Source organism: Hyla sarda, chromosome 7 (assembly GCF_029499605.1).
Source record: "Hyla sarda isolate aHylSar1 chromosome 7, aHylSar1.hap1, whole genome shotgun sequence".
Lineage (NCBI taxonomy): Eukaryota > Metazoa > Chordata > Amphibia > Anura > Hylidae > Hyla > Hyla sarda.
In genome coordinates, this window is record NC_079195.1 from 200,668,644 (window position 1) to 200,785,633 (window position 116,990).

General features: G+C 43.9%; 2 protein-coding genes across 4 annotated transcripts; one reads left to right on the forward strand and one right to left on the reverse strand.

The window, feature by feature from the left end:
- Positions 1 to 21,548: 21,548 nt before the first annotated feature.
- On the forward strand, positions 21,549 to 78,898 carry ACOT11 (acyl-CoA thioesterase 11). 3 transcript variants are annotated; one of them, XM_056532180.1, is made up of 16 exons: positions 21,549 to 21,565; positions 46,385 to 46,549; positions 47,905 to 47,974; positions 52,000 to 52,060; positions 55,079 to 55,180; positions 55,342 to 55,477; positions 56,799 to 56,958; positions 57,201 to 57,320; positions 60,446 to 60,590; positions 62,406 to 62,461; positions 64,102 to 64,168; positions 72,749 to 72,832; positions 74,495 to 74,628; positions 74,705 to 74,836; positions 74,915 to 75,038; positions 78,158 to 78,898. In XM_056532180.1, the coding sequence occupies exons 2-16, from the start codon at positions 46,408 to 46,410 to the stop codon at positions 78,299 to 78,301; spliced, it is 1,677 nt and encodes a 558-aa protein (XP_056388155.1). In that variant the 5' UTR covers positions 21,549 to 21,565; positions 46,385 to 46,407; the 3' UTR covers positions 78,302 to 78,898. The 3 variants fall into 3 exon arrangements, with proteins under 3 accessions (XP_056388155.1, XP_056388154.1, XP_056388156.1); XM_056532179.1 differs by lacking the exon at positions 21,549 to 21,565 and adding an exon at positions 44,221 to 44,319 and having other exon boundaries at positions 78,158 to 78,897; XM_056532181.1 differs by lacking the exon at positions 21,549 to 21,565 and adding an exon at positions 44,249 to 44,319 and having other exon boundaries at positions 46,385 to 46,446.
- A 2,597-nt stretch (positions 78,899 to 81,495) lies between these two features.
- FAM151A (family with sequence similarity 151 member A) lies at positions 81,496 to 104,434 on the reverse strand. Its single transcript, XM_056532182.1, has 8 exons — positions 103,945 to 104,434; positions 100,846 to 100,989; positions 98,999 to 99,148; positions 89,892 to 90,051; positions 88,708 to 88,935; positions 86,917 to 87,056; positions 84,097 to 84,234; positions 81,496 to 82,515 (listed from the first exon to the last, which is right to left on the reverse strand). Exons 1-8 carry the CDS (start codon positions 104,057 to 104,059, stop codon positions 81,848 to 81,850), a joined length of 1,743 nt encoding a protein of 580 aa, XP_056388157.1. The 5' UTR covers positions 104,060 to 104,434; the 3' UTR covers positions 81,496 to 81,847.
- Between the last annotated feature and the right edge of the window lie 12,556 nt (positions 104,435 to 116,990).

The window sequence follows — 116,990 nt, forward strand, 5'->3', positions numbered from 1 at the left end:
AGGGTCAGGAAGCTAAGCCATGCTACCATCTTCCCAGCATGTATTTATTATGGGGGGGCAGGGGTCAAGTGATAAAGAGGGTTATTCTAAGATGCAGCATACATGTGTGGTGGCCCAGTACAGGAGTTGCTCTCCTGTACCCTTTCTGTCCTGTGTGGCGGACTCTATTTCAGTGTCCCTTGAGTCCACCTTCATTATGTGTATCCTAAATGGTTAGCAGTGCCTTATGTTATTTATTAATTCGTCTTTCTGAGGTTAATGTGCTTTAAATGTTGTTACCAAGTCCTGTGTAACCAGGGAAGGTGTCAGTGACCTGGTGACTTGTGTGGTGACCTATAGGACCCCTCCAAATTGCTCCCTTATAAACCAAGGGAGGAGCTAGATCAGTCAGTTGAGTTCTTGCTGAGGAGCAGTACAGTCAGGACCTGAGAGTGTCTGGTGTCCTGAGAGAGACCCTAGGCCTAACCACGCAGCCACGCTTCAATCACCAAGTGCCCCTTCAGGTGAACGTCAAAGCCTGGTGAGCAACCACAGGGGTGAAGTCTAGTCAGTCATAGTCCAGCTAGTCAAGTCTGCTAAAGTCAGTGTGGGCCTACATAATTTAGTCCAAGTCCACTACAAGTTCCAGCGAGCCCGCAAGTCTCCTATGTCACTGGTCATCTCCCTGGGCCTAACTGAGCTGTAAAGACTATTCCATCTGTCTGCTTCAGTAAAGCTGCCATTATTCTGTAACTTTGCATCAGAGTGATTATTTGCCCCGCACCTAGCCCAGGAACCAGCGACCATACCTCAGATGGTGTAGAGGATACCCACGCCCTGGCGTCACGAACACAAGGGGTTAATGCCATCTGCTCCTAGGGTAATAACATCTGCCCTTACATCACATCCTCACCACACGTGCTTCTTCCCTCCCCCACCCCTCCCATTGATTGATTGATGTACAGTGCTCAGCACTGGAAGCCAAGCCTTGTACATTAATGCTGTAATTCTATAGGAAGAATAGTAATCCTGTCTTGGGAAGGGGAGGGGGGGGTCTGTTTGTCACTGCAAGATCGTCCTATCTGTCAACAGTAGAGAGGCCAGAGTGTACGACAGAAAGGGAACAGGGCAGCCATGAGAGACATGCAGAATCTCAATATTGCAGAAGCATGTGCACAACCATGACAGCCTACCTGCATCAACCTTATAAATAAAACCTTACTGTGGCCTGACCTTCTCCCCCCGAATAAAATCGCATGACAACTTGGGGGGTTGTAAAGGCCACAGCTTTATTATTATAAAATGTTATTGTAAAACTTAACCCATATGCCTACTGCAGGAAACTGCGGGCACGAAGCTCCAACCCAGTATAACACGAGTCTCTGCCTGAGAGGTGAACCCGTGGGGTACCACCTCTTGGTCTAACTCCCCAACTATTTTTCTGGCCTTGAGTTGCCACCACCGCCTCTCCCGGGTACACCTAGCCGGAGAGGCGACCCCACAAGGTCAGGACTTGATCGATACCATTTTGGAAATCCGAATTCAGGATATCCAATCCAATTTCGTTTAGATGCACCCCATCCCATCTTTTCAGTTTTGTACCCCCACTCTCAATCTCTCGGTGCCTAATGGCCACTCCTCTCAATCGGCGAACGAAGGCAGATACCGACATATTTAGTTTACGTCTACATTTTTCCAATGCCCTGTGGCTCCTAGCCTCGTTCCACTGGTTGCGGGACACCATGTCTGACCAGATGATAGCAGGACCCCCAGATGCCATGAGGGAAATCATCTTCCCTTTACTCTCCTGGTCGGTTTTTGCTTTTTGTAGAATTATGGATAGGGACTTATGGCCACTTGAGACCGCACTCATTTGCAAACCCCCTTGTACATCCATCCGAACAGAAACCAGCTCCCCTATACGAAATGCACCAAAGAAACTCAGTGTAAAGGCAGACCGGAACAAGGTTACTTCGTAAGGGGTTGAACAGATATGGGGTAATGCCTCCAATAACTGTCTCAGTACCTCTGGGGAGATTGGTTTTCTCTTGTCAGTAGTTTTTCACATGAACCTTTTCCAACCTTGCAGTATCTTTTTAATATGGAACTGCTTCCCTATTTCCTCCCACTGCTTTAATGACATAAATAGGAGATTGCTGTTAGGGACTTGTTTACCGCCGCTGCTGAGCAACCTTGAAGCCGCAAGGCTTCCAAGTAGGCCAGCGTTGCGACCATCCTGCTATAGTGGTCTGATAGACCCATTTGGCCATCAGCGACTGCTATCCACAGGTGCTATGTTCTGCTATAAGCTCTAATAGTGGAAGGAGCTAAATATTTTTCAAACAAGGCTAGCAGGTTTCTGTAACGAGAAGCCATAATGAAGAAGGGATTCGAGTCTCTGTGTGCTCCGCTTCCGGTGCCAGGGTTCTGAACCTGTTGATCTGCAAACGGGACAGGGAATCCGCTATATCATTTTGCATGCCAGGGACGTGTTTAGCTCTAAACCAAATGTTACTATCTAGGCATCTGAGGACCAAGTGGCGTAGTAAAGATATAACAGGAGGTGAGGATGAGTTGGACTTGTTAATTACGTGTACTACGCTAAGGTTGTCTGTCCAGAACATAATTAGTTTGTTTTTCATGTGTTGTCCCCACACTTCAACTGCAGCAACTATCGGTAACAATTCTAAGCAGGTGAGATTGCGTAAAAGGGGTGAGCCTAGCCACTCCAGGGGCCATGGTTGAGAGAACCACTGGCCCTGGAAGTATCCCCCCATACCTAAACTACCCGAGGCGTCAGTAAATAGGTTCAGATCAATATTGGATACCTCCAGTTCCTGCCAACAGGATGAGCCATTATATCTGGACAGGAAAGAAAACCAGACCTGTAGGTCTGACTTCATGGGTTTGGTGACCCTAATGAAATGGTGTGGTTCCCGTATACCCTTAGTAGACAGTGCTAGACGCCAGCAGAAGGCCCTGCCCATGGGCATAATTCTAGCAGCAAATGCTAAATGTCCTAACAGTGATTGTAATTGTTTTAGGGTGGTCTTTTTAGATTTCATCATGTCAAGTAATTTTGATTTTATTTCTTGCACTTTTTGTAAGGGCAATCGAAATTCCATCGTGTTAGCATAAATTTCAATGCCTAGGAACTGTATGACTGATGTCGGGCCTTCTGTTTTTTCCTCCGCAATTGGGACGCCAAAGTGAGCTAGTGTGTCCCTAAAAGTGCGTAATGCATGGCATGTGATGTCCATGTTGGGGGGCCTATGAATAGGAAATCATCTAGGTAGTGTATCATAGATGACACTCCCGACCTTTCCGACACAACCCATTCTAGGAATGAGCTAAATAGTTCAAAATAATAACATGAAATCGAACAGCCCATGGGGAGTGTCATATTGTAGTAATAGTTGCCCTGGAAGGAGAACCCTAGGAGGTGAAAGCATTAGGGATGGACGGGAAGTAGTCTGAATGCTGATTGGATATCGGATTTTGCCATAAGGGCTCCCTGTCCAATTTTTTGTAGCCAAAGAAGGGCCGTATCAAAGGATGTGTACTGAACCCTAGATTCATCCCTGTCAATTCCGTCATTAACAGAGGTTCCCTTCGGAAATGACAGGTGGTGAATAAGTCTGTATTTCCCAGGTTCTTTTTTAGGTATTACCCCTAGCGGAGAAACTCTGAGATTGTCAAAGGGTGGGTATGGAAATGGTCCAGCTATTCTGTTCATTTGCAGTTCATGGGCTATCTTCTGGGCAAGTATGTCTGGGTGTTCTTTTGCTGATTTTAAATTATTGGCAAAGGTAGGGGCCTCGCTAGGAATAAACGGGATCCAAAATCCCACTGAGAAGCCATACCTTAGGATGGCTGCCTCATGCGTTCTAGGATAGTGGTCGAGCCATGGATCCATCCTTAGCCTGTTCACTGGGGTCCTCTTTTCTAGGAAAGGAGTTATGGGCAGGAATGGGTTTTGCGTTGGATGTCTTGGCCTTTTTAAAACATCGGACAGCTGGGTACGCTCCACCGCAGTAGGAGCATTCATGTTTAAATCGACATGCCGAGTACCATCTACAGTGGCTTTCGTTAAATAGCCAACATGTACCTTTTGAATTGGGAGCGGAATTGATGGCATCGGCCCTGGGCACCGGCCCTGTGTGGAAAGGGTGGATTTTGAGCTGGGCGGCTGGGCATCATCACCAATAACCAGAGATTAACATCCTAGCTGTCCCATGTTTGCTGCGGCCTAGAGGGCATGCGCTTCCTAAATTGTTCATCATACCTTGACCAACAGGATCCCCCATATGTCTTATATGCGCCCCATATTATATCCACATATGCAAACAGGGGCGGGCCTAATTCTGGAAATCGCTCCCACAATGTGCTGGCATATATGGCAAAGCCTTGCAACCAGTTGTTAAAGGGGTTATCCAGGAAAAAACTTTTTTTTATATATCAACTGGCTCCAGAAAGTTAAATAGATTTGTAAATTACTTCTATTAAAAAATATTAATCCTTTCAGTACTTTATGAGCTTCTGAAGTTTAGGTTGTTCTTTTCTGTCTAAGTAATCTCTGATGACACATGTCTCGGGAACCGCCCAGTTTAGAAGAGGTTTGCTATGGGAATTTGCTTCTAAACTGGGCGTTTCCCGAGACACGTGTCATCAGAGATTACTTAGACAGAAAAGAACAACCTTAACTTCAGAAGCTCATAAGTACTGAAAGGATTAAGATTTTTTAATAGAAGTAATTTACAAATCTGTTTAACTTTCTGGAACCAGTTGATATATATAAAAAAGTTTTTTCCTGGAATACCCCTGGAATGGTGTGTGGAATGGTTTTTTGCTTTTCCTTTTCCGTATGCCCTGGGTGTTTAAAAGGTTTATCTATAAATTCTCTGTCAGCTGGGACTAAATTATAAACATCTACGTATTGATGGGACCAGATCTGTCGCTTAATCTCATCGGAAAGGTGCCAGCTGAGAGGTGACACTGCACCCTCTAGGGCAGGGCCAACTATTGATTCGGAGGCGCTGGGTTCCTGTGGTGGAGCTGCGATGAGGCTGGAGTTCTCTAATGGCGGAGCGGTGTTCTGGGCCAGGGTCGGTGGGGGCAGCCTATCTAAAATGCGTGAAAGTATTTGTGTAATGTGTGCTGTGTCTGCTACCTGTGATGTGTGTCCCCTTCCCCAAACCGCCCCGAGTCACACTCACCAACTGGGGTATCCGCGCGTGGGTGGTCCGACGGGTGGTCCTGAGGAGTTGTGGCATGGTGTTGAGGCGCTCTCCGCACCTGAGGGGAGCGGTCTGCCGTTTGGCTGCATCGCTCAACCCTGGCGCTGGAGGTGCTGTTGCGGCGACGGCCGTGGGAGGTGGATCCATGAGCTTCCAGGCTGTTGCGTTGGCTGCGGCTGTACCCCCTTGGGGAGGCTTCTTCCTCTGGGCTGGAGACAGGGGAGTATAATGGGGGTGAGGGGTCGCAGCCCTGCTGTGGAACACTGTAGGGGGAGCAGGAGGCCGGGGTGGAGGAGGAGGAACCTCCGGGACAAGAGGTAAGGGGCGGGATGGGCTGGGGGAGATGTTGCGGGTCTTTTTCTGGCGCTTACCAGCGCGATGAAGTCCGGAGGTCAGGGGCAGGACCGGTGATGGATGAGGCGTCTGGTTCCGTTTTTTGCGGTGGTGGGGTACCGGGCTCAGGTGTTGAGGGGGGCGAGAGGTGTGGGAGGGCCTGACTGCCGGTCGCGTTGCGGAGCGGAGGTCATCTGGAGGAGGCTCAGCAGGAGGGGCTCCGTCCAACATGTTGGAGAGCCACTGCAGTCCTTCTTGCTGGGCTCGCTGCTGTGCAGGAGCCGGTCTACCTTCGCTGGTTCTGGGACGGTTTTCTGTCTGCATGCAGTGACTCCTGAGCCTGAGGGGACACTAACAGCACCAGCACATCTTGCAATAGTGTGAGCCCCAAATTCCCCTCCCCTGGGTTCTGGGGACCAATCCTATGGGGGTAATATGAAAATATTTACCCCACACCCCACGCTGACCTCTGATTCAACCCAGAGCCAGGGGTGGGGAGGGGGTGAACCTCTGCGGGCTGTCATGGCACCCCTGGTCCATATGCATACACCATAGGTGCTTCTGGAACAGGGATCTGTAACTATGGCGGTGGCACCTCAAATACCAGCCTGTTTTGTTGGAACTGTATCCAAGTTTGTATCTCCCTTCTGGGAATAAAAGAACTGATTGCTTTTACACGTATGCAAGTACAGTTCCTCATCAATATAATTTGTGGTGGGAAAAATTTGCCTGCGGATTGGTTCCATGTCTAACAGATGAGCCCTGTCTTGCCCGAACCAGCTAGAACACTCGAGCTTACAAAAATTTTAAAATGAACAATGTTAATTTTCTTCTGCCTATTTGGTAACCCTACCGGACCCTCATTAAGGCAGTGTTCACAGGCATAATTTCCGAGCTGAAATTGGCGGAAAAATTGTATTGCACAATTTTCATGGTGGAAACATCTTCCACAAAAATCCTGATTCCAGCCTCCGCTGTAAGAATTGACATGTCAGTGGCATCCGCATGTTCTGCCGGTGCCTACTAGTTGCGTAATATCCACAAGTGTTTTCCAGGCGGGCATTCCGCAAATATTCTGTTCCTTAAACTCCTCTTTCTCTTATCTGGGATTGAGGAGTCCATTCTACACAATCTAGGAACCACTAGGGGTGATGATGAGGGTTATGTTGGGTGTAGTAGTTAGGAGAAAAGTGAATAGAAATGTGATCACTGTCCCTTCCTTTTAATTAGCTCTTATTTAGCAGCTTGGCTGAATTTAGGAAACTTTGATGTTTTTACTGCTTTTAGAAATTTCTAGTTTCTAAGTTCTCAAGTCTAAATTACTGAAACTACTGGAAGAGGATCTTTCCAGGTTGGCTTACCATGGGGCAAGATGGAAAATGGCAAAAACATCAAAAGTCTCCGAATTCAATGGCAGGTCTTTTGTTCTTTCAAGTCAGGGTAAGCCCCCATTTTTGTTGGTTCATTTTTAAGAAAATGTGAAACTTATAGATGCAATGACAGGCTTCTTGTCTCAGGAGTCCAATCTACAGGGTGGGCCATTTATATGGACACACTTTAAGAAAATGGGAATGGTTGGTGATATTAACTTCCTGTTTGTGGCACATTAGTATATGTGAGGGGGGGAAACTTTTCAAGATGGGTGGTGACCATGGCGGCCATTTTGAAGTTGGCCATTTTGAATCCAACTTTTGTTTTTTCAATAGGAAGAGGGTCATGTGACACATCAAACGTATTGGGAATTTCACAAGAAAAACAATGATGTGCTTGGTTTTAACATAACTTTATTCTTTCATGAGTTATTTACAAGTTTCTGACCACTTATAAAATGTGTTCAATGTGCTGCCCATTGTGTTGGATTGTCAATGCAACCCTCTTCTCCCACTCTTCACACACGGATAGCAACACCGCAGGAGAAATGCTAGCACAGGCTTCCAGTATCCGTATACACTGCTATATACTACTATATACACCACAGGAGAAATGCTAGCAAAGGCTTCCAGTATCCGTATACACTGCTATATACTACTATATACACCACAGGAGAAATGCTAGCACAGGCCTCCAGTATCTGTAGTTTCAGGTGCTGCACATCTCGGATCTTCACAGCATAGACAATTGCCTTCAGATGATCCCAAAGATAAATGTCTAAGGGGGTCAGATCGGGAGACCTTGGAGGCCATTCAACTGGCCCACGACGACCAATCCACTTTCCAGGAAACAGTTCATCTAGGAATGCTCGGACCTGACACCCATAATGTGGTGGTCACCATCTTGCTGGAAAAACTCAAGGAAGGTGCCAGCTTCAGTGCATAAAGAGGGAAACACATCATCATGTAGCAATTTCACATATCCAGCGGCCTTGAGGTTTCCATTGATGAAGAATGGCCCCACTATCTTTGTACCCCATATACCACACCATACCATCAATTCTTGTGTTCCAACAGTCTTGGAGGGATCTATCCAATGTGGGTTAGTGTCAGACCAATAGCGGTGGTTTTGTTTGTTAACTTCACCATTCACATGAAAGTTTGCCTCATCATTGAACAAAATCTTCTGCATAAACTGAGGGTCCTGTTCCAATATTTGTTTTGCCCATTCTGTAGCACCTGAAACTACAGATACTGGAAGCCTGTGCTAGCATTTCTCCTGCGGTGTATATAGTAGTATATAGCAGTGTATACGGATACTGGAAGCCTGTGTTAGCATTTCTCCTGCGGTGTATATAGTAGTATATAGCAGTGTATACGGATACTGGAAGCCTGTGCTAGCATTTCTCCTGCGGTGTATATAGTAGTATATAGCAGTGTATACGGATACTGGAAGCCTGTGCTAGCATTTCTCCTGCGGTGTATATAGTAGTATATAGCAGTGTATACGGATACTGGAAGCCTGTGCTAGCATTTCTCCTGCGGTGTATATAGTAGTATATAGCAGTGTATACGGATACTGGAAGCCTGTGCTAGCATTTCTCCTGCGGTGTATATAGTAGTATATAGCAGTGTATACGGATACTGGAAGCCTGTGCTAGCATTTCTCCAGCGGTGTTGCTATAAGTGTGTGAAGAGTGGGAGAAGAGGGTTGCATTGACAATCCAACACAATGGGCAGCACATTGAACACATTTTATATGTGGTCAGAAACTTGTAAATAACTCATGAAAGAATTAAGTTACGTTAAAACCAAGCACATCATTGTTTTTCTTGTGAAATTCCCAATAAGTTTAATGTGTCACATGACCCTCTTCCTGTTGAAAAAACAAAAGTTGGATTCAAAATGGCCGACTTCAAAATGGCCACCATGGTCACCACCCATCTTGAAAAGTTCCCCCCCCCCCTCACATATACTAATGTGCCACAAACAGGAAGTTAATATCACCAACCATTCCCATTTTATTTGTGAACGGAAAACCATTCACTACACTATGCATTATAGTAAGCGGAATTTCTGCTGGAAATTTCAAAGCGAAAATTCCGGCAGAAATTCCGTAGTCTGAACCTAGCCTTAAGGATCCACTTCTGACTTTGGCCAAAAAACTGCAGTGGCAGTTTTCAAAAAACTGCCAGAAAAAAAAACAAGTGGAAACTTAGCCTTATAAAGTGTGTGTGTTTTATTTTATTTCATTTTTTTACTTTTTTTTTTTTTTACTTTATTCTCTGACTGTTCCATGCTGGTAGTAATAGTAACAGTATGAATAAAAAAAATATATATATGTATATATATTTTAGGTACCCAACTAAAAAACGCCCACAGGGAAACTGCCAGAGGGGCCAAAAATGCAGTTTCCACAGAAAGGCAAAAACGCCAGAAAAAATGCAAAAATGCAGGAAAATGCATTGGCGTTTTGTCTGGCTATTTTTTTTTTTTTGCAAGAAGTGGAAACAGCCTTATAAGTGGCGGAATTCCTTACAATGCACGGTCCATTGCCATACAGGGTATATAGGGTAATAGCGGTATAAGAGCGTTTAAGAGATGGAGTGGTATTAGTACTGAAGGGGTTAACTTACTTAGATACTGAGGGAGGAGAAAAAGACACGAGATGAAGTTAATCACCGTCCATTACCTGGTAGATGTGCACTACTCTCAGTCTTTAGCCTGCATACGTACCATCTTCTCAGGTAGTGATCATTGTGGTCATCAGAAATTGATCGCAGCTCCTCAATAACCACAGGTAAGAGGTTATAAATTTCCTCTTTGCACGTGGTCACAATTACTGCCCACACCCTTGAGAAAGCTGGTGGTCCGGTGAAATGTCGGGGTGGCAGCATGTGCTTATTTTAGTTTAATGCTCTATCTCATCCTACACTAACTATCCATATAGCACTGACTTTTATTAGGCTAAGTTTCCACTTGTTTTCTGGCAGTTTTTGGATGGCTGCCACTGCAGTTTTTGAGCCAAAGTCAGAAGTGGATCCATAATGGAGGAGAAGTGTAAGTTCTTCCTTTATATGTCCTATTCCTTTTGGATACACTTCTGGCTTTGGCTCAGAAACTGCAGTGGCAGCAATCCAAAAACTGCCAGAAAAAAAACAAGTGGAAACTTAGCCCTACATTGGTTAGATCAGAATTTCCACACTTAGACTGTCTGAGAATTCTGGGAGTTGCAGTTGGGAAACACTTACCCCTAATACTTACACACAGTAGGGGAGATTCATCAAAACCTGTCCAGAGGAAAAGTTGCTGAGTTGTCCATAGCAACCAATCAGATTGCTTCTTTCATTTTTCAGAGGCCTTTTCAAAAAAGAAAGAAGTGATCTGATTGGTTGCTATGGGCAGCTCAGCTATGTTTCATCTGGACAAGTTTTGATAAATCTCCCTCTATGTATCTGCGTGCAGCCATTTCACAGCCTTTTTTTTTTGTTCTGTATTTTTGGCTTCTGTGTGCCAAATTTATCAAAACGGTGCAAGATTGATACATTTTGCACAAATGAAAAATCCCCTGAGAACTTGCTGTAGAATGTCATTTTTCTAAGCCATGGCAGAAGTGGTATGAATGAATTTGTGTTTTTTTTATTTTTTATGTTTGCGCAATAATTTTGCGGTGTTTTAACGCTTGGTAACTTGTAATCTATTTAATAGTTGTGGTTCCCTGTATAATTATGATGATTTAAAGGTAAAATTAGGACTACAGTTGAGCGACCACAGAGATACGTGACCCCAAATAACACTGAGCAACTACATTTTTAAGGAGCCACATTTATGGGTGACGAAAAGGGCATTGTCATTTTAAAATATTTTCTATATAGGGCATCTATTATTTAAGTAAGAAAGGTCAGGTTTTATTTTAATCATACTAACTATACAGTGGTCCCTCAAATTACAATATTAATTGGTTCTGGGACGACCATTGTATGTAGAAACCATAACTCTATGGAAACCTGGTAATTAGTTCTGAAGCCACCAAAATATCATCCAAAAATAGGAAAAAGTGAGGATTAAAGATAAATAAGTAGATAACTAATATAGATAAAGCAAATCCTTACATATAAAAGTAGGAAATATCTGCTGGGAGCTGTAATCACTGTCTATGTAGAGGACAGGAGCTTCTTCAGGGTCCTGTACAGTACACAATGGGGGAGATTTATCAAAACCTGTGTAGAGCAAAAGTTGCTGAGTTGCCCATAGCCTCTGAAGGCCTCTGAAAAATGAAAGAAGCGATCTGATTGGTTTCTATGGGCAACTGGTCATCTTTTCCTCTGGACAGTTTTTGATAAATCTCCCCAAATGTCCTTAAAAAGTAACATGGAGTTGTCCTCACCTGGTGTCCAAAGGAGCAGCTAACCCTGGTACAGGTAAAGAGTACAGAACATGTAATACCTCCCTGTACTGTAGGGGGCGCTACCAGACAGTCAGTCAGTGCATGCACTTCAGTAGTACAGGGGTTTTACCAGTGAATGCCCATTCTGATTGGTCAGATCTTCCAGCAATTGACACATTTCACAGATCTGTAGTAGAGATGAGCAAACTTACAGTAAATTCGATTCGTCACGCACTTCTCGGCTCGGCAGTTGATGACTTTTCCTGCATAAATTAGTTCAGCTTTCAGGTGCTCCGGTGGGCTGTAAAAGGTGGATACAGTCCTAGGAGACTCTTTCCTAGGAATATATCCACCTTTTCCAGCCCACCGGAGCACCTGAAGGCTGAACTAATTTACGCAGGATAAGTCATCAACTGCTGAGCCGAGAAGTTCGTGACGAATCGAATTTACTGTAAATTCGCTCATCTCTAATCTGTAGCATTGTATGTTGAGTCTGGTTTCAAATTACACTGGTCCAGAAAAGACCATTGTATGTGGTAAATATTGTAACCTAAGGCCATTGTAAGTTGAAGGACCACTGTATATATCTCCTTTCACTGGGAAATTGTTTCTTTTGTCTGGTAATACAGACTTGTTGTAATTACATATAGATGCAAACTAGAACTCCACTTGACTCACTCTATGGTGGCAGTCTGTGACATGCCACTTGGAAAGGCGCATCCAGGGAAGTATCTCTGATTTGACAAACAGCACTGTCCGAACAGTTTGGCCCAGGATAAAGATCAATTTAAGACAGAGAGTTCCGTATACAACTTCTCCTCTCTGGAAAAGTTATGCTCCTTCTCTGGGCTGAAATCTAGTAGAATGTATAGTCACAGTATTGACTGGAACAGGGATCAGGTATGATTTAGGGTGGCACACCTGAAACGCGTGACCTGGTTCACTATATATATATATATATATATATATATATATATATATATATATATATATATATATATATATATATATATATATATATATATATATATATGTGTCTCTGACATTTTTATCCAATAAATTAGACTTCTTGCATTTTCCAAGCTGGCTAGTTTCTATCTTGTATTTATGCTTGGTGTGGCCCATCACCTGCCGTGACGTGGATGTGGACCTGGTGTGGTGACACGGGGTGGGGTTGGTTTAAATATGATCACTTTGTGATGCCAGGGCACCGTTATCCTATACAAGGTCCAAGGTTTGGGGAGAGCTTCTCCTGGGCCAGACACAGGGAGTAAATGAACTACTTTAACATAGTGGTAAATTTGCATCATTTCCTGGTGAAAAATTCCAGAATTTCATGAAAAATTCTAAAATTTTGTATTTTTCTATTTTTGAAGCTCTCTGATTGTGAGGAAAATAGACATACCAAATAAATGATATATTGATTCGCATAAACAATATGTCTAATTTATGTTTGCATCATAAAGTTGCAATTTTTTTTACTTTTGGAACACATCAGAGGGCTTCAAATTTCAGCAGCAATTTTAAACATTTTCACAAAATTTTCAAAATCGAAATTTTTCAGGGACCAGTTCAGTGTTGAAGTGGATTTGAAGGGCCTTCATAATAAAAAATACCCCATACATGACCCCATTATAAAAACTGCACCCCTCAAAGTATTCAAAATGATATTCAGTAAGTGTGTTAACCCTTTAGGTGTTTCACAGGAATTGCAGCAAAGTGAAGGAGAAAATTCAAAATCTCCATTTTTTTAACACTAACATGTTCTTGTACACCCAGTTTTTGAGTTTTTACAAGGGGTAAAAGGAAAAAAAGCCCCCCAAAATGTGTAACCCAATTTCTCTTGAGTAAGGAAATACCTCATATATGAACGTAAAGTGCTCTGTGGCTGCACTAGAGTGCTTAGAAGGGAAGGAGGCACAATGGGATTTTGGAAAGTGAATTTTGCTGAAATGGTTTTTAGGGGGCATGTTACATTTAGGAAGCCCCTATGGTGCCAGAACAGCAAAAAAACAAACAAACAAACAAATGGCATACTAATTTGGAAACACACCTCTCAAGGCACGTAACAAGGGTTACATTGAACCTTAACACCTCACAGGTGTTTCACGACTTTTCGTTAAAGTCGGATTTTTCACTAAAATGCAGTTTTTGTTTCCCAAATTTACAATTTTTACAAGGGGTAATAGAAGAAAATGCTCCCCAAAACGTGTAACCCCATTTCTTCTGAGTATGGAAATACCCCATTTGTGGACGTAAAGTGCTCTGCTGGCGCACTACAATGCTCTGAGGAGAAGGAGTCACATTAAGCATTTGGAAAGCAAATTTAGCTGAAATGGTTTTTGGGGGGCATGTTGCATTTAGGAAGCCCCTATGATGCCAGGGCAGCAAAAAAAAACAAAAAAACACATGGCATACTATTTTGCAAACTACACCCCTCAAGGAACGTACCCCACAAGGGGTACAGTGAGCCTTAACACCCCACAGGTGTTTCACAAGGGGTAATAGGAGAAAAAGCCTCCCAAAATTATAACCCTGTTTCTTCTGAGTATGGAAATATCCCATATGTGGATGTAAAGTGCTCTGTGGGCGAGCTACAATGCTCAGAAGAGAAAGAGCGCCATTGGGCTTTTGGAGAACTGTCCAGAGAAGGAGCAAATCCCCATAGCAAACCTCTCTTGCTCTGGACAGTTTCTGACATGGACAGAGGAGCTTCCTCTGTAGTATACAGCAGCTGATAAGTACTGGAAGGATTAAGATTTAACTTTATGGCACCAGTTCATTTAAAAGAAAATGTTTTCCAGTGGAGTACCCCTTTAATGAGCTGTTGGTTTTTCCCTGGGAGGGGGTGGGTTATTAGGGAACCTGTCCAATCCCCTGTGGGCTTATTTTCCCGGGCTATTAGCCCCTCCCCAGATACCTTATAGCAGCCCTGGTACCTTCTCCCTGCAGTCTCCCCTCATGGGTCTCGGAGGATGTCCAGCCCTCCCTCCCTGTTGTATAACATGTGTGTTGTTTTATGTGTTTTCTTTTCTTTACAGTTGTTGGTGTATTTACCTGAAGTCACAGCGGGCGCTTAGAGGAGTCAAAGATGTGGTGAGTCTGGTGGGTGACCTGCACATCGGAGTCGGTGGGGCAGTACTGCACGGATGTTGACTGAGAATTTGTGTGCCTTATGGCTGGTTTGATATGTTAATTTAAAATAAAAGCTGTGGCCGACCTCTACCCACTTAAGTGTAAACTGGTGTCCTGCCTCTTAATTTCAGGGGGAGGGGCCTGGTTGGGTACATTAGGAGCTGGCAGGGTCTCAGCAGTCTTTGACATGTAGTGACTATCCTGTCCATGTCAGCCCCATGAAGAGAGGCACTGTAGAGGGCCTGTGTCATGGCAGTCACAATATCGGAGGAGGGTAACAGGAGGCACAGAAAGGCATAATACACTACTGTCCATAATATAGAGGGAAGGTAATGTTTAGCTCTGGACAGATTTCTTTGTGCATAACAAAACACAGTACTTGTGTTCACTAAACCAGTCCGAAGCAGCTAATAGACATTGCTTAGTCCTCCAGTTTCCGGTTTGGTCCAGTTCAGTAGAGGAAATTATAGTTCACTGCCAGAAGATCTACTAAAAGCAGTATAGTAAATACTAGATAGTAAACACCTCAAAATGACTGTTCCACTCTTATGATATCATATGCTGGGCTTATAAAACCAATGTCAGTCCCAATTTATTTCTGATCACAGAGAACCCCTCAGCTGGCACCCCTTGTGATCAGCTCAGCTGCATTCTGTAGGAAAATTTCCTGCAGTGCCACCACAGGGGAAATTAAGTATTACATCCATAGAGAGAGCAGCAGTATACAGACAGAGCTGGGAGGGAAGGTGTATAACTACAATATATCTTGATCCCATAGAGAGAGCAGAAGCAGTATAAAGATAGAGCTTGGAAGGGAGGGGTCTGGGAGCTAGCAGGAGTGATCTGATAGGTGATGATGTTATCGAGTAGTTCACAGGAAGTCATATGGCAGGACTGACGACTGTGGGCCAGACCGGTGACCACATGACCCAGTTACAATAATAAAACACATTATTGAAGCTGTGCTGGAATAAAAAACATGGTGCTAGTGACGGATTAGTGATGGAATGTGTGCATGATATGGATAAAGAAAAATCCCCCAACAACCCCCCCCCCCCAATAGGACATCTCCACACCGCGCTCACTCCCTTTTCCCATCTACCAGGCGGCATCCTCGCTCTCACGGTCACTATCCTGGAGGCCGCTCTTTAACCCCGGACTGCAATTCCAGGTCTACTACGCCTGGATCTAGAGCTTCCACTACCCATTCCAGTTCTCCTGGGGAACTGGTGGACGCAGACTTGGACCCACATTCAGAGACCGAGGAGCTGTCATCCATGTCGGACATGGTGGGCAGCCTGGTGTCGGCTGTCAGGGACACCTTTCACCTGACAGCTATTGAAAAAGGAGCATAGCACGCACCGAAACGCGTCTAGCCTACTAGCAACACAGCACTGCAACTTCAAGATCTTTTAAGTTTATCCCCATCCGACATAAAGACAGGACTTTAGCACCCGGCGCGCTAAACCCACGTGGAAGACGCCGCCCGCAGCATCTATAGGACTCTTGGCGATCTCTCCCTCCCCAGGCTCGCCAGCGACAGTGGATCACCAACCAGGACAGGCGATACTACTATCCGGCTGGAACCATAGGCGGGTAAGTGTGAGAGCGCCGCGGGACCGAACATCAGGTTTCCTCCAACAGGTTTCCTGCATAGGTTACCACTGTACCACCAACGGATATATAATGTCAAATAGGAAATACCATCTACAGTACGGTGCATAGCATCTATCATCTTTTTTCCAGTACAGGATTGTACTATACCACCAACAGATGCACAGCATCTAATTGTCACATCACCCTGCTTTCCCAGGATCAGAAAACAAGATTTTCTACTTATCTTTCAGGAACTAGAACTATCATACCTTTGCTATATCCCCTTAGATAAGCTTTGACCAGGACTCATTTTTATACTTAAGTGGCAGTACTATATTCTGTTTTATACGTTTTTATTATAATTTTTATGAAATATTTTTATTTACGTTTAAATACAGTGAGATTCTGCAAGGGCCCTGCAGACAGCTCGAGTATATAATCATATACTAAATAAATGTGTACATTTTAATGATGTACTTTGATTTCTATTTTTCTACTGATTGGATACAACATCAATACTGTATATATACAAGTAATATATCTGATTCATTGCACTCAACAAGCTCCCATACACTATACAGTGGGGATCAAAAGTTTGGGCACCCCAGATAAAATTTTTATTAATGTTCATAAAGAAGTCAAGGAAAGATGGAAAAAATCTCCAAAAGGCATCAAATTACAGATTAGACATTCTTAAAATATATCAACAAAAGTTAGATTTTATTTCCATCATTTACACTTTCAAAATAACAGAAAACAAAAAACTCGCATCTGCAAAAGTTTGGGCACCCTGCAGAATTTATAGCATGCACTGCCCCCTTTGCAAAGCTGAGACCTGCCAGTGTCATGGATTGTTCTCAATCATCATCTGAGAAGACCAGGTGAGGTCAATCACAAAGGTTTTAAATGCCCAGACTCATCTGACCTTGCCCCAACAATCAGCACCATGGGTTCTTCTAAGCAGTTGTCTAGAAATCTGAAACTGAAAATAGTTGACGCTCACAAAGCTGGAGAAGGCTATAAGAAGATAGCAAAATGTTTTCAGATGTCAATATCCTCTGTTCTGAATGTAATTGAGAAATGGCAGTCATCAGGAACAGTGGAAGTTAAAGCAAGATCTGGAAGACCAAGAAAAATATCAGACAGAACAGCTTGCAGGATTGTGAGAAAAACAATTCAAAACCCACATTTGACTGCACCATCCCTTCAGAAAGATCTGGCAGACACTGGAGTTGTGGTACACTATTCCACTATAAAGAGATACTTGTACAATTATGGTCTTCATGGAAGAGTCATCAGAAGAAAACCTCTTCTACGTCCTCACCACAAAAATCAGCGTTTGAACTTTGCAAATGAACATATAGACAAGCCTGATGCATTTTGGAAACAAGTTCTGTGGACTGATTAACTTTTTGGCCGGAATGAGCAAAGGTAGGTTTGGAGAAGAAGGGGAACAGAATTTAATGAAAAGAACCTCTGTCCAACTGTTAAGCATGGGGGTGGATCAATCATGCTTTGGGGTTGTATTGCAGCCAGTGGCACAGGGAACATCTCACGAGTAGAAGGACAAATGGATTCAATAAAATTTCAGCATGCTAACTTAATGCCATCTGTGAAAAAGCTGAAGTTAAAGAGAGGATGGCTTCTACAAATGGATAATGATCCTAAACACACCTCGAAATCCACAGGGGATTACATCAAGAGGCGTAAACTGAAGGTTTTGCCATGGCCTTCACAATCTCCTGACCTCAACATAATCGAAAATCTATGGATAGACCTTAAAAGAGCAGTGCGTGACAGACAGCCCAGAAATCTCAAAGAACTGGAAGACTATTGTAAGGAAGAATGGGCAAAGATACCTCAAACAAGAATTGAAAGACTCTTGGCTGGCTACTGTGATAGCCTGGGGGAGTAGGGTATATGGGATGTAGCTGTGCGGTGACTAAAGGGTGTTTGTTAACCCTTGCTATTCGTGACACCAGGGTGAGGGCTCCTCAGTAATGCTTATCTTACCGCCACCCTTCCCAAGAGTGATAGGGAGGTAGATAATAATGGAATGTCCACAACCGGAGAGTTTTCTGAAACAGTTGTAACTTTTACTGAAGATTTTATGCAAGCTTCATAACCGGAACAGTTGCTATACATGCAAGCTTTCTTTGAAGATTGACAAAGGTTGGGACTTTAGCAGTTTAGAGTCCTTAGGATAATATGCGCTGTTCCACTGGATTTAGGGGATTTAGTTGCGGTCCAGTAGTCACGCTAGCTTTTGCGGGGATAGTTTAGAACTCACGGTTTAGTTCTGCTGAGGGTGGTAAGTTTTCAGGCCTAGCGTGTCTTTGCAAGTTGCGCAGATCTGTCCTGCTATTCTGGCATCCACAAGAGCAGCAACCCAAGAGAGCGATAATTGGCTACAGCTCCCTTATATGGGCAGGGGCTGGACTAGTGCTAATTGGTCCAATACTTGTGTCAATCACCATTACAAAGGATTATGGGTAACACATGACACAAGGACCTCCAAAGGTCCTCCAACATACCATAGAGGATATTAACATGGTCACATGACCAAAGGTCCTGCGATGCTAAACAAGGTAAGTACCATAAATTATATTAAATATACATTATTACTAAATATATACATATATTAACACTGTAGAATTAGAGTAGAGAAGAGGCGACTAGGGGCTGTCCCACCCCAGCGTAGTTGCTATGACTTTGGGGACCACCACACTAGGTACGGTATGCAATACGGTACCGGGACACCACACTACAAAAAGCGTTTACAAGCTGTGATACTTTCCAAAGGGGGCAGTACAAGATATTAACTCTGCAGGGTGCCCAAACTTTTGCAGACGCCATTTTTTTTGTTTTCTGTTATTTTGAAAGTGTAAATGTTGGAGATAAAATCTAACTTTTGTTGACATATTATAAGAATGTCTAATCTGTAATTTGATGCCTTTTGGAGATTTTTCCATCTTTCCTTGGCTTCTTTATGCACATTAATACAAATTTTTACCTTGGGTGCCCAAACTTTTGATCCCCACTGTATATACAAGGCTCTTACTAGAGAACGGTTACCTTTTCTCTTCACATTTATTTAGGGTACACCACCTAATTACCAGTTCTCATTCAATCCCTTCCTGCTATTGTGGAGCTACCTTACTTCTTTTTTCTATTCATTGTATGAAAAATGTATTTGTAAAGATGCACAGAGACAACAATATTTCCAAAGATGACAACAATTTTCAGTTTTCCAGTTTTGACATAAACCCTCTTCTATATGACCCCCCCCCCCCCTAAATCTGGTCTTTGCAGCTGCTTTCCACTCTGGTTCATGGCGAGAGACCCTCCCCACAGCCGTTGGCTGTCCGGGTATGCTGGGAGTTGTAGTTTTGCAACAGCTGGAGGCACCCTGGTTGGGAAACACTGCTCTAGACTCTGGTGTGAGTTTTCCGATTTACGGACAAAACCAAACCGCAGCGAATGGCTGAAGGATCCCAAAGCTTTGCTGAGTGCTGGGATACACTGTAATTACCACAACCAGTAAGGGGTCTCCAGGGAGAGACCCTCACTATTTCCTTAATTAATAATTAAAGTGAAGCACCACCAATATTATACTGTAATATGTCGGGAGCCATTTACAGCCTGATCACTGCTTAAAAAAAAAAAAAAAGCTAGCACTATTTTTCTCAGCTAAATTCCTGTAAAATTACCGGATCACCGAAAGGCCTCATGCAAGTGAATGGGGTCTGTTGGGACCCGGCAGTAGTTGTTTGCATCCGACCCATGTCAGCGTCTGATCGGCTCCAAAAAGAAAAAAAGTTGATCGGACCCTTAATGAGTCAGATCCAAACGACAATGTGAACCTAGCCTAATTGGGTCCCACAGCAAAGATGAAATGAGTAGTGTAGTGAAAGATAACTTATCCCCTATCCAAAGGAAGCGGAGGTAGGTGAGTTAAAGTTTTTGTTATTTTATTAGGCAGTCTGGATACAAATGTAAAATAATAAATTCCACTGGACAGAGTGGTGTTCCCTTTTAAAGAATTAATGGCATATCCTGTGTATCACCGATCCTGACTATTTACAGAAACAGCGTTATCTGTAGATTCAGAAAACAGCTGAGCATTCCATTTTAGGTAGTTTGGGTAACTCCCTCTCTTCAGGGACTCATGGGAGAGGAGGAGCCTACAACCAGGTACATCCAATGGGACCTTGGGAAATTATTTCTGCATGATAGTATCATTGATTCACACTCATGTATTGCTTTATAATGCCTGCCTTTTCTTGTCCTGTATCCTATCTCCCTGATGAACCCCACATTTCTTAGAGGGAAACACGTCAGGATGCTTTGTTGATATTACAGGAATGTTGTCTTTTGAGGGTCCCCTTTATACACTAAGGGTAGTTTGGTGGTTTTCTAAAGACTATACCACCTAATGTCGGCCTACCGATTGTTAGAGAACCATACTGATGATGAAGGTAGACGTTTATTTGTTTTGCAGTTAGCTACCTATTGTGGTGTTGTAAGAAATGTTCTTTTTCCCTTGTCAGGGACCATTATTATTTGGTTTTTCATATCTTTTTAATGGATATACATTAAATGTTACATTTTTGATGGAGATAGTTTTTCCACTGATAGGAGCTTGGGTAACTCCCAAAGATGTGAATGGAAGATGCATAAAGTTAATGTGCTGTTTCCATATCATGAGAGAATGGGTGATTGTTGGGACCCCCAGCGACCATGTGGACATTAGACAAATGTATGATTGCTGGGTACCCCATCAGTCACTACATCAATGGGTTCCGAGCTCCCGTTCCAGAAGAGTTTGTGTTGACCATACATGTGTCCTGTTTCTCCATTTAAAGGGATATTCCCATCACAAAAATGTTATGCTTTAATAGCCAATAGATGAATACTATAATAGGAGCTCCCGATACTAGAATAGGGGCTCCCAATCCCATCCGCCTGGTTACAGAGGCCAAAAGTGACCAAGATCCCAAAAACAGTTTGCGTAACTCCCATAGAAGTCAATAGGAGTTGCATAAATAACACCGCAAGCTACGCTGTTTCCGTAACTGGGGAGGATTGTCGACCGGTGTGATCCTGTGGATAGGTGATAAATGTTTTTCATGGGATAACCCCTTTAGATAAACGTAATCTCAGTCCCAGCAAGAGGCCGAGATGTTTTCTTTCTTTTCAGCCCTGAGTGTATATGCTGGAGGTGCGAGGGCGAACGCGTCCTGTGACGACAGATGTTGCCTCATGGCTGTAGTGTATATGGGTGCTGAGCACCTCACAGTGTCACCATGACGCCAGCTGTTACTGTGTCACACACTTGTCTCACTGACTCCTGAGCAAGCGAGGGCGCCTTGAAACTGCCCTTCCCGCCACGTGATTGGTGGAGCAGCCTGCGTGACGCTGCGAGCTCCCCCATCACCAGGAAGGAGATTGAGAGCAGTATCCCAGGAGGACACATCTCCCCCCCCTCCTCCTCCTCCTCCTGCTGCTCCTGTAACATTATACAGCCTGTGAGTTACCCCCCCACCCCCTGTGTGTGCTCCACGTGTGGCTGTGCTAACAGTCCCTGCCCTATTCTCTTCTGTGGTCATGTACCAGACATTAACAAACACTGGCGGGTGTAAATTGGCTGTGAAAACAGAAACCTTTTCTTACTTTAAGGTTGCCCAAGACGTGCTCATCAGCCGGCCGTAGAGGCGAAAACAAAACAATAGACAGTACGGTATACTGGAGGCACAAATATATTAGTATATTGACAGGTAAACTGTAGAGCACCTGCTTGTGGGTAAGAGGTGAAAATCATAAATGGCTAGGCATTAGGGCTGTGTTCACACGTTGTTGCTAAAACTGCGTCAACATGCAGTTTGTGAATACGGCTAAAACTAGAATACTCCAGTTTAGGAAAATGTATCCCCTATCCAAAAAGCCAAAGCGCTGTAATTGGGTATCTCCGCTTTCTCATGTAGGTGCATGGAGGGGGCATGTTGACCATTGCTTCGTAGAGTGGTCAACAGCGCCGGGCAGGAGATCGCAGGGGTTCCCAGTTGTCGGACCCCCGCAATCAGACACTTATCCCCTTTCCTTGTGTCAACCGGTAGTTTTAGCCAAAAACAGCGGTGGGGTCCAAAACACACAAAAAGGTACAAATATTTCCATTAGGGTACGATCACACTACGTTCTGGTCCCCATTAATCGTATCCATTGGCATCCTGCCGAAAACAGGATGCTGATGTATACTGTTAAAGGGAGCAGCAGACCTCATTCACTTCCATGGCTGAACTGATTCTCCTAGTGACTACTTTCCAGACATATGCGCTATTTCAAAAGCACAACAGCCCCCATCATGAGTCCACGTACAATAGGGCATATATCCTGAATAGGGTCCCTAGGAGTGACTCCGTTCAACCATAGAAGTGAATGGACCACTGCTCCTGTTAACAGTATACGTCAGCATTTCGTTTTCGGTGGGATACCTACTGATACGATTAATGGGGGCAAGAATGTAATGAGATCGTACCCTTATAGGTTTTCTCTGAGTTAATGGGGATGAGGTGGGAAGGTCCTAGTTCTAGACCCTCATCTACTGGGCAGATTGAAGAGTATTTTTTAGCCAAAGCCAGGAGTGGGTCCAAGACATACAAAAAGGTTTAACTATTTCCATTAAGCTTAATGGGGGTGGTCCTGATTCCGGACACTAATCTCTAGGTCAGATTGGAAAGTGGTTAGAGAGAGCATCTAGGGCAGTGTATTCCAAACAGTGTGCCTCCAGCTGTTGCAAAACTACAACTCCCAGCATGCCTACAGGGGTGCTGGGCAGGAGATCTGGGGGGTCCCAGTAGTAGGACACTCGTGATCTGGCAATGCATTTCCGTGCGGACTCCTCAGAAAGAATAGACATGTCTATTCTTTCTGCAGACTTTGGAATCAGGATTTCCATGGCAGAAACATCTGCTGCGGAAATTCTGCCGCGTGCACAGTGCAGCAGAATCCTATTGAAATCAATGAGACTTTGTTGTGCAGAATGTCCGTGCAGAATGTCCGTGCAGAATTTTTCTGGAGAATTTTGCATGGAAATTCCATCGTGTGAACATAGCCTTACTTTTAGGTTTCCCCACAGATAACAACTGATCACTGGGGACCCCAGAAGGGGGAACATTTTATGATTAGTTTATTGTCATGTTCCTGAGCTGAGAACTCTGGAACCTCAATGTACAGTGAGGCAAAAAAGTATTTAGTCAGCCACCAATTGTGCAAGTTCTCCCACTTAAAAAGATGAGAGAGGTCTCTAATTTTCATCATAGGTATACCTCAACTATGAGAGACATAATGAGAAAAAAAATCCATAAAATCACTGTCTGATTTTTAAAGAATTTATTTGCAAATTATGGTAGAAAATAAGTATTTGGTCACCTACAAACAAGCAAGATTTCTGGCTCTCACAGACCTGTAACTTCTTTAAGAGTCTCCTCTGTCCTCCACTCATTACCTGTATTAATGGCACCTGTTTGAACTTGTTATCAGTATAAAAGACACCTGTATACAACCTCAAACAGTCACACTCCAAACTCCACTATGGCCAAGACCAAAGAGCTGTCGAAGGACACCAGAAACAAAATTGTAGACCTGCACCAGGCTGAGAAGACTGAATCTGCAATAGGCAAGCAGCTTGGTGTGAAGAATTCAATTGTGGAAGCAAGTATTAGAAAATGGAAGACATACAAGACCACTGATAATCTCCCTCGATCTAGGGCTCCACACAAGATCTCACCCTGTGGTGACAAAATGATCACAAGAACAGTAAGCAAAAATCCCATAACCACACGGGGGGGACCTAGTGAATGACCTGCAGAGAGCTGGGAACAAAGTAACAAAAGCTACTATCAGTAACAGACTACGCCACCAGGGACTCAAATCATGCAGTGCCAGACGTGCCCCCTGCTTAAGCCAGTACATGTCCAGGCCCATCTGAAGTTTGCTAGAGAGCATTTGGATGATCCAGAAGAGGATTGGGAGAATGTCATATGGTCAGATGAAACCAAAGTAGAACTTTTTGGTACAAACTCAACCCGTCTTGTTTGGAGGAGAAAGAATGCTGAGTTGCATCTGAAGAACATCATACCTACTGTGAAGCATGGGGGGGTGGAAACATCATGCTTTAATGCTGTTTTTCAGCAAAGGGACCAGGATGTCTGATCTGTGTAAAGGAAAGAATGAATGGGGCCATGTATCGTGAGATTTTGAGTGAAAACCTCCTTCCATCAGCAAGGGAATTGAAGATAAAATGTGGCTGGGTCTTTCAGCATGACAATGACCCCAAACACACTGCCTGGGAAATGAAGGAGTGGCTTCGTAAGAAGCATTTCAAGGTCCTGGAGTGGCTTAGCCAGTCTCCAGATCTCAACCCCATAGAAAACCTATGGAGGGAGTTCAAAGTCCATGTTTCCCAGCGACAGCCCCAAAACATCACTGCTCTAGAGGAGATCTGCATGGAGGAATGGGCCAAAATTCCAGCAACAGTGTGTGAAAACCTTGTGGAGACTTACAGAAAGCGTTTGACCTGTCATTGCCAACAAAGGCTATATAACAAAGTATTGAGATGAACTTTTGTTATTGACCAAATGCTTATTTTCTACCATAATTTTGGAAATAAATTCTTTAAAATCAGACAATGTGATTTTTATGGATTTTTTTCCTCATTTTTTTCCTCATAGTTGAGGTATACCTATGATGCACATTACAGGCCTATCTCATCTTTTTAAGTGGGAGAACTTGCATAATTGGTGGCTGACTAAATACTTTTTTTTTCTCCCCACTGTATGCACTTGTATTTTATGTTAATACACAATTATATACAGCAATATATGCCATGTATAGGGATACAATTGTGGGCATGGAGAATAGGGAGCAAAAAATGACCTAGAGACCTCCAACACTCATTATAAATATACAATGGAGGCATGCATGTGGGCACTGGATTGTACAGAGGGTAAATGCTCTTGGGCTCCCACCATCTACCACCCTCCTGAAGACGATTACTATTTAGGACCATTATATTTTTGGCATGTTATGGTACTATTATATGAGCACATTTCCTTTGGTGAGGAAAAGGTGACCAGTTGCCCATAGCAACCAATCAGATTACTTCTTTTATTTTTCAGAGGCCTTGAATGAAAGAAGCGATCTGGTTGCTATGGGCAACCGGTTAACTTTTCCCCTCCACAGGTTTTGATAAATCTACCTAATAATGGATACTGTAGAAGGTTGTAACAGTATAGCGGTAGAATTTTTATCTTTATTTTTTATCACTGGTATTTTTTTCTATTGGTTGTCACGTAAAGGTGTATTCCGGTCAAAAACTATTTGTTTCATATCAACTGGCTCCAGAAAGTTAAACAGATTTGTAAATTACTTCTATTAAAAAATCTTAATCTTACCAGTACTTATCAGCAGCTGAAGTTGAGTTGTTCTTGTGGTAGCTTGGGGGGTGTAGGGCATGGGGAGTGTAGCTGTGCAGTTAATAAAGGGTGTTTGTTAACCCTTGCTATTCGTGACGCCAGGGTGTGGGCTCCTCAATAAAGCTTTTCCTACTGCCGCCCTTCCCAGGAACGATAGGGAGGTAGATGATACTGAGTTTAAGTAGATAGTAATAATGGATTGTCCACAACCGGAAAGCTTCTGTAAACAATGTTAACTTCACTGAAGATTTTCTGTATACTTCAACAATATAACAGTCTCTCATCAATACAGCTTCCTTTTGGAGATTGACAATGGTTGGGACTTTAGCTTTAAGGCTAGGTTCACACTGTGGAATTTCTGGGCAGAATTTCTGCCGGAGATCAAGCCGGCGGCACTAGGACCGTGCGGACTGCATTGCCGTCCCCATAGATGTCAATGCATAAGAGTCTCTATTGCGCTGCTCCACTGGATTTAGGGGAATTAGTTGCGGTCCAGTAGTCAGGCTAGTATTAGCAGGAATTAGTACAAGACTCACGATTTTTGGTTCTGCTGAGGCCGTAGGTTTTGAGGCCTAGCGTGTCGTTGAAAGTTGCTTAGCACACAGTCCTGTTAGCCCGGTATCCACGAGAGCAGCAACCCAAGAGAGCAGCTCCCTTATATGGGTAGGGGCTGGACTAAAGCTAATTGGTCCATACGGATGTCAATCACCATTACAGAGAATGCTGGGTAACACGTGACCCAAGGACCTCCTAAGGTCCTGCAACATACCATAGAGTTTACTAGCTTGGTCACATGACCGAAGGTCCTGCGACACTGAACAAGGTAAGTACTATACATTCCTATATAATATAGATAGAATTACTAATATATACATTTATTAATATACAAGTTAAACTTATGGAGAGGCGACTATGGGCTGTCCCATCTGAGGAACCCTACCTGAACGTAGTTACTCTGACTTTGGGGACCTCTACACTAGGTACTGGATGCAATACGGTACCGGGACACCACATTCTTTTCTGTCTGACCACAGTGCCACCTCTGTCTGTCTCAGGAACTGTCCTGAGCAGAAGAGGTTTGCTATGGGGATTTGCTCCTACTCTGGACAGTTCCTGACATGGACAGAGATGTCAGCAGAGAGCACTGTGGTCAGACAGAAAAGAACAACTCAACTTTGGCAGCTGATAAGTCAACTGGTAGGATTAAGATTTTTATAATAGAAGTAATTTACAAATTTGTTTAACTTTCTGGAGCCAGTTGATATGAAAAAAAAATAGTTTTTCCACTGGAATTCCCCTTTAAACTTTTTACCTTCTGGCTCCCCAAATATTTTTTCACAGGGGCCTCAGCAGACCTTCCCCCTTGCATGTGTAATGTGTAAAAAACTACTAAACAAAGGTTTAGTATCTGTGAAACAATAGGGGAATTTACTAAGCCTTTTACACCACTTTTCCAACATACAAAAGTTGCAATTGTTTGTACAACTTCTTGCCATTTTTACTCTGTTTAACACGCTCCATCAGGCGCCACAGGTGCAGAGGTATTTTCCTCTAGGACAGTGGTCTTCTACCTGCGGACCTCCAGATATTGCAAAACTACAACTCCCAGCATGCCCGGACAGCCGTTGGCTGTCCGGGCATGCTGGGAGTTGTAGTTTTGCAACATCTGGAGGTACGCAGGTTGAAGACCAGTGTACTAGACCCTTCTTTCAATTGTACCGTTTTCCCAAATAAACATATCCTAACTCTCTTAACCCCTTCATGACCCAGGGTTTTTCCGTTTTTGCACTTACGTTTTTTCATCCTTACCTCTAAAAAAACCATAACTCTTAATTTTGCACCTAAAAATCCATATGATGGATTATTTTTTGCGCCACCAATTCTACTTTGTAATGACATCAGTCATGATACCCAAAAATCTACAGAGAAACGGGAAAAAAAATTCATTGTGCGACAAAATTGAAGGAAAAACTAAATTTTGTAACTTTTGGGAGCTTCCGTTTCTACGCAGTACATTTTTCGGTAAAAATGACACTTTCTCTTTATTCTGTAGGTCCATACGGTTAAAATGATACCCTACTTATATAGGTAGGATGCTGGGAGTTGTAGTTTTGCAACATCTGGAGGTCCCCAGGTTGGAGACCACTGCTCTAGAACATCTCCAAACAGCCCCAGATGGAGCCAGAACAGGGACACATGGGGGAATATTTATCAAAATCTGTCCAGAGGAAAAGTTGCCCAGTTGCCCATAGCAACCAATCAGATCACTTCTTTCATTTTGCCGAGGCCTTGTTTAACCCCTTCATGACCCAGCCCATTTTCACCTTCATGACCTGGGCATTTTTTGAAAATCTGACCACTGTCACTTTAAACATTAATAACTCTGGAATGCTTTTACTTATCATTCTGATTCCGAGATTGTTTTTTCGTGACATATTCTACTTTATTTTATCGGTAAAATTTCACTGATATTTGTATCCTTTCTTGGTAAAAAATCTAAAAATTTCATGAAAATTTTGAAAATTTAGCATTTTTCTAACTTTGAAAGTCTCTGCTTGAAAGGAAAATGGATATTCCAAATAAATTACATATTGATTCACATATACAATATGTCTACTTTGTGTTTGCATTAAAAAATTGACAAGTTTTTACTTTTGGAAGACATCAGAGGGCTTCAAAGTTCCGCAGCAATTTTCCAATTTTTCTCAAGATTTTCAAAATCTTAATTTTTCAGGGCCCAGTTCAGGTTGGAAGTGGATTTTAAGGATCTTCATATTAGAAATACCCCATAAATGACCCCATTATAAAAACTGCACCCCCCAAAGTATTCAAAATGACATTCAGTAAGTGTTTTAACCCTTTAGGTGTTTCACAGGAATAGCAGCAAAGTGAAGGAGAAAATTCTAAATCTTCATTTTTTACACTCGCATTTTCTTGTAGACCCAATTTTTTAATTTTTACAAGGGGTAAAAGGAGAGAAATCACCCTAAAATTTGTAACCCAATTTCTCTCGAGTAAGGAAATACCTCATATGCGTATGTAAAATGTTCGGTGGGCGCAGTAGAGGGCTCAGAAGGGAAGGAGCGACAATGGGATTTTGGAGAGTGAGTTTTTCTGAAAGGGTTTTTGGGGGGCATGTCCCATTTAGGAAGCCCCTATGGTGCCAGAACAGTGGACCCCCCCACATGTGACCCCATTTTGGAAACTATACCCCTCATGGAATTTAATAAAGGGTGCAGTGAGCATTTACACCCCACTGGCGTTTGACAGATATTTGAAACGGTGGACTGTGCAAATCAAAAATTTTATTTTTCATTTTCACAGACCACTGTTCCAAAAATCTGTCATACACCAGTGGGGTGTAAATGCTCACTGCACCCCTTATTACATTCCGTGAGGGGTGTAGTTTCCAAAATGGGGTCACATATGGATATTTATTGTTTTGCGTTTGTCAGAACTGCTGTAACAATCAGCCACCCCTGTGCAAATCGCCTCAAATGTACATGGTGCACTCTCCCTTCTGGGCCTTGTTGTGCGCCCTCAGAGCACTTTGCACCCACATATGGGGTATCTCCGTACTCGGGAGAAATTGCGTTACAAATTTAGAGGGTCTTTTTTCCCTTTTACCTCTTGTGAAAATGAAAAGTATAGGGCAACACCAGCATGTCAGTGTAAAAAATTTATTTTTTTACACTAACATGCTGGTGTAGACCCCAACTTCACCTTTTCATAAGGGGTTAAAGAAGAAAAAGCCCCCCAAAATTTGTAAGGCAATTTCTCCCGAGTACGGCGATACCCCATATGTGGCCCTAAACTGTTGCCCTGAAATACGACAGGGCTCCAAAGTGAGAGAGCGCCATGCGCATTTGAGGCCTGAATTAGGGATTTGCATAGGGGTGGACATAGGGGTATTCTATGCCAATGATTCCCAAACAGGGTGCCTCCAGCTGTTGCAAAACTCCCAGCATGCCTGGACAGTCAATGGCTGTCCGGCAATACTGGGAGTTATTATTTTGCAACAGCTGGAGGCTCCGTTTTGGAAACAGTAGCGTACCAGACGTTTTTCATTTTTTGGGGGGAGGGGGGCTGTGTAGGGGTATGTGTATATGTAGTGTTTTTTACTTTTTATTTTAGGTTAGTGTCAGTGTAGTGTAGTGTAGTGTTTTTAGGGTACAGTCACATGGGCAGAGGTTCACAGCAAGTTTGCCGCTGGAAGTTTGAGCTGCAGCGCAAAATTTGCGCCATCTCAAACTTGCAGCACTCACTGTAAACCTCCGCCCATGTGAGTGTACCCTGTACATTCACATTGGGGGGAGGGGGCAAACATCCAGCTGTTGCAAACTCCGAGCATGCCCTTTGGCTGTCCGTGCATGCTGGGAGTTGTAGTTTTGCAACAGCTGGAGGAACACTGGTTTGGAAACACTAAGTTAAGTAATAAACTTTCAAGTGTTTTGCAACCAAACTTAGTGTTTCCAAACCAGTGTGCCTCCAGCTGTTGCAAAACTACAACTCCCAGCATGCATGGTCTGTCAGTGCATGCTGAGAGTTATAGTTTTGCAACAATTGCAACAGCTGGAGGCACTGAGGTAGGAAACGGACAATGTTTCCCAACTAGTGTGCCTCCAGATGTTGCAAAACTACAACTCCCAGCATGCCCAGACTGCCAAGGCATGCTGGAAGTTGTAGTTCGGCAATATCTGAAGGATCAGATGTTGCTGAACTACAACTTCCAGCATGCCTGGGCAGTCTGGGCATGCTGGGAGTTGTAGTTTTGCAACATCTGGAGGTCCACAGTTTGGAGACCACTGTATAATGGTCTCCAATCTGTGCTCTTCCAGATGTTAGAGAACTACAACTCCCAGCATGCCTGGACAGACTGAGCATGCTGAGATTTGTAGTTTTGCAACATCTGGAAGAGCACAGATTGGAGACCATTATACAGTGGTCTCCAAACTGTGGGCCTCCAGATGTTGCAAAACTACAACTCCCAGCATGCCCAGAAAGCCAAAGGCTGTCTGGGCATGCTGGGAGTTGCAGTTTTGAAACTCTCAGAGGCAGCAGTGAGATCGCTTTACGGCGATCTCACTGCTGCCAATGAAGATGCTGCACTGCTGCCGGAAACTCACCTCCGGGACGCAGCGCAGCCAGGACCGCACGGAGGACGCCGGGACCGGACGGAGGACGCCGGGACCGCTCGGGACACCGCTCCGACCGGTAAGTGACGCCGGGGGACGGGACAGGGACACTTAGCAGAGCGGTGTGTGTCCCGATCCCTGTGATCGGGACTCACACACCGCGCTGCTAAGTATTCTCATAGCGGAACACTGCTATCAGCTAGTCAGATTTGACCAGCTGATAGCAGCGATCGCTGGGGGGGGTGGGGGACGAAACCCCCCGTGGTCGCACGGTAAGATGGCTGGCTATCAGTGATAGCCACCATCTTTCCGGGCGCTGCGGGGTGCCGCGAGTAGCGGCAGTAATATCCATGACGTACCTGTATGTCATGGGTCGGGAACACCTTGCCACCCATGACGTACAGGTATGTCATAGGTCGGGAAGGGGTTAAAGTGAAAGAAGCGATCTGATTGGTTGCTATGGGCAACTGGGAAACTTTTTCTCTGCCCAGGTTTTGATAAATCTTCCCCTTGCTATGTCAGGAGAGACGCTCATCTCTATTTCTGACTTGCTAGGAAGGCTTAGTTTAGTCTTCAGCTCTAGGGGCTCAAACTTTGAGCCCCTAGGGCTAAAGACTAAACTAAGCCTTCCTAGCAAGTCAGAAATAGAGATGAGCGTCTCTCCTGAAATTAGTTTCGGATCGATTTGCCATTGGATTCAATTTAGATTCAATGGCTGATTTTTTTTTTTTTCTGCTATACACTTTCGCTGGGAGTGCATGCAGCATTGCCGCCTACCTCTGGGCAACTGAGTGTACAGGGGCAGGTAATTCTGCATTTGACAGGAGCCCCTGAGCCTGTACCTCCTTTCTGTGGCACCCTATACTTCTGGTTTAAAGCACCACAAAATGTATGTACAAGAGCAGGGACTCCTGTCAAAGACAGGCATCCCTGTTCCTTTACAGTGAGTGACAAAGCATGCACTGTATGCCTCGCTGCTCAGTTAACATTTGTGTGCAGACCCAGTAATTGTAGTGGGTAAGCGATGATACCTACAAAAACACTGCTTACCTCAAGTGGGTGTACACAATCACTGGGACAGGAGCTGTGTGCCCAGCACAGCAAACTTTAAAGAGGTTATCCTCCATAAGGTGATTTTAGTACATACCTGGCAGACAGTAATGGACATGCTTAGGAAGGATCTGCGCTTGTCTTGGGGCTAAATGGCTATGTTGTGAGATTACCATAACACTGTGGCTAGCTTTTTGTGAACTTGTATTTCCTGTTTGACTTTTCTTTTTTTGACTACAAATCCCACAATTCCATTTTCCTCCCTCCCACACATCCGCCACCCACCCATTGAAACAAAAGACCTGTGGTTTTCAATCAGGGAGCCTACAGCTGTTGCATTAGTTGCAGATTGATCTCTTTCCCACCAAGCGATCGCTCCACCCATTGAAGCAGACAGGCTCCCTGTCATCAGCTGACTAGTGAGACAGGTCTCGCCCACATTGCAGCCTGGGAAAAATCCGAGACAACAGTCATTTTATATGCTGTTAAAAATAAATATTGGGGTGAAAATCACAGAAGAATTGTGAGGAAACCGTCACACACAGGTACAGACACTATATTATGAACTACACTAACTTTACAGCCCTGTAGCATAGTCAAATAAAAAAAGATCCTGGAATACCCCTTTAACTGAGCAGCGAGGCATACAGTGTATGCTTTGCTGCTCAGTATAAAGGAGCAGATACTCCTGCCTTTGATAATAGTTTTTCAATGTGTCTTCATAGATATTTTAAGAATGGGAGGCTGGGTTTCCACTTATTTTGCTCTCCCAAGATGCAGTTTTTGTTACAGTTTTTTCAAAAACAGTGTGAGAGATTTATTAAAACCTGTACAGAGGAAGAGTGGGGCAGTTGCCCATAGCAACCTATCAGATTGCTTCTTTCATTTTTAAAAAGGCCTCTAAATGAAAGAAGCAATCTGATTGGTTGCTATGGTCATGTGATGCTTTAAAGGGGTAGTCCAGTGCTGAAAAACATATCCCCTATCCTAAGGATAGGGGATAAGTTTCAGATAGTGGGGGGTCTGACCGCTGGGGCCCCCAGCGATCTCCTGTACGGGGCCCCAGCTCTATGGCCAGGTAGCGGGTGTCGACCACCGCATGAAGCGGCGGCCGACACGCCCCCTCAATACATCGCTATGGCAGAGCCGGAGATTGCCGAAAGCAGCGCCCCGGCTCTGCCATAGAGTTGTATTGAGATGGCGTGCCAGCCACTGCTTCGTGCGGTGGTCAACACGCCCCCTTCCCGCGGGCTGCCGGGGCCCGTACAGGAAATCGTAGGGGGCCCCAGCGGTCAGACCCACCCCCCCCCTCCCGCGATCTGTAACTTATCCCCTATCCTTAGGATAGGGGATAAGTTTTTCAGCACTGGATATCTCCTTTAATCATGTGACTCAAAGATTTGTAGAAACAAATGGTGAAAAAAAAAAAAAAAATGAAAAAAATGCCAATGGAAAACCCACATGACTTTTTTATGCGACTTTTTAAATTTTTTTTTGCTCCCATAGACTTCTAAATGTATGATCACGTGACTAAAAATGTGCGAAATGTTTGCCCGGAAAACACCGGCGGACATTCTGCAGATTTGCACAATCCGGTGGGCCCTATGACCGCTCGCAAATGCGCCGTCTCATGGACGGCAATGCATTTCCAAGCGGAATCTACAGAAAGAATTAGACATGTCTATTCTTTCTGCTCTTGCCGGAATTGGAATTTCCGCGGCAGAAATATTTCCGCCGAAATTTCACCATGTACACAGTGCAGCAGAATCCCATTGAAATCAATTGGACTCTGCTGCAGCGGAATTTTCCCACTGAATTCCGCTCGGAAATTCTGCCGTGTAAACATAGCCTTAGGGAGAGAAATGCCCAAATGTTATTAAAAAACAAAAAAAAAACCCTGCCATAATTTCAACATGCTACACTGTGACTGGACCCAAAACTGCCGAAAAACGCCACAGATGAGTGAAAAAATGGCAAGTGGGTTTGACGTTTCATCAGTTCCTATTGCCCTTCAGCTATCAACTAGCTGCTGCATTTTTTTTCCCAACAACAAATGAATTGTGCTACTGTGTCGCGTTTTTTTAGGGCGTTATTGCAAAAAAAAAAATTAAAAATAAATTTATGGAAACCTAGCCAGACGGTCATCTAACGGTGGGAATATTTTAGCATCTGGACAACCTTATCCGGTTAATGAATGGGACCGGGAAAGGATCTGTTGTGTAGGTGAAATTGATTTACATTGAAAATAGACAAAAAAATTATCCCATTAAACGTAATGATCGCTTTGGATTGCAGAGACTCCGCAGACACGTAGGGACGAACCATGGGGGAGGAGAATGGGGGGGAATAGTCTTGATCTCCAAGATGTCATTACTTGTCACTTCCATGACCTATCCGCATGGAAGTGGCTAGTGACAATTGTGCAACATATATTTATATCCTTCAGAACAGTGTTTCCCAACCAGGGTGCCTCCAGCTGTTGCAAAACTACAACTCCCAGCATGCCCGGACAGCCGAAGGCTGTCCGGGCATGCTGGGAGTTGTAGTTTTGCAATAGCAGGCGGCACCCCGGTTGAAAAACACTGGTCTAGAAACATAAAAAGCTTGATCACTTTATCGTTCTTATTGTCATTTTGTTACTATTTTAGAAGGAATTTACACCACATTTGTGCGGTAAACCAGTAAAGCGTCTTCTCCCTACATCAGGGCTGCTGGGGGAAAATATTGAAGTTGAACACTATATTGGTTCTTTTGTCATTGTTAAGGAATACAACATTTAAAAAATATATATATTTTGCCCTCTTGATTTGAAAGGAAAAGGACATGCTGCCATCTTGAGGTGGTTGCGTGCATTACATGATATTTTATATGCATGTGGTCAATGAGGCGTGAACAGGCAGACAATGGAGGGAGAGAAAAGAATTGGGTAAAGAATTTACTAAAATGGGTGTTTCATACGCTGTTTTTAGTCTGAATTTTATAATGGAGTTAGATGCCTTAAATATATTAGGAGGAGTAGGGCTCTTATTGTCCAGCGAAAGAAACAACCTGTATATAGTATCAAAAAGTATAATAAAGCAACTTACTAATATATAATGTTATTAGCCATAGTGCACAGATCTCTCCATATCAACTGTGCCCTCTCCCTTGTAGTTGTGATACCACATCACACAGAGCTCCTGTCCTTGCTCTCCCCTCCTGTCTGCTCAGGACAAGACCACTGATGTGAAGAGGGGGAGTTCATATTACTGCTCATAAGATTTTAATGCAGCAGTAAGCCTTTTTTGGTCACAGTAGTTTCAGTCAGCAAGCCTTTCTCGGTCACGGTAGTTTGCTGTCTTATGTCAGAACACGGCTCCTTGCTGTCTTATCTGAGAAAGGATTCCTGCTGCCTAAAAATTGAATGAACAGTAATATGAGCCTCCCTTCTTCACATCAATGGCCTGGTCTTGAGCAGACAGGAGGGGAGGTAGCTCTGTCACAGCTTACAAAGTTGTTTTATTATACTTTTTGACACTATACACAGGTTGTTTCCAGGGCTCTTTTATTCATGACCTACCCTTAGGATAGGGCCTGAATATTAGATTGGTAAGGGGTCTGACAACCAAGATCCCTGCTGATCAGTTTTGCCAGAGCTGATGTGCCCCCATGCACAGTGGATGGAGCCAGAAGCAGAAAGCACTATACATTGTCTAGTGGTCATGCTGTGTTACTGCAGCTCACAATGTATGGCGCTGTGTGTTGTGTATGACACTGTTTCCTAACCGAGGCAACCTCCAGCTGTTGCAAAACTACAACTCCCAGCATGCCCGGACAGCCATAGGTAAGCTATGGCAAATGGACAAATTGTATGTGTGTGGTGGTGGTTGTGGTGGTGGTGGTTGTGGTAGTGGTGGTGTGGGTGGGGGGGTGCTGGGTGTTATCATTAACTTTTACGCATCTGTGGCTATCCAAATTGAAATCACACCTGGCATTGATTTCTACTACAACCTATGCCAATGTCTGCCATAAATGAGAGTAGATGTGTTGGGTTGCAGGAGGATACCCCTTCTGCTAAGCCCCACCCACTGAAATACAAAAGGACAAAAAACATTTTTTTTTTGTATGCACGAAACTTTTCCCCATTATGTTAGAGGTAATAAAACTTTTGCAAATTTTAAGACATTACACATGCAATGAGGGAGGTTTCGGAAACCCTATGTTTTTTTGGGGAAGGAGGAAAGTGACTCTAAATAAACAGATCCTACTGGTAAAAGATGAAAATTCTAACATTACAACCTTTTAGGAACTACCATTATGTGCTCAGCTAAAGGGGCACTCTGGTGGAAAACAATTTTTTCTTTAAAGTCAACTGGTGCCAGAAAGTTAAACAGATTTGTAAATTACTTCTGTTTAAAAAGCTTAACCCTTCCAGTACTTTTCAGCTGCTGTATGCTCCAGAGGAAGTTGTATTTCTTTCTGGAATTCTTTTCTGTCTGTCCACAGTGCTCTCTGCTGACACCTCTGTCTGTGTCAGGAACTGTCCAGAGTACAAGCAAATATCCATAGCAAACCTATCCTGCTCTGGACAGTTCCTGACATGGACAGGGGTGTCAGCAGAGAGTGCTGTGGTCAGAATGGAAAGAATTCCAGAAAGAAATTCAACTTCCTATGGAACATACAGCAGCTGATAAGTAATAGAAGGGTTAAGGTTTTTAAATAGAAGTAATTTATAAATCTGTTCAACTTTCTGGCACCAGTTGATTTAAAATAATTGTCACCTCTGTCTGTGTCAGGAACTGTCTAGAGTAGCAGCAAAGCCCCATAGCAAACCTCTCCTGCTCTGGACAGTTCCTGACATGGACAGAGGTGTCAGCAGAGAGCACTGTGTGGCATTTGCCCTCCCTAGTATCTCTTTATCACGATACAGGAATTGTGTATACAATGATGAGACAGCCTGTAATATGCAGTAACCCATCTGCACCACTAGGGTGTGCTAATAATATACTATACAGTATGTTTATCTATAATTCCTGCGACAAGCTGCTATGTCTACACCTGATAAATCTGCCAAATTAAATATTTAGCAAATATAGTGCAAATATTTGCAGGCACACCTATGGACTATCCTTGGAAACATTAACACTACAGATGTCTTAAAAAGTTGAGGCCGACTCCCTAAAATTATGTTTAATTTTTAAAATAACCAAAACAACTACTATAGACCTAGTCCTTTTTACTGTATCCTACTCCGGAGGAAAGTATTTATTTATTTATTTATTTTATTTTTTTTTTTTTTTTTTTTAATGAACTGGTGCCAGAAAGTTAAACAGATTTGTAAATTACTTCTATTAAAAAAAATCTTTACCCTTCCAGTACTTTTTAGCAGCTGTATGCTACAGAGGAAATTATTTTCTTTTTTGAATTTCTTTTGTGTCTTGTCTCTGCTGACACCTCTGTCCGTGTCAGGAACTGTCCAGAGCATCATATGTTTGCTATGGGGATTTTCTCCTGCTCTGGACAGTTCCTGACACGGACAGAGGTGTCAGCAGAGAGCACTGTGGACAAGACAAAAAAGAAATTCAAAAAGAAAAGAATTTCCTTTATAGCATACACCCGCTAATATGTACTGGAAGGACAAATATTTTTTAATAGAAGTAATTTACAAATCTGTTTAACTTTCTGGCACCAGTTGATAAAAAAATAAATAAATAATGTTTTCCACCGGAGTAACCCTTTAAGGTAGCAGTGGACAGCCAGAGCTGACACATCATCATACACCAGTGTTTCCCAACTAGGGTATACCCATCTGTTGAAAAACTACAACTCCCAGCATGCCCAGACAGACAATGGCTGTCTAGGCATGCTGGGAGTTGTAGTTTTGCAACCGCTGGAGGCACACTGGTTGGGAAACACTGATCTGGAGTGACAGGCGGAGCAGAGATTTGTACTACACAGAATGGAGGTGCTGTGGATTTTGTACCAAATCTGCATCAGATCAAGTGAATTTTGCTGTGTTTGTCACTGCGGAAGAAATATCTGAAAATCTGCAGCAATACATTACATTTTGGATTTCTGTTCCTAAGTTACAATCTTGTCCACTCTGCTGGTACTGTAATCTTTTGAGGATTTATAGTCCGCATAATCCAGACAGAAAATCTGCAGTATGCCCTCCCCATACGAACAGACCCTTTAGGTCAGTGTTTTCCAAACAGTGTGCCTCCAGCTGTTTCAAAACTACAACTCCGAGGTCATGTGGAGCCATATTATGGCCGTGTGCATGAGCCCTCTAATATCTAAAAACCTAAAGAGGGCTTTTGGTATCATCCAAAAGAAGCATTTGTTTTTTTTTTCCAGAAAGAGCACCACTATTGTCCGTGGTCTCCATTTGGTATTGCAGTGTAGCTGTGGTAGAGTTGCTCCAGCTGTTGCAAAACTACAACTCCCAGCATGCCCGGACAGCCAAAGGCTGTCCGGGCATGCTGGAAGTTGTAGTTTTGCAACAGCTGGAGGCACACTGGTTGGGATACATTGCACTGGAGAGAGGCAGGCTGTCTGGGCATGCTGGAAGTAGTAGTTTTGCAACAGCTGGAGGCACTCTGGTTGGGAAATACTGACTTAGCCTAATATGGCCCCCCGTGAGCAGTGGTTCTCAGGTCTGTCTTCACCTGGCCCGCTCTCTCATTCTTTAGTAATCTCCTATCTTCGGCCATGTCTATAAACTGTGACTAGAGATGAGCGAACTTACAGTAAATTCGATTCGTCACAAACTTCTCGGCTCGGCAGTTGATGACTTATCCTGCGTAAATTCGTTCAGCCTTCAGGTGCTCCGGTGGGCTGGAAAAGGTGGATACAGTCCTAGGAAAGAGTCTCCTAGGACTGTATCCACCTTTTCCACCCACCGGAGCACCTGAAAGCTGCACTAATTTATGCAGGAAAAGTCATCAACTGCCGAGCCGAGAAGTTCGTGACGAATTGAATTTACTGTAAGTTCAGCACAGACCTCTTCTGCTTTTTTATGTTCACATCCTCATGGTCCAGAGTATTATCTCACTGATGCCATGTGGTCAGCTGACTGTCTGAGTTTTCGAGGGACAAGCCTGCAATGAATGCTAAATTCTGCCCTACGGTAAACTCAGAGCTATGTATAGGTCAGTGACTAGTGATGGAGTATTTACATTTAAAGGGGTTATCCAGGAAAAAACTTTTTTTTATATATATATATCAACTGGCTCCAGAAAGTTAAACAGATTTGTAAATTACTTCTATTAAAAAATCTTAATCCTTTCAGTACTTATGAGCTGCTGAATTTGAATTTTTCTTTTCTGTCTAAGTGCTCTCTGATGACACGTGTCTCGGGAGCTGTCCAGAGTAGAAGCATATTCCTATAGGAACTGCACAGAGCAGAATTGGTTTGCTATGGGAATTTGCTTCTACTTTGGACAGCTCCCGAGACACGTGTCATTAGAGAGCACTTAGACATAAAAGAACAACTCAACTTCAGCAGCTGATAATTATTGGAAGTATTAAGATTTTTTAATAGAAGTAATTTACAAATCTGTTTACCTTTCTGTAGCCAGTTGATCTAAGAAAAGTTTTTCCTGGAATACCCCTTTAATTTTGTGAGGTTTTTACAGATATTTGCGACCACCGGAGTAACGAAAATGACAAAACCTGCATATAAATAAAGACTCCATTATATCTGCTATTTTGGGATTCGTGCTGCACTTAACCCCTTAAATGGGCACTATCATTAAAACAAATTTTTGCTATTGCAAAACATAAAACATAAAAAATCTTTCTAATGTACTTTGTTAAAAAAAAAAAGAAGTTTTCTATGTTTTATTTGTGTTTAAAAAAGCTGCCACTAGGTGTCTCTCTGCTTGTCCAGAACACATTTCCCCCCTATATTTTTATTGGTAACATTTTTGTTTTGATTGCTTTTTATAAATGTTTTTATGGTATGCAAAGTGACCACAAATACGAAATTTTGGTCTTATGTATACGGTTTATTTAATGTTATGTTTTTATAGTTCGAACATTTTCGTATGTGGCGATACCACATATGCTTGTTTATTTTTGTTTACATATTTTTTATTATTATTTTTTAATGGGATAAGGGGGGTGATTCAAACTTTTATTAGGGAAGGGGTTAATTCACTTTTATGAACTGTTTTTTGTTTACTTATTTTACACAATTTTTTAGTCCCCTTAGGGGACTATTACATGCAATCCTTGGATTGCATACACTGTTGAATGCCATGCTCAGCTCCATAAAAGGGGACCGGGCCCAGGGTGTACAGGTGCGCTCTGTGTCCTTAAGGAGTTAAAGCAGTTTAAAGGGGTACCCCACCCCTATTCATGTTATCCCCTATCCAAAGGAAGCCTGTGGCTCCCATGATCGTGAGGCCACCCCCCCCCCCTCTATTCTTGTATATCGGAGGGGGCGTGATGGCTAGTACACAACTGACAGCTCAGTTCGCTCCGTGCACCGTATGACTGGGGTGCTGCGACAGAGATCGCAGGGGTCCCCTCACAAAAAAAAAAAGCAGCAGTTATTTATTTTAGTCACCTAGTCACTCTGTTCGGGAGGTGCACGTTATTTTAAGTGGACTCAAAAGTGCGGTCTGCTGCATTGTCCAGTCCCTAGGCGACTCCATTCAGGCCACTGAAATTAATGACATCTGCTGCCCTCCATTACCGCATACCTCAGCATTCCGTTTTTGGTGGAATTGTGACGGAAGCCTCTGACTAACTGCTAAAAAGCAGTATGAACCAAGCCTGAGACAGGGGTGGGACATCAGTAAAGGGGGCATGACTTTCTCCAAGGTGCACGGTTTAAGGGTTGTGGGTTTTTTAGGGTACGTTCACACGAGCATATTTTCTGCTGCAGATCTGCTTCTGCAGATTTTATTGCCCATTGACTTGAATGGGATGCAAAATCTAAAGAAGTAGATCTGCAGCAGAAAATACGCAGGTGTGAACTCACCCTAAGGGTGCATTCAGGTGGGCGTATTTGTCAGCGGATCCGCAGCTGCGGATCCGCTGACAAAGGCCCCTAAAGTGCTGCCCTCTTTGTGCCTGCTAATAGCGGCAATCCGCCGCTACCAGCAGACACACTGCGATGTGCAAGTTACCCTGCAGTGTACTCGCACACATCGCGGCCGCTCTCTGTGTAGGGCCTCGTTCACACTACGGAATTCTCGCGGCTGAATTCCGCGAGCGGGGATTCCGCCTGGCGGCCGCCACAGCTTCTTCGGTGCTAGGGCCGCGGGGCACTGAGCCGTCACCATTGACGGCTATGCAGTGCTCGCGGAATCCGCGCAAAGAATGAACATGTTCTTTTTTTTTGCGCGGAACAATTTCAGCGGCGGAATTGTCCGCTGCAGAAATTCCGCAGTGTGAACGGGTCTCGCGGCGACCCATTTACACTAATGTTAAGTTCACACAGCGGAATTCGCCTCGCGGAGTTCCGCGAGAATTCCGTAGTGTGAACCGGGAGCCGGGGGAGCGGCCGCGATGTGCGGAAACACTGCGACTCGCACTTCCCAGTGTGTCTGCTGGTAGTGGCGGATTGCCGCTATTAGCAGGCACAAAGAGGGCAGCACTTTAGGGGCCTTTGTCAGCGGATCCGCTGACAAATACGCCCGTGTGAATGCACCCTAAAGATGCATTTTTTTATTGCAACTTTGGTGCAAAAAAAATTAATTCAAAAACACATACGGACCAAAAAAAAATTTGTAAAAAATTTATAAAACTGCTTTAGTATGTCAAAAATAAGTATGCCACTTTATTTCTTTTTTAATGCCCATAATAGTTTTTTGGATCAGGCTGCTACAAAGACCTGATCTGCATAAAACATCTGTTATGTGCTCAAAAAAACTAATAACCTCTAAAAAAGCAAAAATGTGCTTAAATCATACATAAATAAAATATTAAAAATAGATCAATAAAAAAGCTATAAAAGATGCTTAAACTTTTAGCCTCAATTTGCTTGTAAGTGCAAGCGTATTTTTGAGCCTTGTGATGTCTTTTCATGAGTTTTGCCATTGTCTTTTTATTTGTTGTTGTATCTAAAATATGGCTGCACAGTTGCAACATAACAACAGCAAGTGAATAGACAAAACAATAATAAAATACAACAATAGATGAAAACTATTTCACAGTGACCAGTCCAATCAAGGGGAGTGTTTCCCAACCAGTGTGGTTGCAAAACTACAACTCCCAGCATGCCCGGACAGCCAAAGGCTGTCCGGGCATGCTGGGAATTGTAGTTTTGCAACCACACTGGTTGGGAAACACTGCTATAGTGAATACTACATTCTGCCCTTTGGCTGTCCGGGCATGCTGGGAGTTGTAGTTTTGCAACAGCTGGAGGCAAACTGCTTGGGAAACACTGCTATAGTGAATGCTACATTCTGCCCTTCAGTAACCTCAAGCACAATGACAAGCTGCTGCAACCTACAAACAATGAACCGCAACTTTGTAGGGACTTGTTGTCCTCGGCAGGTCCACCTGACACATCACTGAGCCAAATCACTGCAGCGAAGAGCTCTCCTGCCAGAATTCCCTCCTTCTCTAGCAAAGTCGGCCTTTCACATGCACGACACAATTTAAAGCGGCAACGCCTGCAAAACTACAACTACCATGCGACGCTCAGTCGCTCACTAGAAGTGTTTCCATACGTGAAGTTACCTCTTTATTAAAGCTCCAGGCATCATAAGTAACTCATTCTAGCCTCGTCAAGAAGCCATGACCTCTTAGGGTGTATTCACACGTACAGTATCCTGAGCAGATTGAATGTGCAGGATTTGAAGCTGCAGATTTTACGCTGCAGAGTGGTATGTAAACTAGATTCTAGTTTACATTAAACTCTGCAGCATAAAATCTGCAGCTTCAAATCCTGCGCATATATGCGCAGGATACTATACGGGTGAACACACCCTTAAGGATACGTTCACACGAGCGGATTTTACGCTGCAGATCCGCCGCTGAAGGACCTCTAGATGCTGGCTTTACATGTGCCTGCTCGGAGCGGCAATACGCCGCTGCGTGCAGACACACTGAAACGATGTGCAAGTCGCCGTGCATGCAAGTATACTGCGCATGCGCGCTGCGACTCGCACATCGCAGTGTGTCTGCTCGTAGCGGCATATTGCCGCTCCGAGCAGGCACATGTAAAGGCAGAATACAGAGGGTCCTTCAGCGGCGGATCCACAACAAAAAACGCTGCAAAAATCCACTCGTCTGAATGTACCCTTAGGATTTGTTCTTACGTTTAGGTTTTTCGATAAAGTTTTTTTTTAAATTCAAATCAAGGATCGGATCTTAAATGAAGACCACGTATATAGGAAAAGGCTAAGGCTGCGTTCACACCAGCCTAATACGAATATATTTTTACCACAGTATTACGACCACAAGTCCTAGGTCCTAAGTGACACCTCTCAGTTCGGGTCATCAGACCGGTAGCGAAAATACAGATGTTAAAATAAATATGGGGGAGATTTATCAAAACCTGTGCAGAGGAAGAGTGGTGCAGTTGCCCATAGCAACCAATCAGCTCACTACTTTCATTTTTTAAGGCCTGTGAAAAATGAAAGAAGCGATCTGATTGGTTGCTATGGGCAACTGCACCGCTCTTCCTCTACACAGGTTTTGATAAATCTCCCCCTGTGTCTGTATTATGGTTGGTGTGAACTCAGCCTTAGGCTACATGTAAAATGTACTGGCATTTATTTTTATTTTTATTTTCTCATATTTTTGGCCCAAAAAAGAAAAAGATTGTGGCCCCATTTATGCGGATTATGGCTGAAAGTGTGCGTGTAAAATAAAACATGCTGCTTAATTTTAAGCTGTGTGAACAACGCTTCAGGGTATACAGCTACAAGGTTTATACTGCAGCATTTCCACAATTCCGCAGAAATTTTGTTAGCCAAAGCTGAATTGCGGAATCACGGTGGAATTTCTATGTTCTTAGAGGACATAATTCCACCAAAATTCAAGTCCCATCACAGAATTGCGCAAATTATAAGACTGATCTTATATTTCTGAGGAATGCGGAAAGTTTAGGATTTGAACGGTGCATTTAGAAACCTGAAGGTGTGAACACGTCCTTGTGATGCATCTATGATAAAATACAATAGTGATAAAATCTTTGCGTAAAGTAGAAATTGCAGTAGAGATGTTGTAACTGCTAGAAACGTAGCACAGGAATCGTTTATGGGAGAACGACGCTGAGAGAACGACGCTGATTCCGCCTGAAAGAAAGAACATGTTCGTTCTTCAAGCGGAACAGACTTCATCGTCAGAATTCTGCTTGAAGAAATTCCTCAGTGTGAACTGAGGGGCAGAAATTCTGCACAGCTCTATGGGGGATTTCACTGCTGGATGATTTGGAGAGGAAAAAGCGATCAGAATTACTCGTGGAAATTCCTCTCCAATTCCTCAGTGTGAACATACCCTAACGCAGGGAACATACAGAGGCGTTGCCTTTCAATGACTGCCGGCTCTGCCAGTTTAAGGCTTGCTCCACGCCTGTGTTGCTGGATTGAGGAAGTCTTGGCGGGGAGGAGTGCGGGGAGGGACACATACTATGCCTTCGTGTGGGGACAGGCAGCAGGTGGAGGGACACTGGCTCATGTCATAGTACGTCTCCTTTTATACCATATACTTTACAAAGATCTATTTTACTACCATTAACCCTCTCACTACCTCTTCCCTGTGTCTGTCCAGCCCTTCACACTCTTATATAACTTGTGTGTTATGTAACTCCTCTCAGCTGTGTGTATCCTCTATGTCTCCCCCCTCTATATACTCCTGTATATAACCAGCTACTTTGTGTGGTTGTATTTCTTATTACTATACGTAGCTATATATATATATATATATATATATATATATATATATATATAATCGGTATGTTGTGTCTTAAGCTAATAACTTGGGCAGAGTAGCGGTTTGTTAGTTAACCAGGTACAATATTGTTGCGTTATCGCCGTATTATTTAGTTGATATTGACTATTTGTATAATGTTGACTTGTTGTTGGTCCTGTTCACACTGGGGCTCGCAGGAGTTTACAAAGGTGCAAATACACAGTGGTAAAAAGAAAAAAAGCATTGTGCAAAATTATAGACTCAGTATCATAACCCAGGAAACATAACACAAAAAGATGCACTATGCATCTAAGTTATCTATACAATACAATTTTGCTTTCAATGCTTTTTCTATAATTGTGTAGCTCTGCCATAGTCTGGTAAATTTTTTTGCAGTGGTCATGAGTTTATTATGTGTGTAAAACCCTCTTTGGTGGCCCAGTAGAGGAGTTGCACCCCTTTACCCTTGCTACCCTGTCAAGCAGCCTCCATACAGTGACCCCTGCCCCCCCCCCCCCCCCATGCACCTGTACCCTATGTATATTCCTAAATGCCTGTGTTGTATAGTATATTGTATTGCATATAAAATGTGTTATGCTTTTTAAGGCCTGTTGTCAAGTGATTGTAACCCAGGAAGCTACCAGTGACATGTGACCTGTGGGACCCCTCAGAGTCTCCCCATATAAGCCCTGGGTGGAGCCTCTGCTCACACTCTTCCTGCTTAGCTGAGTTGCAGTAAGGTCAAGTCCTGTGTCTGGAGACCTAAAGTCCAGTACCCCACAGGTCAATCAAAGCCTGGTAAGCTACAGAAGGGGTTAAGTCAGTCATAATCTGCCTTAGTCAAGTCAGTCCAAGTCAATCTGTCTTCAGTCAGCGTGGCTCTGCACCAAATTGTCCCAGTCCACCAAAAGTCCCAATAAGCCCTGAGGTCTCTGAGGTCACTGGTCACCTCTGTGGACCTAGCCAAGCTGTATAGACTGTTACATCTGTCTGACTCAGTAAAGCTGCCGTTGTTCCGTAACTTTGCGTCGGAGTCATTATTTTGCCCCCGTGCCTAGCCCAGGATCCAGCGGTAGTCCTTCAGGGGGTGTAGAGGATAAACTGTGCCCTGGCATCACGAACACAAGGGGTTAAAGGGGTATTCCGGGCAAAAACATCTTATCCCCTATCGAAAGGATAGGGGATAAGATGTCTGATCGCCCGCGTAGCAGCCCGCATTCTATGCGTAGCTGCGTCTGCAGTTTCGGAAACCGCCGAGCTTCCGAGACGGGGACGTGACATCACGCCACGCCACACCCCCTCCATTCATGTCTATGGGAGGGGGGCGTTGCGGACGTTACGCCCCCTCCCATAGAAATGAATGGAGGGGGCATGGCGTGGCGTCATGTCCCCGTCTCGGAAGCCCGGCGGGTTCCAAAATTGCAGACGTAGCTACGCATAGAATGCGGGCTGCTGCAGGGAGATAGCGGGGGGTCCCAGCGGCAGGCCCCCCACGATCAGACATCTTATCCCCTATCCTTTCAATAGGGGATAAGATGTTTTTGCCCGGAATACCCCTTTAATGCCATCTGCCCCTAGGGTAATTCCATCTGCCCTCATCACACCCTCACCACACCTCAATTTGTACAAAATCTACACCAGCCTAGACCTGGCATACAAAACCGGCTGTGGATAGCCTTTAAAAAAATGTACACATTTTGGCGCAACGGGTTAAAACGTTGCAGAGGTGGAGTCAAACAAAGTGGCACCATATTTTCTACATGCCATGCGACCATTTAATACGTTTGGGGCATGTAAACAAATGTATTGTAATATTAAACAAATAACTATTTTTCAGGTCACAGCTGTCCCATCCGTACCATGGCGAGTAGCAATGACGAGGTTCGAAACCCCACTGAGGTGCGTATGAGTCAGATGGTGCTCCCATGTCACGCCAACCACCGTGGTCAACTCAGCACCGGACAGCTGCTGAAATGGATAGACACTGCGGCCTGCTTGTCAGGTGGGAACGAGGGGCTTTGTTATATGTGTGTAATATTTTTTTATCAATGGGGTCCATTAATGATAGCAATAATTCACATAACAAATACCTTATAATATGACCCCATAGTAGTGACCCTGTACCAGTCAGAGTGCCCTTATAGTAAGTGATAGTCAGCAAAGGCCTAATTTGAGGATCCTAGGCCCCAATGCAAAAGCTGTAATAAGGCCCCCTACCTCTATCTGCACCGATGCCGAACGATACCGATGGAAAGATGCCACCCAGAATTAGGATTACTAAATCCAAAAGTGATTAACAGTGTTGTGCTTGCCGCGCAACACTACCAGGTGAGCAAGTGCTCCTAACCCACTGTTCACCACTCCCCCCACCCCCTTCTATAAACCAAGGATAATGGCAATATAAACACCATTCTGTCTCCTTTTTATCTCCACTATATTTCCCAGTTACCAAGGGGCATTTATAATATTGGTGCAGTTTTATGGAGCAGATGGGCTTTTGGACCCCTGCAGGCACCAGGGCTCAGGTGGAATTGGTACCTCTGCCCCCCATAGCTACATCCCTGCCCCCATAGTGACAGCCATGTTCTCAACATGATGGCAGCCAGATTGTCCTCATAGTCTGTGAAAGTCAGGGGGTCCATGAAGATGTGCCTGCACAGTCAGGGGGTCCATGAAGATGTGCCTGCACAGTCAGGGGGTCCATGAAGATGTGGCTTTACATTCAGGGGTCTATGAAGATGTGGCTTTACAGTCAGGGGGTCCATGAAGATGTGGATTCACAGTCAGGGGATCCATGAAGATGTGGCTTTACATTCAGGGGTCTATGAAGATGTGGCTTTACAGTCAGGGGATCCATGAAGATGTGGCTTTACATTCAGGGGGTCCATGAAGATGTGGCTTTACAGTCAGGGGGTCCATGAAGATGTGGCTTTACAGTCAGGGGGTCCATGAAGATGTGGATTCACAGTCAGGGGGTCCATGAAGATGTGGATTCACAGTCAGGGGGTCTATGAAGATGTGGCTTCACAGTCAGGGGGTCCATGAAGATGTGGCTTCACAGTCAGGGGGTCCATGAAGATGTGGCTTTACAGTCAGGGGGTCCATGAAGATGTGGCTTTACATTCAGGGGTCCATGAAGATGTGGCTTTACATTCAGGGGGTCCATGAAGATGTGGCTTCACAGTCAGAATGCCCCCATAACATTGACCCTGCAGTAAGTGGCAATGTGTAAATCAGTATATCATGTGTTACAGAATATCAGCCTGCGTTGTGTAGATTATTAAAGAATATCTGCAATAACTCCAAAATTTAATAGCTTTTATTAAGATAACTCTTCTTCTTCCTATTCCTCTACAGCCGAGAGGCACGCAGGCTGCCCGTGTGTCACAGCCTCCATGGACGACATCTATTTTGAACATACAATTAGGTACTGAGCTTTCAATGTTTTATGTTTTTTTTTTTTTTTACCTCACATTAGTATGGTCTTTCCCAACCAGTGTTCCTCCAGCTGTTCTGAAACTACAACTCCCAGCATGCCCGGACAGCTGAAGGCTGTCAGGGCATGCTGGGAGTTGTAGTTTTGCAACAGCTGGAGGCAGCTTCGGTCAGCTTTGGTTGGGAAGCTTCGGTCTAGTGAACCCTAGCAAGCTGTGGTAATAGAAAAATATAGAAAAATAGAAAAATCCTGATCTATCTGAGAAAGACAATGCCAAAGAGCTTAAGTCCTGTTTCAAATGCTTCTTAAAATCTTTGAGCATTAGGGCCGTGAGTCACTATGAAAGATTAACTCCAGAAAAACTATCATCATGTCATAGAGCGGGGGAGCTGAGAAGACTGATATATAATTTGTGGGAAAAGGTCCAGCATAACTTCTTTTGTTGTATGCCTTGGGGGGTGTATGGTAGTTGGGATGTCTTAGTAGATAAGGGGTTAATGTTAACCCTATAGTTCGTGACGCCAGGCTGAGGGCTAGTATGCTGAGGTAATTCTCCGCCCTATCGACGCCCTTCCCAGAAACAACAGGTGCATGTAATAAAATGACTGAAGGTCCACAAGGTACTTGAACTTGAACTTGGGTAACTTTACTTAAAGGGGTACTCCGGTGAAAACCTTTTTTCTTTTAAATCAACTGGTGGCAGAAAGTTAAACATATTTGTAAATTAATTCTATTAAAAAAATCTTAATCCTTCCTGTACTTATTAGCTGCTGAATACTACAGAGGAAATTCTTTTCTTTTTGGAATGCTCTCTGATGACATCACGACCACAGTTCTCTCTGCTGACGTTATTATAATAATAATAACACTTCATTTATTGTTGTCCTTATTGGGATTTGAACCCAAGTCCCAGCACTGCAAGGCAGCAATGCTAACCACTGAGCCACCATGCTGCCCTTAGTATACATCTGCTATGCATCTGCTATGCATGGTTGATAAAATGGACAGAAATGACAGCAGAGAGCACTGTGCTCGTGATGTCATCAGTGTTCCAAAAAGAAAGGAATTTCCTCTGTAGCATTCAGCAGCTAATAAGTACTGGAAGGATTAAGATTTTTTAATAGAAGTAATTTACTAATATGTTTAACTTTCTGCCACCAGTTGATTTAAAAGAAAAAAGGTTTTCACCGGAGTACCCCTTTAAGTGCTTGCGGTACATCCAATGATCAATGACAGTTTCAGGAATACAGTCTTTATATAGCTCAATGACTGACAATTGTTGCAGACCTTGAAATAGATTAAAGGGGTATTCCAGGAAAAAAACTTTTTTATATATATCAACTGGCTCCAGAAAGTTAAACAGATTTGTAAATTACTTCTATTAAAAAATCTTAATCCTTTCAGTACTTATGAGCTTCTGAAGTTAAGGTTGTTCTTTTCTGTCTAAATGCTCTCTGATGACACCTGTCTCGGGAAACGCCCAGTTTAGAAGAGGTTTGCTATGGGGATTTGCTTCTAAACTGGGCGTTTCCCGAGACAGGTGTCATCAGAGAGGATTTAGACAGAAAAGAACAACCTTAACTTCAGAAGCTCATAAGTACTGAAAGGATTAAGATTTTTTAATAGAAGTAATTTACAAATCTGTTTAACTTTCTGGAGCCAGTTGATATATAAAAAAAGTTTTTCCCTGGATAACCCCTTTAAAGTCTCGGAATTTAGGGTAATTATTGCAGATTCGTCTGGATTTAGGGCATAGATAAGGTCCGGTGATCCTGCAGAGTGCGTGGGGATTGATACACTCAGAATTTAGAAGTTATCGGCCGTCGCCACAAGGTTCAGGCCTAGACTCACTGATCTCAGCAGCGCAGATGCTTCTTGCTTGCTTGCACAGGAACAAGAGAGCGAGAACATGGCCACCGCGCCCTTATATGGGCAGGGGGCAGGGCTAATATGATTGGTCCGAACATCCGTCACTCACTGTTACACCGTGTGATGGGATTGACTACGTCACAAGGACCTCCAAAGGTCCTCAAGCAGAAATACCATAGAGTTCACCTGACCACGTGACCCGCAGGTCCTGCTACGCTATGGGCAGGTAATTAACTATTTATTTACATTTATACAATCTTACACATACAAATCCTAAATGGCTAAAGGATAAGTACTATAGGTATGAGAGGTGACTAGGGGTGAACTAGACAATTGGGACCTGACGTCCTAGGGACTCTGGCTATGGGGACCCACAACAAAAGGTACCGGATAGGATACGGTCCTGGGAGACCACACTTTTATCATGTAAATCTCTGTTCATTCTTGGCTAAGTAGTCATGTGGGCAGTCCTACTCAGTGATAGAGTAGGACCGCCCTCTTGACTACCTATCCCAGAATGAGCTCTAACAGCTTGGATTGTATATTCAACATGGCAGGTTCACTTTAAGTGTGTATAAGCTATGCATGAAATTTACCTCTGTGGTCTGGATTTTCACATTTTCACTATCCGGCGGGCACAAGGACCACTCGGAAACTCGTCTAATATATGACAATGCATTTCCGAGCAGAATCCGACGAAACAAGTCTATTCTTTCTGCAGATTTTCACCGTGTGCACAGTGCAGTAGAATCCCATTGAAATCAATGGGACTCTGCTGCAGATCAATGTCGGTGCGGAATATTCCGGCAGAATTCCACACTGACATTCCGCAGTGTGAACATACCCTAAGATGGACAATGGATGTGTATGTGGTGAGGGTGTGATGAGGGCAGATGGAATTACCCTAGGGGCAGATGGCATTAACCCCTTGTATTCGTGATGCCAGGGCGCTGTTTATCCTCTACACCACCTGAAGGAATACTGCTGGGTCCTGGGCTAGGCAGGGGGGCAAATAATGACTCCGATGCCAAGTTACGGAACAACGGCAGCTTTACTGAGTCGGATAGATGTAACAGTCTATACAGCTTGGCTAGGCGTAAGGAGGGGACCAGTGACTTCAGAGACAACAGGGCTTGCTGGGACTTATATAGACTTGGACAATTTGCTGCCGAGCCAAGCTGACTGAAGACAGATTGACTTGGACTGACTGGACTATGGCAGACTATGACTGACTTTGCTCCTTCTGTAGCTTGCCAGGCTTTGACTTGATCTGTGGGGTACTGGACTTTAGGATCCGTGGCTGCGTGGTAGACTTTAGGCCTCTTTAGGACTCCAGACACACACCTAGGACTTGACCTTACTGCAACTCAACAAAGACTTAAAGAGGAAAAGAGTGAGGAGGCTTCACCCAGGGCTTATATGGGGGGAGACTCTGGTGGGGTCCCATAGGTCACCCTTAGGTCACATGGTCACTGGTACCTCACTGGGTTACAGTCACATGACAACAGGTCTTAAAAGGGTACTCATTTGGAAAACCTTTTCTTTTAAATGAACTGGTGCCAGAAAGTTAAATAGATTTGTAAATTACTATTGAAAAAAATCCTTCCAGTACTTATCAGCTTCTGTATGCTCCAGAGGATGTTCTTTTCTTTTTGAATTTCCTTTCTGTCTGACCACAGTGCTCTCTGCTGACACCTCTGTCCATTTTAGAAACTTTCCAGAGTAGGAGCAAATCCCCATAGAAAACCTATCCTGCTCTGGACAGTTGCTGACATGGACAGAGGTGTCAGCAGAAAGAACTTCCTCTGTAGTATACAACATCTGATAAGTACTGGAAGGATTAAGATTTTTTTAATAGAAGTAATTTACAAATCTGTTTAACTTTCTGACACCAGTTAATTTAAAAGAAAATGTTTTCCAGAGGAGTACCCCTTTAAAGGCATAACACATAGAAGCAGATATACAAAGGAACAGGTGAAGGTGGGGCCCAATGGTCAATGTATGGAGGCTGGTTGACAGGGCAGCAAGGATAAAGGGGTGCAACTCCTGTACCGGGCCACCGCATGTAAAATTGTACACAGACTCAGACTGCCACATGCACACAAGTTATTCTTTTCCTTTAATACTACTTTATCTTTGTTTTCCAGTGTTGGACAAGTTGTGAATTTAAAGACAAAGGTGAACCGGGCCTTTAATTCCAGTATGGAGGTTTGTATTAACTGTGATGACAACTGACAATGACAATATGAGGTTCAGGAGGGGTTATTTATTCATAAAAATATATCCCCTATGCACAGGGATCCCCATGATCTCCAGAATGAGGCCTTGGCTCTCCAAGCTGCATGGAGCCGCAGATGGCACATGGTCAATGCACTGTCTATGGGAGCGCTGGAGAAACCCAATGCTGTACCTGGGTATCTATGGCGTTTCCATTGATAATGCATAGAGTGGTAAGCAGCCCATGCAGCTCGCAGGGCCAGGGCCTTGTTTTTAAGATTGTGTGGGGGCCCCAGTGATCGGACCCCTGTAATCAGATGCTTATCTTTTATCAGGGATACGTTTTTTGGGGTGGATAACCCTGTTAAGCATCTTAGTATTGGATTATCTTACACCAAAATGGTGCCCAACATCATACATGTCCTACATCCTTTTATAATACATGTATATTACAAAATACCACCCATACAAGAACAATTAAAGCTACATTATATGTATAAAAATATTGAAATCTAATCTATCATACTGACCCGGAGGAGTAGCCACCCCAGGCAAGGCCCTTTTTGTTTTCCTAATGGAAAATTTGCCTCTGACTAAGACACAAACAGTATTTACATTCCCTTATGTTATAGGCGTTTGTTAAAGTGTACCTGTTGTTATCAAAAACCTTTTATATAATGTAGATAATACCATTATATGTATATTTGTAATATACAATGGTTAAAAAATATGTATATTTTTGGGTGAATAAAAGCTATCCCTGCAGCTATTGCATGTGTGTGTCTATGAGGAGTCCAAATACAGGAAGTGAGGTCAGGACAAGCAGGGATCTGTGCAGACTCATGGCTTGTCAATCATCCTGCATGTGACAGAGCCTCACTGCACAGAGCCCTGCTTGTCCTCGGTGTACAGAGCCCTGCTTGTCCTCGGTGTACAGAGCCCTGCTTGTCCTCGGTGTACAGAGCCCTGCTTGTCCTCGGTGTACAGAGCCCTGCTTGTCCTGGGTGTACAGAGCCCTGCTTGTCCTGGGTGTACAGAGCCCTGCTTGTCCTGGGTGTACAGAGCCCTGCTTGTCCTGGGTGTACAGAGCCCTGCTTGTCCTGGGTGTACAGAGCCCTGCTTGTCCTGGGTGTACAGAGCCCTGCTTGTCCTGGGTGTACAGAGCCCTGCTTGTCCTGGGTGTACAGAGCCCTGCTTGTCCTGGGTGCACAGAGCCCTGCTTGTCCTGGGTGCACAGAGCCCTGCTTGTCCTGGGTGCACAGAGCCCTGCTTGTCCTGGGTGCACAGAGCCCTGCTTGTCCTGGGTGCACAGAGCCCTGCTTGTCCTGGGTGCACAGAGCCCTGCTTGTCCTGGGTGCACAGAGCCCTGCTTGTCCTGGGTGCACAGAGCCCTGCTTGTCCTGGGTGCACAGAGCCCTGCTTGTCCTGGGTGCACGGAGCCCTGCTTGTCCTGGGTGCACGGAGCCCTGCTTGTCCTGGGTGCACGGAGCCCTGCTTGTCCTGGGTGCACGGAGCCCTGCTTGTCCTGGGTGCACGGAGCCCTGCTTGTCCTGGGTGCACGGAGCCCTGCTTGTCCTGGGTGCACGGAGCCCTGCTTGTCCTGGGTGCACGGAGCCCTGCTTGTCCTGGGTGCACGGAGCCCTGCTTGTCCTGGGTGCACGGAGCCCTGCTTGTCCTGGGTGCACGGAGCCCTGCTTGTCCTGGGTGCACGGAGCCCTGCTTGTCCTGGGTGCACGGAGCCCTGCTTGTCCTGGGTGCACGGAGCCCTGCTTGTCCTGGGTGCACGGAGCCCTGCTTGTCCTGGGTGCACGGAGCCCTGCTTGTCCTGGGTGCACGGAGCCCTGCTTGTCCTGGGTGCACGGAGCCCTGCTTGTCCTGGGTGCACGGAGCCCTGCTTGTCCTGGGTGCACGGAGCCCTGCTTGTCCTGGGTGCACGGAGCCCTGCTTGTCCTGGGTGCACGGAGCCCTGCTTGTCCTGGGTGCACGGAGCCCTGCTTGTCCTGGGTGCACGGAGCCCTGCTTGTCCTGGGTGCACGGAGCCCTGCTTGTCCTGGGTGCACGGAGCCCTGCTTGTCCTGGGTGCACGGAGCCCTGCTTGTCCTGGGTGCACGGAGCCCTGCTTGTCCTGGGTGCACGGAGCCCTGCTTGTCCTGGGTGCACGGAGCCCTGCTTGTCCTGGGTGCACGGAGCCCTGCTTGTCCTGGGTGCACGGAGCCCTGCTTGTCCTGGGTGCACGGAGCCCTGCTTGTCCTGGGTGCACGGAGCCCTGCTTGTCCTGGGTGCACGGAGCCCTGCTTGTCCTGGGTGCACGGAGCCCCGCTTGTCCTGGGTGCACGGAGCCCCGCTTGTCCTGGGTGCACGGAGCCCCGCTTGTCCTGGGTGCACGGAGCCCCGCTTGTCCTCAGTGTATACACATTATATACAAATATACACATTTTTTAACCAATGTATGTTACAAATATACATATAATGTAATTTTCTTCATTATATAAAAAGTTTTTGTTACTGACAGGTACACTTTAAATCTTATATGCAAAAATAATAAAACAAATACATAGATGACATACTTGGAAACAGACTGTTGATATGCACAGTGAAGAAAACACGACATACAAGTAGGCTAATATTGAATAAGAGTGATCCTTTAAATTGGCGAAAAGGGTTTGCCCATCTCTAACTCCTTCCTGACCATTTCTGTAGAGTATCTAGTATACTGTGTGTATGTTCAGCCAGAAGCATACACAAAGAGATTTGGGGTCCCCACAGTAAAAATGAGGTTGCTTTCAGGAGCTGCCTGACATCACCACACGCCTCACCACCTGTAACAAAAGGCTCTGGTTCCCCAATCCCATTTTCATGGCTCAAGAACTTTTTCCACTTACTTGCTTGACCAACTTAATATTGGGGCCCTTTCTCTTTTTCACCAGGGGTCCAATAGCAACTGAATGGTCTGCTTTTATAGAATGTGCACCCTAACTACTATGTCATTGCATGTTATTGTCTCTTTAGGTTGGAATCCATGTCACCTCTGAAGACTTGTGTAATGGGAAAGAATGGAAAGTCTGTCAGGCATTTGCAACTTTTGTTGCGCAACCACAAGGCAATAAAAAAGTAAGATAATAATAATAAACGTAATATTAATTGCATTACCAATAGTGTAATAATCCAATTATACAGAAGTATAAAAAAAATAATACTTTGCGGTATGATGCTTGGTGCAAGATGGGTCAAGATATACAAATGGAAATATCCTTCTCCTTCGATGTCTGCAGGTGAAGCTAAAACCCGTGACTCCAGTTACAGAAGAGGAGCACCTGGAGCACAGCATTGCTGCTGAAAGACGACGTATGAGATTAGTCCATACTGACAATATTAAAGACCTGCTGACCCGCAGCACCCAACAGGATGGTAAATATTAAAGCGTCAATGTTTGAGATTTTGAAGTTTTCCAACCTATAACAAGTGATCAAGTGGTGGGGCAGAAGAAGCTTTTTGACTACAGGATAGTGAATTCATACCCACCCCTTCTCAATCCCTTAAGAAGCAGTCATATCCAGGTCCTGGTCCTAAGGGGTCCAAAGGTCTTTGTGACAAATAAGAATACATCAGTGTTATTAAAGGGGTACTCCGGAGGAAAATACATTTTTTACAAACCAACTGGTGACAGAAAGTTATACAGATTTGTAAATTACTTCTATTTAAAAATCTTAAAGAGTATCTCTCATGATCTTGTTAAGTTTTATAATCCTCGCAGTTCACTGCCCCCATCATGATAAACCATCTCCTGCCTTTATTTTTATTATTTTCAGTTTCCTACCTTGATATTGCTCTGTATTTTCTGCTCAGTCTCAGTCAGATTCACAGACTGGGAAGGGGCGTTCCCCAGCAGGCTGTGACATCAGCTGAAGCCATACAGGGGAGAACTTCCTCCCTCACTCTGCTACACACAGCCCAGAGTAGTTCAGTGTGAGATGAGCTATGATTGGATAAGGCTGCACACACCCCTTAGCACTCCAGACTGCATTTCCTGATTTATGACTTCTGCCAGGCCAGCAAGAGCCCAAAGTCTGTGCAAGAGATGGGGGAAATGTGCTTTAAACAAGTAGGGAGAGCTTTTTTAAACGCAAATAAAACATAGAAAACGTCTTTTTTTTTTTTTTTTAAAGCAATGTACATAAGAAAGATTGTTTATTTACCATAAGGAGTTAGTTTTACTGAACATGCCCATTTAATCCTTCCAGTTATTATCAGCTGCTGTATGTACCATAGGAAGTTGAGTTGTTCTTTCCAGTCTGACCACAGTGCTCTCTGCTGCCACCTCTGTCGGTGTCAGGAACTGTCCAGAACTGGACAAAATTCCCATAGTAAACCCCTCCTGCTCTGGACAGTTCCTTACACGGACAGAGGTGGCAGCATAGAGCACTGTGGTCAGACTGAAAAGAACTACACAACTTCCTCTGGAGCATACAGCTGCTGTAAGTACTGTAAGGATTAAAATCTTTAGAAGTCATTTACAAATCTGTATAACTTTCTGGCACCAGTGGATTTGAAAAGATTATTTTTCCTCCGGAGTACCCCTTTATGGTTGGTATATTGTCTAAGTTGGCAGCATTTTCTCCATTTTAGGCATCGCTACATCCAAAGAAAAAAACCTTAAATACTTTATAAAAATATAGAACAGGCAGAAAATTCTAAAGTTTTAATTTGTTTTCTATTATATGAACTGTAGAAAGAAGCCTAGAGAGGGGGATGAATGGAGAAGTTCTTGCCCAGAAGACTCGCGTGGAGAGTGTTGAACTTGTGCTGCCACCACATGCCAACCATCAGGGCAATACTTTTGGTGGGCAGATAATGGCCTGGATGGAGAATATTGCCACAATAGCTGCCAGGTAAAAAACAGGGTTTTATATTCTATGTTCAATATGTGACAATATACAGTTCAGTTGGAAGTTATAATTGTCATCACAATTGTCAAAGTGGTAAAATCTATAAGATTGTCTATGTTAAGGTATAATAGCACTTTTACATTATATACTTACATTTTTGAAGTATACCATCTTTCTATTACCATCCAACATTAACTTGATAATTTAGCTGTCTTGGTAACAAGTTGTTTTTCTCATTTATTCAGCCGGCTTTGTCACGCTCACCCAACTTTAAAGGTAATTGAAATGTTCCATTTTCGGGGACCTTCACAAGTCGGGGACCGCTTGATCCTGAAGGCCATTGTTAACAATTCCTTCAAAGACAGGTCAGTAACAAACAGGATAACTTGTAATAAGAATCCAATGTAGTCCATCGTGTGCCATCATATTCCTTCAGTCCAGTATCTGATACAGAGCATTCTAATATTCTAATACAGGTTACATTTTCTGCAAAGAGAAGCGTCTTCAGATATATCCTTAGATTATGGTATTAACGTTGAGATTTGGAAAATCAGTGATCCCACATTAGACATTTATGGCAAGTCTACAAGGTATACTGTCTTGCCTGGTATTTGAAGGTTTAAATTAAAACCCCAAACTTTTAGGATGATGGGGGTTCCCTGATCCCAATTTCCAATAGGTAATCTGGGTGTATGCAGACTGGATACATTTTATTACCTGTTGGCAACCTGGTGCCACATGATCAATGCTATGAGACCAAGGTAAGAAGTGCCCCCAAAGTGGTGACAGTTGGCACCTGAAAATTAAATAGGGATGGAAAACACCCTGGATTAGTAGGACACACTTCAGTAACACATTGTTTATTCACATATATACCTCTATTTTATCCTAGCAGCAACAAAGTAGGGATTACAGCAAAACAAATACTGTAAAAAACATTATTTTATTAGTAAATCTTTAAAACCATATCAAAATGGCTCAGACAGATAAGCATCAGGTCTGACGCTTTTTGGTCTCCAATGACCTTAATCATGGACTGGTCTATGATTAAGGTAATTGGAGACCGAAACGCGTCAGCCCTGATGAATGCCTGTCCGTGCCATGTGGATATGATTTTAAAGATTAACTAATAAAAAAAATATATGTTTTACAGGATTTATTTTGCTGGAATCCTTACCTTGTTGATGCTACTATAGAGGACTTTCTACTCCCTGATGTAAATGTCCTAAAAAAGGCTGCTTAGTAATGAGCTGTTTGTCTGGCTATAGCTTTTGCTGTAGCCCAAAAAACAGTTGAAAATATGGGCAATAAATAAACAAAGAAAAAATTAGTTTTTTAAGGGCTTAAAAATGGCAAAAAAAAAAAAAAAAGTCTGACGATTTTTTGCCTTCAAAACAATGCATGCAGTTTCCATACATTATTTTTTTTGTTTTGTTTTGTTTTTTTTGGAATACTGCCACTGCAGTTTTTGAGCCAAAGTCAAAAGTGGATCCAGTAGGAAGGAGAAGTGTTAGTCCTTCTTTATATTTCCCATTCCTTTTGACTACACTTCTGGCTATGGCTCAAAATTTGCAGTGGCAGTTTTCCAAAAAATGCCAGTAAAAACCAGTGTAGAAACCTAGCCTTAAGGAGGACTTCACCAAAAGTTAACTTATCCCCTATCCACAGAATAGGGGATAAGTGGCTGATGGGGGGGGGGGGGTGTCTGACCGCTGGTATCCCCTGTGATCTCCGGGACAGCACCCCTGCTTTCTCAGTGAGTAGCGCGTGTCATCTACTGATAGACAGCATGCGCTTCATTTACTGTATTTCTGGGAGCGCCGATAATGCGCTGTTACCGTGTCCCATTCAGCAGATCTTGGGGAGCACCCAGTGGTCGGACATCCCCGCGATCAGCTCCTTATCCCTTATCCTGTGGATAGGGGATAAGTAAATTTTTGTCAAATTTCTCCTTTAAGAGAATTATCTAAAGATTGACGTGCATATAATAGCTATAGAATTAAATATTCTTTTTCAAAACCTGAAGAGCCACTCTTGTCCATCACAAACACAACACTATGGAACCCGATCTGCTGGCATTTAAATTACCTAGAAAATAGATTTCACCATAGGTGTGAGTAATAACTTCAGTTGTGTAATCCGTCACATGACCACTGGGTTAGGGAAGTGAATGGAAGATTACACAACACCAGTTGCAATTATTATTATTTATTTTTTTATGAAATATAGGTCTGGAATTTAATCGATTACTTTGCCCTTGACATAATATAATGGATTACTTTGCCTTGACATAAGTAGTGAAAACTGCTGGGATCTTTATCTTGCCGTAGATTTGTCTTATTCACCTGAAGTCTCTGCAAAGACAAAGGTCATTCCAGATAAAATTCTGGAGAACAGTTACGAATTTATTGCGCCGCTTTTGAAGCCGCGGTTCCATCTGAAGAACCGTAAGTTGACTGATCAAATGACTGATGTCAATAGGAAGGAAAATTGGTCGCACTCAAATCGGGTTTAAACAAACAAAGCCACAAAGTTCAGTCAAGATGGCGGAATGTTACATGTGGATAGAAATGAAGCCACACAAAAAGTCACAGAAACGTACTAAAAATATGTTCAGGTGTCTAACAACCTTGTTTAAAAAATATCCTTGTTGAATTAAAAAAAAAGGGCCTGTAAACAGAAATAAAAAAGTTAATTATAATAAAAACATTTTTTTATTTCCCCTACTTATTCCTTACACCAGTTGTCTCTAAATTGTGGACCTCCAGCTGTTGTAAAACTACAACTCCTGGCATGCTGGGAGTTGGAGTCTTGCAACATCTGGAGGTCCACAGTTTGGAAACCACCGCCCTACATTATTCTGCTGGATTAAAAGCAGTTTTGTACAGGTTGTAATAATAGATCTGGTAAGTTTTGTGAAAAACCTGTGGACAAGCACATTTTATTGGGTTGAAAATGCGATTTGTGTAGTTGTTTGGCTTTTTTCTTGTAAAGTGTCGCAAGTGGCTTAAATTTTGGCGCGTGAGAATGTGCCCCAAAATTATTGTCACAAAAGCTGAAAATCCCCTGGAAAAATTCTGCCAGCACATTGAACTCGTTCAGTGTTCTGGTGGATCTCTGTCTATGGGGACGGCAATGTCTGCACGGTCCTAGCGCCGATTGATTCAGTCTGTGCTGCCTGCACTCTGGATCTCTGGCCGGAAATTCCGCAGTGTGAACCCGGCCTTAGGATAGGAATAGTAAATCTGCACCATTGGATTAAAGATAATGAATATGGACTGTTTTGGTAGAGGGAGTGATCAAGGCCTGTAAAGACCATCCTGATGATTCAACGTTCAGGCAGCATGAAAGTAATGGCAGGTTCCCAAACATGTAGCTCTCCAGTTGGTGCAGGGCAACAAGTTCTGGAATTCTCTGAATCCCTGCTATAAGGATATATCTTTGATCATAAGGCTATAGCTGTCATGGTGTAAACATGTCTGTGTTGCAGTATGGAGGTTGGTGTCTGCGCCGAGGCCTTCTGCCACGATGTGGATGTACCCAGAAGACACATAAACAGCGCTTTCATGACTTTTGTAGTTCTGGATGAAAACAATCACCAATGTATTCTTTCTCGCATCAAACCTGAGCCAGGGGTAAGTGATTCTTCTAGTGGTTCCCAGCTTAAAGGGGTACTCCGTTGGAAACATCTTATCCCCTATCCATAGAGGATAAGATGTCTGATCGAAGGGGTCCCACCCCTGGGGACCTCAGCGATCTCTGGAACACGGAAGCTTGCAGCCGACAGGGGTGCCGGCCCGAAAATCGCTGGGGTCCCCAGTTTCGGGACCTCTGCGATTTGACATCTTATCCCCTATCCTTTGGATAGGGGATAAGATGTTTCCAACAGAGTACCCCTTTAAAGTGTTCCTGTCAATTCAGGTGACTCTTTCTAGCCATTATTTAACTTGTACGTGGCATTTTCAGCAGATTTCTGCTCTGCAGGATTCCTCTTTAATTTGCAGTCCTCCCAGAACTGGTGGGCAGAGCTCCCTTCTCCATAGACTTGTGTTGCTCGTCTTGCAGACATAGGACAAAGCAGAACTGATTTTCAGAGAAGATTTGAGCAACAGGAGAAAGAGAGGGAAGAAGCATTTTTGCCTATTTAATGGGGGTTGTCCAGCTTAGAAATCCTATTTTCATTTGCCCTCTTTGTGAATACTGAGGTAATATAGGAGTGGGTCCCCTGTTCAGGATCTTCATCTCATGATCAGGATGGAGAGCAGCTTTTAAAGAGCATCTCTTGCTCTGGAGGACCAACAGTTCCATTGATGTAAATGTGCACTGTGTAATACTGAATTCCTCCTGTGGTGGCGCTGTAGGGAAACTGAACACTTATGGCCAGGATTCCTCACAGATTACAGCTGATCACAGGGGATCCCAACATGGAGATGTCGTTTTTTCCCTCCCATTTTAGAATCCATGATGCCTTGTACATTAGGTTTATGACTGTGTATAATGTATATATTATTTTTATTCATAATAATTAAGCAATTATTTTTGTAGATAATTTCATATCATTGATAGGGTATAGAGTATATAGAAAGAGTATATAGGAGAGGTTATGCTTAGAGATGAGCAAAGTTCCAGTACTTCGATTATGCGCGAACCTCACGGCTCGGAAGTTTCTTACTTTATCCTGCATAAATTAGTTCAGCTTTCAGGTGCTCCGGTGGGCTGGAAAAGATGGATACAGTCCTAGGAAAGAGTCTCCAGCCCACCGGAGCACCTGAAAACTGAACTCATTTATGCAGGATAAAGTCAGCAACCGCCGAGCCGCGAGGTTCGCGCAGAGTCAAAGTACTTTAAAGGGGTTATCCAGGAAAAAACTTTATATATATATATATATATATATATATATATATATATATATATATATATATATATATATATATAATCAACTGGCTTCAGAAAGTTAAACAGATTTGTAAATTACTTCTATTAAAAAATCTTAATCCTTTCAGTACTTATGAGCTGCTGAAGTTGAGTTGTTCTTTTCTGTCTAAGTGCTCTCTGATGACATGTGTCCCGGGAACTGTCCAGAGTAGAAGCAAATCCCCATAGCAAACCTCTTCTACTCTGTGCAGTTCCCGAGACAAGCAGAGATGTCAGCAGAGAGCACTGTTGCCAGACAGAAAAGAACAACTCCACTTCAGCAGCTGATAATTATTGAAAGGATTAAGATTTTTTAATAGAAGTAATTTACAAATCTGTTTAACTTTCTGGAGCCAGTTGATTTATATATATATATATATATATATATATATATATATATATATATATATAAAAGTTTTTTCCTGGAATACCCCTTTAACTTTGCTCATCCCTAGTTATGTTACGGCCTGCTTTTCCGGATTATTCGGAAAACGTAAATTTTTTAATAAAATTTTTTCCCCCCCATTTTCTTACAGGATGGAGAACGACGGTATCGTGAAGCAATTGCTCGTAGAAAAATTAGACTGGACCGGTAAGGCGACACTGACTGCTGTGTATATTGTTCCAAATCAGTGTTTCCTAGCCGTCGTGCCTCCAGCTGTTGCAAAACTACAACCCCCAGCATGCCCGGACAGCCTTCGGCTGTCCGGACATGCTGGGAGTTGTAGTTTTGCAACAGCTGAAGCAACTTTACCACACTTTATTGCGGCACCCAGTTTGGAAAGCCCTGATCTACAGACATTTGTTTGCTCTCCCCCCTTTGTTACCGAGTACTGGGATACTTTTGGATTTATCTTACTGTCGCATGGAAACACTTGGGGAGATTTATCAAAACCTGTGCCGAGGAAACGTTGCTGAGTTGCCCATAGCAACCAATCAGATCGCTTCTTTCATTTCTCAGAGACCTTTTAAAAAAAATGAAAGCAGCGATCTGATTGGTTGCTATGGGCAACTGATCAACTTTTCCACTAGACAGGTTTTAAACATCTCCCCCTTTGTGCCCATAGCATATAAAGTAGAGGCTAATGGGAGCCGGGCCTTCCTCCTTCTAAACCCTATAGCAAAACCTGGGTGTTCCATATAGCTTTTCGCCATTCTGTCCCAGGTTTTTCTGATTTGCCCGATTGTTGTATAAGGCATCAAAATTACCACATGTATTGACCAGCCTAACCTTTCTACTAGTTGGGTAAGGGAAATTTTTTGGATAAAGTGCCATTAAAAGAATACTCTGGGGGGAAAAATTTTTTTTTTCATATTAACTGGTACCAAAAAGGTGTAAATTACTTCTATTTAAAAATCTTAAGCCTTCCAGTACTTATTAGCTGCTGCATGCTCCAGAGGAAGTTGTGCAGTTCTTTCCAGTCGGACCACAGTGCTCTCTGCTGACACCTCTGCCGTGTCAGGAACTGTCCAGAGAAGGAGAGGTTCACTATGGGGATTTGCTCCTACTCTGGACAGTTCCTGATACGGACAGAGGTGTCATCAGAGAGCACTGTGGTCAGACTGGAAAGAACTACACAACTTCCTATGGAGCATACAGCAGTTGGAGGATTAAAGGGGTTATCCAGGAAAAAACATATATATATATATATATATATATATATATATATATATATATATATATATATAAAATATCAACTGGCTCCAGAAAGTTAAACAAATTTGTAAATTACTTCTATTAAAAAAATCTTAATCCTTTCAGTACTTATGAGCTGATGAAGTTGAGTTGTTATTTTCTATCTAAGTGCTCTCTGATGACACGTGTCTCGGGAACCGCCCAGTTTAAAAGCAAATCCCCATAGCAAACCTCTTCTTCTACTCTGTGCAGTTCCCGAGACAAGCAGAGATGTCAGCAGAGAGCACTGTTGCCAGACAGAAAACAACAACTCAACTTCAGCAGCTGATAATTATTGAAAGGATTAAGATTTTTTAATAGAAGTAATTTACAAATCTGTTTAACTTTCTGGAGCCAGTTGATATAGGAAAAAAAAAGTTTTTTCCTGGAATACCCCTTTAAAAATTGTGAATAGAAGTAATTTACAAATCTGTTTAACTTACTGGTACCAGTTGATTTGAAAACATTTGTTTTCCAACGGAGTACCCCTTTAAAATCTAGCTTTACTATGCATGCCTTGCTTCATGATAGTTATACATTTTTCTTTGTGTCATCAGTAAATATGTGATCTCCTGCAAACAGTCAGAGATGCCGCTGTCAGTCCCATGGGACCCGTGCAACCAGGTAATTTACTGGGGCTCAGTCAATGCATTGGTACAAAATAATAATACACCCAAACGCATCACTTCCTGTCCTGCCATATAGTTGTGTATGTCGTTTATGGAATAAATTTTTCACGCAACATTAACGCCCTGGATTTCTTTCCGGGTGAGCTGGACCTGTCTGTCTATTTGCACAAAAATTTATAGACAATGCAAAATCTGTACCCCCCCCCTTTCATGTACCATTTATAATACTGGTGGCTTCTTCTATTTATGAATTATTTATGAATAATTTTATTGGTGTAGCCAGTTTAAAGGGGTACTCCACTGGAAAACATTTTTTTTTATCAACTGGTGCCAGAAAGTTAAACAGATTTGTAAATTAGAAAAAAAGGGGGGTGCAAGTGCAGCTCACAATTGATGTATAAATACTACCTGAGGTCAACAGGGCATGCAACTATACCACAGTTGCAAAAATAATAAAATATGTGAAAAAGAAATATATTGCCCGGACCTTCCAAGGTAGTGTATTTTAATTATATGAATGATAGAAAACTGGGTCGTACTCCAATAATAATTCAATGGTTATTTATTAAAAATGTATGGTGCATTATTCCTCACAGGGCCCTTGTGAGAAGAAACACTTATAATAGGTATACAAAATTACATATATAAAATTAGAATATAGAAATATTATAAAAATGTATCACTGGCATATAGAATAGCTCTATGCTGATGGATTCATATATCGTCTTTAGAGTATTGTAAAGGTATAAATGTCCTTTTATATGGTAATTAAAGTGGATACTCTGTTACCGGTCCTGGGTGATGTGGCTGTGTCAGCTCCCGTGTCTGGATGGCGGTCAACGGTCCTAGATAGTACTGTGGCTTTATCTTTCAAGATCCAGGTGTTTATGCGGTGTTGGTCGTCCCAGGTTAGTGGCACTGGCGGGTGCCGATGGTGATTCGCCGGGAGGCCGTGCGCTGGCAGGCGCTGTTGGAAATTTGTCAGGAGACCAAGCGCTGGCAGGCGCTGATGGTATCAATCTCCTCACCGCTGGACTTGGAAGCCGGAGACTACACGCTGGGTAGATGGAGCTTGCCTCGTGTAGATGGCGTGTGACGTCAGCTTGAGCCGGAGCTGACCAGGTAAAATCAGGACCGGACACTAGTCTAGGTCGACTAATGCGTGAGGAATCCACAATGTGATGGATTTGCTCCGTAAACTAGAGCTTGAATTCATAAAGAGCATAAATGCCAGTGTACAAAGTCAATGCATAAGACTAGACGCGTTTCAGGGTTCTCAGATACGACCCTTTCCTCAGTAGTCATAATGGTTAAAAGCAATATTTGTCTATTTATAGGAGTACGAATCCCATAATTCAACAGTGTTCTAAGTGATAACAAAAACATGAAATGGATGATCAAAATAAGGAATTACCTAGAGAGCAAAAGTGAATGTGAATACCGTCAAAGGACGGAAAATAGATAATATATATGAGTGAAACTAACTGAACTTAGTATCTGATTACAATTTAGTATCTTTCCCACAATAACGATGAAGATAATAATAATGGAATTAAAATGTATATGGAAATAAAAATAAAAATAAGAATAAGAATAAAACAAAGATGAGGGTGTAGTTCCAGATGGAAATAAAAACATAATTAAAATCTAATGAAAAAGGTATAAATGAAAAATAAAGGATAATAGATAATAAGTAAATAAAAAAGGGGATTGGATAAATTGCATAAATAGATGGATAATGGTAGAATGAATACAAAATGTAAAGGAAAAAAGAGATATGCGAAAATAGAAATAAAAATAAAATAAGAATAGAATAAAAGTGTGAATGAAAAGAAATGAATAAAATAATAAAAAATTAAAAGTGGAATAAAAATAAAGATAATGATGATGATAATAATAATAGTTATGAAAAGGAAAAGAGTAAAAATGGAAATGATATATAATGAATAAAGTGGTGGACAATGAAATAAAATAAAAATAAATAAAAATAAAAATAAATAAAAATGAAAATAAGAATGAAAATAAAAATGTAAAAATGTAAATGAAAATAAAAATAATAATAATAATAATAAAAATACGGTGTCAGAGTAGAGGATGGAGTCAGTCCATGGGGCACCCCCCAAAATACTACAGGGGTGAACCCATGGGCCAAGTGCATCCCCTACAGAAATCCAAAAAGTTCAAAACTGGAGTTGAGTCCCCCTGGTTCTAAAGTTGCAAATTCAAAGATCTTCTTACTTTCAGCCTTAGACATCTTAAGCAGATGACTGCCACCACGCCAGTCCTGTTTGACTAATTGGAAACCAGTGAAGGAGAGAGAAGACATATCGCTGTTATGGATGGTAGAAAAGTGAGCTGATAACGGATGTTTTAAGTTCTTATTTTTGATGTTATTGAGGTGTTCAGCTATCCTCATCTTAAGGGCCCTTTTGGTACGACCCACATATTGCTTTTTACAGCCGCATTCTATTATGTATAGTACCCCTTTTGAATTACAAGTGATTAATTCTTCTATTCTCCATTTGAACGTATTAGTTTTAGAACAAATTTCCAAAACTTTCTTGGGGCCCTTAATTTTTATACAATTGGCACATATTCCACACCTCACAAATCCCTTTGTATTTAACCAAGTGGTATTCTGTTTCCTTGGGGGAGCTTTTATAGATGGAGCAACTATGAGGCTCAAATTTGGGGCCCGAGTGTATACTATCGGAGGACGTGATGGTAGAAGTGCCCCCACCTCACGATCTTGTTGTAACAAATGCCAATGTTTCCGTATTATTTTCTCTACTTTTTTGTAAGAATTATTAAAGGGAATTACCAGTTTTCCTCCAAAATCGGCTTCTTTTTTTTCTTTAGTGTTTTCAAAAAAAGTGGTTCTATCTAGTGATTTAATCTTTTCTAGAGATTCTTCCAGGAGCTGATCGGGATAGTGTTTCTCCTTAAATTGACTTGTAAGGAGGTTTGCCTCGACCAAAAATTGGTCATCTGAGGTACAATTCCTTTTTAACCTGCGATATTGTCCCTTTGGGACGTTCGTTAGCCACCTAGGTAGGTGGCAACTCGAAAACCCTATATAGCTATTTTTAGCCGTTGGTTTATAGTATGTTTTGCAAGTGAGACCATCCCGATCAGCGCTGATAACAATATCCAAAAAATTAATGGATTCCCTACTGATGGTAGATGTGAAGTGTAAATTATATTCTTGTGTGTTCAAACCTAAAATGAAGTGCTCTAAACTAATCTTGTCACCCTCCCAAATTAAAATAATATCATCGATGTACCGCTTCCAGAGCACCAGGCCTGCGCCAAGATGGGGTATGATGTTATTTTCCTCCCAGGCTGCCATAAAAAGATTGGCATAACTTGGCGCAAACCTGGTGCCCATAGCGGTACCAATTAATTGTAAATAATAATCCCCTTCAAAGTAAAAGTAATTGTGTGTCAAAATGAATCGGATGGCTGAAGTGATAAAATTAATCTGTGGTGATTTAATGTGCCCATGTTTCAAAAAGTGTTCGACTGCTGCTATCCCTAAGTCGTGTCGGATAATCGTATAAAGTGAAGAGACATCCAAAGTGGCTAATATATATTTGTTAGACCACTCAAATTTTTCAATAATATCAACAACTTGTGTGGTGTCTTTAAGGTATGTGTGGGTTTTTTGCACAAATGGTTGGAGGAATCTGTCTACATATTGAGACAGGTTCGAAGTGATTGAGCCTATCCCTGACACAATGGGGCGTCCAGGGGGATTAATCAGGCACTTGTGAGTCTTTGGGAGACAGTAAAAAATCGGCAAGCGGTCTGGGGTCCCTAATATGAATTGATGTTCCTTCTCATTGAGGATACCATCTTCCACTGCCTCCTTACATAATAAATGTAATTGTTGACTGAATTCCTGAGTGGGATCATGTTTTAGTTTTTGATATGTATTAGAATCATTTAACTGTTTATTGCATTCTTGTGTGTAATCTGTAGTGTTAAGGATGACAACTGCACCCCCTTTATCAGCGGGGCGGATTGTAACTGTATCTAATAATTGTAATTCTTTCAAAGCTACTCTCTCTTTCTGAGAAATGTTATCCTTCGGGTATTTAGTCTTTTGGATTTTTCTCAAATCATTTTCTACTAATTTTTTAAAAGTAGTAACGTCAGGGCCCATAAGATGTTTAGGATAGAACCATGATTTAGGTCTACACTCAGTATGTATATACTCGGTCTCAGTTGTTGATCGTTGTAACGGAGTTTTTAAAAAATGTTTTTTTAAACAGATATTACGAATGTATTTTTCCAAACCAATATAGGCTCAATCACTTCGAACCTGTCTCAATATGTAGACAGATTCCTCCAACCATTTGTGCAAAAAACCCACACATACCTTAAAGACACCACACAAGTTGTTGATATTATTGAAAAATTTGAGTGGTCTAACAAATATATATTAGCCACTTTGGATGTCTCTTCACTTTATACGATTATCCGACACGACTTAGGGATAGCAGCAGTCGAACACTTTTTGAAACATGGGCACATTAAATCACCACAGATTAATTTTATCACTTCAGCCATCCGATTCATTTTGACACACAATTACTTTTACTTTGAAGGGGATTATTATTTACAATTAATTGGTACCGCTATGGGCACCAGGTTTGCGCCAAGTTATGCCAATCTTTTTATGGCAGCCTGGGAGGAAAATAACATCATACCCCATCTTGGCGCAGGCCTGGTGCTCTGGAAGCGGTACATCGATGATATTATTTTAATTTGGGAGGGTGACAAGATTAGTTTAGAGCACTTCATTTTAGGTTTGAACACACAAGAATATAATTTACACTTCACATCTACCATCAGTAGGGAATCCATTAATTTTTTGGATATTGTTATCAGCGCTGATCGGGATGGTCTCACTTGCAAAACATACTATAAACCAACGGCTAAAAATAGCTATATAGGGTTTTCGAGTTGCCACCTACCTAGGTGGCTAACGAACGTCCCAAAGGGACAATATCGCAGGTTAAAAAGGAATTGTACCTCAGATGACCAATTTTTGGTCGAGGCAAACCTCCTTACAAGTCAATTTAAGGAGAAACACTATCCCGATCAGCTCCTGGAAGAATCTCTAGAAAAGATTAAATCACTAGATAGAACCACTTTTTTTGAAAACACTAAAGAAAAAAAAGAAGCCGATTTTGGAGGAAAACTGGTAATTCCCTTTAATAATTCTTACAAAAAAGTAGAGAAAATAATACGGAAACATTGGCATTTGTTACAACAAGATCGTGAGGTGGGGGCACTTCTACCATCACGTCCTCCGATAGTATACACTCGGGCCCCAAATTTGAGCCTCATAGTTGCTCCATCTATAAAAGCTCCCCCAAGGAAACAGAATACCACTTGGTTAAATACAAAGGGATTTGTGAGGTGTGGAATATGTGCCAATTGTATAAAAATTAAGGGCCCCAAGAAAGTTTTGGAAATTTGTTCTAAAACTAATACGTTCAAATGGAGAATAGAAGAATGAATCACTTGTAATTCAAAAGGGGTACTATACATAATAGAATGCGGCTGTAAAAAGCAATATGTGGGTCGTACCAAAAGGGCCCTTAAGATGAGGATAGCTGAACACCTCAATAACATCAAAAATAAGAACTTAAAACATCCGTTATCAGCTCACTTTTCTACCATCCATAACAGCGATATGTCTTCTCTCTCCTTCACTGGTTTCCAATTAGTCAAACAGGACTGGCGTGGTGGCAGTCATCTGCTTAAGATGTCTAAGGCTGAAAGTAAGAAGATCTTTGAATTTGCAACTTTAGAACCAGGGGGACTCAACTCCAGTTTTGAACTTTTTGGATTTCTGTAGGGGATGCACTTGGCCCATGGGTTCACCCCTGTAGTATTTTGGGGGGTGCCCCATGGACTGACTCCATCCTCTACTCTGACACCGTATTTTTATTATTATTATTATTATTTTTATTTTCATTTACATTTTTACATTTTTATTTTCATTCTTATTTTCATTTTTATTTATTTTTATTTTTATTTATTTTTATTTTATTTCATTGTCCACCACTTTATTCATTATATATCATTTCCATTTTTACTCTTTTCCTTTTCATAACTATTATTATTATCATCATCATTATCTTTATTTTTATTACACTTTTAATTTTTAATTATTTTATTCATTTCTTTTCATTCACACTTTTATTCTATTCTTATTTTATTTTTATTTTTATTTTTATTTTTATTTCTATTTTCGCATATCTCTTTTTTCCTTTACATTTTGTATTCATTCTACCATTATCCATCTATTTATGCAATTTATCCAATCCCCTTTTTTATTTACTTATTATCTATTATCCTTTATTTTTCATTTATACCTTTTTCATTAGATTTTAATTATGTTTTTATTTCCATCTGGAACTACACCCTCATCTTTGTTTTATTCTTATTCTTATTTTTATTTTTATTTCCATATACATTTTAATTCCATTATTATTATCTTCATCGTTATTGTGGGAAAGATACTAAATTGTAATCAGATACTAAGTTCAGTTAGTTTCACTCATATATATTATCTATTTTCCGTCCTTTGACGGTATTCACATTCACTTTTGCTCTCTAGGTAATTCCTTATTTTGATCATCCATTTCATGTTTTTGTTATCACTTAGAACACTGTTGAATTATGGGATTCGTACTCCTATAAATAGACAAATATTGCTTTTAACCATTATGACTACTGAGGAAAGGGTCGTATCTGAGAACCCTGAAACGCGTCTAGTCTTATGCATTGACTTTGTACACTGGCATTTATGCTCTTTATGAATTCAAGCTCTAGTTTACGGAGCAAATCCATCACATTGTGGATTCCTCACGCATTAGTCGACCTAGACTAGTGTCCGGTCCTGATTTTACCTGGTCAGCTCCGGCTCAAGCTGACGTCACACGCCATCTACACGAGGCAAGCTCCATCTACCCAGCGTGTAGTCTCCGGCTTCCAAGTCCAGCGGTGAGGAGATTGATACCATCAGCGCCTGCCAGCGCTTGGTCTCCTGACAAATTTCCAACAGCGCCTGCCAGCGCACGGCCTCCCGGCGAATCACCATCGGCACCCGCCAGTGCCACTAACCTGGGACGACCAACACCGCATAAACACCTGGATCTTGAAAGATAAAGCCACAGTACTATCTAGGACCGTTGACCGCCATCCAGACACGGGAGCTGACACAGCCACATCACCCAGGACCGGTAACAGAGTATCCACTTTAATTACCATATAAAAGGACATTTATACCTTTACAATACTCTAAAGACGATATATGAATCCATCAGCATAGAGCTATTCTATATGCCAGTGATACATTTTTATAATATTTCTATATTCTAATTTTATATATGTAATTTTGTATACCTATTATAAGTGTTTCTTCTCACAAGGGCCCTGTGAGGAATAATGCACCATACATTTTTAATAAATAACCATTGAATTATTATTGGAGTACGACCCAGTTTTCTATCATTCATATAATTAAAATACACTACCTTGGAAGGTCCGGGCAATATATTTTTTTCACAGATTTGTAAATTACTTCTATTAAAAAATCTTAATCCTTCCAGTACTTATCAGCTGCTGTATGATCCACAGGAAGTTCCTTTCTTTTTGAATTTTTTTTTCAGCCTGGCCACAGTGCTCTCTGATTACACTCTGTCCATTTTAGGAAATGTCCAGAGTAGGAGCAAATCACCATAGCAAACCTACCCTGCTCCGGACAGTTCCTAAAATGGACAGAGGTGTCAGCAGAGAGCACTGTGGTCAGACAGAAGGGAAACTCAAAAAGAAAAGAACTTCCTGTGGACCATATAGCAGCTGATAAGTACTGGAAGGATTAAGATATTTAAATATAAGTAATTTACAAGTCTGTTTAACTTTTTCTGGCACCAGTTGATTTAAATTTTTTTTTTCCAGGGGTGTACCCCTTTAAGCATCTGGATCTACCATATTTTGATTCTTTTATGACTAAAACGAATCTTGCTGCACAAGGGCCTTTCCGATAAGTACATTTTATATGTGTATTCAGGGGTTCATTAAGCCCTGATTAAGGGTGTCTAGGCACCAGAAACACGTCGGTGCTCCGGCCGCTGTGCGATTGTTTATTTTTTTCCTCTAATGCATGGACACTTCTTTGTTCTGGAACTAGAAGAACTACATGGCCTCCTATTTTCTATTCATGTTCTCCATTCAGAAGTAATATTGCAGCTTTCCATGAATAATAGGTATAATCTTTTAGCGTAAACTGATCCATCCTTAGAAATTAGACCGGTATTACAGGAGTAATTTTAAGCACTTATAATACTGTAAAATATGTGCTACTTTGTATAGCAGTGTTTCCTAACCAGTGTGCCTCCAGCTGTTGCAAAACTACAACTCCCAGCCTGCCCAGACAGCTGTCAGCTGTCCGGGCATGCTGGGAGTTGTAGTTTTGCAACAGCTGGAGGTACACTGGTTAGGAAACACTATTGTATAGTGACAACCTTTACTATAATTATTATTATTGTCATTACAGGTTTACCTCAGCTACAACAATGTATCCGCCTTGAAAATGTTGGTGTCTAAAACTGACTGGGTCCTCGCCTCAGAAATTAATAAGGTACTAGAAAATAATGTCCTATACATTTGGGGGTTTTCTATTGCATAGATTTTTTTTCCAGATTAGAGATCGATGCTGAAACAATCTTTTTTTTTTTTTTTTTTTTGTAATCCGTTTCTTTTTCTGATTTAAATTTTTTGTACATTATTTGGGGACTACCATCTTGCCTGAGCTGTTTTTAACAGCATTTGTGATATGCTTTATGGCAGGATATAGATATAGACATCAATAGACAGGACCTATCTCATTCAGATGCATTTAGGACCTTTTTAGAGGTCATTCTACAGGGAAGGGAGGCTGATCTCTGCTGTGAATGGTGGTGGATCCAGTGTTATCTATCTACTGGTGCCCTCTTCCACTGTACTCTTGAGAAGTAAGGCATTATTGGGAAGTAATTTGCACAGAACAGGAAGTACTCACACAGTTACTTCCTCCCTTTGTTGCCCAGCCAATCACAGCACAGCAGACACTCCTCTATTCTATGCCGTGACATAATGCCGGAGAAAATGCACTGAACTGAACAGGCTGACCCTGTTCAGAGCTAATATTTGTACAATACATTACTAAATGGCATGTGGAGGGGAGAAGGGGTTACAATGCACTGGGTATGCAAGTCACTGTGTGAGCTGAAACAAAAGAAACAGCAGGATCAAAGGAAGGAAAAGGTTACACTAAGCACTGAGCTGCTACTGTTGCTGCTGAGAAGCTTATGGGAGGGGGAGATCACACTTCAGCCCTTTTGACATAAAGCAGTAGGTAAACTGGTATTTAGACACAAGGCACAGCTGCTCTGACATTTAAGGGTGGTCAGAGATAAGAGGGAAGCTTTGATTTACCTTTGAGGAACAGCATGGATTACTTTCAGAAGACAGACTGGCACAGCTGGCAGGTACACATCCCAGGCTTTCTCAGGCTCTCTCCTGCACAGAGCACATAGTGACATTTGCAGAGGTTAATGCAAAACATTAGAATGTCATTCTGTACGACACTCATCTAGAGTAGGTAAAGAGGTGTATCCAGCTCCAGCAATAGGAAAGTGAAATAAAAAAGCAAGACTTTAATTTTAGATTAAAGTCTTGCTTTTTTTTTTACTTCACTTTTCTATTGCTGGAGCTGGATACACCTCTTAATCTACACATCTATTATTTGGGATCCGGCTCGTTGTTCCTGCGTTGTTCTCCTGAAAGAGACTCCGCTTTCTGGACACTATTGTCCCCTATTGCTGCGGAGGAGAGGAGGAATCAAGGAGCGAATAACGGTGTAATAACCGTGTGGTACGCAGGTGGGTAAAGGATGACCGTAGTCGCATGAAATGCGACTACGGTCGCCCTTTACCCACCTGCTTACCACACGGTTATTACACCATTAATCGCTCCTTGATTCCTCCTCTCCTCCGCAGCAATCCGGTCTGAGGAAGGTCATTATTGGACGAAACGTCACATGTTTTTGGGATTGCCAGAATAAAATGCATTTCCATTTTCACCGCAAGTGGACTGCTACGTTGTTGTTCTTCTTTGATTCTTAAACAGATTGGGACCCTAACTATGCACCCACGCTCTTACAGAGAGTGCCGTTTCTTCCATAGATACTATTGTCCCCTATGGGTGGTGAGCTGACTTGCTTTTTTCATTTCTAGACATTCTAGTCCTCATCTCCCCACAGGTTCGGCTGTACACGCTGGAGGACGGCAAATTTCTGTCCTTCAAGGTTGAGATCATAATATCCGTTGACGCAAGAGAAACCTTCAACCTGCTTTCTGATCTTAGTCGCCGCTCTGAATGGGACAAGTATTACAAGTGAGAGAAGGAAAAGGTTAAATGTAAATGTGCGCCATCTTCTCCTGCATCTTCATATCCGGTGTGTTCTCTGTAGGGAATGCCAGCTCTTGCAGCAAGTAAATGAAGACGATGCTATTTACCATGTAGTCAGCACCGTGAGTAGCACAGAAGGCAAACATCAAGATTTTGTCATTCTGGCTTGTCGGCGGCCGCCCTGTGATGTTGGGTGAGTTATGATTCTTACCACTTCTGCCTATTATGGTCCTCCTATATGTAGTATACTCATTGCTGTTTTCTTTTACAGAGACCCTTATGTTGTTGCCTTTCGCTCCGTTACCCTCCCCACTTATCCTCCCCGTGCTGAGTACACCCGAGGAGAGACCCTCTGCTCTGGATTCTGTATCTGGTCACAAGGACCTAGGACAAAGGTATTTTTATTGAGACCTAGATGGGAGCCCCAGATAAGTTAGGATTTAGTTGTGTTAGTGCAGAGGTTACTGTTGCACTTGTGCGGAGTTGGGATATGCAGAAACAAAAAGCAGACAGGGGAAGGCGCTGCCTAGTGCCATTATCAGTGGTAGGAGAGGCTAAAATCAAAGATGCCGATTCCCTAAGTACCTGAGGATGTTGGGCTCAGAGCTCAACATCTATAATTGCATGAAGTCAAAGTGCAGGGCTGCTTCCGGGTCCGGATCCACCTGTGGAGGGTGGCTAGAAGATGCTCATATTCTTGCCGGTGATGGCCAGGCAAAGGGTAGTGAAAAACCGGATGATTGTCGGGGTGCACACCGCGGGTTACAGTGGACCAGGGATGTCGTGGATAGAGTAGGATTCTTTTATTTAACATAGACAATGCGTTTCGAGAGCGCTCCGCTCTCGAAATGCTTTGTCTATGTTAAATAAAAGAATCCTACTCTATCCTTTAAGGTCCTTTATCCTTTAACACACATAACAATATACATTATATATATATATATATATATATATATATATATATATATATATATATATATATCACTATGGGGAGACACTGCAGGAGGGGCCAATGGACACAGAGGGACTCAACTGACAGGGCCTAAGTACTGTACGGGACTATATCCCGTACTGGGATATCACACTATGATCGCTGCCACCCTGGACAACCCGGTGGAAGTACCCCAGTACTGTCACTGTACAATATACACGGGAAGTTGCAGCTAATCACTGGCCTTAGCGGTTATGAGGAAGAGCGTGTGACTGCTGAGGCCAGTGTTTGCTCCAGCTTCCTGTCTACAGAGTATGGTGATGCCACCAGGGCACCTCCACCAGTGCAGGAGGAGCCAGTGAAGAAGTATATATATATATATATATATATATATATATATATATATATATACTTCTCACCCAGTGATTAATTTTGCTAAGAGCCCAGGAAAAAATCCTTTTAGGTCGGATTCACACCACAGAATCTCTGGTCGGAATTCTGTCCGGAGATCCCGGGGGTGGCACTAGGACCACGTTATCTGCATTGTCATCCCCATAGATGGCATAAAATGTTAATAATTTCAGTGGATCCAATCAGAAATGCATACCATCGACACTCCAGGATCTGTTACACTTTGTAGGTTTCATGTCCGTCCTGGTGGGATCGACCTTTTAGGGAAGCAAGGTTGATGCCAAATAAAGACCAATATTATGTGGTCAGCGTCCTCTATATTACTAGCTGGCCCCACTGTAAAACTTGCAATATGTCCCTACTTGTTGACCGTAAACAGAACTGCAGTAAAGCCATTTTCCAAGAGTGTGCCTCCAGCTGTTGCACAACTACAACTCCCAGCATGCCTGGTCAGCCTTTGGCTGTCCAGGCTTGCTGGGAGTTGTAGTTGTGCAACAGCTGGAGGCACAGTGTTTGGAAAACACTGGTCTAGTATATGTTCTCGCTGTGTCCATTGGATCCAGGCATCACTTTAACAGGAGTGGCACTTAGCCGCCTGAGCTGTTTTTGTTATGCGCCACTGCAACTTATGTATTTAAAGTTGCTCAGGATTTTTTATTTTTTTTGGTGCTGCCGTTACTTATATATTTTTTATATTATTATATTATGGTCCCTGTATGGAGACCTGACGTCTGAAAGCAGAATGCGAAGTATCAGGCAGCGGCTTTCTCCCCTCGCCCCATTGACAACACATTCACGATCAGCTCAACCAAACACATTTGTGTATAGCCTTCCTGCAGAAGTGGTCGCTGCAAATACAGTGAAGGAGTTTAAACATGCATGGGATAAGTATAAGGCTATCCTTCATATAAGATAGGGATATACAGAAGGCTATCCTTCATATAAGATAGGGATAGGTATAAGGATGTCCTTTATATAAGATAGGGATAGGCATAAGGCTATCCATCATATAAGATAGAGATAGGCATAAGGCTATCCTTCATATAAGATAGGGATAGGCATAATACTATCCTTCATATAAGATAGGGATAGGCATAAAGCTATCCTTCATATAAGATAGAGATAGGCATAAGGCTATCCTTCATATAAGATAGAGATAGGCATAAGGCTATCCTTCATATAAGATAGAGATAAGCATAAGACTATCTTTCATATAAAATAGAGCTAGGCATAAGGCTATACTTCATATAAGGTAGGGATCGGCATAAGGCTATCATTCATATAAGATAGAGATAGGCATAATACTATCCTTCATATAAGATAGGGATAGGCATAAGGCTATCCTTCATATAAGATAGAGCTAGGCATAAGGCTATACTTCATATAAGGTAGGGATAGGCATAAGGCTATCATTCATATAAGATAGGGATATACATAAGGCTATCATTCATATAAGATAGAGATAGGCATAAGGCTATTCTTCATATAAGATAGAGATAGGCATAAGGCTATACTTCATATAAGGTAGGGATAAGCATAAGGCTATCCTTCATATAAAATAGAGATTGGCATAAGGCTATCCTTCATATGAGATAGGGCTAGGCATAAATCTATCCTTCATATAAGGTAGGGATAAGCATAAGGCTATCCTTCATATAAGATAGGGATATACATAAGGCCATCCTTCATATAAGATAGGGATATACATAAGGCTATCATTCATATAAGGTAGGGATAAGCATAAGGCTATCCTTCATATAAGATAGGGATATACATAAGGCTATCCTTCATATAAGATAGGGATATACATAAGGCTATCCTTCATATAAGATAGGGATATACATAAGGCTATCCTTCATATAAGATAGGGATATACATAAGGCTATCCTTCATATAAGACAAGGACAGGGACTATTGATAGGATTCAGATTATTGGGCAGACTAGATGGGCCAAATGGTTCTTATCTGCCGACACATTCTATGTTTCTATGTCTATGGGCAGTTCATTAGAAATAGCTAGTGAAAGTCTATGGCCCCAAAGGGTAGAAAATGCTGCTACTCAAACTCTCTGGGCCGCATACAATAGATGGTCCTGGCCGATAGGTGGCAGCCTTCGTATTGGCAATGTGCTCTTTGTTTGTAGAAAAATACTTATTTATATTTCATTTGCAGGTCACCTATTACAATCAGTTTACCCCAGGACTGGTCTCACAAGTAACTACCAACATCTCCGGACTGTCATCCGATTTTGCCAACACTTACCAATCCTGTGAGCAATTTCTCATTAAGAATACAATGGACTCTAACCAACCATAAAGCACAAGGCGTAGCTATAGATGTCTAGTTGGAGTGAGTACCTAACATGACCATCACCCGTCAGACCGAAGCCTAAATCATGAGCCGCCAATGGTATCAAGTGAGGAGAAGTGCAGACTAGTGATGGATGGACAGAGGTCACATCATGTCGGGGTCATTCCCAACTTAATTGATTCGAAAATACTTTGCACGCAAAGCACTTTGGTTTTTGTGATGATATTTCGGGGATTTTGACTGTTTATTGAGGCGTTACCTGAAATCATGGTAGGAAATATTGTCTAATTGTGTGTTTTTTTCCGTGTAGTTATATAATAAAGAATTGACAAGTGACAACATATGTATTATGTATTTAACTGTAAATGTTGGTATTACCGCACAAGCAAAATCAACTTCAAAAATGACAATGGATATAGGTAAAAATGACTTTCATGGGGTTGTCTAGAATCAGATAAACATGGCTGCTTTCATCTAAACACAGCTCCCCATTTGTCCACAGGTTGTTTGTGGTATTGCAGCTCAGTCTTCTTTCCTTCATTGGAGCTGATAGCACCACATAGGTCCACGGGTTGTGTGTCCTAAGTTTGGAAGGAGGTAGCCATGTTTTTCTCTTAAAGGGGTACTCCGCCCCCAAGACATCTTATCCCCTATCCAAAGGATAGGGGATAAGATGTCTGATCGCTGGGAACCCCCGCAAACTAGCATACGGCACTCACCTGTAAGCACTGCTGGAAGTGCTGGAGGCTCTCAGTGTTATGCCTCCCGACCACGGGGATGAAGTATCGTGACATCACGCCCCGCCCCCTCAATGCAAGTCTATGGGAGGGGGCGTGACTGCAGTCACGCCCCCTCCCATAGACTTGCATTGAGGGGGCGGGACGTGATGTCACACGGGGGCGGAGTTGTGACGTCACAATACCCCGTCCCCGTAGTCAGAAGGCATAACACTGATAGCCTCCAGCGCTTCCAGCAGTGCTTACAGGTGGGTGTTGCATGCTAGATTGCGGGGGGTCCCCAGTGGCGGGACCCCCGTGATCAGACATCTTATCCCCTATCCTTTGGATAGGGGATAAGATGCCCTAAGGTCGGAGTACCCCTTTAAATATCTGCTCTAGCCTATGAGGACCCAACAGTGTTAAAACAAGCATCCACTTGAGAGTGCCCCACTCTCTATATAATGGTTGCAGGGTGTCCTGCTGCTGAGACATTCAGTGGTGCCTCCAGCAATTTGTGGGGAAATTTGGCAGAAAGTGCTCAATATCCCTGCAGCACCACTAGAGGGGAAATAAAGTATTACACAATCAATAAGCGGCTAGGTCCTACAGAGCAACACATGCTCTTTGTGGAGATTCTCCTCTATAGCTAATAGATAAGAGCTGAAAACATGGGACCTACACTAATATATTTGACAAATAATATTTGACAGATTTCTTTAAAAAAAATAAAATAAAAAAAAATAAAAAAAATAAAAACATCCTCTCTAGGGCTGTGTTCACAGGTTGTAGCTACTTAGCTAATTAACGCAAGCATTTTTGTTGTAAAAAAAACAAATTTCTTTTTACAAAGATTTATATAATTAGCATATTCGCAGCAAACGCACACACCAATTAGCTGCAGTACTGCAAATTAGCCGCAATATGTGAACACAGCCTAAAGGAAAATAAAATGATCCATTATTTAGTTTTTTATCTCCATCAGATGCTTCTTCTTAAAGGGATACTCCCGTGGAAAACTTTTTTTTTTTTTAATCAACTGGTAGCAGAAAGTTAAACAGATTTGTAAATTACTTCTATTAAAAAATCTTAATCCTTCCACTACATTTTAGGGGCTGTATACTACAGAGCAGTGGCGTAGCTATAGAGGTCGCAACGGTCGCCATGGGGGCCCTTGCCATATTTACAAAAAAGAAAACCTCCCCGGAGACCCCCCCTTCTCTGGTGGTGCTGAAGGGGGGTCTCACTTGGGGCCGGGGGACCGGACTAAATAACGTCGGCTGGGGGGAAGGGACACTGCCGCTTTAAGAGCAGCAGACGTCGGAAGCACGTACCTGACATCACGGTCCCTGCCCCAGCTGCGCAGGAGGACGAGGACATCCCGCCGCCGGCTAGAGATGCTGCATCCTCCCTGCAAGACGAGGAGGAGGACGAGGCTGGAAAACAATGACGGAGGGTCAGAGGTGAGAGTGGCGGGTGAGGGTTTGATGGCTAGAAGAGCATGGAGCAGTGTTTCCCAACCAGGGTGCCTTCAGCTGTGGCCAAACTACAACTCCCAGCGTGCCTGGACAGCCAAAGGCAATTTTTCGCACCGGGGCCCTGGGGTTTCTAGCTACGCCCCTGCTACAGAGGAAATGCTTATCTTTTTACGTATATACTCGAGTATAAGCCGACCAGAATATAAGCCGAGGCCCCTAATTTCACCCCAAAAACCCAGGAAAAGTTATTGCCTCGACTATAAGCCTAGGGTGGGAAATACATCATCCCCCCCCCCCCCCCCGTCATCATCCAGACCCCCGTCATTAACACCCTCATCATCATCACCGCCTGTCATCAGCCGATGGCTGCCCGGGATTGCTGGGAGTTGTAGTTTTGAAACATCTGGAGGTCCGCAGGTTGAAGACCACTGAGGGCGGAGAGTTCACTCGAGTATAAGCCGAGGGGGTGTTTTCAGCACGAAAAATCGTGCTGAAAAACTTGGCTTATACTCAAGTATATACGGTAGATTTCTCAGATGTCATGACCTCAGTGCTCTCTGCTGTCCATTTTAGGAACTGTCCAGAGTAGGAGAAAGTCCCCATAGCAAACATATGCTGCTCTGGACAGTTCCTAAAATGGACAGCAGAGGTCAGCAGAGAGCACTGTGGTCGTGACATCAGAGAAATCTAAAAAGATAAACATTTCCTCTGTAGTATACGGGCTGTATACTACAGAGGAAATGCTAAAATGTAGTGGAAAGATTAAGATTTTTTAATAGAAGTAATTTACAAATCTGTTTAACTTTCTGGCACCAGTTGATTTAAAAAAAAAAAAAAAAAATTTTTCCATGGGAGTACTTCTTTTAATGACTTTCTTTGTAGGTAAATCCAATAAGAGCTTGCCATATCAGTAAAAAAAAAAAAAAAAAAAACTAAAAATGTCTTGCTTTTTCTTGCACTTCACTGCACTATTTGCACTTCACAGAAAGGAGTCCATTGTTTTAGGACAAAACTAACTTTAATATATTTGTAGATCAATGCATTGATATGTTGGATCAGTATGTTTCTATAAATACACTTACCAACATTTCCGACTAGTAGATCAGGTCACACACATGGTCATTTTTTTTTTTTTTTTCAAACCTTCTTTACATTTTACAAAAGCCAATCAGATGCTTCAGCTACCACCCTCATCCCACATTCCAGTAAAGAACGTCTACCTCTATATAAATAATACACACTACATATCCCTTATCACGAACTACTGGATTTGTTAAGCATTTTATGATGAAATTAATCAAAGAAGTTCATACAATTCAATTTGGTCCCACAGTGAGAGGGTCCATGAGTGATTCCCTCTATGTGCTGTAGATACTTGTCATGAACGAATTCCGGTAATCTGGTGGTAGTTTGTAATAGACGCCATTTTCGGTGTGAGTTCTGATGGCCATCAGTCCATGATACCCATCCATGAATGATCCTTGCTCAGTGCTGTGTTCCACAGTAAGCGTATACATGGGGGAGACCGTCAGCAGTTTTACTGCATTCTGCCAGGTCGTACTCAAGTCAGCTGCCCGTAGCTGGAAGGAGATTTCCTGCCAAAGGTCTTTGCAGAGTTTTAGCATATCCTGCACCATCGGTTCGGTGTAACCCGTGGCCATCCGTTCTTTGGGCCACCCAGGAGCGACTGTAACACCCGAGAAGATAGAATTGATGCTACCAATGAAGTCTTCTCCCCGGATATACCCAGGTGTACTGAAACTCTCGTAAGATACATCCATGCCAACCCACACTGGTAGATTTAGGAGCTTCTGGTCATTTAGTCTCTTCAGGACACTGAGCGTTTCATTCAGGGATACTTGGTCATTTGGTTTAAGGAAAACTCCCCACAGAGAATTACTGTCAGTGATCAACTTTAGAAGATCTTCCAGTGGAAATGCTGAAGACGAATTGGTCAAGATCACCATTGGGGTAGGAGAACTTTTCGTCTGGATCTCGACTTGGAGAGTAAGCATGCCAAAACTGCCTACAGTAGGGAGAGGAATTTTGTAAATAATGCAAAATATTGAGTACCTCTATGTATCAACATAATGATCCGATGATTTAATCTTCCTATAAAATCAATAGGTGGAGCACTAGTGATGGGTGAATGCTTACCTAACAAAAAGGTAAAGTCATTTTGCTCTCTGAGTTCCTGCAGAAGGCTGGTATGAGACAGAGATCGCCTAGGACTGTCAATACCAGTGTTCTCCCGAAAATCTGAACACTTGGAAAGCACAGAGACTTTTTCTAGACTATTCGGACAGGGCTGGTGCAAGGATTTTTGCCACCCTAGGTGAAAGCAAATTTTGGCGCCCCTTGACATGCCCCACCTTACTACTGGGGTGACACACTGTAACAAACCCACTCCTCATACAACGGTGGTTCTGGCTTGGCAGGTGCTTCAGATGCTGGCTAGTTACTAACTTTCTTGCAATGGGCAGAACGGTGCCCCCATCAAGAAGGCGCTCTAGGCTGCTGCCTATTTTGCCTCTGGGCAGAACCGGCCCTGTATTCGGATCTATGGATGATTTGTTAGGTTCGGATTTGGTCTGATTTCCCTCATCTCTGTGAAGAAATGAAGGGATATTTTGGTGTAAGGAAAAGCCTTAGAGCAGGGCTTACCGAACTGGGTGCCGCAACACATTAGTGTGTCGACAGAAATCCCCAAGTGTGTTACGGGACTATCCCGTCCTGCATAAGCAGCCGCCGCTGATCATCGCTATTAAGTGGGCACAGCTCATGTTGCTAATCTTAAAAAAAGGCAGCCAAAGCAATGGCCACTTTAAAACAGTAAGCTGCGGTGACTACCAGGAATGACGAGTGACGCCCCAGACGTTGCGCCGAGGAGCTGCGCAGGCAGGCATCACTTGTCCGACCCGCCATGCCTCCACCTGGTGGCACAGAGGGTAATAAAGGGGGGTTTAATGATGTGGGACAGAGGGTAATAATGGGGGGTTTAATGATGTGGGATGGAGGGTAATAAAGGGGGGTTTAATGATGTGGGATGGAGGGTAATAAAGGGGGGTTTAATGATGTGGGACAGGGGGTGGTCAAGGGGGGGAATGAAAAGCCACAGGAGAACATCAAGGGGGGGGGGAAATTATATGGCACAGGGGTGATCAAAAGGGGGGATTAAATGGCACAAGGGAAGTGGAAGGGGGGGAATGATGTTGCCCAAAGGGAAATCAAGTGGAGGGAAATCAAGTGGAGGGAAATGATGTGGCATGGGGGGGGGGGGGGGGGTCAAGGGGAGCGGAATGGAGTGGCACAGGGGGAAGGGGGGGGGATCAATGGGAGAATGTACACAGGGGGGTAGCAGCTACATTTGTAAAGCTGATACTAGTATCACATTGTGCGTTGTGGGATACGCAACGTGATACAAGCAATTAGCGGTATGGTGGAGGAGTGTCACCAAACTCTGCGCGTCTATAAAGGAGATCAGCCTTAGAGGACAGTTCATTAGAGAGAATAAAAAGGAGCTTGTGGTTTGACATGTACCATGCCTTTACTTCCTTTGACAATACTGAGGGGTGTACTATTCCATCACTCGATAAGCTTTACTTACTTGCTAAAACATTCTGTATGGTGGCGACGTTTGCCTCGGCATCAAACCACTTCACTGAAATTCCATCACCATCGTCGGAGTGAAAGTACCTCTGGAGTGAGCCTCCGGAATAGAACAGTCTCTTCCTGTTTGGATTCACTTGAAAAACAAGCACACATTTAAATTACACATAGTGTCACAAATGTAGCTACTTGCAGACTGCTGAATGGCTAGAACTATCCGGCTGAATGGTATATGACTATACAAGGGTGTTCCTGAATGTCCTTGCAGAGTCTGCAGCTGCACGAGGCAGTTGGATTCTCCAGAGCAGTGTTTCCCGACCAGGGTGCCTCCAGCTGTTTCAAAACGAAAACCTCAGCATGCCTGGACAGCCTTTGGAATGCTGGAAGTTGTAGTTTTGCAACAGCTGGAGGCAAACCGATTGGAAAACAGTGACCAGGAGATAATGCACCTAATATGACATGATCTTTAGGCCACATTCACACAGCGTAATCCAGCTGAAAAATTCCAGTGTGCAGAAATCCACGGGTAAGGCTGCCACTGCGACGCGTTACTAGGGCTGCGGTAAACACGCCAATAGAACGCCCCGTGTGACTGTGAGGTGAGGTCACGTGTAACAACAAACAGACGGCCATGCGGCCAATCAATGACACCAGGAGAGTGTTGAATCGGTTCAGTCCGTAGTACGCAAGGACCTCTCGATGCAATGGTATGTCTTGGCTGGCGCAGTACAGGGTCAGTGCTGCGCAGCGAGGAAAGTAGAAAGAAAAAGCTGAACTGAGTAATAAAGGAAAAATGTATGAGGTGAATGTAAGTGTGTGCAGGGAAGGGAGAATGCAAAGGATGTGTGCAGGACTGGGAAAAGGGGACAAAGGAAAGGTGTAGGGATAATGGTGAAAGGATGAGGAAAGAAAGGAAGTGTGCAGGACTGGGAAAAGGGGACAAAGGAAAGGTGTAGGGATAATGGTGAAAGGATGAGGAAAGAAAGGAAGTGTGCAGGACTGGGAAGAGGGGACAAGGTGTGGAGGAAAGGTAGTAAAGGATAAGGGGAGATATAGGCCAGACTGGGAGATATAGGCGAGAATAGGAGTGTGAGAAGGGTAAATGCAAGAATGAAAGTGCGGGGGAGGAGGGAAAGTAGAGAAGTGAAAGATGAGGGAGTGAATGGTAACGGGTGAGCATGGGAGGGGTATGTGTGTGAGGTATGATCAAATAGAAAAATAGAAAGCAGGATAATGGGTATGAACAAGGCCCAAGCCCAGCCATGCCCCTATCCACACCTTAAGACATGCCCCTAGCCAAACCTCAGACATCCCCCCAACAGACTGACAACCACCATCATTACCACCACATATCATACATATATATATATATATATATATATATATATATACACACACTGTGGGAGACTTTCTTACAAGCTCTGGACAGGATAATAGGACCCATGCGCCATAAGTGTACGGTGCTGCAGCGAGTAAGTTTGCATTCAGCGCCGTACAATTACAGCGCCTATGACTTCCCAGCTGTTGCAAAACTACAACCCCCAGCATGTCCTCACTGTCAGGGCATGCTAGGAGTTGTAGTTTTGCTAATGCTAGAAGGTGGAGTAAAGATGTTACAGGGGCTGGCGTGTGAGACGCCTCAACATTAAACCTAAAATCCCAAGCACAATACTACAAGTCACAGCAAGTCTACAGGGCTCCCAAGGGTCACACTGCATCTCCTCTACTCTAATCTGCACTGTTAGGATTATTCCATCTACTACTACTCCTGCCTCAGTAAAGACAGTTATCCGTAACCTGCCATCGGTGTATTTCTTGTCCTGTGCCTGGTCCAGGAGAAGCTGTCCTATCCTAGGACAGTGTAGGTTAATGGTGCTCTGGTGTCATGAAGTGATACATTTCACCACCCCAAGCCACTATCTTGTACCACAGACAGTAACACTAGTGCACCATCACAATTCTGCTGCGGACATGCCAATTCTTTCTACGTAATCTGCTTATAAATTTATTGTGGTCTATGGAGACGGTGCATTTCCGAGTGGTCCTAACAACGGTTTGTTGTGCCAGCACCTGCAGCCTTCAGAAATTTTCCAGGTGGACATTCTGCAGTGTGAATGGGGCCTTAGAAAGGTCTGCGACTGGCTTGTGTAAAGCTGGCCAGACATATTAGACTAATGTAAGCTAAATCTGCAGATTTTGGCAGGATTGGCAGAACATTTAACGTGTTAGGGGGCCTTCCTGATTCTCCCCTTATGGCAGATGTTGGGCATGTTGTACTTCAAGTGGCCGATCCTTTTGTTCTTGGGCAGATAAGACACCACTGGAGGAATCTGGAATCAGCTTTCTTCCTTTTCCCCATCCAGAATACATGCACACTAAGCTGAGCTGTGCATACATGGGTATAGGGATTGGGAGAAATAGCTGTTGGCTGAATGAGTGTTCATCATATGTGTATGACCAACTTAAGGGAATCCAAACACATGAGATAGCTTATCCTGATTCTGTATGGGGAATGTCGTGAGAACCCTATACACAGTAGTCAGTTGATCCCAAAGAATATGGTGGGTTTGGCCAGCACATTTTTAGGGTGCATTCCCACATGGCGTATTTTGCTGCGTATTTGCTGCTGCGTATTTTCCTACCCATTGACTTCAACAGGGAAAATAAAATACGCAGCAGCAAATACACCGTGTGGGAACGTACCCTTAAAGTTCATGGGGCCCTTAAGACTGGATCCGACATTGTAGAGATATATTTGCTCCCAAGTGAGTGAAGAGGTTAATCCTGTCCCATCCCATACACTGCACTGATAACTTACATGCTATTTGCTTAAATTCCGATAGCAGAGGATCATAAATGTCATAATAGATCTCATCGGGATCGCTGTTATCTCGGATAAACAAAAGGTCGTCCAGTTTCAGCGGGTCTGAACTCCCCTGCCATAAAGTCAGGCTGTACCTGTGTAGATAATATAGCACACGGTTATCATACTGATAGCATCACTGATGTGGACTTATGTAACCTAGCACAGATCTGTAACTCACACACCAGTATTTCCCAACCAAGGTGCCTAGAGCTACAACTCCCAGCATGCCCAGACAGTAGTTACTGTGACTCCAATAGACTATGAATGGAGTTGCATGGTGCATGTTTGATCATTCATACTCCTCTTCAAGGGGTACTCCGGAAGTGAACAACAGGTGGCAGCAGAGAGCATTGTGCTCAGACTGGAAAAAACTACACAACTTCCTCTGTAATATATAACAGCTGATAAGTACTGAAAGTATTTAGAGTTTTAAATAGAAGTAATTTACAAATGTTTTTAACTTTCTGGCACCAGTTGATTTAAGAAAATGTTTTCCTTTTGGAGTACCCCTTTTTACATTAGGATTCAGTTGGGCAGTCCTAATAAGAGACTGATCACTATCTTCATATGCATGTTCATGTAGAGATATGTGGTGGCCCAGTACGGGAGGTGTTACCCCGTGCTCCTGCTGTCCTGTCAGGCAGCCTCCTTCAGTGTCCCCAAGGCCCCTGCACTTGTTTCCCAATTGTAAATATGTTTTACCATGTAAAGTGTTATAAAATGTGATGTTGCTTTAAGAGTTATACTATGTGATATGTCACGTGATTGTTACCCAGGAGGTACCAGTGACCAGGTGATCCCAAGAGTGACCTATGGGCTCCCTGCTAAAGTAAGATAAAGTCACAGCTTTATGAGTCAAGTCAGTCCCTGTCATCTGTCAAGTCAGTGTGGTCTGCATTCAATTGTCCAGTCCTACTACAAGTCCCAGCAAGCCCTTAAGGTCTCTGCGTCACTGGTCACCTCCTTGGGCCCTGGCTGAACTGAATAGACTTTACCATCTGTCTACCCTCAGTAAAGCTACCGTTGTCCGTAACTTGGTGTCGGAGTCTTTATTGCCCCCGTGCCTAGCCCAGGATCCAGCGGTATACCTTCAGGTGGTTATAGGCTTAACCACGCCCTGGCGTCACGAATACAAGGGGTTAATGCCATCTGCCCCTAGGGTAACTACATCTGCCCTGCACCACACACACCCCGCTACCACAGATGGCTATTTATTGGGGAATGGGAGTGCCCAATAGATCCAGAATGAGAAGGGATATTAACTAAGTTACAAGTTATACAGCATTTATTCTGCCAAAAATTATACACTATGGAGGAGATTTATCAAAACCTGTCCAGAGGAAAAGTTAGTGAGTTCCCCATAGCAACCAATCAGATTGCTTCTTTCATTTTTCAGAGACTTTTTCAGAAATGAAAGAAGCGATCTGATTGGTTGCTATGGGCAACTCAGCAACTTTTCCTCTGGACAGGTTTTGATAAATCTTCCCCTATGTTAAAGGGGTTGTGCACTGCCCTGACTTTTGGAGCTCCGTTCACAGCGTCCGGAAGTTCATTACTCCGAACGCTGTGTGCGGGCTTCTGTGTTCGCGGCCGCCGGGCGTGACGTCTCGCCCGCCCCCTTCGTGACGTCACGCCCGCCCCCTCTACCAAAACACTGCTTTTACGTAGTTTCCATGTTGTTCTTACGTAAAGAACACCTTCCATATCCATGTGTGACCCCCCTCCCCCACGTGTCCTGCTTACCGGTCAGATTGCTTCAGGAGCCAGTAGAAATTCTCCCACGCTGAGCGGGTAAGGACAGCCCGGGCTGGGAAAGTGATTTTTTGGGGCAAATCTTTCACTAGATTGTACATCTTCTCAACCATTTCTCTCGAGTAGGTTCTATTGGATACGATGGGTGGTAAGTACAACGTCACCCAGCCTGGGGAGATAGTGATGTTTGGGAACCTCTCTTGGATTAGGTTTAGAAACCTGCAATTATAAGAAATCTTATTATATAAGATTAAAAATAATAAATTAATAAAAAAAATTATAATAATTTTGTTACCCAATGAGCAGCACTCATGTCCATGGGCTGCAGTAGAATTAGGCTAAATTCACACGGGTTTGACTGGGAGAGCATGGTAAGTGAGCTTTTACACCTTGTTCACACTGGGCAGTGCTGTGCGGCTTCCGTTGCTGCCGTGGCGCCGTGTCTGCGGGGGGGGGGGGGGTTTGGTTGGGGGGGGGGGGTGCGGCCAATAGACTGGTTTGAGTGGCATTGGGGCCGCTCTGCCGGTGGGTCGTTTCCCCCCCGTGGGCACTGGTGTCGCGGCGGTGGTGGTCGCCGCCCAGTGCTACGCCATTTTATGCTAGGGACGTTAGGGACCCAGTCTAAATAGGTGGCCTTGACGTGGCGAGTGGGCTTGTACTTTTTGATCAAAAATGTATACTAACAACCTGTTAGTTTTTGATATTATGCTGAGAAGCAATCAGATCATTATACAAGATTGTAGATGTGCGACCATGTCTGTTTTCTACCCGAATTCATAAATTCACACGGGGATTGTCTGCACAGAGAATCTTCCCTGAGTGTGGAGCGCTGGCATAAAGTGCCGCCACTAGGACCGCTCGCGAATGCTCCGTCTCATAGACGGCAATGCATTTCGCCATTGTCCACAGGAAGAATAGACATGTCTATTCTTTCTGCGGACACTGAAATTTGAATTTCCGGTGTGGAAATTATGCTATGTGAACAACACAGCAGAATCTCATTGAAATCAATGGGACTTTGCTGCTGCGGAATCTCCAGGCTGAATTCCGATGCGGAGTTCCACACGGAAATTCCATCGTGTGAACATTGCCTTATTTTCTTTTGCTCTATATTAGACATCTCGCCTCTCTGAAACACAATTAATTTTACCAAATGGATATATATATATACTGACTCTGTAGCGTTTACTCCAATTTCATGATTGACGTTGGGACCAGCCACGATGTCTGCATTGAGCCATACAGGACGGTTGATAGAAGTCTTGGAGGACTTGGCGAGTAATATGTCAAGCGAGGGTCCAACAGCTTTGATACTTTTGAAGTCCAATTTGATACCTACACAGAATAAGCCGATAACATGGATATATATGAGACAATAACATCAATGTCGGCCTTCAGGAGATTTATCAAGACCTGTGCAAAGGAAAAGTTTCCGAGTTGCCCATAACAACCAATCAGATCACTTACGGTATTTTTCGCCGTACAAGACGCACTTTTTATTCCCCAATACTGCAAATACATATTAAAACCCTGTCCTATCGCGGCGGTCCCTGCGCCCATCAATGGCCGGGACCCGCGGCTAATACAGGACATCCCCGATCGCGGTGATGCCCTGTATTAACCCTTCAGACGCGGCGATCAAAGCTGACCGCCACATCTGAAGCGAAAGTGACACTAACCCGGCTGCTCAGTCGGGCTGTTCGGGACCGCCGCGGTGAAATCGCGGCATCCCGAACAGCTTACAGGACACCAGGAGGGACCTTACCTTCCTCCTCGGTGTCTGCTCCGTGACGGGATCCCCTGCATGGCCAGCGCTCTCCTTTGTTGTCATCACATCGTCGCGCACGCCGTCCCGTCATCCAATAGGAGCGGCGTGCGTAGTGACGTGATGGCGGCAACGGAGAGCGAGGATAACGGGCAGCAGAGACGTTCCGGAGCGACGGGGACACCTCGGGGACGCGGCGACAGCGATGGAGGGCGACATCCAGGGCAGCGGTGACGGGTCCGGAACGGTGGGGACACGTGAGTATTACCTCCTATACCAGTGGTCTTCAACCTGCAGACCTCCAGATGTTGCAAAACTACAACTCCCGTCATGCCCGGACAGCCAACGGCTGTCCGGGCATGCTGGGAGTTGTAGTTTTGCAACATCTGGAGGTCCGCAGGTTGAAGGTTCAGAATCTTTTTTTTCTAAATTTTCATCCTTTAAAATTGGGTGCATCTTATATGGCGAAAAATACGCTACTTCATTTTACAGAGGCCTTTTCAAAAATGAAAGAAGCGATCTGTAAGCTATAGGTATCTCCGCAACTTTTCCTCTGGATAGGTTGTCATAGATCTCCTCCCCCCCCCCCCCCCCCCCCATAGACCCTGGAACTGAACAGTTTCAATTACTGAGTAGGCTTTTATTACAGTCACTAAAGGAAACCTGTCATCCTTTTCATGGTGCCTAAACCACAAGTCATATAGCGGTCCCTGATGGATTCTCCCAGCTCCACCTATCTTGAGTGATAGATCTCTTCTTATACCCATACAGGCAGAGATCTATCAATTAAAGGGGTACTCCAGAGGAAAAAACACGTTTTTAAATCAACTGGTGCCAGAAAGTTATACAGATTTGTAAATTACTTCTTTTTTAAAATCTTAATCCTTCTAGTACTTATCAGCTGCTGTATACTACAGATGAAGTTGTGTTGTTCTTTCCAGTCTGACCACTGTGCTCTTTGCTGACACCTCTGTATATTTCAGGAACTGTCCAGAGTAGAGATGAGCGAACTTACAGTAAATTTGATTCGTCACAAACTTCTCGGCTCGGCAGTTGATGGCTTTTCCTGCATAAATTAGTTCAGCTTTCAGGTGCTCCCGTGGGCTGGAAAAGGTGGATACAGTCCTAGGAGACTCTTTCCTAGGACTGTATCCACCTTTTCCAGCCCACCGGAGCACCGGAAAGCTGAACTAATTTATGCAGGAAAAGTCAGCAACCGCCGAGCCGAGAAGTTCGTGACGAATCGAATTTACTGTAAGTTCGCTCATCTCTAGTCAGGGATGCTGAACTGCCTGCATGTACTTGTGCGCAGTGTGTGGATACTGCCGAAGTATTGCGGGTATTGAAAAATGGAAAGTCTGACAAGTGCTTACGAATCCTTCCTTTAAGTGGGGTAGTGGTGCATCCCGCATATTGTAACTTGCATTGAATGCATGAAATTAAATATATTACAAGAGAAGTGTTACAATTAATGTACAGTGACCCCCCCCGACCTACGATGGCCCCGACATACGATAATTTCATCATGCGATGGCCTCTCAGAGGCCATCGCATGTTGAAGGCAGCATCAACATACGATGCTTTTGTATGTCGGGGCCATCGCATAAACAGCTATCCGGCAGCGCAGACTGCTTCAGCTGCCACCGGATAGCCGTTTACGGTGCCCCGTGTGGTCCGCTGACGATCACTTACCTGTCCTCGGGGCTCCGGCGCGTCCTCTTCGGGATCCCTGCATCGTCGGCGCTCTCCATCGTCATCATCACATCGCTGTGCACGCCATCCCGTCATCCAATAGGAGCGGCATGCGTAGCGACATGATGTCGGCGACGGAGAGCGAGGATGCCGGGGAAGCAGAGGCCTTGCCGGAGTGGCGGGGACAGGTGAGTACAACTTCCTATACCAGTGGTCTTCAACCTGCGGACCTCCAGATGTTGCAAAACTACAACTCCCAGCATGCCCGGACAGCCGTTGGCTGTCCGGGCATGCTGGGTGTTGTAGTTTTGCAACATCTGGAGGTCCGCAGGTTGTAGACCACTGTCCTATACTTTACATTGCACGAATCCCTCAACATACGATGGTTTCAACAAACGATGGTCCATTTGGAAAGGATCACCATCGTATGTTGAGGGACCACTGTATTGTTTGGTACAATATGATTTGCCTGTAGAAAAAGAAGTAAATGTATTGCCTGGTTTAATGACCGCATCTGTATGTCCCGACATGTTTCAGCCAGGTATGTTCCTGTTTGGGAGACAAAAATTGTCCCAAAGTGGGGGCTCTTTTTGCTACACATAGGTATCCCCCAGATAAAGAATGGATATAAGCAGGATCAGAGGTGATAAGTGGCAAGAATTTATGCATAATTTTACAAATTTCCCCAAACCGCCTGCTATATTGAGTAGAAAACATGACTGATCTGGAGGATAGCGATGTGAATCGACGACTGCGACGATTAACGTTAATAAGATCTTGTCTATTTTTGTTTAAAGGGGTTATCCAGGAAAAAACTTTTTTTATATCTCAACTGGCTCCAGAAAGTTAAACAGGTTTGTAAATTACTTCTATTAAAAAAAATCATAATCCTTTCAGCACTTATGAGCTGCTGAAGTTGAGTTGTTCTTTTCTGTCTAAGTGCTCTCTGATGACACCTGTCTTGGGAACCGCGCAGTTTAGAAGCAAATCCCCATAGCAAACCTCTTCTACTCTGTGCAGTTCCCGAGACAAGCAGAGATGTCAGCAGAGAGCACTGTTGCCAGACAGAAAACAATAACTCAACTTCAGCAGCTGATAATTATTGAAAGGATTAAGATTTTTTTTAATAGAAGTAATTTACAAATCTGTTTAACTTTCTGGAGCCAGTTGATATAAAAACATTTTTTTTTTCCTGGAATGCCCCTTTAACCCCTTAACGACCAAGGATGTATATTTACGTCCTTGGCCGGCTCCCGCAATATAACGTGGGGTCACGTGGTGACCCCGCGTCATATTGGGTCGGTCCCGGCATGTATCTGATCCCGGGACTCGGGGGTAATAGCGCGCGGCAGCGATAGCGGTGCCACGCGCTATTAACCCTTTAGATGCGGAGTTCTAAGTTGAACGCCGCGTCTAAACCGAAAGTGAAAGTTGCCCGGCTGCTCAGCGGGGCTGATCGGGACCACCGCAGTGAAAATGCGGTGTCCTGATCAGCTGGGACACGAGCGGAGGTCCTCTTACCTGCCTCCGGCATGTCCCCTCAGCAATTGATTGCTCCAAGACTGAGATTCAGGCTTGAGCAATTGATGGCCGATTACCCTGATCACTGCAAAGCTATGGCTTTGCAGTCAACAGGGTATAAGAACAGTGCACTGCAAAAAAAAAAAAAAAAAAAAAAAAAAAAAAAGTGTAAAAAAAAAAGTTAATAAATGTGATTTAACCCTTTCCTTAATAAAAGTTCAAATCACCCCCCCTTTTCCCATAAAAAAAAACGCCATGTAAATAAAAATAAATATAAACATATGTGGTATCGCCGCGTGCGTAAATGTCCGAACTATAAAAATGTATCAATGAAACCGCACGGTCAATGGCGTACGCACAAAAAATTTCCAGAGTCCAAAATAACGTATTTTTGGTAGCTTTTTATATCATGAAAAAATGAATAAAAAGCGATCAAAAAGTCCGATCAATACAAAAATGGTATCGATAAAAACTTCAGATCACGGCGCAAAGAAGGAGCCCTCATACCGCCCCATATGTGGAAAAATAAAAAAAAAGTTATAGGGGTCAGAAGATGACAATTTTAAACGTATAAATTTTACTGCATGTAGTTATGATTTTTTACAGAAGTCCGACAAAATCAAACCTATATAAGTAGGGTATCATTTTAACCGTATGGACCTACAGAATAAAGATAAGGCATCATTTTTACCGAAAAATGTACTGCGTAGAAACGGAAGCCCTCAAAACTTACAAAATGGCGTTTTTCTTCAATTTCATCGCGCAATGATTTTTTTTCCGTTTCGCCGTAGATTTTTGGGTAAAATGACTGATGTCACTGCAAAGTAGAATTGGTGGCGCAAAAATAAGCCCTCATATGGATTTTTAGGTGCAAAAATTGAAAGGGTTATGATTTTTAAAAGGTGAGGAGGAAAAAACGAAAGTGCAAAAATGGAAAAACCCGTGGTCCTTAAGGGGTTAAGGCAATATCAGAAGCCTGTTTTAACATCCAGTCTGACTAACCCCTGTTTTTAAGGCGACATGTGAGATCATCCATTTCACATGAAAAATCCGTTAATCCAGAACAATTGCGGCGTGCTCGAATAGCCTCGCCGATAGGTAAATTCTTCACGACGTGAAATGGGCGACACGAGGTAGCGTGCAGAGTCGAATTAACAGATGTTTCTTTTCTGAATGTGGTAGATATAATTTTGTGTTTAAAGTTGTCGCCAATGAGGTTTAGATCAGGAAAGGATACTGTACCTTTGTGAAACGATACAGTAAATTGAAGGTTTCCTGCGTCATCATTTAGGTAAAAGCTGAAAAGTGTTGCGATGTTTCTTTATCGGAATCCCACACGACAAGCAAGTCATCTATATAACGAGCATAATATAGTTGGTGGTCCCTGAATGGATTATTGTGGGACAATAGATAGCGCAACTCCCACCAACTCATGTAAATATTTGTCAAAGATGGCGAGAATTTAGCCCCCGTAGCCGCCCCGGTGATCTGCAGGAAATACATACGATCAAACATGAAAAAATGATGTAAAGTAATAATATTCAACAACAAGTAGTATGTATTCCTGTAGATCAGTGGGGTAGGGGGAATATTTCTCAAGGAACCATTGTAAGGCAATAAGAGCTTTGTCGTGTGGGATGACCCAATAAAGAGAAGACACGTCGGCAGTTAGCCAAGACATGGTATCAGTCCATTTGACTTTGTCCAGACCACATAATAAACGTTTTGTATCGTGGACAAAACCCGGTATGGTAGAGACAAGAGGTTGTAATAGACTGTCGACCCATGCAGACATATTTTTGTTTAAGCTACCTATACCAGCAACTACCCTGTTTCCCCAAAAATACACCCTACCCCGAAAATAAGCCCTAGCTGGATTATCGGGGTGGGCTGCAATATAATCCCTACCCCGAAAATAAGACCTAGGCAATGCCCGGGCTGCAAATATTAAAAAACTAATTTTAACTTACCTTCGTCCTACGTTCCCCCGTTGCTAAGGAACCGGCGTCACTGTTCTCCGCTGCTCTTGTTGCTTACTGGTGTTGGGACGTCTCAGAGCCTTCAGCCTATCACCGGCCACAGCGATGTCCCGCCTCGGCCGATGATAGGCTGAGCCCACTGTCATGTAAGAAGCCAGCTGGCTTCTTACATGACAGTGGGCTCAGCCTATCATCGGCAGAGGCGGGACATTGCTGCGGCCGGTGCTAGGCTGAAGGCTCTGTGACGTTCCCATCCCCAGGAAGCAGCAAGAACAGGGGAGGGACCATGAGGCCGGTTCCTTAGCAACGGGGGAACGGAGGATGAAGGTAAGTTAAAAATTTTTTTTTAATATTTGCAGCCCGGGCACAGGAATACAGAGTATAGCGCAGCGGCTGATAATTATTTGGCAGGGGGGAAAGAAGCGGCGCTCGTGGGTGACATACGGTACGATTAGTCCCCCGATGTGGGGTGCAGTGCTGGGCTGATAAACCGGGGGAGGGGGCGTTGGGGGGCAATGTACGGTATGTTGTTCAATGTACATACCGTAAATAAATAAGCCCTACCCTGAAAAAAAGCCCTAGTGTGTTTTAAGTGACTAAAATTAATACAAGACCCGGTCTTATTTTCGGAGAAACACGGTATAGGTCGCATGGGTGGGGGAAAAATACATTTATGAACTTTAGGGAAATAATGAAAAATAGCAATGGTGGGATGTGAAACAAATATAAATTCAGCTTCCTTTTCACTAAGAAAACCTTTGAATGTACCAAGATGGATAAGATCCTGTAAGGTACTCCGAAAGGAAGCGGTGGGGTTGCTGGAGAGCGTCTGTATGTAGAGATATCGGATATCATAGATAAATTAAGTGATTGATACAGACCACTATCTAGCAACAACACCGCTCCACCCTTGTCAGCCTGTCTAATGGTAAGATCTTGTATGTCCTTCAAATGCCGAAGTGCCTCTCGTTCATCCAACGTTAAAGGGGTACTCTCATGGAAAACTTTTTTTCTAAAATAAACTGGTGCCAGAAAGTTAAACAGATTTGTAAATGACTTCTATTAAAAAATCTTAATCCTTCCAGTACTTTTTAGGACAGAAATGGACAGCAGAGGTCAGCAGAGAGCACTGTGGTCGTGACATCAGAGAAATCTAAAAAGTAAAGCATTTCCTCTGTAGTATACAGCCCCTAAAAAGTACTGGAAGGATTAAGATTTTTAATAGAAGTAATTTACAAATCTGTTTAACTTTCTGGCACCAGTTGATTTTTTTAATTTTTTTTTTAAAGTTTTCCACTGGAGTACCCCTTTAAATTGTGATGGGCATGTCGAGATTTTTTTTAGACAACAAGATCAGTTCACGTTCAAATGTCTCCTGAAAAATATCTAATATAGGAGTACGAGAGGCTACGGGATAGAAGGAAGGATTACGAGTATTAAATGGTGGTGAAGATGTATCAGGTAGTAAATTATCCCTAAGGTTCTGTAACTCTGATGATAAACATACCGTATTTTTTGCCGTATAAGACGCACTTTTTCTTCCCCAAAACTGGGGGGAAAAAGTCGGTGCGTCTTATACGGCGAATACACACCTATCGCGGCGGTCCCTGCGGCCATCAACGGCCGGGACCCGCGGCTAATACAGGACATCACCGATCGTGGTGATGCCCCGTATTAACCCTTCAGACGCGGCGATCAAAGCTGACCGCCGCGTCTGAAGGGAAAGTGACACTAACCCGGCTGTGCAGCCGGGCTGTTCGGGACCGCCGCGATTTCACCGCGGCGGTCCCGAACAGCCCGACTGAATAGCCGGGTTAGTGCTTACAGGACACCGGGAGAACCCTTACCTGCCTCCTCGGTGTCTTTTCCGTTTAGGGATCCCCTGTATGGCCGGCGCTCTCCTTCCTCGTCATCACGTCGTCGCGTACATGCGTCGGCGTGCGTAACAACGTGATGACGGCGACGGAGAGCAAGGATACCCGGCCGGCAGCAGAGACGTTCCGGAGCGACGGGGACACGGCGACAGCGATGGAGCGACATCCAGGGCAGCGGTGACAGGTCCGGAGCGGCGGGGACACGTGAGTATTACCTCCTATGCAGTGGTCTTCAATCTGCAGACCTCCAGATGTTGCAAAACTACAACTCCCAGCATGCCCGGACAGCCAACGGCTGTCCGGGCATGCTGGGAGTTGTAGTTTTGCAACATCTGGAGGTCCGCAGGTTGAAGACCACTATTGGGTTCAAACTGTTAAATTTTTTAGATTTTTGCACCTAAAAATAGGGTGCGTCTTATACGCCGGTGCGTCCTATAGGGCGAAAAATATGGTAAATCACTAAAATCAAAACCAAGGGGAGTATATGCATTGTTCACAGTATCAGAAGAACATGGATGAATAAATTCAGTATGGTAATCAAGCATATCATCACTAGAAGATTTGGAAAAATGTTTCTGTATAACACTGTCCCGAACAAACTTGTTGATATCAAGTAACGTGTTAAATAGACCAAAGTCCGTGTAGAAGAAAAAGATAGCCCTCGTGATAACACAGAAAATATCATTTAATTATAATATATACTTTTCACGCACCAGTTAATCTGAAAATATTTATTTTCCATAGTGTTGCTCGCGAATATTCGCAATGTGAATTTTATTCGCGAATATCGCATATTCGCGAATTCGCGAATATAGCACTATATATTCGTAATTACGAATATTCGTTTTTTTTTCACAGTACACATCACAGTGATCATCCCTCTGCTTCCAGCTTGTGTGGTGTAAAGAAGGCTCTAATACTACTGTGTGAGACTGGCGGGCGAATTTTCGCATATGCTTATGCTAATTTTTGTATATGCTAACTTTCGCATATGCTAATTTTCGCATATGCGAAAATAAAACGCGAATATTACGAATATGCAAATTTTGCGAATATATGACGAATATTCGTCCATATATTCGCAAAATATCGCAAATTCGAATATGGCCTATGCCGCTCAACACTAATTTTCCTCCTGAAAACCCCTTTAAGACTGGAAAGGCATGGGAAAGCCACTGGGATCCACCCCAATGACTCCTGGATTGAGCAGCAATAAAGTGATGACAGGTTCCCTGCAGATTTCTGCTAATCCTGTACTTGATCATCAGGGAATCCTTCCAAAGTAGAAAACTCCTTTAATGTAATATCATTAAGTATAATATAATGAATTGTCATTAACTATAATTATTTCTATTAAATTACACCTGGCCCATTCAAAAACTTGTAGCCCATAATCCGCAAAAACTTTTTATATGATAATTGTTTTGATAAAATACTAAATCACTTAGCACCTTTTGAAGAATGAAGGACGGTATCCAGCCATTCTTGTAGTGTATTGTCACTATATACGTCGGGTGGATGAGCCATGATCGGAATATTTGTCTCATTCGGGGTTGCGTGCCCTTCCACATTGACATCGGCTTCTAAAACCATGACACCACCTGTGCAAATAGATAAGCAAATCCATGTCACCCGATGTAGCCCAGACACAGTACAGACAGTGCAGGGTTACACTCAGGACCATCTGAAAAGAAAAGATTCCAGCATGGCACTGGTGCATAAAAAACTTGTGGATTAATTCCAATAATGACACACAATACGACATGGCAAGACAGGCATTGATGGGTTTTGGGTGTAGGTCACCCTTAGTCAACAACTAAGTAGTCAGGTGGGCGGTGTCTACATGCACACTTATACACACAGCTAGCTGTCAATCACTGAGTAGGACCGCCCACATGACTGCTCAGCCCAGAATGAGTAGAAATTTGCATAAATGACAAGTTATCCTGGAACTTTTCCTACAAAACAATATATCAATCTGCTCAGCTCCTTCTGCTCTATAACATGATGCCCTCAGATCGGACTGCATTTCCAATGTGACAGGTCCTCTTTTCATTTTAATGTAAATATCTGTAGATAGGAAAAGTAAAACATAAAAAAAATGTCTAGATAGAATTGTGAAAACTGTATAAAATACCAAAGTAAAGCTGCTGTTCCTAAGCACAGTTTATCATTCAACAGCAGAATAAAGGAAGCAGTGGAATGTTTTCGGGTGGACAAAAGTGCGTCTATACAACCAAGTGTCATGTTACCGCAGATGACAATAGAAATTTCATGCACAATAAATTTTCTTCAGGTCCAGATAATGAGCTCAGTGCACACGATCTACAGTGCTCAGGGAACCACAATAGCATCTATGACACATGATAAAGGATTATGTGTTTATATGGGTCCAAGGGGTAAGATATGTCCGTGAGGAGAACACCATGATGGTGTCGGGAGATTTATAGGCCATTGGCACTTTATATGGTTGAAAGTAATGGTAAGACAAAAGTTCGCCCAATGGTATGCTTCCATGTTCTGTTTTGATTGCCAAAGCCAGGAATAAATCATGAATTGGGGACATGTATAAAGGAATTACTTTTCTGGCTTTGTCTTCACAACCTGCATAAAAAAAATGTAAATCTGGGAACAAACCCTTATAGTGATCCATAGTTTAAAAATATGAGTTTTGATATATTATATAATATAAAAAATGTCCCTTAATTCAGTATCAAATATTCTTGAAAATCTTATTACAATGATGGAGAACATATCTATCTGGGGACCTAATTACCTACCAGGGGATCCCCTATAGCTGATGGGGGACATATCAATTTGGGGTCCTATCTACCTACTGGGGGAGCCCTACCTTATAGGGGACATATCTATCTGGGCCCCTATCTACCTATGTGGAAAGCCCTACCTGATGGGGAACATATCTTTCTGGGGCCCTATAAACCTACTGGGGAGCCCCACCTGATGGGGGACATATCAATCTGGGGTCCTATTCACCTACTGGCGGAGCCCTACCTGATGTGGGAAATAACAATCTGGGGCCCTATTTACCTACTGGGGGACCCCTACCTATCGGGGGATATATCTATCTGGGACTCAGATTGCAAAGTCAGGAATGGGGCAAAAAGTCAGAGAGGCGTGTCTCTGCTGGCTTGTCAACGCCCCAATGGTCCTGATTGACAGATCCCTCCCTATTTCTGTATATGGAGATACTGATCAATCAGGACCAGCATTTTTATTTTTTTTAAATAACCGTAAATGATAAGTTCTTATACACTTGAGTAATGAAAGACGTATTTACTGCTTAGTGCTTCCTGCATCTGGCTCTTGTTGTTCGCGGCATGATACCAGGTGACATGTAGTCCATCACGGGTTGGTATTTCTCCTATGGACTGAAGATAGTCCAACATGTCTCCTCCGGTGGGGAATGAGGAGTGCGCTGTACCTGAAAAGGATAGCAGAGGGTTTAGAGATAAAAAATATAGGTGGTCAATGTGAGGTTAAAGGGGTACTCCACTTCCCCAGTGTTCAGAATATTTTGCAGGCAGTGACATCACAGCCACGCCCCTTCCTGACATCACGCCACCTGAATGTAAGTCTATGGGAGGGGGAATCACCCCCTCCTATAGACTTGAATTGAGGGGGCGTGGTGTGACATCACAAGAGGCATGGCCGTGATGTCATGACCTTTGCCGCCTGCACCCGGCGTTCGGAACAAAATGTTTTGAACTCTGGGGTAGTGGAGTACTCTTTTAAGTAAAATGTCACTCAAGAGATTCCGTAGCTATTATTTTTTTTTACACTGTCAATCAACCAACCATTCCGTCTATCATAAGAAAAGGAACCTCCAGCCTGGAGCTACCTCTGTGTATGATAGGAAAGAATTTACTTCTTATTTAGACGGCTCTGATCCTTACAGATTGTTAGAACAGGGGAGCCCTGCCCAAATAATGTGGCTGTGGATCTGTGGTCACTGGGGAAGATTCATCAAAACATGTGTAGACAAAAAGTGGTGCAGTTACCCATAGCAACCAGATTGCTTCTTTCATTTTTTTCACAAGACTTTTTTTTTTTTAAATGAAAGAAGCAATCTGATTGGTTGCTATGGGCAACTGCACCACTCTTCCTCTACACAAGTTTGGATAAATCTCCCCTCCTATCCATTAGGCTGTGGCTACATAGCGATTTTGGTCGCATGAGAATTCTGCATGTGTTTATAGCCTTATTAACGTCAATGGGAGTCCCAAGTCCCATTCACACTGCCGAATTTTTGCTGCGGATGTTCCTACTGTGGAAGTCCATTAAAGTGAATGGGGCTTTTTTCTCCATAAAATTTGAACTTTTCCAAAGAATAAAAGCTCTTTGTAATTGTGCTCTGTGTATTCAGGAGGAAATTCTGGACAAATTCTTTAAAAAAATTCAACATAGATGCGGAATAAGAGTCATAATAATGCAGCCGCGGAATTCACAAATCTATGCGGAACTTGTGTGTGAACATAGCCTGTGTATGGGAGATAAGGAAAACGGTTGAGGTGGCTTCATGTCTCAAAACAATGATTATTTTTTGGCTGTCCAGACATGCTTTGAGTAGTTTTGTAACAGCTGGAGGCACCCTGGTTGAGAAACACTGGTGTAGAGGCTACTTTTTTTTGTACCATCTGTTGTTTTAACCTTTTTTTTTTTTTTGGAGGTAACATACATGCCAGGTGACATAGGCGTGTGCACGGGGTGTGCCTGGTATGCCTGGGCACGCCCTAATCCAGGGGCGGACTGACCGGCCGGTCCGATAGGACATCGTCCGAGGGCCTGACCGGGTTAAGGGCCCACCGTCTCTACTGAGGATCCGGGACACTCGCTGCGTACCCAGCAGACAGCGCTGCGTACAGTAGAAGGCGTCCCCTCTGTCTGAGCCGCATCTGCAGCTTACACAGAGGAGACGTGACCTCTGCCCCCATGCAGCACGCTGTACAGGCGCCTATAACTCTGCCTATACCTATGGGAAAGAGGGGGAGGGGGTAACTCTGCCTATACCTATGGGGAAGGGGGGGGGGGGTAGGGGGTAACTGCCTATACCTATGGGGAAGGGGGGGAGTTAACTCTGCCTATACCTATGGGAAAGAGGGGGAGGGGGTAACTCTGCCTATACCTATGGGGAAGAGGGGAGGGGGGTAACTCTGCCTATACCTATGGGGAAGAGGGGGGGATAACTCTGCCTATACCTATGGGGAAGAGGGGGGGTAACTGCCTATACTTATGGGGAAAGGGGGTAACTCTACCTATACCTATAGGGAAAGAGGGGGGGGGGGTAACTCTGCCTTCACCTATGAGGAAAGGGGGGGGGAACTCTGTCTTCACCTATGAGGAAGAGGTGGGAACTCTGCCTATACCTATGGGGAAGAGGTGGGGAGTAACTGTCTATACTTATGGGGAACAGGTTACTCTGCCTATTCCTATGGGGAAATATATATATATATATATATATATATATATATATATATATGCACACGCACGAGTTTGTGCTTTAGGGTGCACATCCTAATGCAACAGGCTGCACATGCCTATGCCAGGTCACCCATAGTTCCATAGGGTAGCATCAGAATAGACATGATATTAGTGCTGGCTTTCGCCAAGCCGTTTTCTTATCTTTTTGCCTTTCAAGATCACTATCGCTGCAGAGATTAATGGTGCATGTAATGGCTCGTCTTGTGAATGCGCTCCATCTACTTAATATGCACGATACCAAAAACCTACTCCCAGGGTGAAGTCCTGCATTGGAGTTGACAAGCTAGCTGACCCTATGAGTCCATATTACAGACCTATAGGCACAAAGGGGGGGGGGGGAGGGGCAAAAACTGGTGCATGACAATAATAAATTACAGACCCATAGGCACAAAGGGGTGGGGGGGGGGGGGGATGTAGGCGAAAACTGGTGCATGACAATAATAAATCTAGCAAATGACGTTGCCCCCCTCTCTAAACACTATTGAAATTTGTAAAGGTACAAAAAGAGTGTTATATAAAACATATACAAATGATAAAAAATATCTGTCCACGAATATAATCCAATCTGCCAATAGCACGCAAATGGAAAAAATGCACAAGCCATAGATACAACCTTCTAGGACAGCGGTGTCCAAACTGTAGCCCTTCAGATGTTGCAAAACTACAACTCCCAGCATGCCCGGACAGCCAACGGCTGTCCGGGCATGCTGGGAGTTGTAGTTTTGCAACATCTGAAGGGTTACAGTTTGGACACCGCTGTTCTAGGAACATAATCCTAAATATGCATCATCTATTGGTGTAGTAGTGGTATTGTTCTCAATTGTATCATCATCATCATCATCGACCATGAACCCAAAAAGTAGCAGATCTGATTTTCCATTAGTGGTGTATTCCGTACCTTTTTTTGGCGGTCGTCCCAACGTCAGGCAGAGGGCCGCAATGGTGATGCACACCCCCAGAAATACACAGACGCCTACTACGGTCCTCAGGCCCGACAACGAGAATCGCTTCATCCTGTCGCCCTAACACGGCGATGTCAAGCGGCCCTCAAACCTCTCCGCAAGTCGTTCTACTTGTAAGTGGAGTCTCTCCTCAGCTCCGCATCCTTTATCCGAGCCCACAAAAAGGAGTTCTGCCTTTTTCTTTTTCAATAAGAGGACGTCTTCTCACTTTACAGAGGAGGCCCCCGTGACCCCTTTGTTCTGGCTGAAATTACAGGATTCACTGCTAGAACTCTGCACTTGGACCTTGCGCTGCTGAAATTCTCTCACGCAACAGAAAAGGAATCCAGAGCTATGAGCAACAATAGCCGGAGCAGCGGTCGAAGGATCAGATCTACTCCACTCACTACTATAACATCCAGCCTGAGGACGCTCGGCGTTGGGTCCCTTTTCTCCCATGTCCCATATACAATTACATAAGTTTCTGACTAAGCAAAATCACAGCTCAGTAACTCTGCTAATAATGTTAATAACCAACCAAGGGGTTAAAGGGGTACTCCGGTGGAAATTTTTTTTTTTTTCTTTTTTTTTTTTTTTATTATGAACTGGAGCCAGAAAGTTAAACAGATTTGTAAATTACTTCTATTAAAAAATCTTTACCCTTCCAGTACTTTTTAGCAGCTGTTTGCTACAGAGGAAATTCTGTTTTTTTTTTTTTGTCTTGTTCACAGTGCTCTCTGCTGACATCTGATGCCCGTATCAGTAACTGTCCGGAGCAGGAGAAAATCCCCATAGAAAAACCTGTGCTGCTCTGGACAGTTCCTCACACGGACAGAGGTGTCAGCGGAGAGCACTGTGGACAAGACAAAAAAAGAAATTCAACAAGAAAATAAATTCCTCTGTAGCATACAGCTGCTAAAAAGTACTGGAAGGGTAAAGATTTTTTTTTAATAGAAGTCATTTACAAATCTGTTTAACTTTATGGCATCAGTTGACTTATAAAGATCTAAAAAAAAAATTTTTTCTTTTTTGTCTTGTCCACAGTGCTCTCTGCTGACACCTGATGCCCGTATCAGGAACTGTCCAGAGCAGGAGAAAATCCCCATAGCAAAGCTATGCTGCTCTGGACAGTTCCTGACATGGACAGAGGTGTCAGCAGAGAGCACTGTGGACAAGACAAAAAAGAAATTCCTCTGTAGCATACAGCTGCTAAAAAGTACTGGAAGGGTAAAGATTTTTTTAATAGAAGTCATTTACAAATCTGTTTAACTTTATGGCATCAGTTGACTTATAAAGACCTAAAAAAAAAATGTTTTCCACCGGAGTACCCCTTTAATACAGCTCATACCGGCAGCACATCTCCCTCGTTGGTGTTTTTTGTTTTTTTTTACGGACATTGTACAATAAACCATATAAAACTGGAGCGAATCTCAGCAAAGAGAAATAGGATTTTGGCATTTTTGTACAGTATTTAAAGGGTTACTCCACCCCAAGACATCTTATCCCCTATCCAAAGGTTAGGGGATAAAATGTCTGATCACGGCTGGGACCCCTGCAATCTCTGTGCAGCACACGGCATTCGTTTAGAACGGTGCGTGCGGGTTCGTGATGTCATGGCCACGCCCCCTCAATGCAAGTCTATGGGGGGGGGGCGTGACCCCCACCACTCGTTCCAAGCGTTCGGAACAAAATGTTCTGAACACTGGGGCAGCGGACTACCCCTTTAAAGGAGGTTCTCCTCTGGAAAACATTTTTTAAATCAACTGGTGCTAGAAAGTTAAACAGATTTGTCAATGACTTCTATTTGGTAATCTTAATCCTTCCAGTACTTATCAGCTGCTATATGTTGCACAGGAAGTTTATTCCTTTTTGAATTTCCTTTCCTGTCCATTTTGGGAACTGTCCAGAGCAGGATAAATTTGCTATGGGGATTTGCTCCTACTCTGTATGGTTCCTAAAATGGATGGAGGCGTCAGCAGAGAGCACTGTGGTCAGACAGAAAGGAAATTCAAAAAGAAAATAACTTCCTGCGCAACATACAGAAGCTGATAAGTACGGGAAGGATTAAGATTTTTAAATAGAAGTAATTTACAAATCTGTATAACTTTCTGGCACCAGTTGAGGACGTACCCCTTTAAATATAGCTAAGCTGCAATACCAGACACAACCCAAGGATTAAAGGGGTAGCCTGCTGCCCCAGTGTTCGGAACATTTTGTTCTGAACGCTTGGAGCGAATGGCAGGGGTCGTGATGTCATGGCCACGCCCATCGTGATATCACACCACGCCCCCTCAATGCAAGTCTATGGGAGGGGTTGTGGTAGACACTACGCCCCCCTCCCATAGACTTGTATTGAGGAGGCGTGGCCAAGACATCACGACACCTACTACCCGCACCCAACATTCTAAACGAACGCTGAGTGCTGCACGGAGACTGCTGCAGGACCCTGTGATCAGACATCTTATCCCCTAACCTTTGGATAGGGGATAAGATGTCTAGGGGTGGAGTTACCCTTTAAACGTGACAATTATTTTTGGACTTATTATTTTTTTTAATTTTTTGTCTTGAATGTTATTTTTGGGCCCTGAATCCTCCTGAGGAAAGCTAACCCGTATATACAATGTTTTCTATATAATCTACCACATGATAAACTGGTTCAAAGTCCCACAGTGTATATACTGGTATAGGTCAGACATTGTGCTATCTGCTTCACATAGAGGTTATTACTAGAGATGAGCGAACTTACAGTAAATTTGATTCGTCACGAACTTCTCGGCTCGGCAGTTGATGACTTATCCTGCATAAATTAGTTCAGCCTTCAGGTGCTCCCGTGGGCTGGAAAAGGTGGATACAGTCCTACGAGACTCTTTCCTAGGACGGTATCCACCTTTTCCAGCCCACCGGAGCACCGGAAAGCTGAACTAATTAATGCAGGAAAAGTCATCAACTGCCGAGCCGAGAAGTTCGTGACGAATCGAATTTACTGTAAGTTCGCTCATCTCTAGTTATTACTGATACATAAGAAGTGATTGATGAAGAAAGGGGAGGCAAGGATCCTCTCTTCTGTGCTACAAACAACAGGAGCAATTTATCAATATTGTTGCAAAGGAAAAGTGGTGCAGTTGGCCATGACAACCAGGTAAGTAGCAGTGTTGCTTATGGCAATCAGTTAGTAGTTGCACGTTTTCCAATAGACCTCTGCAAAATGTAGGGGAGTTTGGTGGTTGCTATGGTAACTAAAGGGGTACTCTGACCTTAAAGGGGTATTCCAGGAAAAAACTTTTTTTTATAAATCAACTGGCTCCAGAAAGTTTAACAGATTTGTAAATTACTTCTATTAAAAAATCTTAATCCTTTCAGTTCTTATGAGCTGCTGAAGTTGAGTTGTTCTTTTCTGTCTAAGTGCTCTCTAATGATATCTGTCTCGGGAACTGTCCAGAGTAGAAGCAAATCCCCATAGCAAACCTCTTCTACTCTGTGCAGTTCCCAAGACAAGCAAAGATCTCAGCAGAGAGCACTGTTGTCAGAGAGAAAACAACTCAACTTCAGCAGCTGATAATTATTGGAAGGATAAAATATTTTTAACTTGAAAGAAGAGATCGCAGACGGCACTCACGGAAACAGCAAGAAGTTTTATTAGGGATCGCTGGTCCACGCAACAAGAACGCCAAGTAAGTCGACCCGTTTCGCGCTACGCAGAGCGCTTACACGTGACCTGCGCTCTGCGTAGCGCGAAACCGGTCGACTTACTTGGCGTTCTTGTTGCGTGGACCAGCGATCCCGAATAAAACTTCTTGCTGTCTCCGTGAGTGCCGTCTGCGATCTCTTCTTTCAAGTTATCTACGCTTATGCTTATGGCGGACTGAGCACCGGATTTGTGGCATTTGGACCTGACGGTGCAGTGATCCAGTATACTCCGGCAGTATCGTGAGTGCGGCAGTGCCGACATTTCTCCTTCTCCATGTGTTCGATAAAATATTTTTAATAGAAGTAATTTTCAAATCTGTTTAACTTCCTGGAGCCAGTTGATATATATATATATATACAAATTGTTTTTTCCTGGAATACCCCTTTAATTTTAACAATTTTGTAGCCCACAAAACTCTATTTAACTCCTGCCCCTCCCCTAATGCCTCTGGTATCACTGCCCTGGGTTCCAGTGTGATCCTCTATCAGTGGTCTCCAACCTGCAGACCTCCAGATGTTGCAAAACTACAACTCCCAGCATGCCCGGACAGCCAACGGCTGTCCGGGCATGCTGTGAGTTGTAGTTTTGCAACATCTGAAGGTCCGCAGGTTGAAGACCACCGCTCTACCTGGTGTCATAAGTCGATGTGTCAGGCTGCTGCTCAGCAATGTCCTGCCTCAGGACAGGGATTAGCTGAGCTGCAGTCTGAAGTGATGACCCCCGGCAGAGGATGACAGCGGACTGAAACCAGAGGCACCAGGGAAGCGGATGGAGGTATCAGGAACCTGAGCAGGATTTAAAGGAGTACTGCAGCCGTAGACAGTCCTTAACCCCTAGTTTGACTGCTGATGTCCTGTTCGGGGAACCGCCCTTACCAAGGCTCTGTGCGGCTAATGCGCGTGTCATCGACCTCACAGCTCTATTGGAGAGGCGGGGGTGCACGAATGCTACCTCTCTCATAGAGATACATGGGGAGGGCGGGGGCGGGGGGGGGGGGGGGGGGGGGCGCGTGTCGGCTGCAGTGTCAAGCAGAGTCGGGGCCCCGTACGGTTGGGGGTGATAGAAAGAAAGATGTGCAGGCCATTTATATACTCAGCCTTAGCTCTTTTATGTGTGTGCCCACCTTTACCTGATAGGAATGCCCACAATGTGACTGGACGCTACTATACCAAGAAGGTGCATAAATACAAAAGATCCAGGGAATAGAAAAAAAGATCATGTGAATCAAGTCTTTCCAGGTTGCTGGTACAGATCAACAGTAGAGATGAGCGAACTTACAGTAAATTCGATTCGTCACGCACTTCTCGGCTCGGCGGTTGCTGACTTTTCCTGCATAAATTAGTTCAGCTTTCCGGTGCTCCGGTGGGCTGGAAAAGGTGGATACAGTCCTAGGAAAGAGTCTCCTAGGACTGTATCCACCTTTTCCAGCCCACGGGAGCACCTGAAAGCTGAACTCATTTATGCAGGAAAAGTCATCAACTGCCGAGCCGAGAAGTTCGTGACGAATCGAATTCACTGTAAGTTCGCTCATCTCTAATCAACAGACCCATATAAAATGTTTTTTTCACTGGAAATTGCACTGTGCGAACAAGGCCTTAGGCTGAAGACAAATGGCAATATTTATAAAAAATAAAAAAAATAAAAAAGGCCATACTTGCCGCATGGCTTTTTTTTGGGGCCCAATAACGCTGTGGCCAGATGTTAGCTGGGAGTTAATTGGGAAATACAAAATACCAGCCCCACATAGCATTTAAAAAAAATAAAATAAAAAAAAAACCACGGAAGAAACACGACGAGTGGATGTGCCCCCTATTCTTCAATAGAAATCACATGACTTGTAATGACAAAAAAGTAGGGACTATAGGGGGAGGTTTATGATAACCCGGGCAAAGCAAAGGTTGACCAATAGCAACCTATTGTATTTCTTCTTTCACTTTTTAAATAAAAGGCCACTTTAAAAATAAAAGAAACAATCTGGTTGCTATGGGCAACGACTCCACTTTCCCCCTGCACAGGTTATGATATATCTCCCCCATAATGCCTATACTAAAACATACTATTTTTGGAAGGCGTAAAAAAAAAAAAATAAATAAAAAAAAGCCACATCATGCATCGTGAATGCGAAAAATGAGGGGGAAGTTTTTTGTGGCATTTTTTTTAGACTAAATAATAATAATAACTAAAAAAAAAAAAAACTAACAAATGTAGCCACCAATACGACAACTAAAGTTACCTTAATGTGACATGTATTGGTTCAAATACATTTTCAAGCTGGACTCTAGTTGTCAGGATATACTTCAAGCAGCAATCAGACCACCACTGATTAGTGTTTCCCAACCAGGGTGCCTCCAGCTGTTGCAAAACTACAACTCCCAGCATGCCCGGACAGCCAAAGGCTGTCCGGGCATGCTGGGAGTTGTAGTTTTGCAACAGCTGGAGGCACCCTGGTTGGGAAACACTGACCTGTCAGGCAGTTGTCCCATATCCTATGGAAAAAACAAACAAACATGGAAGACGCTGCAAAACACTGTTTGAAGCTCCAGCCATAGCGCATAATTTTGAAAAGTTTTCTTCTGCATTAAAGGGGTTATCCAGGAAAAAGGAGATTTTTTTGTTTACTTACAGTAAAATCTCTTTCTCGGAGGATTCATTGGGGGGATACAGACCGTGGGTGTATGCTGCTGTCTCTAGGAGGTGTGACACTATGGTAATAAAAAATGTCGGCTCATCCCAGCAGGATATACCCGCCTTCAGGGCCTGAGCTAATCAGTTTAAAGGGGTACTCCGGTGCTTAGACATCTTATCCCCTATCCATAGGATAGGAGATAAGATGCCTGATCGCGGGAGTCCCGCAGCTGGGGATGCCTGTGATCATGCACGCGGCACCCCGTTTGTAATCAGTCCCCTTAGCGTGTTCACTCCGGGTCTGATTATGGTCGACTACAGGGCCAGCGGCGTGTGACGTCACGCTCCGCCCCTCAATGCAAGCCTACGGGAGGAGAAAAGAAAAACCCAAAACTGTCCGAGAACCAGAAGAAAAAACATAACTGAACACATCCTCGGACAGAGAACCAAAGGAAATCCCAAAAAGGGCGGGAGCTGTGTCCCCCAATGGATCCTCCGAGAAAGAGATTTTACGGTAAGTAAACAAAAATCTCCTTTTCTCTACCGACTCCATTGGGGGACACAGACCGTGGGACGTACCAAAGCCGTCCCTTGGGTGGGCAGATAAGCAGTCAGGCAGACGGCCGATCCACTGCCGCCTGCAACACAGACTAGCATCAGCCGATGCAAAAGTATGAACTCGGTAAAACCTCGAGAAAGTGTGCAAAGACGACCAGGTAGCCGCCTTGCAAATCTGCGAGGCCGAGGCTCTATTCTGGAGAGCCCAGGATGCCCCAACAGAACGGGTAGAATGAGCCACAACCCTGAAAGGAGGAATCTTCCCCTTACAGCGATAGGCTTCTGAAATGGCGGAACGAATCCACCGAGAAATGGTGGCCTTGGAAGCAGGTTGTCCCTTGCGACGACCTTCCGTGAGGACGAAAAAGGAATCACACTGACGAAACGAAAAAGTGATGGAGAGATAAGACCGAACAGCCCGAACTACATCCAGCTTGTGTAGTAAGCGCTCCTTAGGATGAGAAGGAGCAGGACAAAAAGACGGGAGAACAATATCCTCATTGAGATGAAAGGCCGAAACCACCTTAGGCAAAAAGGAAGGATCTGGCCGGAAAACAACCTTGTCCTGGTGGATCACCAGAAACGGAGAAAGGCAGGAAAGAGCTGCCAATTCAGACACCCTCCGGATGGAGGTGATAGCGCCACTTTCCAAGAAAGGAGGCGGAGAGACACCTCTCTAAGGGGCTCAAAGGGTGCACCCTGGAGGGCACTAAGAACCAAATTCAAGTCCCAAGGGGGGAGAGGGTGACCGATAAGGAGGAACAGCATGTGCCACTCCTTGAAGGAAGGTCCGAACATGAGAATTAGAAGCCAGGGGCCGCTGGAAAAGAACAGCAAGGGCCGAAACCTGACCTTTAAGTGAACTGAGAGACAACCACAGTTCCAACCCCGACTGCAAAAAGGAGAGAAGACGGGGAACCGAAAAGGTTACCGGGGAGAAGTCCTGAGCTTCACACCAACGAAAATAAGACCGCTAAGTACGGTGGTAAATTCTCACGGAGGAGGGCTTACGAGCCCTGAGCATGGTGTGAATGACTTGGGAAGAGAACCCTCGGGCCCTCAAAACCGCGGTCTCAACCGCCACGCCGTCAAATGCAGCGACTGTAAATTGGGGTGGCAAAGAGGACCCTGAGAGAGCAGAGCAGGTCCGGACGGAGCGGAAGGTGCAGTGGAGCGTCGTCCAGGAGCCTGACTACGTCTGCGTACCATTGACCTTCGAAGCCAATCTGGAGCTACCAGAATGGCGGGGACGTCCTCTGCTTTGAGCTTCCTCAGCACCCTGGGAAGGAGCGGAAGGGGTGGGAACAGATAGGGTAGGGCAAACCCCGCCCAAGGAATCACTAGGGTGTCCACGGCCAGAGCCTGAGGGTCCCGGGACTTGGACACAAAAGGAAGGATCTTCCGATTGTGCCGGGACACGAAGAGGTCCACGTCCGGAATGCCCCAGAGGTTGCAGAGTCGCGCGAAGACCTCTGGATGTAAAGACCACTCGTCGAGGTCGGGTGAGGACCGACTGAGGAAGTCCGCTTCCCAGTTGAGCACTCTCGGAATGTGAATCGCCGAAATGGCCGGAACCTTACTTTCCGCCCAGGTGAGAATCTTTGTCAACTCGGCCATGGCTGCCGAGCTGCGAGTGCCGCCTTGTCGATTTATGTACGCCACGGCCGTGGCGTTGTCCGACTGGACACTGACAGGACGGGACTGAAGATGGGACTCCCAATGAAGAAGACAAAGAAGAATCGCTCGTAATTCCAATATGTTTATCGGAAGAAGGGTCTCTCGGGGAGACCAGAGTCCCTGAACCGTCCAATCCCTGAACACGCCGCCCCAGTCCGACAGGCTGGCATCCGTTGTGACTACCTGCCAGTGAAGGGGAAGAGATGACCGCCCTTGGAGAAGAAGGGGGGAGCGGAGCCACCAGAGCAGAGACTGACTGACCCTGTGAGGGAGAACAATCTGACGATCGAGGGACAGAGGAGACCTGTTCCATCGAGAGAGAATCGACAGTTGAAGGGGGTGGTAATGAAACTGGGCAAATGGTAAGGCCTCCATAGTTTCCACCATCCGACCCAGGACTTCCATACAAGTGCGGATGGGGACTGAGACCTGGGTCCGAAGTGAGCGGACCCCCGACAGAAGCACCAGACGTTTGTCCGGCGGGTGACAAATTCGGGCAGAGGCCGTGTCGAATCGAAGTCCCAGGAAGGTTAGAGACTGGGTAGGACGGAGGACTGACTTGTCCCGATTGACTATCAACCCGAAACGATCCAGTGTGGAGAGTGACGTCCAGATTCTCCAGAGTTTGGGCTCTGGTTGGAGCCTTGATGAGAAGGTCGTCCAGGTAGGGTATCACGGAGACTCCCCTCGACCGTAACAGGCCCATCACTGGCGCAAGGATCTTCGTAAAGACCCGAGGAGCCGTGGCTAGACCAAAGGGGAGGGCTACGAATTGAAAATGCCCCTCCGGAACCGCAAAGCGGAGGTACCGATGATGGCCTGGAAATATAGGCACATGGAGGTAGGCATCCTTGATGTCCACCGATGAAAGGAACTCCCCTTGTTCCAGGGACGCCACCACCGAACGGAGAGATTCCATTCGCAAGTGGCGGATAAGAAGAGGACTGTTGAGACGCTTGAGGTCTAGGATTGGTCGCACAGAACAGCCCTTCTTGGGAACCACAAAAATATTGGAATAGAAACCCTGAAACCGTTCCCCGGGAGGAACGGGAACAATAACCCCCTGGAGAAGCAGAGACTGGAGAGCCGCTCGAAAGTGCTTCGCCAGAGAAGGAGACCGGGGGGCCCGGGATCGAAAAAAAGCAATCCCTCGGAAGGGAGGCAAATTCGATTCGGTAACCGTTGGACACCACGTCCCTGACCCAAGAGTCCTGAATGTGTGAGGTCCAGATGTCTCAAAAAAGTAAGAGACGACCTCCCACCCGAGAAGAAACCGCGGGTGGGGGCCTCACTTCATGCAGAAGTGGGTTTGCGGTTGCCTGATTTGGGCACAAAATGGCCGGACCGGTTGGAGTCCGACTTCCAAGACAGGCGTGCCCGGAACGAGGGAGCCTTCTTGTCCCCCGAGGGCGCCTGCCCGGACCTTTTGCTGGAGCCTGAGGTCCGAAAGGACCGAAAGGAAAAGGGCTTCCTTTGGGAAATAGGGCGAGCCTTATTTTGAGGTAACAAGGAATCTCATCAAGGCGTTTGCCAAAAAGACGGCCACCCGTAAAAGGAAGCTCAGTGAGAGACCTTTTGGAAGGGACATCCGCATTCCAAGTTTTAAGTCACATAGAGCGGAGAGCCGCTAGGTGACCCACAGCAAAGGCAGAACAACGGGCTGACTGCATGGAAGCTGTGCACAGAAAGTCCCCAGCTTTAGAGCATTGGAGGGCCAGAGCAGATAGATCCTCTGGGGGGGGGGGGGGGGGGGGATCCCGCTAAAACATCCTGATGGAGCTTTTGGCACCACTCCGACAGAGCCTTGGACACCCATGTCGAGGCGAAGATGGGAAGAAGAGAAGAGCCAGCTGCTTCAGAGGCAAACTTCGCTAAGGATTCTACCTTCTTGTACTTGGGATCCTTGAAGGCAGCGGCATCTGCCAGAGGCAGTGTAGTCGACTTAGAGATCCGGGAGATTGGTGGATCCACTGAGGGAGGGGAAACCACCTTAGTGACAAAGTCCTTGTCAAATGGATAACGTTCTTGAATCGTCTTGATTCCCGGGAACCTCTTGTCTGGATGTTTCCATGCAGATTCCAGAATGTCGTCAAAGTCAGTGTGAGAGCTGAACCTTTGAAGTGCTGGCTTAGCACGATGAAAGGATACTCTTGGAGTGACATCCGAAGATCCTGGGTCCTCTAAGTGAAAGGTGTCACCAATGAGTTCACCGTTTTAATTAAGTCCGAGGGGTCCTCTGAGTCAGATGCCGGCTCGGAAGCCTCGTCCACCAGGAGAATGTGAACGAGTAGACGCAGTCCTGGAGGGGGGGCGACCCTGACCGGGTACGCGGCTCTGGCGTGGCAGAGCGGCGACTCCGAGAACGTCCTCTGGAGGAGCGATGTTTGTGCCCAGATGACAGGGGGGGGGGCAAGACCCAGGAGGGGAACGCTCACGTCTATCTGAAGACTCAATGGAAGAGTCAGACGAGGCACCCCTAGTACGCTTGTGAGAGCGTGAAGTATGTGGAGACGAGGAGCGGGCCCTCTCAGAGGCCCTGCGCAGGGAAGACCCTTTCAAGGCGGACACCACTTCCCGGGAGGCCTCAGCCACCGAACGGGAGACTTGGGTCAAGTCAGCCTTATACTGGGTCAGGGAAGAAACCCAGGCTGGTGGAGCGGCTGAACCCACCGGAACCGAAAGGGCATCAGGGGGTACCAGGGGGTCTGGGGGAGCAGGCAGGGCAAGTGGGCTCGGTAGAGCCAGGCATCTTGGTATTACAGTGCTTACAGACAAAATAAGTCACTGACGTTCCAGGTTTCTGTTTAGAGGGAGGAACAGCTATAGGTACGGACATAATGAGAAAAGAGACAGGAACTTTCTCACCCTAGTCTGTGTCCCCTGGCAGCTGCAGTGAGGAGAACGGCTCTGTGCAGCTAGTGTGAGAAACAGGCCAGCCAATAGTAGAGGGGCGTGACTGAAGCAGAGGCACTAACTAATTGGCCCCCTTCTGATTGAAAATCATGCCCACGGCGCTGACTGGAGGCTATTGCGCGCCTCAGAAGAGCTCTGACAGCGCTGTGGGCGGAGCTAAAGACAGGCCCGAGAAGAAGCTGTAATGGCGCCCGCTCCTTGTCCCGAGCGCACATGTCAGCCGCATATGCGCTCGGGGGAACAGAGCGGGCGGCCAATACGCCGGCAGAGACTGCCGGAGAAAGCGAAGGTAAGTCGGCGCTGAGAGCGCCCGGCCCGTACCAGCGCCGCGGCTGTCAGCCGCATATAAGGTGCTCCGGTCTAGTCACAGTAACACACACACCCAGTGAAAAACAGAGTACATGCCCCCTCAGATGCCACTGCTCCCCCAGAATAAAAGTCCATCCCCAGTAAGCCAGCCTCATAACCTGAAAAGGTGGGCCAAAAACAGGGGGTCTCCAGAGGTTGCAAGTTCGCACCTGAGGAGAAAAAGGGGGGGGGGGGGGGGGGGAAGTACTTCCTTAGTCAGAAAAACTTACCTAATGGAGTCTTCAGTGACGTCTTCAGTCAGCTTTAGTTACCTGCATCACGCCTGGCTGCTATGCGTGAGCGAGGCGAGCAGGGAAATAGGGGGACCAGGACCCATGAGGTACCAACCCAGGCGCTGACCGTTGGCGAGGGGGGTGAACAGCCCATATACGCAATGTCTGTGCCCCCTTACTCGCAATGTGGAAACAGGGAACCGGAGTCCGAGTCCCCACCTGAAAACAGAAAAGAAAAAGGAATAAAAAAAACTAACACGTCCCTATACTAGGAAAACAAAAAATCAGAAGACCTGGTCGACTTTTTTTTTATTACCATAGTGTCACACCTCCTAGAGACAGCAGCATACACCACGGTCTGTGTCCCCCAATGGAGCCGATAGAGAAAAACTTTTTTTTATATTTCAACTGGCTCCTGAAAGTTAAACACATTTGTAAATTACTTCTATTAAAAAAAATAATCCTTTCAGTACTTATGAGCTGCTGAAGTTGAGTTGTTCTTTTCTGTCTAAGTGCTCTCTGATGACACCTGTCTCGGGAACTGTCCTGAGTAGAAGCAAATCACCATAGCAAACCTCTTCTACTCTGTGCAGTTCCCGAGACAAGCAGAGATGTCAGCAGAGAGTACTGTTGCCAGACAGAAAACAACAACTTAACTTCAGCAGCTGATAATTATTGAAAGGATTAAGATTTTTTTAATAGAAGTAATTTACAAATCTGTTTAACTTTCTGGAGCCAGTTGATATAAAAAAAATATATATATATATATATATATATATATATATAAAAAAAACATTTTTTCCTGGAATACCCCTTTAAGTTCAATGGGGGAAAATTGCAAGTAAGAAAATCATGTATATTTTTTTACTACTGGTGTATGAGCTGTGTGTACTATTACCATGGACGACAGCCATTTTACCCTATAGATTTTTCATAACTGAACTGCATGTACGTATGCGTT

Coding starts and splice junctions, on each gene's coding strand:
- ACOT11 (XM_056532180.1), top strand. CDS start 46,408: ATGGCGAGTAGCAATGACGAGGTTCGAAACCCCACTGAGGTGCGTATG. Junction 46,550..47,904: donor CACTGCGGCCTGCTTGTCAG/GTGGGAACGAGG, acceptor ATTCCTCTACAG/CCGAGAGGCACGCAGGCTGC. Junction 62,462..64,101: donor AGAAAAATTAGACTGGACCG/GTAAGGCGACAC, acceptor TTGTGTCATCAG/TAAATATGTGATCTCCTGCA.
- FAM151A (XM_056532182.1), bottom strand. CDS start 104,059: ATGAAGCGATTCTCGTTGTCGGGCCTGAGGACCGTAGTAGGCGTCTGT. Junction 99,149..100,845: donor GATGCAGGAAGCACTAAGCA/GTAAATACGTCT, acceptor CTATTTGCACAG/GTGGTGTCATGGTTTTAGAA. Junction 90,052..98,998: donor CGTCCTTCATTCTTCAAAAG/GTGCTAAGTGAT, acceptor TATTCTGTGTAG/GTATCAAATTGGACTTCAAA.